The following is a 117,295-nucleotide window of genomic DNA, read 5'->3' as shown; positions in this document are numbered from 1 at the left end:
TACAAGCTGTTCTCAAGGGTTATCACGAACCGTCTTGCCCAAAAGTTAGACGAGTTTCAGCCCCCAGAGCAGGCTGGGTTTCGAAAAGGCTTTAGTACAATAGACCACATCCACACAGTAAGGCAGATTATACAGAAGACCGAAGAGTATAATCAGCCTCTGTGTCTAGCCTTTGTGGACTATGAAAAAGCCTTCGACTCCATCGAGACCTGGGCAGTTTTGGAATCCTTGCAGAGATGCCAAATCGATTGGCGCTATATCGAGGTGTTGAGATGTCTGTACAATGCCGCTACTATGACTGTCCAAGTACAGGACCACAAGACAAGACCTATCCAACTGCAACGTGGAGTGAGACAGGGGGATGTGATATCTCCGAAACTGTTCACCAATGCATTGGAAGATGTCTTTAAGACGTTGGACTGGAAAGGACATGGCATATGTATGACCGAGTGTTGTGGCGCTCCTTGGGAGAGGCCTATGTCCAGCAGTGGATGATTATTGGCTGATGATGATGATGATAAAAATAAAAGTAATTACGTATGCCAAAAGTGAAACATATATAACATATGGAATACATAGATACAGATATAAAATAAGAATAATATAATATATATTATAATTAAATAACCAATAAACGCACATTAAAATGATCTCTGCATCGGAGTAGGATGATACGGTGATGATGATACTATTGGATTTAATATACTTATGTATAATTTTACAAGCAAGATTTTGCTGAGAGAGTTGTCGGGTAAGTGGGCAACCCGACTGTCAGATGTTTTCAAGCCGCCCGAAGGCCTCTGACGAGGTTTAACGACTGCTGCCGGGGCCCACGGCTTAACGTGCCGTCCGAAGCACGGAAGCGTCCAGAAAACAACCTGTGAAGCGGCTGCTGCTGCACTTCCGACGGTTCGATGAACGAAATATACAATTTCATTCATTCATCCACTCACCCCAGCAGCGTTAGTATGCAGGGACGCAGGCAGGGAGAGAAGATCAGATGATCTGTGCTGCTCTTCCGTCAGTTCAATCATTCACTCATGGATTCGTTCACTCACCCCGGCAGCGTTGGACGACACTGTAGTGTGGTAACACTTACCCCCAACTAGTATATACAGTCATAATCAACTATTGTGTTGTAATAAACATCATTCGCACATCAACCGTCATCTTTGATTGTCGCATCCTTACATGGCGACGGTGACAGGACAGCGTCTCGGTCTTCCTCAGGTCGTGCAGCGGCTGCGTCTGTTCATTCATTCATTCATTGTCTCTTTCACTCACCCCGGCAGCATTAGATGATACGACCAGGGTCTCGGTCTTCCTCATGTCGTGCAGCGGGCGCATGCCGCGTCGGTTCGTTCATTCATTCATTGTATCATTCAGCGAGAGTAGACCAGTTAATCTGTCCTACTCTTCCGTTCATTTATTCATCGTTCACTCAACCCGGCAGCATTAGACGATACGACGAGCGTCTCGGTCTTCCACAAAACGTGTAGCTTTCAGTAGTTTGTATTAGTTCATTCATTCATTCAGCGAGAGTAGACCAGATTATCTGTCCTACTCTTCCATTGGTTCATTGATTCGTTCACTCACCCTGGCCGTTGGACGAGACGACGAGCGTCTCGATCTTCCTCAATCTTCCGTCGGTTCATTCATTCATAGAAGTTCATTGATTCGTTCACTCACCCCGGCAGCATTAGATGATACGACCAGCGTCTCGGTCTTCCTCAAGTCGTGCAGTGGCTGCATGGCTCGCGCGGCCTCCGCGCACTCGCGCGCCACCGCCGCCGCGCGCTGCTGGTGGCTGAACGGGAGCTGCCAACGAGTAGTAAAATATCTTTATTAGTCACTGTTGGTGGACGGCCGACTGGTGTAGTTGTTAGTTTAGTGACCCTAACTGCTGAGCGGCAGGTCCCGGGTTCGATTCCCGGCTGGGGCAAATATTTGTTTAAAGACAGATATTTGTACTCTGGTCTTGGATGTTCCAGTAAAATGGCAATAGGCCCGCCCCCTATTACATTGCGACTAATATAACACTGGCGAAAAGTGGGTGCAGCAATGCCTCTGCCTACCCTGCAAGGGAGTACATTAGTACAAGATGTGAGTGTTTATATCATTATTATTTTTACTTACCACAGTGTCCTGATTAGAGTCCAACCCTTCAAGAATAGTATTAAGTATCAATAAATTGTCTGCATCATTGCGCATTTTCATTAATCTATTAAATTTTACTGTGAACCTGTAAAAAATATATAATATTGGTAATGGAAATATACAAACATCACTTGAGTAAGAACACCACATTTTTTTTGCTGAGAATAAGGAGTAGGTGATCAGTTGTCCAGATGATCTGGAAGTACCCTGAACAAGTAATAATAAATATACATGGTGTTGCAAAAAGGGTATACTAAGCCGAAACCATCATGAGCATGTGACCAACTAAGTTTCTATGGAAAATATTTTTTATTTATCAAAAATTTTGAATTTCTGATTTCAGTTTCAGGCTTAGATATAAGATGCTGCACATGCTGGTTTCAGCTTAGTATACCCTTTTTGCAACAGCCTGTATAATGATTCAGTAGTAAAGGGTAAATTTTATCATAGGAGAGGCAGGTTTAAACCAAAATCTACGAATCCTAACTAATATTATAAATGCGAAAGTAACTGTGTCCGTCTGTCTGTCTGTCTGTTACTCTTTCACGCCAAAACTACTGAACGGATTTGAATGAAATTTCGTATACATACGTTATAGACCCTGGGAAAGAACATAGGCTACTTTTTATCCCGGAATTCCCACGGGAAAACTTTTTAAGGCGAAGCGAAGCGCGCGGGAGCAGCTAGTAATTAATATGAATTACCTGATTCTTTGTAAGATTCTCATCGTTTTAGCCAAAAGCACCTCGCAGACCTGACACACATTCAAGTTCTGGAACAAATATACATGGGGTTAATAAAGGGGTATAGTCGGCCGAAAGGGGGTGATTGAGTGAATCATTCTAAACAACTTTTGTTCAACGAAATTTGGAAATTTGCAAAATACATGAGAACTTACACAGTTATTAAAAGGATTAAGCACTAAATTACAAAAAACAGAACGCCGGCGTAAAAAGGGCGAGCTGTGATAATTTCCCTGGGCAACTTTTAGGAGAATGACATGTTTTATTATTGTTGTATAGTGGTGCCATGTAAACTGATGAAGTTGTAGCTTTAAGACTTACGTCGAAAGTGGTTTTCAGCCATGTCCATGTAGTAGGACCCCTCAGCTCTTCAATAATCGTATTCAAATAATCGGAGCACGAAATTTTATGTTTTTCCGTAGTTTGTAAACACAAAACACAATACTCTACATTCGCTTGGCCGAGGCTATTTAACAAACTAGCTAATTCATATGCCATTGCTTTTTATGTACTGTCCAATGGGCTTTCGAATATGTTAGTTAAAAAAGCATATTGTATTTGAAGAACGAGGGATACAAACAAGAAACAAATAAATAAGCCAAACGCTTCGCAAAGAAAATGATTGCAAGGATTGCAATCGCAATGGTAAGGTTAGATAATCTGTGGGGTAAATTGACACTGACAGAAGTGACAGATATCACAGACATAGAGGATTAGTTATTATTCTGCGGCCAGTCTCTACCTTTTGACCACATTAAAGAAGGGAAACTTTCAATAGACATCCTACTAATCCTCCGTTGTTAAAAATTACTCTTTGCTACTAATATTACCCCCCAAATCCTTACTATTATAAATGCGAAAGTACTTAACTGTGTCTGTCTGTTTGTTACTCTTTCACGCCAAAAATACTGAACGGATTTGAATGAAATTTGGTATACACAATACACATATATGGTCTAGCTCCCTGGTACTCCCTTGTACTCAACCTTTTTTTTTAAGGGCCACAAAAACTTTTAAGTCATGGTTTTGCAAGGACTTTTATATATATATATATAATATAATATATATATAAAAGTCCTTGTGGTTTTGCGGCCCACAAGCAATATTTTTTTTACTATTAGGGCAAAACACCCAGTAACTGACCATGTGCCAGTAACTGACCACCTTCCTCTTCAACTCCAATAAATAAGAAATATAGCCAAGCAGGGCCATCTAGTGAACATCCAGTCTATTTTGTGGTTCATTGAGAGCATTACTGATACAAAAGATTTTGCCAGCCGCCAACAGATGGATAGTGAGCGATCGAAAAAGTTCAGTTGGCGCGCGAACCGAGTAAATTGCAGTTGTGACTAACGTATTTGTTAAGGTAAGTGAATTTTTTGATCGTAAAATTTACCATGAAAAAAATTGAAATCATTGAAAGAAAAAATTATACCATATAGATTTAATTATAAAGATTACGTTTTTGATAAGATTCAGCTTGTTATTTCCCGTTTGATTGTTTTGAATGGGGTGGACAGTTACTGGACGACAAAACAGCGATTTTCCAATAACTGACCACCTATGTCGGTTATTGGGATTTTTGGTTGAAGCTGAATTTAGGCAAAATAAGAACGTAATATTAAAGCTCATATGTGCCATTTTCTTGTGTCAAAATATGAGCATTCTATCTTCACTCCTTCCATTTACTGACATAGGTGGTCAGTTATTGGGTAAATTGGTGGTCAGTTACTGGTATTATTATATATGATATATTTTTACAGCTTTCAGCGAGATGAAGAAGCACCAAGATAACAAAAAAAGTATAGAAAAGGCAAATCCACTTGTCTGAGACAAACTAGGATCAACAAGACATTCCAAAATAATTCAGGGTGACATGCAAGCACCTTTTAAAATATAGAGAATTCAAACACAAAGTCCAAGTTTGTTCCAGATTCGGTATTAGCTGATGAGGAAGATAAAAACGCTGGTGGAGCATACTATCAGCCTAGGATAATGTGGATTCTCCAGGATAAAGACAGATGTCACCATTTTTCCTTAAAGATAATCCTTGGAGCAGTCCCTTCAAGAATGCCGACGACCAGGAGACAAATTTTCAGGCTTTCACCATCTCACTCTATGAAAAGATACTCAAATGCTATCTTCAGAACAGCTGAAGGCGTACCTAACCAATGCCAGCGCTTGTGAACCAGATGAAATTGGTTCCCCGAGCACAAAAGCACTTGGCGAACAAGACCTCAATGACGCTATTAATGTCCCAACCCGAATATACGTTACCGACGAAACGCGCCTCCGCATTTATCTAAAGACAGGCAAAGCCACTTCATCAAAATAGGAAAAAGAAAGCATCACTACAATGCTTGCACCTTCAGCCGGTGCACCAACACGCCCTTCAATGGCATTATGAACGGCCAGTGGATTTCAAACAGAACGGTAAAATTGGCACACAAAAAATGGGGCATTCTTCTATAAGTTGTTACCACGACCAACACCCCAGCCATTTGGAACCGATACCACAACTATCCGGAATCCACTGGCAACGCTATACTATCATTGGCAGACACATTAGTCCAGCAGCGAAAAATGCAGAAAGTACTGCGATGTTCTGCTTCAGTGACGCCTCTTCAACGAGGCAAAGATTCCCTGTCCCCCTTGCAGAAATGACTACTCCTGTCTTTGGCCAAATACTACTACCTACGAAAGCACGTTTCAACAGCATACTAAATATTCCAGTTAAATCCTCAACAAAGTCATTGAAATCCCGTTCGTCAAGGCATCCATCTTTGTTTCCTGAAAAACTAACCCCCAATATCTGATTCGGTCATAATTACAATGGCTAGCCTCAATGACTCTTTTAGCCGCACTGAAAGTCTCTGGGTGGGGTTTCAGCAATAATGAAAACCATCTGTCTCTGGTCCTACATCCTTGAAAGGACCGGCGGGGAAAGGGCCTACTTTTCCGGCGGGGAATTTATGTTTTCCCAGGCCGACAATACAATCCGCCACGATTCCTCCTCCTCATCAGTTGATACCGAATATGGAAAAGACCGGCTTTAGCGCTTGGATTCGCTACTTTATATTTAAGAAAATGCTCGTTTCTGGCACCATAAAAGCTTCATGGGCCTGTCCCACTGTTCCTGGCTTGTTCCGGACAAACAAAATCGCCCTTTCTGTGACTTATCTGAAGGTACAACGTTAGGGCCACTTAATCTCCCTGAAAGCTGTAAATTTAAAATGCGTGTTCACTATGTGCATGTGTGTTTATTCCTTTGTTTTTAGTATTTAACAAAAATGCATAAACTTGTGTTTTTAATAAATAAATGGTTGATTATTAGGATAAGATATCATTTAAATTATGCATTAATCTGATTAATTAATTAAATGCACTTTTCAGTTAAGAAACCTTGAGAAAAAGTGATGTGTCACACATTAAAAGAGAGCAGAGGATCGGTACTGTTACATGAAGTAATCAAATAAATAAATAATAATAAGATTTAATCATAATTCAATTTTTAAACCATTTTAAATTGGTGGTCAGTTACTGGCATCGAGTGTGGTCAGTTACTAGATTTTAGTGGTCAGTTACTGGGAAAATCACTACTTTTTGTTTGCAAAAATATATAAAAAAATTAGTAACTTCTACATGTTTGCTATTTACTCAGGAATGTAGCTCTGTTATTCTAGTTTCTAAAACAAAAATCGGATTTAATAAGCGATAAGAATTGAGCCCGCTACAGATAAATTACTGGAACAACTCCCTTAAGGTGGTCAGTTACTGGGTGTTTTGCCCTATAAAGTGATGTAAACTATCGAATATAATATAAAAATATAATATATATAATAGTGTATTAGACTAATATTAGTGTATTAGTCTATGGCCAGGGCATAGGTGGCCATGGTTTGCGTGGAAGACCATACACACCACCTTATAAAGGATTTAATGGATCGTGTTTCATTCAACAGATACGTGGTACAGAGGGCCTTTACAAGTATGCGCCACGGCGTCCTATCCTCAGCAACCGCCATGTGTGCACGGGGCGACCGCGTCTGCGGTGGTCTCCAGGCGGTTTCCATTCGAAGTATTTCGAAGGCAATGCTCGCTTTGCTCAAGGCTCCTTTTTTATGGTGTTGCCAATCCATATCCATTTTCGCAATGCGATTTCTTGTTCGATACAACAACAGATACTTACCTAAATAAAATAACGTAAAGACGAACTCGAGAATTACTTATATAACTACTTAACATTATACTATCGAAATCAAGTCGTAGGTAGGTAGGTACTTAATTACAGTAAAACTATAAACTCCTGAAAACGGAAGTGGATCCTAACTAATGGTTACAGACCGTATTTAATCGATCTATTATATTTATTAAAGGACAAATCCGTTAAAAAGCCATAACCAAACGGTATTTTATTTTTAAAATGTACCTACGTAAATCTAAGATAATAACTGATAATTATAAAGTCTTAGCAAAATCGCACTATTTATTGTCAGGACTGTAGGTAGTACCTAACTATATATACTACCTATTGCCTAGATTTTGATGAGCTTCTTGGATATCTTTATCTTATTACTACCGGACATTCTGGAACCTCTAACTTGGTTTGCAACCTACTTATCCAAAGATTTTTCAAGAGTAACGGCTGTCATGTTTCATCATTATCAGTGTTAAGTATAAGTACTTTTTCGCTTGTTCTCTGCCATCAACAGTAGGGCTTCAAACAAATTCTGTGGCTCCTTTAACAAATCTTGCTGCAGCTGAGTTTTCAAAGTGTGCAATAAAGACTTTTTATTTTTGGGCTTAACCTCCTTATTATCACCTCGGCTGATCATTTTTGTTTGTTTCTGGATACCTTGGATCTCTTGCTTTACCGTTGGTTCTTCAGCCATGTTAATAACAGGGTAAGTATTGTAAGTGAGATGCGGGAAGCGGACATTATTTCTCGGTTTGTTTATTTTATTTATTTTACTCTTTTTCGATGATAACGAAGATGTGGCAGGCGAGGTTGATTTTGAGACTTTTCCAACTGGAGGTAATAGAGGCTTTTCACATATTTTTGAACTTGTATTTGTATTTTTAGTCTTGTTAGTTGTTTTAGTGGTGCCTTTAGCGTTTTTGCGTTCAAATGAAGATTTCTTTTTAGCGTTCACCTTTTTGGGTTTTTTTTCCTTGATAGCAGTGTTAGACTCGTTTTGCCCATTGTGTGCGTAATCGGTAGCTATTTTATAAACGCTAATGGTATTTTTAAGCAGATCTAGAAATAAGTTGTAAAGACTGTCGGTGTTTTCGCAGGCACCGACCAAGGTTACTGGTTGGTGTAATTCAGTTTTTTTACCATTTTCTTTTTTTCTTTTTGTAGCGATTAGCTGACGATCGAAAACTGCATCAGTAAGTCTATCAGCGATGTTATTGTAAATTGTCTGTTCTATAACAGCTTTCATGGATTCTTTACCCTCATCGCTGGTACTTTCATTATTACCATATTTGGATAGATAAGTAGCTTCTGAATATATTGATGGTGTTCGTGCATTCAACGGTTCAGTAGATTCCAAATCTTCTACAAAGGATCTATCTTGGCTCTCCATAATGTATTTAACTTCTGAATTTATTTGTTTCTCCACGATTGTGCCTTTCGTTTTAATTTCTTCTGTGAATATGCCACGAGCGTCTATTACGTCATTGTCAAAGCTTCGTTTTCTTGTTGGTCTTCTTTGATATCCTTCATCAGGTAGAGAATCGGTTGAGGGATCCTTGTCGCACATGGAAGAACCCTGGGACTGTGATAGGTTTCGTAAAATTGTCTCAATATCAGCTGCTTCATCGAATTGTTTTGTAGGTTTTCTAGGCTTGCCTTCTGAAAATGAAAAAGTACCTATTTACAATGTATATGTACTTACCTAAGTAATTAGGCCATATATGCACTACACATTACACAACACTTTGATAAGCTTTTGAGTTCTGCAGGTACCTATCATCTTCGCCATTTATATCGTCTATGTTGATCATTCCCTGTGTAATTTCTGTTTGTGTGTGCAATAAAGAATTATCTATTTGTCTATCCTTCTATCTTACCTGCAGGGATTTTGTTAGGTTTCTTCTCCACATACACTCCTCGTTTCTTGATAGTCTTCATCTGTACCTCGCCATTGCTTAGGGATTTCTTTTGCTTTCTCAGTTCGCGTTTCACCGGAGACGGGATGTTTGAGGATTTGATTCTCCGTGTTAGCGAATCCATGATGTTGAATATTATGCACAAAAATTTTATTTCACATATTTTCCATGTTTTGACATCAAATTTGACCTGATTGTCTCAGAAAAAGGAGTTCATAATAAACCATAGACTAATATAAATAGGTGAATCGGCTATGCAAGGAAAATCTTGGTTTGTGGCATGTTGATGGCATTGAGGATCGCATAGACTAGAATATTATGAGGATCGAATCAGCTCCAAAAAACATTGCTAATGTGACGTGAATGTGACATGTATAATGCGGCAAGTTACTTGGCGACCCTCCTTGCGGGGTGAAAGAAGTGGCGGGGGCGAGGTAGCACGACATGCTACACACGTAGAAAAGTGTGCCCGGATTAATCTCGCGATAGCTTGTAACTATTTCTGACGTAAGTAAAATTTTATTCTATGAGTGTTCCCGTAAATGTCATATTTAGCTTAAAATTTATAGTTTGACAGCATTAAAATTTGGATGTTTACCTTCAGAATATCTACCAATTTGAATTTATTTATGTAAAAGTGTTTTATTTTATAAATCAATTTCCATGTCACTTTCATGTTCACTCTCTGTTTGAACTTGTTCATCGTCGTCGTCATCCTCATCTTCATCATCGTTTTCATTAACTTCAATTATAAATCTAAGACCAAAACCAATTTATGTTTAATTTACAATAAATTATAAATAAACAATAACATACCTGTCCAATACATCGTCAAATACTCTATCAGATTTATAATATTCGTCTTAATTTTTTATGACATGGTCGTCACAATTTCTCCACTTTTTAGGCGAATAATTAGAGAAAAGCAACTCTAAGTCTTTTATCTCTTTATCTAAGTTAGAGTCAATCGACGTTCTTGCGAGCTCGCCTTTCACGTACCGCCACACAAGTTCAATAGGATTTAATTCCAGGTGGTATGGGGGTAGGCGAAGCACGATATGACCATTTTCTTTCAAAATTTCATCAATTTTGTAATTTTTCTCTGTGTTTTGCTCATTAATTACTTTCATTAAATCACATAAATTTTGGTTGCTTTCCTAGTTACAAGAACTGACAACTGACGCACTGTCATATGGACTCTTCGTCTTTGTTGTTTACTTTTTCGTATCTGACTGCGCAGTACCAACCTTTAGCCGCGTAGCATGACTGATCCGGTACGTTGTTCTACAAGAAGCCCCTATATTGAGACATTATACGATTTGTTGTTTTTAACGTTATTTTGTTGACGAATTATAGATACCTAATAATAATATAATGATAATATTAAAAAGGCCTCAACACTCATCCTAAGACTAATGGTCTCAGAATCAATGATCTCATGTGGGTCGCACTCAAATTATGACAGACTATATTAGACATGTGGCCGCCTCGGCTGCGCGGCCGAGACTGCCGTAACAATGACATGCAGTGCACGCGTTGCCCTTCCCCGCTACCCTCCCGCTACCCGCTGTCGTCTTGGGTACCTCGTCCCCTCCGCGTCTTTCACCCCGCAAGGAGGGTCGCCAAGCAACTTGCCAATCTATAATAAGCTGATCGTACATAAATGCAAATGCATACATACCTATCACTATTAAATAGCAATCGGCAATCAGCGGATATAATTATGTAGTCCTAGCACGGATCAACTTACCCTACAAAAGTGTCTGTTGGGGTCCTGAACACCTCCTAGACACACATAGTGTCCTGGTGGATATGTAGTATGTGACTCGCAGAGCGCTGGCGATATAACTGCCGCATTTACTACTCGTATGTGCTGAAAATTATAAAAGGAAAATTGGTTTCCCGTTGTTGTATTCAATTTCAATACAACTTACGCCAACTTTTAAAGTTTACTTTTTCTCAAATAGAAAGCACCTGTAGAGAGTGACAGAAGAAAACACAAACTTAAAACTAAATTCAAGCTAAGTAAATCTATTTCTGCCATGCTTTGACTGTGTATGCGATACGGTCAGAAACTGACAGACCGACTTACATTGCAGCTCGGCAATCCTTATTCCAATCAGGAACTCTTGCTGATGTCAGTCCTCCTAGTAACTAACCCTGTCTTCCAAGAATCGAGTTGCAACTATACAATATTGCTTATTGCAATATGGCATTGCTTATTCTTGCTTATTCATGTTCGCCTATTACTCACCCCGTTGGGCGTCCAGGCGATCATCTGCGCCAGGTCTCCCAGTACCTCTGAATCTTCGGCAGACGGCAGCTTAATCGCTGCTACCCTGGTACTGAACTCCAGCGGTGCAGCCAACTTTATCACTGATACTTTCATGTCCAAGTTATTGGTTAGCTGCTTTATCTGTGAAATAATGAGATACATTAATTTTCTAAATAAAATGCTTAAAAATACGAGATAGCTTTTGCATTCTGCCGAAATGCCTTTCACTTTCCATCTCAAGCTCAGCTTACTTAGTGGGTTAAATTTTATGTAAATTTTACAGTACCAACCTAACTATTGAACAAAAAGCTATCCATTGCCTATCCCTCTATTCTATTTCACTGCTAGTTTAGATGAAAATGTCTTATCTTTAATCACGTACTAACATTTCAATTTAAGCACGTGTATACCGTCTTTTACTAAGCCTACGGTTCGCGGCTCGTGCAGAGAACAACTTATGAGAAACTCATTAGTTTCAAGATAAATTAAAACTAGCTTTCAGCCCCAACTCGCACTAGGGTCTTATGAAGTTTTTACCGTCATGTTGAATAGTGAGAATATACGAGTAAGTTGGGAAAAAAACGCGTATGTATAGTGATAGAGATCTGGCAAAAATTAGTTGCTAAGAAATGTACTGTCTAACGTTTATACAGGCTGTTGCATTTTTTTTATAGTAAGCCGAAAGGAGATTACTCCGTGGATTCATCTATAGTATCCTTTCATAATTAAATGAACCTTATGTATGTTCATAGTACATGTATAGTTACCTGCACAGAAACCTAACCCCCTCTCAGTAGCAATGTCTCTCCAAGAGGGATCAGGTTTCTCCGTACCCACTTTATACACAAACATGTCATGTTGGCCCATAAAGTATCAACTTACTCAAAATGATCTCTAATGAAAGCGAATACCTTTAGAAACGGTTCTATGGGCGACCTGTGTCAATCAAGTGTTCCGATGTCAGCTTATTTCCTGTCACTATCTTAATGCTTGTGATGAAAAGGGACGGAGTTATAATCCTTTTGATATTATGTTTTAGGTCCATTACAGGACATGGGCCTGAGTCACCAAAGATTAAGCCCCTGTTTCACAATGTCTGGTTAGTTGCTACCTGTCGGATAAAATACATGCTGTCACTGTCTAAAAAATAAAAACAGAGAGTGACAGCATGTATTTTATCCGTCAGGTAGCCACTAACCAGACATTGTGAAACAGACCCTAAGAGTTAAATGATAGTGTTTAAATCTCACGTACCAGTTATGCAGGGTGTAGCAAAGCTAGAAAGCCAAAAGATTTCGTATTAAAGCTTGATAAAAATCCTTTAAAGATTTGTTTCTTCATAGAATGGTAACGTAACCTTTTACGAAACATATTTTTTTTCACGAATTTCCAAAACTATATTATTATGTACCTAATACTTGTTCTGAATGGCCCTCTGAGTCATCCCCTTTCAGCTTACGTATACCTATGGTTCTACATAAAAGAGTCTAGAGTCATCTAGAGTCTGCGCATTTTCTCTATGACTAGCAGTGGAAGATTTTTGACTTGTGATGACGATATCACAACAAATATTTATTACTTAAGAAGGTGCTTTCCTTAACTACAAGTATTATGCAGCGTTTGCGAATATTATTAATGAGTATGTTTTCCACGTAAATGCCGAAAGCCGAGCCCGAATAATATTTCAAGAATAGATACAAAGGAAGCGGGGACGCCGACAGAAAATGAATGATTAGGTCATTAGCTCAATGTTAACACTAACGAGCTATGTTAATACAATAAGTATAATTTGAACACATTAATTTTATAATTTATGTATACAATTGTGTTCATTATTAAGTATTTTGTTGAAGTGAACTATAGTCATCCAAGTAAAAGTAATAGTAGGATGTGTAGTAAGCGAAAGACTGAAATCATGACACAAATTAAGATGTTTTGTTGTTTTAAACTAAGTAAAAGTAGCTGACGTAAACATAAACTGTGCTACCACAAAAAACTTTAAACACCGTATTACAAGTGTATAAACGATATTTGACAGATTTCGTAGGCGTTTGATAGCGCTAAACATTTGTTAAATACTGTCTAAGTTTTTGTGGTAAGGCCCAAAATATTTTCCTAACCAAGCACAGGTACTTACTCGAAGATTGCCCTTAAAATATAACCTACTTAGATAATTAAGTTAGAACCTATTTAATTAAACGGAGCCAGATTCACGTAAAAATCTGAATGGGGTGTAATGCTAATAAAGCGGTGTAATATCTCGGGCCTTTTGTAAGCGAACAAAATTATTTTTTTCATTACTTCTTCTGCAAAATGTCTGCACGTTCCCTTTTGTTGAGTCTGCTTAATCTCGGCTAGTGTAGCTACCGATTTATCAGCATTTTTGGGGTTATGTGGGATGATTTTTATGTTTGTTGTTACTCTTTCGCCAAAAACTACTGAAAAGGGGGTCACTCTATACGATGTAAAACTAATAAGTATCGGAACGCTGCCGTTGGCGGCTCACGATATTTATCTCGTTGTATTAAACGTGCCGTTTCGTGCCAACGTAAGTTTTCGTCAGTATTGAGATGATCCCATCGTACCCCAGCAGTGCGGTCGAGATGGGTCGTGACGATGAAGCTGATACACTGGATTAACGCATAGATTACTTTTATGTCACAGCTTTTTTACCTTCTGAGTATTAAACCTTTTTACGAGTATGGGGTTCAAAATTGGTAAGTATAGTAAGCTGAAAGGGGATGACTTGACTTTTTATTCTGAACCACTTCAGCAGGGCGATCACGAAAAAGAGAGCTAACGTATAGAATCGAATGCGAGTGCGACAACTGTCAATTCGATAGGTAAAAAGTGTTCGAAAGTGCTGTCAAGTTGACAATAGTCGCACTCGCATTCGATTCTATACTTTTCGTGATCGCCCTGCTGTTTTACGACTTCTGCAAATAAGGTAAGTACCCACTCTACCCACTTTTGGCTTACTATATACTGCAATCATATTTACTTGGCACAAAATTTGTGTAAATTATTTAAAAACCAAATTTTTCTTACTAGCAAAAATTAATAATTTCGTAATTAAACAATTTATTTTAGGTGTGTTTCATTTCTTTAATGTTATTTTGATTAAAAAGACATACAAAGATTGTTTACCTTTTGAGCCAAGTAAGAATGATTGCAGCAGGGCGATCACGAAAAACAGAGCTAACGTATAGAATCTAATGCGAGTGCGACAACTGTCAATTTTATAGGTAAGTGTTCGAAAGTGCTGTCAAGTTGACACTAGTCGCACTCGCATTCGATTCTATATTTTTCGTGATCGCCCTGCAGTGCAGCGAGCACCGGATTCGATACTATTGTCGAATCTACACGAAGGGTCACTTTTACCAAACGCTAAACGTATTTAAATTAAATTTTAAATATATTTTGTACTAACTGACAGACGTATGACATGCTACTAAATACGTTTTAGCGTTTGGTGTAATTCCACCTAACATATGGAAAAAACAAATGTCACTTTTGGAACTAACTTTGCCTTACATTTTGACAGTGACAGTTGACGATACGCAACGTAAATGGAGGTTTCGAATCCTGTGCTCGCGACTCTGTATACCTCTTTTAGCACCCTGAATGTTATGTTATATTTTCTTTAGTTCACACTTACATTATAAATAGATCCTCCTTTTCCATTGTAAGAGCTGCCGACTCGCACAGAGTAGTTAGCGAGACGCTCCCGCGTCGTGTAGGATGTTATGATGCCTCTGTAACACAACCATTTCATTACTCTGTGTTTGCAAGGGGCCTAGAGTATGGGAGGAATGTAGTGGCATCACCTCTCGATGGAAAAGATTATTAAGCTAGTAGTTGAAATATTTATAATAATAAATATGTTTTGAGATAAGACTGTCTGTTTCAAATGCAGGTAAAGGTTAAGCAGGTAGTTCGATAAATAAAATTAAGCTACGAAATGTAGGCTACACTACACAAACCATTACGATTTAGCAACGAAATACTCCCACATATTCAGACAAAACGATTCCTGCAAGATATGAGATTTCTCTCTCTCTCTCAGCCTTCTGTAGTCCACTGTTGGACATAGGCCTCTCCTAACGATCGCCACCCCAAACGGTCACCCGCCATCTGCATCCAGCGGCTTCCCGCTACCTTCCGCAGATCATCAGACCAACGGGTTGGGGGGCGACCGACACGCCGTTTGCCGACACGGGGTCTCCACTCCAGAACCTTTCTACTCCAGCGGTCGTCGGCTCTGCGGGCTACGTGGCCAGCCCATTGCCACTTCAGCGTGCTAATCCTTTTGGCTATGTCGGTAACTTTAGTTCTCCTGCGGATTTCTTCATTACGAATCCTATCTCGCAGGGACACGCCTAACATAGCCCTTTCCATAGCACGTTGAGCAACTCTGAGCTTGTGGATAAGCCCTTTGGTGAAGCACCACGTCTCGGCTCCGTAAGTCATCACTGGCAACACGCACTGGTTGAAAACGTTTGTTTTCAGACACTGAGGTATGTTTTCAGTGAAGATGTGTCGTAATTTCCCGAACGCTGCCCATCCGAGTTGGATTCTACGAGCTACCTCTTTATCGAAGTTGGATTTACCTAATCGGATCACTTGTCCTAGGTAGGGATACTGATCGACAACTTCGATGGTGACACCTCCTACAGTTACGGGCGATGATGAAACATGTTCGTTCGACATGACCTTTGTCTTGTCCATGTTCATTTTCAGCCCAACTTGTTTAGAGGCATCATTGAGGTCTGTGAGCATTTCGCCTAACTCCTCCAGCGTTTCCGCCATAATAACTATGTCATCAGCAAATCGTAGATGAGAGATATATTCGCCATTGACGTTAATGCCCAGTCTTTTCCACTCTACAAGCTTAAAAACATCTTCCAGTGCACAGGTGAACAGTTTCGGAGAAATAACATCTCCCTGTCTCACGCCCCTTTGCAACTGGATGGGTTTTGTGCTATGTTCGTGTAATCGAACTGACATTGTGGCAGCATTGTACATACATCTCAACACCTCGATATAGCGATAGTCTATATGGCACCGCTGAAGGGATTGAAGCATCGCCCAGAGCTCAATAGAATCAAAGGCTTTCTCATAGTCCACAAACGCTAGACATAAAGGTAGATTATACTCCTCGGTCTTCTGTATAACCTGCCGAAGCGTGTGTATATGATCTATGGTACTATAGCCTTTTCGGAACCCGGCTTGTTCGGGTGGCTGGAAGTCGTCGAGTCTTTGCTCGAGACGATTCGTAATAACTCTCGAAAACAGCTTGTACACATGGCTCAGAAGTGCAATGGGTCTATAATTCTTCAATAGGGCTTTGTTGCCTTTCTTGAAGAACAAAGTCACTACACTTCTGCTCCATGCCTCCGGGCTTGTGCCTTCGAGTATGACGGAATTAAACAGCCTCCGAAGTGCTATTAAAATCGGTCTACCGCCGGCTTTCAGAAGTTCTGTCGTTATTCCATCATCTCCCGGAGCTTTGTTGTTTTTTAGCTGTTTGAGAGCTATACTAATCTCGTCTAGACTGACGTCCGGAATATCTTCGGTATAGTGTCGGGTGAGTGGCGCTCGGCTGTCGTGAGCACCGCTGGTAATAGGGTTTTGTGTTGTGGTGTATAACTGTCCGTAGAATCTCTCAATTTCTCCCAGAATTTCGGGCACTGATGAAACGGTGTTGCCAGTGTCGGTCTTCAGTTGGGTCAACAGAGTCTGCCGAACAGGTCGATCTCTAGCAAAGACTTTGGAGCCCTTGTTTTGCTCTATTGCGTCTTGAATGCGCTTGCAATTGTAGCGTCTCATATCGCAACGTCTTGCTTTGGCGATCTGTCTGTTTAGACGTCTGTATTCGACCATATCAACTGAATAGAATAGAATAGAATATTTATTCAGAAAATACTTAATGCTAAATGTGATTTACAATAATAGGTCAACTCTTAATGCTAAAGGTAGTTTAAAATGCTGATCTGAACTAGGAAATAACAGAGTTTTTCCTGTATTTCAGATGGAAAAGCTCTAAATTAAACAATTTTAGAATCTAAATTAAATAATCTTAGAACAGAAAATATTAAGTAATCTTACTTTCTAAATGTTTTATGTTAGATTTATTATAAACAAGGCAATTTATGTTAGGTGTAGGTAATTATATAAGTTAAAAGTATTGTTTAGTTATACACTAATAATAATAAGTTAAATTAACGGTAACAATTCTCACTTGACAATAGTTAATAAGTTCTCTGTATCTTCGTAGGACATCTCTTGTAGAGATTTCTGGAGAACGTTCTTACACTTGGTGTAAGTTAACGGGTAGAGGACTAATTTAGCATTTAACCTATTGTAAAGGATTGGTCCCAAGAACAAGTAAAACCTAGATGTTAACGCATGTTTGGTTGTTTTTATTGTGCAAACTTTATCTACTCTCCTTTTGTTTGTTAATTCTGGGCTGTAGGGAAGTGCCGTGTGCTGTTTTAAAACTATACTTGAAATAAATAACTGGCGGACTGTTAGTACTTTGCATGATTCATATAGAAGTTTCGTCGGATAACGGAAAGGGCGAAATGTTGAGACTTTAAGAACTGCTCTTTGAGCTCTTTCGATTCTCAATAATAAGGTTTTAGCCGAGCCACCCCACGAAGTGATACAGTATGTTAATACTGATTGGCACAGCGCAAAGTAGACTTGCCTGATAATTTTGGAATCTGATATAAAACGAAGCTTTTTAAATACAAATATTAATTTACGAACTCTGCTGCTTAGAGCTTCTATATGTTGCTTGAATGATAGAGTTTCGTCGATGATAATACCCAGATATTTAGTTTTGTTTGTGTTAGTAATTGTAGGACAGGTGCAGGGATAGCCCAGGGATTTACAATAGTGAGCGTATACGTTTGGAATTTTTAATTGTGATTTGGGTTTTTGTTTTGAAAATTCAATAAAGTTTGTTTTCTCGGCATTAAGTGTAAGTAGGTGATGCTGAAGCCAGCGGTTAACAATATTGAAACCTCTTTGTGCATAATCGTAAACTAGTTTTTTGTTTTCCGCGTTAGCAGAAAAAAGTAGAGCAGTGTCATCAGCGTACGACAGAATAATGCCGTTTTCTAGTTTAAGGTTGCAAAGATCGTTTATATATATTAGAAATAAAGTAGGGCCCAGAATACTTCCTTGAGGAACTCCAAAACCGGTATTTTCCTGATCAGAGCTGACGACGTTGCCTATCTTCACGCACTGAGTGCGCTCGGTCAGATAATTTTCAAATAGTTTCAGCTGGGTACCTCTTATACCTAACATTTCGAGTTTATGTAATAAAATCGGGATGGATACTGTATCGAAGGCTTTGGAAAGATCTAAGAATATCCCTATTGTCTGATTACCTTTATCCAGATTTTGAGCTAAGTAGTCAGTTAACTCATGGACAGCATCGGCCGCTGATAACTTAGGCCTAAAACCAAATTGTGTTCTAGATAAAAAAGAGTTTTTGTTTAGAAATTGCATTAATCTGTTGTTTATGATTTTTTCTAATATTTTAGACACAGCTGGTAAAAGAGAAATGGGTCGGTAATTCGTCACCTCTGTTTTATCGCCAGATTTATAAATGGGCACAACCACTGCTTTTTTTAAACATTTAGGAAAAACTCCAGAGGAAAGACATAGTTGGAAAATATATGTCAGTGGTGGTATTAATATATGTTTGAATTTCTTTAAGATTTTATTAGATATATTATCCCAACCAACTGCGCAATCGTCTTTTAAACTCATGATAATTTTTTCTACCTCTTCCATGTCAGTATTTATTAACACAAATGAGTTTAGTGGGGCGTTGTCAGTAGGGAGAGTATTAGAACCAGGTGTTAGTTTTTCAATTTTTTCTGCTAGTCTTTTTCCTATATTGGCAAAGAAGTTGTTTACATTGTTTGCCGATACTACATGGGGTGCTTGGGGGTGTAATAGAGCTGAGGGAGATTCATGTTGTTTTGACAAATAAGTGAAACTTTTAATGTGCTTCCAGATTTTTTTGCTGTTGTTTCCCGCCTTTTCTAATTCATTTTTTTCGTACTCGATTTTAACTTTTTTAAGTATTTTATTACAAAAATTTCGGTACCTTTTGTATGATAGTTGTAAGACAGCGTTATCTGGGTTAGATTTAGCCTTCATATGAAGTTTATCCCTATGTCTCATGCATCTTAAAAGCCCCGGAGTGATCCAGGGTTTGATGTTGCAGTTTTTATTGCTCAACTTGATGTGCGAGGTATTTTTTAAAATCGCTTGTTGGATGTTATTTATTAAGTACGACATGCAGGTGTCCGCATCATCATTTTTATAAACTGGGTCAAGATCAATATTGCATAAGTCTTCCTCAAGTTTGTTTAGATTCAGTTTGGAAATTGTATGCGTGCGAATTTGTTTAGGTAAAGTGCGATTTAAGGTTAGTAGGACAGTTCTAAGTGAACTGTCTACTGAAGACTAACTGAAGACTGCAACCTCATTTCTCTCCGTTCTCTTATGAGACTCAGAGTCCCATCTGAGAGTTTTTGAGGTCCTCGGTTGGTTCGGGACGAAAAATATTTCGATCCTACCTCTCGGACAGTTTCCACAAACCTATTATTTAAATCGTCAACTGTAACGCAATTCTCTAAACATATCAGGCGGTCGCAAAGCTCAGACTGAAAGCTTTCGGGATCCTGGATTTGAGCAGGAGTAGGGCGGAGCGTGGACTTCATTAGACGGGAGCGTTCTATTTTGCAGTTTATATTCAAAGTGCCTCTTACGAGTCGGTGATCGCTGCCGGTCTTAACCCTACTGATCACTGAGACATCATTGAATATGTGCTTCTTATCCGTCAATATGAAGTCGATCTCGTTTTTAGTCTTCCCATCGGGGCTAATCCACGTCCACTTCCTTTGTGGCTTCTTCTTGTAGAAGGAGTTCATCATATAGAGGCCCTCCTTCTCCAAGAAGTCAGCCAGCATTTGCCCACGATGGTTCCGGACTCCAAATCCATGTGACCCCACTTTCGTCTCGCCGCCTTCTTGTTTTCCGAGTTTCGCGTTAAAGTCTCCCATCACCACCGTGAAATGAGTAGTGAGCTTACGCTGAGATATGAGATTTAGTGTACATATATTCTGATCGACAGAGACTCGCGGCGAGATTTTATTTTTGTGAGAGTTTTTTTTTCTTTTGTCTGGTAAGTATGTTCTTTTCAGTTGAATAAAGATTGATCTTATGTTGTATAAAATATGCATTAAGTACTAGCGGTAGGCCGCAAGCTCTGCTTAGCCCTAAAAAGTTTTTTTTCCGTGGGAATTCCGGGATAAAAAGTTTCCCTGCTTCTTAGCTACCTCTCAAACGATCCTCCCAGCCACTCCATTTGATCGTTAAATACTTACTTATTTAAATCGATAAAGAAAAGAAATAAGGCACAGTGAGAGGAAGTTGTAATGTTATTGTAAACGAAAGACAAATTTTTAGAGCTCGAATGGCACACAGTTTTTTTTTTCAGCGGGTACCATCTTGGATCTTATTTTTGGACCTTTTCCCTGTTTATCACAATTAAGATAAGACTAATTAAGAACCCGAGCCGAAAAACATACCTAATAATATTTTTCTTCCAGAATAAACTTAGGTAAGTACCTACCTATCGCAATTTTTTTCTGGTAAGTGGACAATTTTTTTGGTTTAATCAACGCTTGCAGCCAGGGACAAATCTATGTTTTAAGATTGATTAGGTACTTTTGTTATTTAATGCCAGATCAGTTACTAGCTAACTAAAAAAAATGCCACAACATTAATTTACAGTACGACGAACTTATCTGTTCCGGTGAGAGCGAACTAAATTGATCCATATCTTATTAATTACTAATTGGAGGAGCAAGGGGGAAGTTTGAAGGAAGAAACTGACCTGGCAGGAACGGTTGTCCGGCTGAGCAAATGCGTTTGACCTCTTCGATTTTTCCACCCGTTCTTCTCCAGGTTGATGTGCTGATGTACCGGTGCGCGGCGTAGAGCTACGTGTGTTGTAGTACGCGGCGGATTGTTCTTCTATCGCGGATTGAGTGACGGGAGCGTAAGGTGCGTCGACCGACTCTAATCGCGGCGGTGGTAGAAGTGGACGAGGGTCGGTCGTTGAGGTGGCAGATGACAGCTAGTGTTCATCTACCTGCAGTTTCCGTTAGGATAGGGAAGGTGGGAAGGAGTTACAAACACCTGTGTACCTGTCTGTCAGCTGTTTGTGTGTGTACCCACGAAGTTCCTTGACCCTATGCCTATGGCCCCAACATAAACCGCCCCCCAAAGAGCCACTAAGCTCTTTAACGTGAAATTAAAATAAAAAAGATGAGTTTCCGAAAAAATAACCATGTATGGGCGTGGCTTGAGTGGAATCCACAAGCCAGCCCGAAACCTACAGCTAATGTGCAGAGCTCGTCCCAAAGACGGAGGCGAGATGCGAGACAGGAGACCTGCTGAGCAAGCCGCCAACACCACAAGTGTAGCGTCGGGGAAAGCGCCGACAGCAGGACCCGGATGCAGAAACCAATTCGATCAACAGTTGCCTGAAAGATAAGTTCCCTGGGGTGAGCCCGTCCAAAAATTCATTCGATCACTCGACAGCCCGATGTCAAGCATCGGCCCGACCCATAGGACCAGGAGACGACGCGCGGATCCCCAAGTGAGAAAACTTCCCGGGGGCTCTACCCAACACGATCCCTTCGAAGACTTCACTGCTGTGTCGTGTGCGCTTCGCACCGCATACACCTAGAGCAGAGCTCATGTTGCACTGCCCGTACCTCAGTAAGAGCCCACACAATCAAAGCCCATCACGACGGTGGTGAGAGCCGCGAAGATGCGCAGGTATCAGTCGGAACCGGCCTAACGACTGGAAGGTAGAGCAGCGGAGAGCAGCTCCGGCAAGCGTAGAGTAAGACGGGACATCTGCGAAGAACTTCAATACTGGAAAGTTCCTCGAACAGAGGCCGTCGCAGGATGCATTGATGCACCAAAGATGCTGGCCCAAGTAGCCACAGGGAGCCGTACAAAACAAACGTTCGGCAAATCTCCCTAGTAGTGCCGAACGGTGAGACCTGATAGATGACTGTCTGGATCAGAGTCCCACTGAAACCTTATCGCTAGCCCCCAGTTGCCGTTTGGACCTCACCACGGTGGGGCTGCCGTGACGAGGTTTGTAGTATCTGTTCATCAGCAGGCGTGGATACAGTCGCAGGCCGCATATGGCGCTGGTTGGTCATGCATGCGCTGCGTGGGGCGTCTCCTCGCTGGTCTGCGACGCGACCGCCGCGGGTGGGGATCACCGACGGACACTTGGATGGACTTGTTGGGAAGCGCCACCTTATCTCGGTTTATTGGTGCTTGACCCATCAAGATCCATCCGAAGATAGACCTATGTGCCGTAGGTAGTCCTTCACCCAGCTGGTACGACGTCCCATCCAGGATTCGACTGTAGAGGTCCACGCCTATCAAGAAATCAATGGGACCCGGAACAGACAGTCTATCATCAGCGAGCTTGATGCTTTTGCACCGCTCTAACACGCTCTAGGGAGATCCCCTGTGATGTGCTTCAGTACGACGGCTGTGGCCACCAAGGCAGGCTGGGATGCACCCTGAGGGGATGCGATCCTGCACTCCACGCTGCCATTGGAGCGCTGCTTACCTCCCAAGCCGTAAAGAAGCCTAGAGCTAGTGCGGGGAAGCCGCAACCGCTGCGCCAGTTCCTCAGTGATGACAGACACCTGTGAGCCGCTGTCTATCAAGGCTCTCACCTGGTGTATGTGACCATTGTGGTCGTACACCCCCACCATGGCAGTTCCTAACAACATGGTGTTTTGAATTGAACCATGGCAGACCATAGAGCCGGGTGATGAGTCTGCGGGTCGACCATCCTTAGGTGCTGTAGATGATGATGATGATGATGATGATGATGGTGGCAGGTGTAGTTTTGTGTGATGATGTCCACCACACACTAGACACCTGCACTTGGACATGCACCTACTTACAGAGTGTGCACGCAAGCAGTTACAACATAAGCCCTGTTGTGCGACAAGCTCTCTACGCTGAACAGGTGTCAGGGAATTGAACCTGTCGCACCTATAAATGGTGTGGTTACCCCGACAAAGGGCACAAGACACAGCCACTGCAGTGAGAGTCACTGTAGTGTGTGAAGTCCCCGTTTTCACATTGTTAGAGTTGCTTGACCCCCTGGAACCCGAGCCACCAACAGTCTCCAAGACTCTCAACTCTGTTTCCAGAAAGCCAAGCAAGTCTTGGAATGTTGGGATGGTGCTAGGCGAACCCCCTAAACCGAGTTCGAACCTACTACGAAGGTCAAAGGGAAGCTTTCTTAAAATGATATGGAGCAACAAGAAACTCCATGCCTTGACCTCAAAACCAAGCACACTCAGAGCCATAGTGTTCTCCTTTAAGGTGTTGACTAGCTTCCGAAGGTTGCCAGTCAACCCTTGTTGACCGAGTGTCACAGCAAGTATGGACTCCAAGTGTGTGTCGGCAATGAGTCTCTTGTTGTCATATCTTTCCTTAAGGAGCTGGTAAGCTATCTCATAGTTCCCATCGGCCAGCTCCAGATGCCTAACTAAACTAAGAGGTTCCTTGTCCAGAACACTCAGAAGGTAGTGCATCTTTTGCACACTGGACAAGTCCCCATTAGTGTGTATCAGACTGTCGAACAATCCAATAAAATTTGGCCAGTCAGTGTAGACCCCAGAGAAAGTGCTCAGACTAATCTCAGGCAACTTGAAGTGAGCAGTTGATCTCACTGGCTCCACATCCGCGACGCTATTTGTCGACACTAATCCCTCAGCTATCACTTTAACCGAATAAAAGATCTCATAAAATTTGTTGAAGCGTTGGTCAGCCTTCTGCAGCACGGTCTCGTCGACTGGCAGACCCTTCAGGTTCAAGTAAGCGTCCTGGTATTGGTCGCGCATCCGCTCCAGATCCTCGAAACGAACCCTGAACATAGATAGACCAGGCGCATCCGATTTTGCCTGAAGGCTACACGCCAACTCGTAGACCCCACTCAAGTACTGCTCCGCAGTGTCCAGCTGGACCATACATATTTTAATAGGGTCGGCTGAGGCACCCTTAACATGTTTAATTTCAGATTTCATCATTATATCTAATTTGATCTACGACAATAAAAATATAACCTAAACGGTCCCAGTTGAATTATAAAAGTAATGTGTCAGACGTCAAACTTCTACTCTGTGCTATCCTCGGAATACTGATTGAAGTTGAGTAGTGATGGACACTACTCGACTAACCGATTCTTACCGATTGACCATAGACAAAGGGAAAAACTAGGTGACGTAACGATGACACACACAAAACAGCTGACTAGAAGACTTCAGTTACGTGCTGAAATTTAGACTAATGTTTGTAAATAATAAACCGGGATGGACTGGAATAGGGAATATGAAATTGAGTAAAATTATACCTCTGTTCAAGAGTGGGGATATGGAGGACCCTGCAAATTTCAGGCCTGTCTCGGTTCTTCCAGTTTTGAGTAAAATATTTGAGAGGATCATACTCAGTCAGATGCTTTTGCATTTCAATGAAGCTCGACTGTTTCATAGCCAGCAGTATGGTTTTACAAAAGGCAAATCAACAACCGATGCCGGTACTGCGTTAATTAAGCACATATTTGACGCCTGGGAAGACCATCACGATGCTATTGGAGTCTTCTGTGATCTGTCGAAGGCGTTTGATTGTGTGGACCATCAGACTTTAATTTCGAAACTGAGATACTATGGAATAGGAGGAAAGGCTTTAGATTTGATAGCTTCATATTTAGACAAGAGGCAACAAAGGGTCGATATTAATAATACTAAATCACAGGGGGCTCATGTAAAGATAGGCGTCCCTCAAGGATCTATTCTAGGACCATTTTTATTCCTCATTTATATTAATGACTTGCCTTTTATGGTTGAAAAATTGACTAATATAGTTTTATTTGCTGACGATACTTCTTTGCTTTTTAAAGTTAAAAGAAGTGAAAATATTTTTTATGAAATTAATTCTATTCTATCTGACATACACGATTGGTTTACCGTAAATAATCTTTTATTGAATTCTAAGAAAACGAAATGTATTAAATTTACACTGCCGAATGTTAGACAATGCGATACTAACATTATTCTAGATGGGAATAAATTGGACCTAGTTAATGATACTGTCTTTCTTGGTATGACTATAGATTCAAAGTTACAATGGGGACCTCACATTGCCAAATTGGCTGGAAGGTTGAGCTCGGCAGCTTTTGCTGTACGGAAAATTAGACAACTGACCGACGTTGAAACCGCCAGATTAGTTTACTTTAGTTATTTCCACAGCTTATTGTCGTATGGAATTTTGCTTTGGGGTAGAGCCGCTGATATTGAGACTATATTTGTATTACAGAAAAGAGCCATCCGCTCTATATACAAACTTGGTTCCAGGGATTCATTGAGAGAACTATTTAAAGAAATTAACATCCTTACAGTTCCATGTCAGTTCATTTTTTCCAATTTAATGTATGTACGAAAGAATATTTCAACTTTTGATACAATTGGCAGTAATCATGACATTAATACTAGGAACAAGCATAAGCTGGCTTTTCCAGCGATGCGTCTGGCGAAAGTTAATAAATCGTTTTTAGGGTACTGTATTAGATTTTATAATAAGCTTCCAGCAGAAGTTGCTCAAATGCCAGAGAATAAGTTTAAGTGTTACATTAAAGAGAAACTCAGTAAAAAAGCTTATTATAGAATTGATGATTACTTAGAGGACGTTAATGCATGGCTGTGATAAATAGTTAGCTCTGCTCATATTATTATAATAATAATAATTAAGCTTATATGTATTGTATACCAACTAGTTTTAAGTCTTTTTTTGAAAAGATGGCTCAGGAGTTTCTTGCCTCCGTTCTTCTCCTTAGACAGAAAGAGCCCCCCCTTATCCGAACGGAGAGTAATTTGTAAAAATTGACGTTCATCAGAAAATTTTATATTTGTACGATGAATAAAAAATTTTGACTTTGACTTTGACTTTGAATATCCGGTTCGAAGGACCATGAAATGAAGGAGCAAGGGGGAAGTTTGAAGGAAGAAACTGACCTGGCAGGAACGGTTGTCCGGCTGAGCAAATGCGTTTGACCTCTTCGATTTTTCCACCCGTTCTTCTCCAGGTTGATGTGCTGATGTACCGGTGCGCGGCGTAGAGCTACGTGTGTTGTAGTACGCGGCGGATTGTTCTTCTATCGCGGATTGAGTGACGGGAGCGTAAGGTGCGTCGACCGACTCTAATCGCGGCGGTGGTAGAAGTGGACGAGGGTCGGTCGTTGAGGTGGCAGATGACAGCTAGTGTTCATCTACGAGTACCTGCAGTTTCCGTTAGGATAGGGAAGGTGGGAAGGAGTTACAAACATCTGTGTACCTGTCTGTCAGCTGTTTGTGTGTGTACCCACGAAGTTCCTTGACCCTATGCCTATGGCCCCAACACTAATGAATTATATATTGATATAGATTAGATGGGTTTATTAAAACCAAAAGAGCGAATTACCACTACTGGCAAACTTAAAATCTTATAGAATGAAGAAATGTTAGACATTTACGTGGCTGTCACTGCAACAGATAAGTTTGTGGCACTGTACTTATGTACTTGTCAATTTCCTAGTCTCCTGGTTATCATTTCTGTTTTGTTGACCGTACTTGGGACCTTGAAAAGGCGCCCCTTCTCACCCACCCGGCTATTTTCGTCCGGTTAAGTTGGCAGACATGTTTTCACAGTTCGCTTGTCTCTTTGGGGTCTTTGGGTGAGATATTCACGGCGTCAGGTTGGTATTGCGTAGTTAACACACAGGATATATATAATCACTATTCTATTATTAATAGAACAAACTGTTATATTATATTATAGCGAAATTGTTTACATTTACATCAAGTTGGCTTCAGTCAGCTTCAGTCCGATTTTTTTAGCAAAGGTTTGATAAATTCTAACAAAATTACAGTGATTTAATTTAGCAATACCTACATATTTACCCAAAATATGGACAGCGTTTTTCCAAAGAAATTTCAGGCACCGCCTAAACTTAAGGAGAATAAAATGATCAGTCGAAGTGATAATATGCAGACACGAAATTTGCTTCTGGAAAAAAGTTGCATAAAGAGAAATAGAGAAATGAACAGCGTCCGTGTAGATCCTGCAGGTTTAATGCCATATAGCGGCGATTCTTCACGGCCAAAAGGCCCTTACAATAACGAAAAAGGGCCTTTTAGAACCAACCAATACGTGGAAGCAAACCCGATGCCCGACACCGAAGAAGCATTACTAGAATACTTGTACAAAATCAAAAGTGAAAGAGACGAAAACATGGCTGCTACTAAAAAACTAGAGCAGAGAAAACATATTCGTGAAAAATACACATTCAATCTAAGAAATGCTGAAAGTAATAATGCAAATCAACAAAGAAAAATATATGGCAATCACGCAAGTAATAATAATAATAAAGATCCTGTTGCCAACAATAATGCTAGCACGGTCAGAGATGGATTAGGAAATAATTCTTGTAAGGGTTTTTTTTTATTATTGAATAATCATCACTTATGTAGCTTTTCTTGGACTAGCTCATTCCTTTACATGGAATTAAACACTTACCCATAGGTTCGACCGTTAGACCACTAGTTTTTCCACTGGAAGCGAAAACCTTTAGTCAAAAAACGTGTGTGACGCATGTTATTTCAAGATTACATGAAGGTAGGTAGGTACAGTCAGCTGCATAAGTAGCTATGCACATTTGTACCTTGTCAATCTGAAACCGCCTATCCATTCATCGAAATATTGAAGGTTCGTCAGTTTGACAAGGTACAGAAGTGTATAACGATTTATGCTGCTGACCGTACCTATCTAATGAGTTCTTACTTTGACAGATCCAACCGTTAAACCCAAAAGAGCCGTAGTCTGCAGAATGCCCAGGTTTGACAACTCAAATGGACAAGTCTCGAAAGAGATGCGAAATGATGGTGCCGTTAGAAAAACAATAACTTCCGAAAAAATATCCCAAAGAGAGACTCTACAATCTAAATTTGATAACAAAGATATCACAAACTCGGAACATAAGAAGCCATCACTAGTGAAATATGAAGTACCTTGTGCACAATGTGCACAACCAAAATATCAAAAAATATCTAAATGCTCCCAAACAAATAAACATGTTGACGTCAAATCAAAAGTTAGCAAAAGAATGGGAGGAAAATTGCGCGGCAAAATTGACCACAGACAAACTTCAGACCCACCGGAAACGGAAGTCGCTAAATGGGAGCCATCTTGCATTAACCGTCAAACCAAGCCGTATTACGAAGCGTGGGTAGATAAAACGTTGACTGCTTTCTACAAAACGAAGAAAGACGATGAAATTGATAGAGCTAAACGAAACATCTTGGAGAATTACCAAAGAAAACTAATTTTAGGCAAAGAATTCGAAAATCAGATAAAGAATAAGGATTTGAAAGACGAAAAATTCGTGGGAAAGATTAGAGTCAAGCGATAACCTTAGCTACCAAGCAAGTTTGGGCAAAAATTATTACTTTACTTTGTTTTCAATGTAAAATATAGTATATGACTGTGTGTTCAATGTAAAAAGCTGTCTTAATTTTTTGTCAAAATACTGAGAATTAAAAAAATAAGACATTCAATTGATTTACTTACTGATCATTTATTTTCATGAAAAATAATATGTAGGTCGTTTACATTTTCGTCGGTTAGTATACGGTGGGTCAAATTTGACTGTTAGAAAACTTTCAGTTTACGTTTACAAATTGATAAAACCCGTACTAGACACACAGGACAGAAATTCATCAGTAAATTTAGGGTGCGTTGCACCATTTAACTTTAACTATTACAAACGTCACATCGTCTGTCAAAGCATCGGTTAAGCGAAAAATTGGTTGCACCATTCAACTATGGTTAAAATGACGTCATAACTTTAACGATAACCATAACCACCCCATGTTGGCCGGTTACAGTTCCACAAACTTATCTGTTCCGGTGAGAGCGAACTAAATTGATCCATATCTCATTACTTACTAATGAATTATATATTGTTAAGGATTAGATGGGTTTATTAATACCGCAAGGACGAATTACTACTATGGGCAATCTTAAAATCTTATAGAATGAAGAAATATTACACATTTACGTGAGCTGTCACCGGAACAGATAAGTTTGTGGCACTATACTGTTAAAGTTAAAGTCAGGTAGCTGTCAAACCCGTTGTATAACCTCAAAGTAACAGTATTAGGGGCCGTCCATTAATCACGTGAGGCTCAAAGGGGGAGGGAGGGGGTACGGAAAACCTCACGAAACATCACGAGGGGGGAGGGGGGGGTCTCGTTAGACATCACGTGTATTAAATTTTGTCAAAAAGGGCTAGGTATTTCTGAACCGAAATTTTGAACGACGCAAAAATTTGAACGATTTGTAGTATAGGTTCATAGGATTTATAGGATTAAAATAATAAATTTTATTGCAAATAGGAACACATAAATGTTTTTGAATTCAAAACGCAATTTTAGTTTTATTTTTTCTAGTCAAAAATAGCCTTTACATAGACTTACAAAAAAATACACGTGATTCAGGAGGGGGGTGGTCTCAAACCTCACCAAATATCACCAGGGGGGAGGGGGGGGGTCAAAAAATGGGAAAAACGACCTCACGTGATTAATGGACGGCCCCTTACGTACAAATATTAATATTCAATAATTCTTATCATGTAGCTTCTACGTGAAATAGTGCTTGAAACAAGTTCCTCAGAAATTGAGATTGAGGTGAAGTAAGTACGGAACTTACGAAATATGAAGAGAAAGGTGTACTTTCAGAGAACTGATAGATTCGCAGGTTCCAGGTCTCAAAAATGTGGCTCGTGTGTTGGCTTTAAAACTAGAACCTTCCTTACTGCCTCCAACGACGAAGTAAGTGCACCTATTATTATGTTGTAGGTGTAATGATCATCTTCACCACCAAATAAGCGTCCACTTCTAGCCATGGGCTCTTCCAAGGAGCGAAACAACACTGTGCCCTCGGCCTTCCTTATCCAGCCACTACCGGCTACCTGCCGGTTGCCGGTCCAGCGCAGCAATCTAATATCAAAGTAACCTACGTAACTCTTTAATTGAATAACCTTGTTTTCAGAAATTTTGCAATCACTCAAATACAGAAATATATCAATGAAAATAAGGACAGAACTAAGAAGAGTGCAGCCCATTATTGTGGCTACGGCATAGCTGCATAATATATTATGTAAACAAAATAGAGACCCTGTGCTGTACCACCAGCTAGGTTTTTTATGATGATTCATCATCTGATGAAGAGGAACCTGTCTATGCAGTTAACAGGAATGATGAGCATAATCGAAGGATGTCAATAAATAATTATTTTAATAGAGTACATCGTCAGTTTTTATTTCAACTTGTTAAGAATTAATTAATAAGATAATCCTAACTAATATTATAAATGCGAAAGTAACTGTGTCTGTCTGTCTGTCTGTCTGTCTGTTACTCTTTCACGCCAAAACTACTGAACGGATTTGAATGAAATTTGGTATACATACGATCTAGACCCTGGGAAAGAACATAGGCTACTTTTTATCCCGGAATTCCCACGGGAAAACTTTTTAAGGCGAAGCGAAGCGCGCGGGAACAGCTAGTTAATAATAAAGGCTTCTATTCTATTCTCTGGGGGTGTAAGTACCTGGCTCTCTCGAATGGAACCTTTGTGCATATCCCCAAGGTCTAAGCTTGGACCATTTCTCCACCACGCTGGTACACTGCGGGTTGGTGGGTTCACATATCTAGATGTGCTAAATCTAGATATGCAGGTTTCCTCACGATGTTTTCCTCACCGTAAGAGCGATGGTATACATTGTACTTATGTTAAAAGAACTTATTGGTACATGTCAGCGCCGGGATCGGACCCGCATCTCTGGCGTGAGAAGCGGGCGCTTACCCGACTGAGCTACCACCGCTCTTAATAAAGGCTTATTAGAGTCTACTTTGTCGCGGGTTTTATTGATGATAATCTTTTGGTCAATATTTGGAGGAACAACAGACTTAGTTCCTATGACATGTTGACTTTGAGTGCTTTGACAGAGAATGACGGCTACAATGTACTCTGTGACGGCTTCAGTCCGACAGCTAGATTTGGTATTGCCTTACATAAAAACGTTTCCCACAATAACTTTGGGGATAATTATCTCTCAAACGAATAGCAACCCTAATAACATTAACAATGACCGACGATTTGATGGTGCAACACGTTACAGTAAAATATTAACTGTAACGACTCTGTCATTGCTAAGTTTAACCTTAACTATTACGATAACCGGGATGTTGATGCAACCCACCCTAAGTGTTGCATGGTCAATGCGTGTGATTTTTCACTATGTACAGTCAGCTGCAGAAGTAGCTATACACTTCTGTACCTTGTCAAACTGACGAACTCACGAACAGTCAATGTTTCAATGAATTGATAGACGGTTTCAGATTGACAAGGTACTAAAGTGTATAGCTACTTATGCAGCTGACTGTACGTTGGGTACATTAATCTGGCAACGGGAACGTCACTGATAAATTTCCACCCTGTGCTACTGATATAGTTACAAAAATACACAAAAAGCAATCCAGTATTCCAGTATATTAGGTAACTGTTTTGAAAAGGTTTATTAAGAACATAACTTCATTTACATTTACTTACACACTAAGTACCGATGTTCGCTACAAAAATACAAATTACGTTTCAAAGTCCTTAATTAATAAGGGGAAAATAACAATTTAATAACTGAAAACGTATAGAGAAATTTAAAGTCTGTCCATTTAACACGTCATATGATCATCTTATGGACTGAAATACTTACCATCATTGTAATGCTTACAACGTAAGTACAAAATTATTTCTAAGGTATTTTTATTTGTTACAATAGTAAAATCCAGTCAGATTCGGCCAAGAAACTGTCTTCTCAAGACTCCAATCGTTACAAATAACAAGTATTCTTACATGAGAAATGAATGTACGTGTTTCCTAACACGTTTTTAAAAATATTTTACTTTTTGTCAACTCGTCATAGAAAATATAGGTATGGGAATAATCAACAAATCCCATCCACAGCGTCGAAATGTCAATGAATCCGACAGCTAACAGAGGACGAGAGGTATCCAATGCTCTGGAATTATATGACAAATTGGCCCAAGAAGAGGGCTTTGAGGCTACTATCAATACATCATCCGGGTGGATATGGAAGGATAAGTTCCTGATCACTGATTTCAAGTTGTTAAAACCGTCCAACGAGCCGTCACTCACGACTGCGCTCATTAACCTACAATGTTTTTACCTGATGTATTTTGGAGAAGTAGCCACTCCCGCAAATCCTGGTGGCATCTTCTGCCAGCTCTTGGCAACTTCTCCTCACTTTTCCTCTCCAAAAGATCAGTTAATAGAGTTTGATAAAAAGGGGACCATTTAGATCTGCCAATATAGTCCCTTCCCTGATGTGGACACGGTCCTAAAGCGATTCCTAGATGATGAAGCTCCTCCCGCTCAAGACCTCGACAAAGAAATAACAGCCCCAGTCCCTGAGAATGAGGCACATCTAGTAGGTTCTCCTGCAGACCCGGAGTTTGCGGGGGACGAGAAAGAAGCTACCATCCGACTAACAGCTGCCGATTTGGAGGAAACCGGAATGTTCCGGATGGCTGTGATAGTGGCTTTCAAAGCTCTACAGAATGTTAAGGAAACTGACTGCTGGTCCGCTCACAAGTCTTACCGCAGTCTCCATTTGACGTCTTCCTCATTCTAATTATGCTGAGGAGAGTGACGAAAAAGGCAGCGGACCTGGCGGCAGCATTCAACAGAAGCAACATCCACCGCCACTATACCGACATGGTATCCGATCCTTTCGGATCCGTATTCCCCCCACTGCTTCATCTCTAAATTCCGTTCTAGAACAAGCCCTCTCCAACACTCAGTCCGGCAGACACATTTTCACAATGGTATTCTACCTAATGTACACGAACACAGTAACAATCACAGATCAACCAGTCGCCTATCTCGGTCAATCCAACCTCGGCCTAGAGTCAATTCTAAAGGCGACCTGCATGACTCATATCGCCGGATCAGGCCTACCTCTAGTGACTTTATTTGTGATCCTAAAGACCGTTTATAATAAGGATGAGAGGGCGGCCATTGAATGGCTGTCTTACAAGGAGATAGCAGGCGGTCTAAACAAAATAATCAAACTTCGATCTACTCAGTAGGTATAAGAAAGCTAAGGACAGCAAGGCAACCTTCAAACTATTCCCATATTGCCGTCTGATCCATCAGACCTACCTCGCCGATCTGGGGTACCGGGGGAATGAAGACCTATGTCATCTGATGGCATGTCTTATTGATGAAAAATCCCCTCCTCCTCCAGGAACAGGTGGTGCCAGGGCGGCCGAGTGGACAAAATCCCTAAACAGCAAAACCAAATCAGAGATCCAGAAAGTTGCTTGCAAAATGTTCGAGGGTGAGTCTTCTTTCAGGCTTACCTCGTTCAATTCTAATAAGACAGACTATAAGGTGGACTCCCACGCTGGGGAAAAGTGGACACCCCTGACGACTCACCGCCCACTGGAGAGTCTCCTAAAGATGCCGATGATGACTACTTTGTCGACATTTGAATGCGGCGCCCCCACACATCTCTCTTAGGAAGTCAAATAAAATCAGATTGAATTAAGGTATGGAAATGTTTGTAAGTATTTAAAAAAAGAGATATACCTCCTTATGCCCAACAGAAATGGCATATCTTAGATTTCCTATCATATGTATAACAGGAGGAAACATGATGAATAATTCAAATAACTAAGTATTCCAGTGTGTAAACGGGTATGAAACAAAGAAGTCTAACTTGTTTGTCGCTAGCCGGACAAGTCTTACTCTTTTGGAAAAGGGACCAGTAAATAACACCAAATTGGTACACTACTAATTAAAACTCCAGAAGTATTATTCACAGTGCTCAAACAACACTAAAGTCAAACCGAACCTATACGTAACTTTTATTCATGCTCGAAAATGAAGCGTTCACTCGAGTGAATCGTCTGATATCTCCTTTACCACCAAAGGAATGGAATGAGACTGCTTTACTTATCGACCGAAGTTACAAATGATAAAAAAGCCTGGTGCTAATTTAATTTTGTACAAAAAAAATGGCTGTGGATCTATGCCTTGTGTGTGTAACAAAGCAAATGTCAACGTGGTTCAGAACTCAAGAAAATACTAAAAAGTAGAGACCATGAAATGACACACGCTCTGTCCCAAATTCCCGAAAGCAAGATTCAGGACCTGGCTGTTGAAGTTTGTAGTGTATAACGAAACAGTTTATATTGTAGTCGCACGCCCTCCATGTGGCGCCACTGAATACTTATCTATCTGTAAGGTAGAAACGGTGTGGAAAGTGGAAATTTTGAATGAATCTTGAAAAATGCCGCTGCAAGGAATCACGACAGGAAAAATCTGATTTAATCTAGTAATTTTCAGAAATTCACAATTTCTTCTCCTTAGTGAAATGGTGCTAGACAAACAGTATAGAATCTAGACTGTTAAGCAAAGTTCAAGAACACGAACCATTTGGAGCCACTTTTGACCCCCTCATCCTAACTAATATTATAAATGTGAAAGTAACTGTGTCTGTCTGTCTGTCTGTCTGTCTGTTACTCTTTCACGCCAAAACTACCGAACGGATTTGAATGAAATTTGGTATACATACGGTCTAGACCCTGGGAAAGAACATAGGCTACTTTTTATCCCGGAATTCCCACGGGAAAACTTTTTAAGGCGAAGCGAAGCGCGCGGGAACAGCTAGTAAATCATAAACTATTTCACATAAATCAAATTTGCCTCATATATGGGGCCCCTTACAACTTACAACAGACTTGGAAGTAGAATTTAAAGTAAAAGCACCGAATCCCGAAAATTTCAGAGACATAACAAGCAACTCTGCTATACCCGAATCGAATTGGATATGGCTGATATAGAAGTGTTTTCTCAGCAAATCTAAAAACCTCACTAAACATGTATGAAGAATACTTTTTAATGCCATGTAGAATGCCATATGGAACACAGATTTTTGGCCTGCTATGGTATAAATGATTATTTAAATGATAGAAACGTGTGATCTTGTCCACCTCAGCTAAGGCAACATTTGATTATGACAATGATGTTTCAGATTTAAGCTGAAGCTTGAAAATATGCTTCTGGGTGACCGAACCTTTGTGAAATGGTGGTCGACAACATTTAGACAATCGACAAAAAATTGTAAAATTTTGCATCGATTACAGAATATTTTGTAAGAAATAGACGAGCAGTGGAATATCTGGCCTAACCAAGAGCCAGTTGGAGAAATTTTACACCGTTCTTCACCCGATATAGACGACATAGACGTCGACTATAGTACTAGAGTCCGCGCCAACACTAAAGTCTTACGGCAAAATCGGGAACTAACCTATCTGACATTTAGTCCCATGAGTGCAGCCATAGAGTAAATACAGTTGTGGCGCGGACTCAACCATCCATAGACTGATATAATCGCATATTAGAAATCAACAATTAAATTGAATTTATCGTCTTAATTACATGGCAAATTCCGCCAAGCCGAAACGTGGTATAAGGAATACACAATGTATGATGAAATGACAGTCTTTACAATGGTAATGGGAGACTTTCTAACAGCTACTAAAACAAAGTGATTCTATAAGGGTTCCTTATTTCCTTTTGAGGTACAGATTCTTAAAAAGGTCCAAGTTATAGATCGCTCGTAATGTGGTCGTTGTATGAAAATATAATGAGCGCCATCTATGATTAAGTTCCTTTCAAAAAATATATTCTTAGATATACTTAGTTACAAAGTCAATACCTCAAACAAAAAACTATCATCGATCGCGAGCCACGACTCTATCCCCGTTGTATTAAACGTGCCGATTGGAACACAACTCTCGTTCGTTCGTTTTTCGTCAGTATAGAGTAACCCTCCTGTAGTGCAATCGGTAATAATAATATGTGGGGACATCTCACACACGGTCATCCGACCCCAAGCTAGGCAGAACCTGTGTTATGGGTGTCGGACAACTGTCATATATCTACACAAATACATAGATAGATACATACTAAATATAAATATCAACAACCAAGACCCGAGTACAAATATCTGTCTTTAAACAAATATTTGCCCCAGCCGGGAATCGAACCCGGGACCTTCGGCATAGCAGTCAGGGTCACTAACCACTACGCCATTTAGCCGTCAAAAAATCGGTACGTTTAATACTACGGAATAGTGTCGTGGTTAGCGTAGCAGCGCTTCGAAACTAAGTTTTTCGTTAGCTAGTGTGACCCCTGATTCTTTCTGTAACACACATTTAAACACTTTTTGTCAGTAATATAATATAAACTGGTAAATGGCACACTTTTGTGTCAACTAAAGAATAAACAGTGATGTCAAAAAAAAAACACTAACACTATTCGCTTATATCAATCAACCACTTATCCTAACAACATATCTAACAATTTTTCCAATGTCACAAAACTTATATTAAAAAGCCCTGTTTCACAATGTCTGGTTAGTGGCTACCTCCAAGACAAAATACATTCTGTCACTGTCGAAAAAATAATAACAGAGAGTGACAGCATGTATTTTATCTTACAGGTAGCCACTAACCAGACATAGTGAAACAGGGCCTAAGTAAATTATAATTATAAAAAAATGTGTAACGCTTTACACAGAACAAAACCGTACGAATCGGTACGATACGCACAAGTAACTTTTTATTCGGCATTATTTTTCAGGAAGCCGAAGTGTCCCGATGAAAATGGCTTATTATAGTATGGAAAATGAAAAAGAAATTTTCATAAATAGCCTTTACTATCAACCATATAGTCTATCCAGCACTATGATCTCACATCACATCATTGCCTGTATAAAAACCATACTTTATGTATAAGAAACCATTTTCATAAACTAATGAAGTCTTCACAATCAACCATATCACTATAGACTTTCACCATACTCTGTTAGATCATTAACATCTCTGTAACATTGTAGCAAGGAATAAGTCGTTTACTTTTGACGTCTGTCAAGAATTCAAGATGGACATGGACACTTAGGGCTATATTTCACCGGGACACCATGGCGGCGCAACCAGTCGCCGCTACCAACAAAATGTATAGAGCGGTTGCGCAACCAAACGCACACCAGGTGAGTAACTCTCCGTAGAGCTCTATACATTTTGTTGGTAGCGGCGACTGGTTGCGCCGCCATGGTGTCCCGGTGAAATATAGCCCTTACAGTACAGTGTAATAGACGTGTTAAAATCTAACAGACAATAGTTTCACTAGGCCTAAATCCATACAATCAACAATTCACAGAACTATGTAACTTTACGCGTCTTCTTAACATATCCGAACCGGACGCCTGACATCACATCATGGCCTGTATCAGCGCCGGCGCGTACACGGTGTAAGAACCAGGGTCTTGCATCTCCGCCCGAGTGTATTCGAGTTGGCCCTCACCGTCTGGTGTTAGGGCGAGGAAGGCTTTGGCCTTCTCGAGCTGAGCGGGAGTAGGGTCTTTTGGGAAGTCTGTGGGTGGAGGGTGGTTGGATTAGTAATGAATGAGTGATGGAGGTAAGCCGAAGCTGTACACAAATATGTAAGGGAAGAATATATTTTTTGTCATTAATAATTATTTATTTATTTTTCAACTAGTAGGTATAGATCCCAGACACAAAGTCTATTTTAAAGGTCTATTGATTATGTGATTTTATTACTTTTATGGATTTGCGCTGCAGGGATTACTTATCTCCCTTGTTGACTATAACAAACATGCGTAGACAGTCATTCTCAAAACTCTCGTGAAATGTAGTAAATTACTGCCACTTGACGTTTGCTAGTTACTTTCATACGATTTAGACGCTTGTATTTAGTATTATGTCACTGTTTCTATACAGCAAATGCTGAGCGAGACTGACCTGCGATGTACGCCTGCACGGCCACGGCGGGCAGCTCTATAAAGTCGCGCAGGCACTTGCGCAGACTGTGCGTGGGTTCTATACAGCACATGCTGAGTGAGACTGACCTGCGATGTACGCCTGCACGGCCACGGCGGGCAGCTCTATAAAGTCGCGCAGGCACTTGCGCAGACTGTGCGTGGGTTCTATACAGCACATGCTGAGTGAGACTGACCTGCGATGTACGCCTGCGCGGCCACGGCGGGCAGCTCTATAAAGTCGCGGAGACACTTGCGCAGGCTGCTAGTGGGCACCTTGCTCAAGTTCTATACAGCACATGCTGAGCGAGACTGACCTGCGATGTACGCCTGCACGGCCACGGCGGGCAGCTCTATAAAGTCGCGCAGACACTTGCGCAGGTTGCTAGTGGGCACCTTGCTCAAGTTCTATACAGCACATGCTGAGTGAGACTGACCTGCGATGTACGCCTGCGCGGCCACGGCGGGCAGCTCTATAAAGTCGCGGAGACACTTGCGCAGGCTGCTAGTGGGCACCTTGCTCAAGTTCTATACAGCACATGCTGAGTGAGACTGACCTGCGATGTACGCCTAGACTGCCACGGCGGGCAGCTCTATAAAGTCGCGGAGACACTTGCGCAGGCTGCTAGTGGGCACCTTGCTCAAGTTCTATACAGCACATGCTGAGTGAGACTGACCTGCGATGTACGCCTGCACGGCCACGGCGGGCAGCTCTATGAAGTCTCGCAGACACTTGCGCAGGCTGCTAGTGGGCACCCTGCTCAAGTTGCCGTAGTCCAGGTAAAGGACTTCTGCCGTCTCGCTGCCGGGGCCGTTTGTGAGTTCGCATAGCACTGCGCGGAACCATTGCGTGTCTGGTGGGGGGAAATTTTAGGTTATAATTATGGCCGCCAACCAGCACTAGAGTGCGTTTCATAGAATATTAGATATGCCGTAATGTTGGCACCCCTGTTTGTCAAGCCTGTAATGTTGCCAACTTAGCTACTTTATAACTAAATCAAACAATTTTTCAATGTCAGGCAGCTACAATTTAATTAAAGGAATATATCAAATATATCAATTACCCTGCTCATAATATTGAGACAGTGGGTAAAAAGGCTTTAGTAAAGAAATATATTATTTCTTTACATAAATAAATTAAATAAACATTAAATTACCAAATTTTTGAGGAAGCTTATTTTCTATTTTGTGGCAACACTAAAACCATTGCTGCCAACATAACGGCATATATAATAACCGATGAAACGCACTATAGGTCAGCCTGGTGGACTAGGCCTTCATTGGAAGGAGACCGCAGCCTCAGCAGTGGGGATGTGATGGGTTGTAATGATTATGTTGAGTATGTTATATTATATCTAATGAAAACGTCTTATGATTTCTGTATGTCCATTGTGCAAGTGAAATACTAAAGTTTCTTAAATTGATTAAATACCTACAATGTTGCGGCGCAGCGCATACTATAGTAAAATAAATGACGATTTTGTATGCACTGAGATGAGAATGAAAATTATTTCGCTTGCGGATATAAAGATGTGAAATTTTGCTTATAAATGTCGTAAGGAATAACTTGGTAGGTATTTCACTCAAATTTAAACGTTTACAGTGGGCATGTGTTCACAGATGAAGAAAATATAGTTTTGAATAATAATGCTTTAGTTTACTCACAGGGCTCGCATTTCGCGATGCACAACTCTTCAGTGCGGGGCAGGTACGGCTTGCTTCCGATTTCGCTGTTGGCGTATTCGGTTATCTGAAATAGAAGAAAAAAATGTATTGATATTGTGAAGGTGATGGTAGGTAGGTATGATGAAGTGAGCTGCCTTCGGGGGGTTTCTGATAAAATAGAAACTGTGAATTGCTACGGCCCACGAGTAATTGAAAATTTGAACAGTGATAAAAGCAGTCCCGATATCATTTCTTCTAAGTTCTCCAACCAACTCCAAGTTTGCCTACCAACGATAAGCGTTGGCAATTCGCAATTTTTTACAGCTACCTGAGATACATCAATACCGTGATGCATGTTCTTCACAGCCACTCCTCAGTACCCATACATTTACTGCCAATACCGCGTCAGCGCCATCTATGGTTTTTCATCGGTACTTCCTATCACACTCATGCTTCACAGCGCCATCTGTTACTCATCCACGGCACTTCTCACACACTCACCCTGTCAGTGAGCGGGCCCAAGACCGCGGCGACTGTCTCGCTCGCGGCGACGGGGAAGCCGCTGACGGCGCCCACCGGCAGAGTGCTGCCGTCCGTGATCTGCAGCTTGCCGCCGGTCAGAGGTAAAGGTGCGTACTGCAAGTCGCTCAGCATCAGGATCGATGTGTCTGGAAGTGAAAGGTGGTATGTTAGTTGAAGGAGGCGTTTGAAATGGACTGTAGAAAAATATTCTCAAGAAGATTATCTGCAGATTCAGTATGAACATTTTAATTTACTTTATAACCATTAACCATATAAGTACAGCTTGTCAGGTAGGTATGTACGTTTCTGTGTAAGTATACTACAGTATAGTAGGTATAATTTTATAATCCTACATCGGGAGGTGTGACCTCCGTGGCAACTACCGACAGACTGAGAGCCGGCCGTCTCTGCGCTGGCATTTTATGAAAAAGTCGGACTGGCTGGCTGATGGACCTTTAAACGCTAATCTCCGTCGAACTGCCGTCTCGGCATCGGACGGAAACGGACGCGTCGACATCTGTACGGCGCCGTCGACATGCCTACGGATTGTCGGACTCTAGTAAACACTCCGATCTTCCTGCCAACAGCAGTCACCTTTCTTTTTTATTTAGTCCTGCAGAACAGAGTTGTTTAACCTATAATCCTACTATAATGGACCTATAAAAACAAAAAGTCATACCACGTCAGTGTCAGAAATTACCAAGGGTAATTGTTGCCGTAATATTATTGGAGTTTCAGAATATTTAGCGTAGTCTGGATCTGGGTTCCGCTCATCTCGCATAATCTTTATTGACCAAAACTCATTTCGCATAACTCGTATGGTCTAAACTTTTTTGGCCGAACCATCACTTTGCCAAGACTTATGTGGCATAAGGCTCGTTTCGTCTAAAACTCTTTAGGCACAATCTTTAAACACCTAAGTTTCGTTTGCTCAAATTTATGTTCGTCTATACCTATGTATAATCTTGTTTCTCCTAATGTTATCTTAATAAATAATATATTAAGTATGTAGTAAATGTACAAATTGTGGTATTTTTCTCCTACATCCCGAAAATCACGATATTGTATGATCAAAAAATCTAAAGTTAACGACCAATATAATTATTACAAACCCCATGAGATCGAAACCTAAAAATAGGTGCGACGACGAGCAAAGCGAGGAGGAGCGTGTTAGGTGCACATGTTCATCAAAACCAAAGCGGAGTGCAGCGAAGCGGAGCGGAGCGTTTTCCAAACAGCGGAAACAATACAAGGCGCCGGGTGCGCGCCAGCCGCAACACTATCCTGAGCGCATTCGCGGAAAGGTTTGACTGCCAGTACCTAAACCACTGTAGCATGATACACAGGACTGCAGTCAAAATATTATTTTAATATCATTGATTATTTTTTAGAAATTTATGTATATGTATTTTATTGTGTTTAAATTTGATTGTGAATATTAATTGTGTTATCTTATGGACTTTGAGTCTGAATTAAATGATTTGAATTTGCGCTATGTAGGGAGACGCTCCGTCAAAGTTAAAGCCAAACGAATATTATTACTTTGTATAAACCTATGCCATAGCATTTTTAGGCTATTCAAGATTTGGCCATACCATTATTAGGCTAAACAATGTTATGCGAAATAACTTTTTACTAAACGAGATTTATGCCATACGATTTTCGGCGTAACGAGACTTTGACCAAACGTTACTATGCAATACGAGATTAGGCAAAAAAATCTTATGCCAAAAAAGGTAGAACCTCTGGATCTAGTTAGCACTACGATCTTCCTCATCGAGCCAACACACCTATTTGTAGTCTTCGGTTCAGTGGAACGAAGTTGTTTTCAACCTATAATCCTACTATAATTGACGCATAAGCTATAAGCTATATCTCTCTCTCTCACCCAGTATATCTCCGCCGCTCTCCTCGAACTTCTTCCACTCGGGGGTGCTCATCTCCTGCACCTTGCGGTTCACACTCTCGTTGTTCTTAGTGAGTGTCAGCACTACGGGTCTACCAAATGGAGACTATTTTACGATATAACAGTCCGATAACACCAACTTTGCAACGGGTAAAAGATCGCTTTCCCTAAGGGTGTCAGAAATAAAAAAAAAATGCAATAATATACTGTTTATTGGTGTCCGCCCTTGTTTCCGCAAAGTTAGCATGGTCAGACTCTAGTTAGCACGATGATTTTCTTCATCTAGCCAATATCAGTCACCTATCTATTTGTCTTCAATCCAGTGGAACGAAGTTGTTTTCAACCTATAATCCTACTATCTCTATAAGCTATATCTCTCTCTCTCACCCAGTATATCTCCGCCGCTCTCCTCGATCTTCTTCCACTCGGGCGTGCTCATCTCCTGCACCTTGCGGTTCACACTCTCGTTGTTCTTAGTGAGTGTCAGCACTACGGGTCTACGACGACACTATGTGAACGGTTAGAGCCATACACCTAACTTTGCAATGAGCAAAGCATGGCTTTCTTTGACGGGTATCTTTAAATGAATGAAGAATGAAGTCTTACCACTTCAGTGTCATCAATTACAAAGGGTAATATACCTTGCTGCCGTAATATACTGATTTGGTGATCGCCCTTTTTTCTACAAATTTAGCGTAGTTATAATCTAGATGCAGACGGATCTTCCTCACCTAGCCAATACCAGTCACCTTTCTGTAGTCTTCGGTCGGAGTAGTTTGAACTATAATCCTAAGATAGTGGAATTATAAGCGATATCTCTGTCTCTCTCTCACCCAGTATGTCTCCGCCGCTCTCCTCGATCTTCTTCCACTCGGGCGTGCTCATCTCCTGCACCTTGCGGTTCACGCTCTCGTTGTTCTTAGTGAGTGTCAGCACTACGGGGCTGCCTGATGGGGCGGTAGGTTCACCGGAGGGGAGCGTCTGAAAAGAGATGGTAAATATTATATTTTATTTTGTTAGCAGTCTCGTCTTAGGAGAAACTATGTCGATGTAAATAGCCCTTTAGACAAAATTTCTCCGTCAGGATTCAGGATCGCTCTTGAGGCTGCGCGAAATGAGTGAGCGCGATGCATACTTTTGTCACGTCTTAATTGCGCCCTGTGCTAGCCCTTGAGAAGCGACGTACTCATGAAGAGCCAGATAAGGGGTTTTACCCGTATAGCTATATCTATTCCACCCATGTGACATTGTTAAATGGACATAAACCGTGGAGTTTATTCGGAAACCAAGATAGACGACGATAAACTCGTATAGTACGCTTTCCACCAATCACAGTTTAGCATGTCGAGCGTCTCGCTTATTTACGTTATAGCTCAGTGTAAATTTTTGCTAATCATATACTTCACCAGTTTAGCAATCATCTGTTGCTCCTTCACACTGTCTAGGTAGGCTCGCGCCGCGTCCGACATTGCCAAGTCCAGTCCGTGCACCGTCGCCTCGCTCGTGAGGCACGGCCGCGCGTCCAGCGAGTATTGTATACGACACGACACAGACTGTAGCTATATGTATGTATCTAACACGTGTAACTAACAAATAAATACCGTTTTGTAGCATAAATACTACCTAACCTAACCACTTACTTACGTCCTGTAAGTAGGTAGGCTGCTATACTGCGACTATGGCATCCGTCGATCTTGACGCATTCCTCATTCACAGCGTCTTTAAAATGAGCTAGAAATACCTTAATATTAGCACAATGGCGTCACGCGCTCTTAACGCATTCCTTCCTTACTCTAAAGGGAAATAAAAATGGCTAAAATGTTACAAAAAGTAGACTCACCAGTTTAGCAATCATCTGTTGCTCCTTCACAGTGTCTAGGTACGCTCGCGCCGCGTCAGACATTGCCAAGTCCAGTCCGTGCACCGTCGCCTCGCTCGTGAGGCACGGCCGCTCGACCAGCGAGTATTGCGGAGGGCACGGGTACAGCTTGTCTAGGGTTGTTATCTCCGTGTTGCCTGGGGGAGGATTGGGAACGTTATTATGAGTGTAAGAACGGATACAGTATGATGAGTCATATTAGTCAAGATATACCGTATGTTCCAAAAGCGATACAGTAAGCCGAAAGGGTAGTGTGAACCAGGGGTCAAAGGATCTTCTGAGTCGCCCCTCCCCCTTTTCGGCTTAGTATACCACTTCTGCAACACCCTGTAGAATCTATGCAGATAGGTACTGAAGACTACCGACAGATGGCGATGGCGCAATAAATAGACCTCTTTTTGACATAAATTACTCACCAATGTACTCATCAATGTACTCGAGCAAGTATTTATTCTGCTTGACGCTGGTGCGTTTGCAAAGGGTTCGGTAGTGGATATTGTCTGTGTAACGGGCGATGATGACGTCACCCTTGCAGGGTGGGCTCGAAGGGCCGTGTAATGTAGCGCCATCTATCTTCGATACTCGCAAACTTACTAGTCAAGATGCGGAGAGGTACCGCAGACTATCGACGGTTGGCGCGAATAACTGTTATATTAACACATATGTAATGTACTCACCGTACTCAATATACTCGAGCAGGTACTTATTCTGCTTGACGCTGGTGCGTTTGCAGAGAGCGCGGTAGTGGATGTTGTCCGTGTAGCGAGCGATGATGACGTCACCCTTGCAGGGTAGGCTCGAAGGACCGCGTATCGTGGCGACATCTATCCTCGATACTTGCAAGCTTACTAGTCAAGATGCGGAGAGGTACCGCAGACTATCGACGGTTGGCGCGAATAACTGTTATATTAACACAGAATGTACTCACCGTACTCAATGTACTCGAGCAGGTACTTATTCTGCTTGACGCTGGTGCGTTTGCAGAGAGCTCTGTAGTGGATGTTGTCGGTGTAGCGAGCGATGATGACGTCACCCTTGGACGGTGGCTCTGTGAGTGGTGTGGCTGTTGGGGAAAGAGTGTGGTAAGTTAATATTATAAATGTGATAGTTTGTAAGTATCGATGAATGTTTGCAACTCTTTCACGGGAAAACGGCTGGAACAATTTTGGTGAAATTTGGTAAGCTGACACAAAGGCTACCTTTTATCCCGGAATTCCCACGTGAAAACCTTTGAAAGCGTAGCAAAGCTCGCCGGCAAAGATAGAATATTATAATGTTAGCGTTAAAATCACCGCACCCTTTTAGAATTCTATTTTGTTTCAATTTACTAAGCTGCTTTAGCTGTTGTCTATTTAACTTCCGTTAGGTATTACGCCATTTTGTCACATGCCTGAAGTAAGTCGTAAGAGACCAAGAAAGATGTGGCTTGATTGCGTGAAAGAAAACATGACAGAGTGTGTAGTGAATGAGGATAGGATAAAATGGCGTGACATGATGCACAACGCCGACCCTAATTAACTTTTCCTATGCCGAACAGCCGCGCACACATGTAACTGCCGTCTGCCGGCGCTTTTTGACAGTAGAGAGCGCCCGCGCGGGAATCACATTTATATGAATATTTGGGTATTATTGTTTGGTACTCAATAATGTATCGATTGTAATTTATTGTCAGATAGCTAATGAACGTGTTACAATGAATTTCATTGGTTATAATTGTTTTATTTGATTTCTATAGGTCATTGATTACAGATTTTTACTTGAAACTGCACCCATCACATAAAAATACCTCTATTTCAATATAATTTTAGTTTCAATCCACGTTTTTTTATATTTATTACTTGAAGAGATTATGTAGCTATCAACTGATATCAATAAAATATAAACTCTAAAGGAAATAGATTCATAATTTATATTTTGAAAACTGACTATAATTTGCTTTATTTCAAAAGACTCCATTTTCTGTACATGTGCATGTGTGCGTGACAAGAGCTTGCTCCAGTGCGCCGTGTGCCAGATCTGTCCCAAATCAAGGGTGTTCACTTTTGATGAAATGAAAACAAGAATGATAATATTTTTATAATGTTTCGTATTTTAGCATACTAAATTATAAAAACTGAAACGTAAGTTACTTACTGAATCATATTTACTTATTTGTTAACCTACTTTCAACAAATATTATACTATAAATATATATACATATATTTATTTATATAAATAGGACAGGTGATCACCCTCACAGAGTCATCTACACATCGATATCATTCTAAAGAGCCTAAACTTTACGTTCACTAGAGCGATGATCCTAAAAAATAAAACACGCTGTATAACAACCCAACGCACTTCGTGTACATACACGAGCGGCGGCCATTTTGTTTGCGTATTTGTGTGTGTGAATATTGGATACACCTTGATAAAAATTGATTTTCTCTAATATTTTGGCTATTTATTGAATAAACCGATATAAATATGTATTATCAATAAAATTATCTTTATAAATGAAATAAATTATTTATTGATGTTTTTACGTAACAGTCTAGAAAACAGTTTACAAAGTTACGCACCCTCCAGGCAATAATCCGGTACAATTTTAGATCGATAAAAACTCGATTTTTTGTATTTTTTTATACTATTGATTTATCACTATACCTTCAAAATTGAATAAATAACAAGAAAACATAGTATTTACTTCCCTTTTGACGTTTTTTCCATACGAAATCACTATTTTAGTACCAACAGTCACGAGTACAAGGACTGTTCAAGGTACCAATATTTTAATTTCGCGCTACTAGTTAACAAGTGAAGTTTTTGAATCAATGAATGTTGTCGATGGTTGTTTCATTCATATAGAATAAATTACAGGTGATTTCATACTCTATTTCATGGTAATTAATAACTAAAATCACAAAAATCGCGATGAAGTGCTCTTGGGACAGATCTGTCACTAGGCAGACAAGGGGGGTTGGGACAGATCTGGCACACGGCATTCTAGAGGTTAAGGAAAAGCCTAAGAAGAAGTATTACAAGCCATTTTATTATATTTTCTCTCTCTTTCCAACTCACCAGTGCTCCCATAAATAGCGACATCTTGTTCAATCATGTCGCACTGCCTAGCAACAGCCAAGTCTGCATCCCTCACTATCAGACGCGACTCGCTGACATCTATCACGACGACGGACGAGTTGTTCTTGAGCGGCGGCCGCGGGACCGTGGGGATGGCTGGCGGTTGCTCTGTGGGGGAGAATGTTTGGTTATTTATTCATTAAAAATTCAATATTATAAATGCGAATGTTTCTGAGTATGTGTGTGTATATTTGTTACTTCTTCAAGTCAAAACGGCTGAAACGATGTGATTAAGCGCGATGCAAAACTTTTGTCACGTTTTAATTGAGCCCCGTGCTAACCGTTCTGTCCATTGTTTGCGTCGTGTTCTACAACTCCCTACATTCATAAAAATACCTAATGTTTACATATCTTTCTTTGTTTTTTTGTTTTTCTTTCATACTTCTATTTTTTGTCAGAATACTGACCGACAGCAGCAGCAGGTGTCACCGGGTACTCCACAGCGGGCAGCCAGCGCCGCGCGACGCCATCCCCAATTTTCTCTGCTGTCTCTACTCGCACTATGGACACCAGCCGGTCGCCATTAGGCGATATAGATGTGACGGTTAGCTGGATGTTGGCACCGACTTCGATCTGGAAAGGAAAGAATTGTGTCTTTAGTACTGTAAATGTTTTGCTTTGAAGTGCAGTCTAAAAACTCACTATTCTGTGATGGGCTCAGGTTCGAAAGGAAACGACCGGCTCGAATGAGTACATGTTTAATAGTGAGTAAATATTGAAGTAAATGCGATTACAGAGTATACATTCAATACAGACAAAATATAGTGTACAATGGAACATAAAAGAGTAGAGAATAATTGAGGGCGTTGCAATCTAAGAAAGTGGCCACACTATTATAGTATAGAAAACGGACAAAAGTATCACGATACTTTAGCAGAAAAAATCAAAACGAGAAATGTTTCAAATATTTACTAATTATAAAATGCGACTTTTTGGGGAGGTTTATGTTAAGAGAAGAAATTAGTAGGGGAGAGGGGGGCAGTCTTGAATGAATTTCATTAAATCAAATCAACTGTAACTTTTATTTCATTGTGTATTTCATAATGTTTTTTTGCACTGAAACATGTGTTGGTTATCCCATTATGTAATTACTATAGGAGAAAAGTGATAGTATCACACATCGATATTTTATTACAGTTTTTTCTTGATCAGGAAAAAGTTCAAATGTGCCCCGGCAATTCTTCTAAAACTGTGTTTACCGATTTTCCTGCAACAAATTATTTAATTGGTCAGAAAAGCAGTGACTTGCAAATTATTATGTCTGGAGAATTTATACCGACTCTTACACTGAGTTGCAGAAAGGATCTTTAAGTTAATGTCGGCATTAAATGTATTGTTGCCTTGCTTTGACAGTATACGGACAGAAAGAGACAGACATAGATTTAATGTCCAAATTAGCTTAAAGTCCCTTGCTGCAACTCGGCATTACATATTCTTACACATATTTTTACAATAGGTACTCTACACGGAGAGACCGACACACATAGACACCTACAGCTGTAAAACTTATCGATACCCTTTTTGAGTCGGGGGTTAGTAAAAAAGTATCTAGACCTGATGTTTTGACAACATTAACATCCAGACCCTGATGTCATGTAACGTTTGACACTAGTATTTTCTAACCTCTATAAGAATAACAAATACACATTGAAAATCATTCTATTACATCAAAATAGTACTTTTTTACAAGAAATATAAGCAATGTATGTTAATGGTTAGAAATTAAGTACCTACTCACCAGTATAAAACGCTGCTCTTTCATAAACATCGTATATATTGACTAATACTTCTCCAGCCTCATTCTCCGCCAAACATCGTAGGTAAACGCTGTAAATCATCTGTCTAGCTTCGCTGCGAATGGTTTTATTCATTTTCACTTCGTGAACAAACTCAACAATCCACAAAACTCCAAAATTAAGCAAAATTCGATTTGTTTATACAGGAACAGGGCGAGTTTGACATTCAAACCATAGAAACAGACCACAAATCACAAGTTTTTTTTTATTGCCAGGTTTAAATCTGTTTAGTTCCAAAAACATTAATCTCTACTCTTTTGTGTTCAGCTGTAGATGCAATATAGAGTACTTAACTTAACACACTTCAATTCAAACACTTTCGTAATTTTAACTTCCATTTAGATCATCTCACATGATCCAAAACATCTGAAAGTCGGGTTACCCACTTATCCGACAACTTCAGTGCATTTGTACTCATTCAAAAACGGCGATAGGGCTCGCGACCTATCACATGAGTACAAATGTACAGCGAAAAGCGGGACACCCCGCACCAGTGTGTCATACACTATAGAGCGTGGGACACCCCTTTCTCATATGCTTCGCATACTATATAGAGCGTGGGACACCCCTTCCTCATATGCTTCGCATACTATATAGAGCGCGACACACCCCTTCCTCACATGCTGGGCACACAGCATGCGGCGTGGGACGCCCTCCTCACACACACCTGGGCGTCCAGCGCCGCGCAGTACTCGGGCTGGTCGCGGAACGCGCGCGCCAGGCGGCGGCAGCGCGCCGCGGGCGACACGGCCAGCAGCCGGCCCGCGTCCAGCAGCGCGCAGGAGGCGGGGGTGAGGAGGCGCGCGCGGTACCAGCCGCCGTCGGCCGGGTCGCAGATGGAGAACGTGTCGCCGGGGGATGGCCTGGGGGAGAAAATAATAGCGTTATTATTATTATAGAACTAATAGATGGATTAATTTATGAGGCAACGTTCTTCGCAATAAACTGGGGCAGAAATGTGAGTGTCTTTGGAGTGAGCTACGTCAGCTACGGCAAGCAAGTCATCAAATCTTTATAGTATAAAGTACAAAAACTTCTAAATTGCTAAAGATTACTACAGATTCTAAATTGTCAGATACTGAACGGTTCATCAAGAGTCGATTGTGCCGCCAATATAACTATACGCCACTTTATCGCGGGACAATCAACTGTTGATGAACCGTTCATAATCTGTCAATTTAGCATCTGAAATAAAAGAAAATAGGTACTTTACACTATACTCACTTAAACTCCTCAGTATCCTTCTCACACTGGAGCAGATAGTCTCCGCACAGCTCCATGTACCCTGCTGGAGCCTCTCGTTCATGACGAGACACGCCACGCCGCCGCGCGCCGCGCACTCCGAGGCTTTGTTCTCTACGGAACCTCGTCTACGTGTAGTGTGCAGCGTGGGACACCCCCGAGAGACTTCCAATACCGGCAAAGGGCTAGCACGGGCGCATTTAAGACGTGACAAAGATTTGCTTCGCTCTTACTCACATCGCGCAGCCTTAAGAGCGAGCGCGACGGAGAACTTTTGTCACGTCTCCAATACGCCCGAGCTAGCCCTTCAGGTTAAAAACAACAACTATACCAGCATACTCACTTGAACTCCTCAGTATCCGCCTCACACTGGAGCAGATAGTCTTCGCACAGCTTCATGTATCCCTCTTGGAACCTCTCGTTCATGACCAGACAGATCACGCCGCCACTTGCCGCACAGTCAGAGGCTTTGTTCTCTACAGAGCAGATGAGGGTCTCGCCTACTTCTGTTTGTTCTATTACTGATCTGTGAAAAAGTAACATTTTGTTGTAAATCCGTGGCAATTCTTAATTCTTCTTGTTAGCGTGTCGGTGGACACTAGGTCTGAGCTAGGGTTTATCACCATGGTTACCGAATTGGCCTGTCAAAGACTGACAAGATACGAACATAAATAAAGGTGCAGTTGACACTTGACTTGTGGAGGCTCCTTTCGTGGACCCAAATTAGCATTTGAAAGTCGGATCTATAAATCACAATACAACAACAAAAACATACATTCAAAATCTATCTAAATAACACCTTTCTTTCTCTTTAGCAAAACCTTAGTTTAAAGTTCCTTCGTGCAACTGGATATAAGTATGCACAAGAATGAGTATGAGTATAACGTTATTTCTTGATTAAGTTACTTGTGGAACGGATTAGTTTTCAACATAATGCAAATTTGTAGATAAACAAATATATTAAAATAATCTTACTTCTCAGGCACCAAAGGTTTCTGCTCAACCGCTGGAGCAGCCTTAACTTTCTTCGTCGGCGTAGTAGCGGCGGCAGTCAATGCTGGCTTGATCGTCATCTTAGGAGATTCCACCTTCGCTTCGGGTAACTTCGAGGTAGATGCAACAGCCTTCGGCTGCACTTCGGGAGTCTTCGGCTGCACTTCGGGAGTCTTCGGCTGCACTTCGGGAGTCTTCGGTTTCGCTTCGGGTTCCGCGGCTTTAGGGTAACCGGTCACTTTTGGGGTTGCCGCACCGTCTGTAAATATAAATTTCACGTGAATCTTGGGAATTTAAGAACATTATAATTGTTGTAATTTATGATGCCGTCGTTGTGTATTATCTCCAACACGCCTGCCATGCTTTGAGGTTATGACAATAGCGCTCTAGTCTTGGAGACAAATTTACAAGCAGTATCTAGATGTTAAGGGTTCCTTAATTTTTTTTATCTACTCCAAATACCTAGATGCAGTTGACAAAGTTAATAAAAAAAACGTAAAATTACAAACCTGGCTTCTTGTTGTCCCAAGTCTCTTCAGCATCATCATTCCTGGGGTACGCCTGACGCCCTTGCGGCTTCTGGTTCATGCCTTGACGGTTGCGGTTGTAACCTTGGTTGCTGCCATCTTGGTTGCGGTTGAAACCTTGGTTGCCGCCATCTTGGTTGCGGTTGTAACCTTGGTTGCCATCTTGGTTGCGATTGTAACCTTGGTTACCACCATCTTGGTTGCGGTTATAACCTTGGCCGCCATCTTCCTTCCGGTTGTAACCTTGGTTACCGCCATCTTGGTTACGGTTGTAACCTTGGTTGCCGCCATCTTGGTTCCGGTTGTAACCTTGGCCGCCATCTTGGTTCCGGTTGTAACCTTGGTTGCCGCCATCTTGGTTACGGTTGTAACCCTGGTTTCCGCGGCCATCTTGGTTGCCACGCCTGTCGTTGGTTCCACGGTTGTTGTCGTGGACGGGACGGACGTCTTGGGGCATGCGCATGGTGCGAGTGCTCTGCTCCTTAGGCGCGCGGTTGTCACTTGCTGGCTGCAGTTTCTGTAAGGAAATAGTTTATGAATGGCTACTGGGAAAGCAGGGGTTAACGTATCGACACGACTTGTAAAATTATTCGTGATCTAGCTAGATATGTGACAGTTGAATGAGGATTAACTGTTTTACATGATTGGCTAATGAAAGGACTGCCAAGGGTGCGTCGAACGTATATCAGCAAGACAAATTCACTCTAGATCGACGCGACGGCTTTTTGCGAGAAGCCCCAATTTTTTATTTACTAACCCCCTTATTCATAAAAAAAACTAACTGGACGCTTTAGCTATTGAACTGTTTTGTCACTCTCTGTCAAATAACAAATTGTTCTCTGACAGAGACTACTACTTGTTTACTAATCTGTGGCCATGGCCATACGCGAATTATTGCAACATGACTATTTGACCATAGTCCAAAATATATATTTTGGAGACATGTATAGACACTATTATAAATTAGAATAAAATTGACACTCAGCTTTTTGCGTGACGCTGGTACAAAATTTCATATTACAAGATTTTTATTTAGTAATCGGGTTCCATACCTTCCGGTCGTTATCAGCAGACACGTCGGAGCGCGGGCGACGCAGCGCCGCGATCGGGGGCTCGTCCATTTTCAGCGGAGGCACCTGGGTCCTGCGTGCGGAGTAATCAAGTTAAGCATGATGGATTGATGATAGATCGATAAATGGAATGGTGATGTTATAATTTATAAACATGATAGAGAATAGGACTTATCACTTCTGCCATCTGTAACATGACGATGAATGATTTATCTAGAATGGAAGGTTGGTTTATTGAAAGGACAGTTACAGTTTTAAAACTTGAAAGAGGACTTCTGTCATCTACATATTTTTTCCTGTCATAGAACAACGCGTATCATCACCGTATAGTATCAGACGGCACTTTATATGCTCGCAATCTTTAGGTAGCGGTTGGATGAGGAAGGCCGTGGCCTGGCGTTTCGGGATAGTTATATGTCCGGCAGTTAACGATAAAAAGCTACTATCAACTTTATTTTACTTTATTTTATTGTCACAATACAGCGAGTTATCAATTATTACTATTAAAATAACAAAATGCTCTTAGTATGACACACACACACACACACACACACACACACACACACACACACACACACACACACACTCACCTGGCGAGGTTGTGGCACAGCTGGCTGTGTCGGCGCGCCCAGTCGCGGCGCTGGCACAGCGGGCCGCAGTAAGGGGTGACCTCGCAGCGCGCGCAGTAAGCGCTGGCGGCGGCGCCGCAAGCCACGCACGCGTCCGACCGCTCGTGCTGCAGGGCGGGCACATTAACCGGCTGCCGGTGGGGTTATTACATTTTCTTGGTCATTTTATTGTTAGTAGGGTTTAGGGGCAGTTTAAGGACGCTACGCACTGAGCCCGCCGGGCCGCAGACACGACCCGGAGGCCGCCAACATGGCCGCGCCACTCGATCCCCCGCAGACTGCAGACTTTTATTCGGCCGATAGTTTGGTCGGGCTCTTAATCAGTATGGAGATGTATGGTATTGCGCACATTCAACGATTATGTATCGGCCGATACTCCATACTGATTAAGAGCCCGACCAAATTATCGGCCGACTAAAAGTCTGCAGTCTGCGGGGGGTCTTATAGTCACTACTAACTGGCAAATAAATTTCGCATCTCAAGCCACTGACAAAATTTTCGAACTTGCAATGAGCAAAACAGTCGACAAAAAGTTGCCGACATAGGCGGCCCGGGGAGTCAGTGAGTAGAGCGCTTCACAGGTCCTGAAGGGTGAGGCCAGACAAGCGTAATTTTGTGAGTTGTGAGTGAGTTACACTCGTCTGGCCTCTCCCTAAACGAGCAGATTTTTAGAAGGTTGGAAATCATAGCAACGTGGCATAGCAATTCTCTGGTGGAAAAGCACCCTTAAGGTTTGGTTAGTTAAGTAAATATTAAATCTCTCAGGATATATATATATAATGCAATGGTTTATCAATCTAACTATAAGAAAGATATGTTTTACTTGTCAAGGAGCGTTCGGAACAAGATATTATTTAGGGCTATTCTATTATAAATTAACAAAGATATCCTCATATCTTTGTTAATTTATGTTTGGCCCAAAATCCACTATAAAAATGCAAAATGTTTCCATTTCTTTAATCTAAATTATGCAGATTTTTGTGCTGATTGGAAAACGTATTCCTATCATCAGAAAAAGATTCATTGAGACCATTTTTGGGAATAATGGGATATTATACCATGTTTCGAACGCACCTGAGCCTGTCACGACAATAACAACTAAGTAAATAGAAGGTATTACTTGGGAGTAGAGTATACCTAGAGCTTTTGTCTAGCAGACAAAAATAAAACTGATGGCTGATAATGATGAACCTTTGTGCATATTCCCTGGAGCCTACCTGGTCCCATATTGCTTTCTTATGGGCAGATTAAATATAATCCCACCAAAAACATTAAATGTTAAAAAATGCCAAGTCTATCGATGCAGTCTTTCCATCGTAAAAAGTTGTGAGATCTCATAGAAGCCAAGTCCTATTCAAATTATTTTGTAGTTATAAATCAACATTAAGTAATTTTATCAATAGTTTTCTTGGTTTAAATACATAGGGCCTGTATCACAATGTCTGGTTAGTGGCTACCTGTGAGATAAAATACATGCTGTCACTGTCTAAAAAATTATAACAGAGTGACAGCATGTATTTTTAACCGACTTCAAAAAAAGGAGGAGATTCTCAATTCGTCGGAATCTTTTTTTTTTTTATATTTTTTTTTATGTATGTTCACCGATTACTCCGCCGTTTATAAACCGATTTTGAAAATTCTTTTTTTGTTGTATTGGGTTGAGCTCCCAGGTGGTCCCATTTTTTTTCAGAATTTTATCTCACCTTAAAGGGGTAAAAACAGGGTATGAATTTCCATTTTGGGCACATATTAACCGATTCTAATGAAATTAAGAACGTAAATATAGTTCTTATAACAAAAAAATATGATGGTGACCTTGAGCTGATCTGATGATGGAAACGGAAGGCAGTCAGGGGAACTCCTCAACGGTATATAGCAACTACTTCGTGTTTAGGCTTGAATGATTCGTATTGATTAGTAGGACTTTTTGGTATCATTTGCACCTTACTTTTGATTGAAAATTATTACAAATAAACTAAAAACTATTAAATAAAATAATAATTAAAAAAATTAAAAAACCGACTTCAAAAAACCACTAAAATGTAAGAAATAATTTAAGGTTTACACAAATTCTACTCGTATGAGACAGTACAAATATACCTAAGCAGGAACTGTTCTTTTTTGAAGTTGGTGCCATATTTCTTCAGATTACTTTGTCACCGCACCAACATCAAAAAAGAACAGTTCCTGCTTAGGTATATTTGTACTGTCTCATACGAGTAGAATTTGTGTAAACCTTAAATTATTTCTTACATTTTAGTGGTTTTTTGAAGTCGGTTTTTTTATCTCACAGGTAGCCACTAAGGTTCGTTTTATTAAGGCCCTGTTTCACAATGCCTGGTTGTGAAACAGGGCCTTAATAAAACGAACAGTACATATTTGTACAATAAAGAGTTAAATCATAAATAATAATAATAATACATACCTGGCGACTATAACATGCATATTTCCTTCTTACAGGTTGTTGCAAAAGTGATGTACTTAGCCGAAATGGACAATTATTAATTTAATATACAGTGGGTTGTTTTTCGGACCCGACAAACTTTAAGGGTGGATTCTACGAGTAATTTCATTGAGAAAACACCCCCATATGTGGGTTCAAATCTCAATATTCTAGAAATGGCGGCCATTTTAAAGTTTTAGATAGGTACTTAGTTTCCATAAAAAAACATATCTCGAGATTTAAACGACTTACGGACATGAAATAAAGTGATTTTCGGGTCGAAGTCGAAAGTTTGTCGGGTCTGAAAAACAACACACTTTTAGAATTATTGTCAGAACTTACTTCTTACTGTATATTATTGGCTAAAAAGGTATTTGCTGCATAGAAATTTTGATGATCATGTGACTTTTACTATGGAGTCGTAGTCGTCGTGGAAAGTCGTAGAACAAAAGTTGTTGTAAATGAACATTTTGGCTAAGTTTACCACTTCTGCAATATCCAATCTGTCTATCGGAACTACAACAACATAATTATTCTAGCTACAGAAAAAAGGCATTATAATTTTAAAATATTTAATTGAAATTATAAAAAGTGCAAACTTAATTAAGTACTAAAATAATTAGAGCATTCACATGGCACACTCATGATGACTAATTTGAAAAAAATGCAAATTATATTGACAAACACAAAACACCAAAATTGTAAATTGTCACATGCAAAAGTAAAGCTAAAACAATAAATGCAATTATTTATTTAAAAAAACAATGAGAATCAAAATTCTAACTGGAGTATTCGTTAAGTTTTTCATTCCTTAGCTAGTTAAAAATAAATATTGTCTTATACATATCACGAAAGAAGTAGGTGGTACCTACCGATTTACTATTTTCTAAAGTAAATGAACAAACATTAATAAATACTGAAATGGAATGCTAAATTGTGATTATCAGATTAAATTGTAACATGAATTAATAACACAGATTCGATCCAAGAGCTGCTTAAACCTAGTTTTAAAAACTACTAACTAATTAATACCTATTAAAGAACTGACAAATAACAAAAACAACCTATTAGCTCACTCACTAAACTCAATTTTTATATTCTCCCCTCCAACTTTGGCATTGAACGATCCACTCTTGATAGCCGTCCTAGACTTTTTATCCATCATCACAGTAAAAGACCCCCCTTATCGCCTCTAGAAACTACCTCCCATAACTCCGTATTGAGATCAGCCCGTCTAGTACAGGTTTGATAGTTTATCGAAAACTATAAAAGTTTACGTTTTCTCGCATACAAAGTGACGCCTCTAGCGGAAACTATCATTAAACTTTTGACAGATAATGTATGCAGATGACAAAACAAAACAAAACTTTTTTCGTTTTGTAAAAAATTGCAAAGCTAGACGGTCTGCGTTACGGTGTTCCAGAAGATCGAATAGCACAGTCAAATCCTCATTACTATCTGGCAAAATTCTTGGTGGGACTTTAACTGTAACCTTATAGGAAGATGCATTCATTCACTGATTTTACAAGAGATAAATTGTTAGTTCTAGTGTCCTAACAAGTTACATTGAACAAGCTCATCGTCGTCAGTGAACAAATCAAAGGTGTCTTCGTAATTTTTCCTCTTCATCAAAGTAGCTGACTCATTGTCGATTTCTAAATCGATCAGTTTGAAGATATCATTCTCTTTTTCGAGTAGAACTTTCCACGTTTCTGTTTTCAATCCCGGGAATTCCTTTTTTAAAACATCCGTGACTTCTTGGTAACTCGTAGAGTTTGGCGCTCGAATTGTGAACTTGGCTCTCGATTTGAATGTTCCTTTGCTCGATTTAGGAGTAACATTTGTTATCAATTTCTTTGTCAACTCCTCTAAAGACGCTTTCGGTTTGACCTTCGACTTGAGGGAACCAAGGTGGAAACTCACCGCTTTATTAATCCCTACGTGACTATTGAAATTCGAGCTACTAATAACTTGAGCAGAGCATTTATCGATTTGCAACACAACTTCCAGTTTTCCCTCCGATTTGGCTGTACTGATTTTGCGCCAAAAGTGTGTCCGCAATCTTGGATTCTCTCTTTGCAGTATATGTATAACCTCATCTGAAGATTTGTCAGTTTCCACGCTCATATTCACAATGCCGACCGGACCACGATACTCTGTAGCTTTCAACTGTATGCGAACTGATGCACTGACTTCTGGCAAGGCCTCGGCGATCCAAGCGCGTGTCGCCACGTTAGCACAGATGACAAATATCACCCCATCAAAGAGGTACATGTCATGGAATTTCGGTATGTCATCTTCACTCATGGCACCTTCAGAGATGTATCTACAAACTAGGTTTTCAATGGATCGTCTCACAGCCAGAAACATTGTTTCGTAGATCCTTGAATCAGGGTAGTCGGCTGGACCAACGTATAGCTTCAGATCATCGGCAATCAAGTCGGAATAATGGTTGGAGCGAGTTTTAGCTAATGGGACCTTAGTGATGTTAGTATCTATAGGGACATGCATTGTATCAATCACCTTATCTTTCCGTAAATTTGCTTCACTGTCAACTTGATCGCTATCGTTGTTATTGCTAATATCTTGCTCTGCGGGGGAGTCTACCAAAGATTTCGAAACAGAATCTCTTTTCTGTCGATCAATGATTCTAAATTCAAGTTTCTCGCCTTTATACATCGGCTTGAAGTCTGGACTTCTGATGATGGCCAGCGACGCGGGGTCCACACCAAACTGCCTCTTCTGCTTACCTATCACATTCGAATAGAACTTCCAATCCTCTAGTTTTAAAGCAGGATAATCCTCTTGCAATTTCAACAGTATATCGAGTGATTCAAGATTGGCAAGGTCTTTCGGCAAACGTATTACTAACCTAGTGTACCTAACTAGACTTTGCAAGTCCTTAAATTCTAGTCTTAAGCCGGTGGCATTAACGAATTTGGGAAGGGTTTCAATTAAATAATCCTTCGTTTCTAAACTATCACAGATGTAGATCACAGCGCCGTTTGAAAGATAAAAATCTTGGAATTTTGGAATGATGAGATTGTCGAAGCGCTTCATATCTTTATGGACATATTCATTGAACAAATATTTGAACCTCCTCACGTGGATTCCTTCGAGCTTGTTCTGCGGATAGCCTTCAAGGACAACAGCTATTTTTAATTCATCTTCGACATCCAAGTAGTTCGTTCGTCTATGGTAGGCCATGCCTCGGTTACTCTCTATGGTCACATTACTGTTAATAGAGAGTGTGCTTCTGTAAACAGATTCAGTTGCTTCAGATTCTGTGTTTTTCGATGTGTCTGGCTCATTCTTTTCTTCACAATTATTGTCCGAACATTTTGTTTTCTTTGCATTGTCTTCATTTTCTTCATCACTGGAAAGATTAGCATCACCGGACCACGATACAACAGAATTTTTGTAGTCAGGATGTTCTGAATCTACCATTTTGATTAATACATTATCTGGTTGTATATTTTCTTTCACATCGTTTCCGTTTTTGTCAGTAGTTTTACATTCGTCCAGCGTGACGCTTTGAATCGTTTCCGTTGGATTAAATACTTTACTATAGTGAATGGTCTTAATTTCATCTTCCGTGTCAGAGCTTTCATCACTTGAAAAACCATTGTGCTGTACAGCAACATCCTTTTGTAAATTGACATTCGAACTCACAGGAGTGACACCTGCCGACCGCAACTCGTTCAGAAGTTTCACTCTAGATTGAATGCTGTGTATCTCGTCATCAAACACCAAACAATCATAGTAGATCTCAGAGTACCCACACAGCTCAAATTCGATTTGACCGTAGTCGATAATGTTATAGAACCCCATGCCTCTTATAATCTCTCCCGACACTCGATCTACGAGGAACTTGGTAATTTCGATGTCGTCCACTAACTTTTGCGAGTATATTTTCCACGACTTCGTTTTTAGCAGTGGATTGAAGTACTGCAGTAGACGGAACACGTCTCGGGCGGTGGCTGGCCAGCTGCTCTTGGGAATCCTAAGTAGAGCCAAACACATTCTCTTACACTTTGAACTGAGCAACATTACATTAAAGCCGATCCTCTCTTGCAGACCGGGGCAGATGCGCACTAGCCATTCTTTCGTCGCAACATCTTTACAAATGCAAACAATAGCACCGCGGCTTAAATAGTAATCTAAAAACACAGGCGTCTTCTTCAACAGACCCGCTTTCAGCTGCATATCTAAAATACTATCAACATTCTTCCTAAACAACTCTAAATGTCTCAACCCCATTTTCGTTTTAGGATAACCGTCTAGCGCTACAACAATTTTAGAATCATCATCTACGATACCTAGATAATCAACAGCTCTTAATTCGATTAACCTATCAGTCTCGTCGTTTTCACTGTCTGTATCATCGAAGTCGTTTTTTAAATCTACAGTAACATCATTTCTAGCTACGTGACCAGTTTTGACGAGTTGGTCTTTAGACTTATCTTGGACCTTGTGGTCTTTAGTGACATCGCTTTCGACGACGCAAGTGGACGGGGTAGAGGAGCCGTCAGCTGAGTCTTCGTAGCTCTTGCGTGCGCGGGAATCTCGCTCCTTCTGCCAACAAGATTGAAGCTTGTTTTCTATGAACTTTTAAGGCAAGACTCGAAAGCGATGTCACTAGATTGGCGAAGCGAGTTGCAGCAGATGTAGCACTCCAAGTAATATGCATGCACGTGAATTTCGACAGAGCCAATTTGCATGCATCGTAGGGTAATGGGGAAAATGTTATGCGGTAAATTGTCACATTAGACCTAAAGGGAATATGCACAAGATTGTTGTAGAATGACTCAGAATCTGTGACAATCACAGCATAATGAAATAGATTCTATTCGTTGGTTATCTTCCGTAACAGCGGCGTTACTACCCACAACCATAAGTCTTACGTTTAAAGCCATACGTTCAAATGTGTAGGTATATCTTGTTAAAATCTAAATGAAATAATATTTTAACGCGAGTCGTAGCTACGCGTCGCAGCTACAAGAAACAGAATTATTTGAATAAGCATTATCCAAAAGTCTTTCTGTAATAAAATATTCAAGTACACAGTCCGACAACGCTACCTTTGCAACAGGTAAAATTTATTTTGAACAGATCAACGATTTTGAAATTACAACGAAAACCGACAGACTGCCACAAAATAAAGTTGAACGCGAATTCACTAGTTTTGGCGATGGGAATAGTTTCTGTTGCTAAGTTAGTTTTGTCGGACTCTATTTGTATTCTAAAACAACAACAAAAACTGTTTCTTACCGTATCGCCACCGCAAGCGGCATAGTTGCCATCGTAGTCGCCAGACGAGTCCAAATTGTTGGCCCTGTAAATAAATATTATAATTAACCCTTGACGAGTTGATATAAATATGTTTACATACTATTTGATGGTTTCCGACACACATTGCTGGGCTTGTTGTACCTATAGTATTAGCAAAACATTTAAATCCGCCATACGGCCATATACATACTCAGAAATGTACGGTCGCCTGCGCCTAAAAGTATACAGGCGGAGTTTTTAAAATAGCGATCCCTGATGATGAAGGGACCAGCTACATCGGTTATAAATCCGGGGACGTGTTGTATGTGATGTGTGTAGCAGTGGTGTTTATGTGGATGTGCTTGAGCAGCTTGAGATCGCTATTTTAAAAACTCCGCCTGTATACTTTTAGGCGCAGGTGACCGTACATCTACTTAACACTCGCCCTAAAAATTGTGTGAACAGTCCTTTGATGAGAAACAAAATGTCTGAAAACAGTGGCAACAACACAACAAGACCAATAAAACAATCGCAATTACAAATATTTAGGGCCCTACCACAAAAACTTAGACAGTATTTAAACACATGTTTAGCGCTGTCAAACGTCTACAAATTATGTCATATTAATAAACACTTGTTAAACAATGTTAATTTTTTTTTTGTGGTAGTTCAGTTAGATTTTAAAATTATGTGGTTCTATGCGGATGCTTCCTGTGGATGTGATATGCATATGCATGTTTGATGATGACTATGAATGTTAACGAACACACAAGGATGCTGCAGTCACACACACACACACACACACTCACCATCGCACTTTTGCTTTTAAACGTCTGCTAGTGCTGCATGAAAAAAAAACACAGTATCAATTTGAATCTCACTTACTTACTAAAATTAATATTGCATATCTTTCTATCACCTTCTCATCTCATCACCCGTTAAACATAGTCTAAAATTTTCTACTATTATTTACCTAACTGTATATGTTAACTTCTAAAACGCTATTTATTGTATTGAAAGAGCTTGTATATTATTATATCAGTTCTTCACCAATCAAAGAAATCACTTTGCAAAAAGCCTGCCATTATATGCTTACCTACGTACTAAACTTGTGCAATGAAAAGGTTCCACTCACAAAATGCCCACATTAAACGACGCTAATTTTTTCAAACATTTAATTTTAAAAATTAACAAAATATTACAGTTTTTATTTGGTAATATCCTGATGCTCTGTTAAATGTACTTACTTCAATGTTGCAGAAGGCGTCATTAAGCTAGCATTTTTCGTTTAGAAGTAATTTGGTGATTTTCTCAGTGGAACCTTTTCATTGACCGTGAGTGTTATTTTTAATTATAACTAATTTTTATACAAAAAAGATCCCGACGAATTGAGAACCTCCTTCTTTTTTGAAGTCGGTTAATAAAGTGTTTAAAATAAAAATAAATATCTTACTTGGAATCGTTGTTGACCACGATTCTTCCACCGGGCAGCACGCAACGCGTACCGAGACCCGTGGGTGCCTTGAAAACAAATATTATATGTCAATTCATAGTGACTAGGCAAACGTAGGTGTGGGACGCCCTCCGGCTAGATGGGGTGCTGACTTGCGAAAGCTGCTGCTGGTTATGATTGGATGCAGAAAGCTAAAGATCGCATCCAGTGGCGTGCTTTTTTTTTATTTATATTTATTCAACAAAAACTTACGACTATTTTTAACAATTTGTTTCGCCAAACTGGTAACAGTTTGTTGGCGGTACGCTCAGGGAGAGGCCTACGTCCAGTAGTGGACTGCTATAGGCTAATGATGATGATGAACATGTGGATTGGAGAAGAAAAAACCAAGCCCAAGCAAACAGTGTAAGAGCTTGATGACTTTGATCAGTAATGGTAATTTTAAACATTGAGTGGAAATGACAATTTGTTTATTTGAAAAGTAGAGAGGATGTCTGTATGTGACTCTTTCTCAACTGGACCTCTATTCTATTCTCTGTGGGGGTGTAAGCACCTGCACCTGGCTCAATACTCAATCATTTATTGCATCCATAAGTAAGTTTTACAGGTGTTCAATACATGAACTGTCTCTCAAATGTACCTAACCTTTGTCAGACAGCATGGTGGGAAATGGTCCAAACTTAGGAAGGCAGATTAGTCCTTGAGGATATAAAGGAGAGATTTGAGAGAGCCGGGTACTTCACCTCCACAGATAATATAATGCTTTTAGCATTAATACTATTGTAAATTCAGCAATAAAGTATAAATAAATAAAATATAATAGAATAGTATAGAATCATCACTCACAGCGGCAGTCTTGCTGGTGTTCAACTTCTGCCGGTACAGCATCTTGCGCAGCTTCTGCAGCGTCAGCTCCACATCCTCGTCCTCCTCCTCCGCATGGTCCATCAGGTCATTGATGTGGGACTGGGAATTAACAAACATACTGTAGTGCCTGGGATACACTAAGCTAGTTTTTCAAAGTAGGGCAAGCTATATTGCATTCCACGGGGAAAGACACCTGATACTAACAAAAACTACCCTTAGTGGTTACGGTTAACGGTTGGTAGAGCCAATACTTCCCACTTGCGTCGGTTTGTCCAGCCAGCCGAGGAGCTGCCTGCTGGAGGGGGTGAAGAGTGGTCTGTATGGAAAACTCTAAACCGCCTCCGGGCTGGCGTTGCCCGGACGAAGGACAATTTAAGGCGATGGGATATGCTCCCAGCCAATGCCAGCACTCTATGCAGTTGCGGAAACCTCCAGACTACGTCACACCTTATAGAGTGTCCTAATGCCCCAAAATGCAGTCAAGGAGACCTGATGAAGACCAATGATCTCGCAATAAGAGTAGCAAAACACTGGAGGAGGTTAGCTTAGTGCATTCACACGATAGAAGAAGAAGAAGTGTAGATATATCAGCTGTCACCCATATTACCGGCCACATCATTTAGGGTTGATGACATTGTGTGAGATGTCCTTACATATTACCTATAATTGTTGAAAAAATTTCATCATTTATAATTAGTAGAAGTACAAAACCAAAGGTCCCCTGTTTCATGCCCAGTGCGAGAATTCCTCTATTACTATCCATTTATTTGGTAACTAGAGGCATTTAATACTATTTAGTATCTAAACCTCTCGTGTTTCCCCTAAAACCTAAGAAATATTTTTTAATAGCTGTTCCCGCAAGCTTCGCTTCGCCTTAAAAAGTTTTCCCGTGGGAATTCCAGGATAAATAGTAGCCTATGTTCTTTCTCAGGGTCTAGACCATATGTATACTAAATGTCATTCAAATCCATTCAGTAGTTTTGGCGTGAAAGACTAACAGACAGACAGACACAGTTACTTTCGCATTTATAATATTAGTTAGGACTAAAAACTACTTACAATGCTGATATCTCCTTGAGCCATTTCTTGCCTGAAATAAATGTACAATACAATTGTAATTATATTTTAAGTACAGAAACATAAACTTACATAAGTACTTACTAAAGTTCTTGTTAACTTAAGTCAAAAAGTTGATTCACAGCTCACAGCTCAGAAAGTAAGTTGAGCAGCACTTGAGTATACTTGAGTATAAAATGAAGTGTTGGTAGATTTATCGAATTTGTTCCCTTGACATTTTGGGGTTTTTATGGATATCTTGGGTTGGAAATAAAAGTAAGTACCTAATTGTAGCTGTTTTAGCCGTTTTACTGAGAAGACATTCTTATCTATTTCCGTTCGTGGGTTCCTGGTACTTACTAACTTATTCGCTATCTTTGCAAAGACGAACTAAGTAACTGTATACAGCGATAAGTTGGCACAATGTTACTTGATTAGCCATAGGAAAATATAATTACCTACGCTTTTTTGATAGCCATAGCACATTTTTGAAACAATGGCGACCTTTGTAAGGCTCTCATGGCGACATAATGTGAACCTCATAACTTGAAGAACTGGCTTTGTTGTTCTACTATCGTTAAAATTTATAACGCACCTTGATTTCTGCAGGTTTAATAACCATATTAGCGTTAAATTACGAATGGTAGGTATGTTTGAATTAGACAAGAAAGTAATTTTCGACTTACTTCATCGTATCGGGGTTTTCATTCAACGATTTGAGAAACTTGTTCATGAGCATGGCAGTCACAATCCAAACAAATATTAACTTCACACTCAAATTAATACAAGACAAACGCTTACAAAGTTAATTTCAAGTAAAGAGCACACAAAAAATATTATTCTCAATATTTTCGCACACAACAACTTGCCGGCCGGCATGGGAAAAAGAAGTTTTTCTTCAAAACTTTAACAACTTCTTATTGGCCGAAACAAATTGTAACAACCAATCACAAGGCATTCTAAAAATAGCTTCACGCTCTGTGATTGGTCTAAAAAAAAACTGTCTTGATTGGTTCTTATTTTATTTTTTTACAAGGCAACGGCAATTGAATCTTATTCAGCCAACAAAAAACACCTAGGTACATTGCAGAAAGTTAGAAAGATGATTATTAAATTATATAAATTTATACATACGTGCTGTATCTGCTGCTATAACTGCGATCGCGATCCGTGCCCACGTGGCCGTTATTTACGGTTCTTCTGTTGTTGTTGTTGTGGTTGCTGTTATTATTGTAGTTATTTCTTCGCGCGTTATCTTGCGTGTCCATCTTTTTCTAGACAAGCCAAGGGTTCTTCATTAGACTTAATATTATACCCATGGAAGTATTATACCATGAGACGTGTAGCTCGTGCAAGATTTAATAGATTATTACTGTTGTAAAGTGTCTATACATAGATAGAATATTATTTATTTGTACACAAAACAAGAACAGAATTTAAAACTGATTAAATTGTCCAATGAGTTTTATTTTATTTTCCAAATTAAGTTATAATATCGTATATGTGTAATGCATTGACTTTTTTGTATACTTGCCTTCATCTTGTAAGCTATGGAAATGTTAAGTCGCAGAGGTTCGGTGTGATTTAGCTTCATCATCGCTTGCTTAGCTTCCCTGTGAATGAGAAAATTAGTTACATACAAATAATAATATCCTCCTAGTCGAATCTCCACCTGAGAACCTTGAGATTGGCCATTGGGACTAGATAATGTGCCAAAGTGTGTGCGCAATACACTGGAGCACTCTCTTCCATCACTCTCATAACACAAAGGGACAGATTGACTGACACAACTGAAGAGGTGCATGAATTACTGTTTTACATGCCCATTGACAGCATGGATCATTTAATTTCAGAGAAAGAGCCCCTTATCCGAACGGACTACTCTAGTTTGTAAAAATTGACAATCATCAGAAAATTTGATATTTATACTATGAATAAAAACATTTGACTTTGACTTTCATTGTTTTGGACATCAAGTATTCAGCATTCTATGTACTCACTAAACATGGAACCACAATTTTCAAACACAAATTTGACTCTATGGACAGCAAAACTTGTTGTGTAATTGTTTGTTTTGTATTGTGTTTTTGTCTTGTTGTTGTCTGTGTGTCAATTAATTGGTTCTTTATTTTTACAGAACTTACCCTGGAGTCTCAAATCTGACTAAGCCATAATGCTTCTTAGGATCGGTGCTCACAAAGCACTCAGTCAAGGTTCCATACTTCGAGAATGCCATCTCTAGACCCTGTTGGTTGAGCCCTTTCGGCAAATTTTTCACATGCAAACGACAGTGGTCCAAGTTATCTTCTTCGCTGATGGTGAAAGAAAAACTTGTATTACAGTAAAGGTTGGGTCATACAAAGAGATATGGTGACATACAACTGGCTAGAGACAGACGGCGGTGGCGGAACTACACAAACAGTCCAGATCTTAACCCTTAAATGGCGATGGCTACTCATATTTCATTGGTTTTCACCTTAGGGGTTACAGATCAAAACAAAATGGTATACATATTATTACGGTTAAGAGGAAACTTCAGCAGTAACACATTGAAGATAGTTTCTTCATGGTGGAATTTTACATTGAGCAACCTGTAATCAGCTGGATGTTCCGGTTAGTCACTGACCGATGACCCCCTGTATAGTATACCATCCTGTAGATTTATATAATATATAATATAAACACTCACACCTTGTACTAATGTACTCCCTTGCGGGGTAGGCAGTGTTTCTGGTATTTATAGTTATTGTGTTATAGTTATTGTAACAACTAATAAGTGGGCATACCTCGGCTCTTCGGTGTCGTAGGGCGAGTTGTTTTCCTCCCATCCCGTGGAATTGTTATATCCTGAGTAACCTGACATCGTTCTAGGACAAAGGACAAATCATTTATTATGAGTTATCTATTATTATTGTTTCGTAAACTCAAATTTATTTGTGTGTGATATAAAATTATGTTTCTGGAGGAGGTCCTGGAGTTAAATTAAGGCAAAAACATGCAATTAATTAATAAGGTATGATTGAAACAACGGCGAAACCGGTTAGAATCACAACGCATGTATTGTCTTCGGTTATTTTTATAGTTTTTTCATTTCATATGAATTAAATTAAAAGGAAAATAGAATAGTACGCATTAACTTACCTCAGTTAAAGCTGAATAACAACCAACAGACCGACATGCATGCAAGGACAAAAAATTTGAAAACACTAAAAAAAAAACAAGGATTCACATTATAGACAAGATAGATTTATAATTCATAGACTAGTAAAAAACTGATCAAGGTGTTTTGCAGCATGCATGCCATATGTGGATTTGATCACGCATGCGGGATTTCTCCGATCAAGGAATTTGTATATTATGTATGCCCAGCATGCCATATGTGGATTTCATCACGCATGCGGGATTTCCCCGATCAAGGACTTTGCTAAGTTGAATACTTGTATGAAGCGTGCGTTGTGACGTGAGGAATATGAACGCGAGACGCGGGAAAATGGCAACACTCCCGAGTGCGTGATGTTTGCGGTTTACCTACCTGAGACCTACCTACACTGAAACTATAATGGCTTCGTATTTTCCATTAGCTACGGAACCCCAACAATCAGAAGCTTCATAATAATAACAAATGTCCCGCATTTACCGGATGTACCGGATACATTGCGCATTAGGCTATTATACTGTGACTGGAACTATGTCAGCTGTCAAATATACTCTGTGTTTATTTCTGCTTAGACAGCTGTCAGCAGCTGTATAACCTCAAAATAGGTTCGTGAAAAATACGTGAAAATAGCAAATAAATCCACATAAATCAAAATTGTAAGCATGAAGAATGGATGATATTGCGAAGCACGTCTCCTCATTCCAGTTAGACCAAGAAATACTAGATGGTAAGTGAGTCTAAAGGCTGTTTTTCAAGTTGGAAATATGATATTTTTATGTAAGTTGTTGTCCTCATAGGCTGATTGTGTGTGCAACAGGTTTTTGACGTAATTTCGTGTTTCGTCACGTTTGCATGATAGTCAACAAAAATATTTTCCAGAATAATAATTAACTACTATTTTAGTTGCCTTGTAAAACTTTAACAGACACCATGAACCAAACGAAACTCAGTATGAAGAATATAAATCTCGCACAGACATCCTATGGGCGATATATTGTATAGACATAGATATAGGTACATTTTCGTTAAGTTCTGGGAAGTATTTGTCACTCCTTCAACAGTAACATTATTGATAAACATTGTAAAAAATAACTGGAAACATATTTTAATACTATAAATTACTCTGGCTGTTGTATTTAAGTACTTTAAAGTTTTCAGTACTTATCCATTTCTTGTTAGACTCACCTTAGATATTGTATGTGCAGTACAGTGGGTCACCAATGTATGAAGAAATAAAAAATATGTTTTTTTTTATGTCAGAGCAGTTAAAAGTTGTTTTAACTTATTAAAACAAACAAAATATCAATATGATGATTGTTAAATATTTTCATGCTCCAGATCTATTACGAAAATTGTCAAAATTTACATGTGGACATGTGTTTTTATATCCAAAATTTGAAACTTAAAGAACTTTTCTTGTCTTCTTAATTCTTTGTTAATAATAATATGTGGAGACCTGAGTCCGTTTACAAATATCTGCCCCGCCTGGGAATCCAAAGTCAAAGTCAAATGCATCATGGGACCTTGGTATAGCAGTCAGGGTGACTAAACTCTACACCATTTGCTTCTAATAAAAAAATAAATAACATACTTTATTCCGTTGGCCTAAGAAGTATTTGTAAGGCCTGGGAAGATAGCTGACGACCCCCTCAATCCACCATTTCATTTTGCAATCGGTACACCAAACACCCTGTATAATAAATGTACATAAATGAGATGATGACTCTTGTACATATTTTTTACTTTAATTTGTTTCTGTCTGATGCAATTGCGGTCTGTAAAATGTAAGTCCGTAATAGACCTATGTATGGCTATTGGGGTTCTAGCTGAAAACCAGCACTATGGTGTGGTGTAGTATACCTGCCATAGCATCAAGCTGAGATAGAACCCATTTTGACGCTGAGAAGCAACATTCATGCTCATTTTTTATTTCTTTTTAACCTTTTCTTGTAAATGTATGTGTTGTTTCTGTGTGTTTTAGAAATAAATGAATTTTCTTTCTTTCTTATTGTACCTAAACTGTTATTTTTGGTTTACATACATACATAATAATATGCTCACGACTGTAATTCCCGAAGGGGTAGTCAGAGATGACTCACAAGCGAGTCACCCGCTTTTCGCTGTACAAATGTACTCACGCGATAGGTCGCGCGCCGTATCGCCGTTTTTGAATGAGTACAATGGACTTAGGTTACACATCTAGAATCTAGATGTGCAGGTTTCCTCTTGTTTTTTTGCCTTTACTGTAAGAGCGATATGTGGGCGTTTACCCGACTTAGCTACCACCGCTCTCCTATTTATTTATTATTTATTGGTGTCTCCTGCTGTGAATTTTATGAAATAAATACTTACCCCTTTATTCATAAAAAAGTTACTGGACGCTTTAGCTATTGAACTGTTTTGTCCCTCTCTGTCAAAGAACAAATTGTTAACTGTCAAGTGGCAGAACAGTTCAATAGCTAAAGCGTCCAGTAACTTTTTTACGAATAAGGGGGTTAATTATTATCTTTTCCCAGCTCGAGGCATAGCTATGACGGTGTCGGAGGTGGCGGGGCTCTCCACGGCGCGCTACTCCGAAAAGGTTCAGTCGCTGCGGCTGAACGAGGCAGACCATGCCTTCCTGAAGGGGCTGAGGAGACGGATTAAGAATAGAGTGAGTGCTGGAACTAGCTAGATTAACAATATACGTAGTAGATGGAGAGTCAGTGCAAAAGAAATGTCTTGACAAATAACACCTCACTTTTCAAGTGAGCTTTTAGGTATTTCTTCATTTATTTATTTATTTGTTCAGTTAGAAGATTTTTGACTTTTCAAGGGTACAGTGGTTGTCATTATATAGGCCAAATTTAAAACGGTTTAATCTTGTCCCTATCTAAGGATTCGACAGTAAATTACGTATACAGTGTGTTGTTTTTCGGACCCGACAAACTTTAAGGGTGGATTCTACAAGTAATTTCATCGAGAAAAAACCCCCATGTGGGGTCAAATCCAGTGGCGGATTTACCTATAGGCCAAAAAGGCCAGTGCCTAGGGCGGCAGATTTAGAGGGGCGGCAAATTTGGCATTTTTTATTTTACAGATTTTTTAAATATAAATTTACCTACGTGTACACAATCTACATATAAATAAACGCACTGTCATATAATCAGTATGTACCTATATTCTTTGAATTTAGTGGCAACTGTGGCTGCTGAATTATGCTCAGAAGGGCTAGTACGGGGCGCATTTAAGTCGTGACAAAAGTTCTACGTCGTCGCGCTCGCTCTTGAGGCTGCGCGATTTGAGTGAGCGCGATGCAATAACTTATGTCACGTCTTAAACTAGCCAAGATTGACGCTTTTTCATGCTGCTTCAGGAATTTTTTGTAAACTCGACACAACGCTGGCTTAAATAAATGAGTGAAATCGGGAAAGGCAAAACCCGGAATAGAGTGAATTTGAGACGATAGTCAGCCAGAAAATATAGTAGAAATAGTTAAAGAGATTCTTGGCATGCATATTCTTTGAAATCAATCAAATATGATATTACTAAAAAGGCTGTAACGCGACAAGAAGCGGCGGGAATACTTTGGAATTTGGAGAAACTGGAAACGGCTGTAATGGTTATATGTGGATAATGTGGAATTTTGTCATAAATGTACTAAGTAATTTCGCAAACCAGTCACTGAATAAAAAAATGGTTTGAGAAGACCTTTGATATTTTTGAAAGACCTGTACAATACCTTACACCAACGAAAAAAATCATCCCCATTTTACATGTATGGAAGGTAACATTTTTTTTTTCATTAATTTATTTTACCAGTTTGTCTGTCGATGCCGTACATTTGTACAAGGTGGATCAAAAAGTCATCCTATCTTGATTGGCTCTAATTTTTTTCTAAATGAAAAACTTCGATTCTGTTTTTTTATTAACTATGTTTATTTGAACATTTAAAATTTTATTGGTAAAGTCTAGAAGATGATATTGGCAAAATGGGCGCCCTCACAATTGATTGCCCTATGGGCTCCTTTTATGGCATTTCTCATCAATTCAGCGAGACCTTCGGGCGAGAGATTCTCGCACTCGTGTCGAATGTTGTCCTTAAGGGCTTCCAGAGACACGGGCTTATTCACATTAACACGGGTCTTGAAAAAACAGCCAAAAAAACTGTCTGAAACGGTTAAATCGGGCGATATTGCGGGGAAAAATGACATATAAAACGAAAAAAAAAGGCGACCCGAAAACTGAATATACAAAATTATTTGGCGTTCTTGGGAAGTGTGGCTTCCATGGCTTGTCAACTTGTATTCTGCAATTGTCTAGTCCACCAATATCAAAACAAATTTGAAATTGGCGGCCATTTGTACAAATGAGAGCAATTTCCAATAGGGTGATTACTTTTGGCCCACCTTGTACAGTTCTCCCATATTAATAATGCGCATGCAAATCTTCGCAAACTGTCGTATTCCCGGAAACACCCGAATCATTGAATCGTAAGAGCCTTAAACAATGCACTTGGATTTTGCACCTTGCTTGAAAGAAATAGTAGTCAATATCATGTTTGCATAAACGAAAACAATACGGGCTCTCGGCGGCTGTCAGTTCTGTGAAATTATATGTATAGAGCTGTTATTACACATTCTTGGTTTTGTTTTCAAATGTAAATTTAATTTCAACTTTAATCAAATTATTGTTGATGATGCCTTATAATGAAACAAATTAAAGAATAAAATATGTGTCAGATTGACAGACTTCACTTTGTAAATAAAGCCACACCCAAAAGACCAAGTTTGTAAGTGTAATATTAATGTGAAATGATCAGAGCTGTAAATACTTTTGAACTCAGATTTTATTTTTTTAATGTAAACCTGTGTTTGAGATCCATTTCTTCTTATAATATAAACCTTGTGTTATTCAAACCTTATTTCATCCATCTTTACATCAGCTTCAGTAAGACACTGGAAAAGTACTGTAACATTTTCGAAGTAAATTTTAATATTATGACAATATTATGAATTATCGAATCCAGTTTCGTTACTGATAAATCAATTATCTCTTTTAGCACCAAATACATATTTCTACTAAAATTTCATGAAAACAATTAAGTGCATTGTTTTCATGAAATTTTAGTACCACTCTAAATACATATAGTTTTCTAACGCTCGGGAATACGACCGTTGCCGAACAATGACGAAGATTTCTATGTGCATTATCAATTTTGGGGAACTGTATATCTTTGCAAAATGTCAGCTTTGATATTTTTACCCGTTTCTGAGAAAAAGACAGCCGGACAACAAAGTGATCCTATAAGGGTTTCTTTTTTCCTTTTGAGGTACGGAACCTTAAATAAGATTTGATGAAACATTTGAAGTTGGTGACAGATAGACATAGAAATATCCACATCATTAAGTTCACAATCATACTAATAACGGGATTAAACTAACAAATTGAATTTCAGAAGTCAATAGGGGCGGCAAAAATTTAATGGCCTACGGGCGGCAAATTTGTAAATCCGCCACTGGTCAAATCTCAATATTCTAGAAATGGCGGCCATTTTAAAGTTTTTTTGAACTTTTTTTATGTAACTTTTAAGCAGTTGTGTATATTTTTATTGGATAGAGATGACTTTTAGCGGATACAAGCATTTTATTTCGTTTCGTTCGTTTTAATGTTTTTTTTTATGAAAAAGAAGAAAATCTAAATCTACTTAGACTCCACATATGGGGGTTTTTTCTCGATGAAATTACTCGTAGAATCCGCCCTTAAAGTTTGTCAGGTCCGAAAAACAACACACTGTATACATATAATAGCTAGTCTAGATCTGAGTCCAGCTTAGTGTTTGTTTTTCATTAGTATTAATTACACAACAACAGCTAATGGCAGCATATTACTGCCGTGTCAGCATGTCTGTGGCTCACCACAGTAACTCGATACGTTCCACGCTACTGCGCACGCGCACGCAACAGACGTAGGTACTGTGGGAGTAATCACTATGTTATGTTATGTATGACACATCAGAATTTTAGATGTGTATGGTCAGCTTCAGGTATATAGCATTACATTGTTTTAGCTGTTTTATTTATCACGAAAAGGACGCGCAATGCGTCACCGCACCACTAAGGTCAAAGAGGCGTAATTTATAGTAGGTATTTGAGGTACTTACTTCCATCTGCTTTCTTTTGCATTTAAAGAAACAACCCATTTCCCCTGGGGGCGAAAAGAGCTTTTTTCATGCCTCCCTTACCTACTTTCAAAGCATGACTTACGGTAAGGTTTAATGACAAACATGTTAGTCTTCTTTTTCACCCTTCTCTCATTACGTCCAGTACAGGTTTTGGGTTTGATAGTTTTATAGTTATTCGAAAACAACAGAAGTTTACGTTTTCTCGCATACAAAGTGGCGCCTCTAGCGGAAACTATCATGAAACTTTTGACAGATAATGACAGAAGAAAACCTAAACTATTTTCGTTTTCGTAAATTGCAAAAACCGTAACCGTAGAGGCTATGAGCTAAGCTACGTCCGCACAGGTACATAGGACGGTTTCTTAGCTGTTTGGGGTCACAAAGTAATGTATTCCGATCATAGAAGAAAAGCTAACCTTTTTTGCTTTCGTAAATTGGAAAACCCGTACTAGAGAGGCTATGAGCTATGGTCATCAGCGTTATTTCCATCTTTTCTTTCTATTACCTTACCTAAAACTTTCTCCCCTCCAGCTAGCATCACAGAACAGCCGGCGCCGTTCCTCCGAACAACTCAGACAGCTAGCTCGCGAGCTACGCGTGGTGCGACGCTGCAAGGGCTCGGCGGCGGCGGAGCGGCGCGCGTTGGTGCAGCGGCGGCGCGCGGCAAGAGAGACTTGTGTCGCACTCACCGAGTATGTCATGAAGGTGAGTTAATAACAGAATGAATGATAAAAGAATAGTCTCAACTCAACGCTTTAATGTCAAAATAAAGAAAATGCGACTGAGCGGCATAGAGTACCAATGGCGTCGCTCGCTCTTGACATATGTTACGCGGCCTGTTGCAGCGGCAGAGCGCTGCTAGAGATACGTGTGTCGCGCTCACCGAGTATTTTGTGAAGGTGAGTTAATGACAGAATGAATTATAAGAGTGTCTCAAAGCTTCATGTCAAATAAACGAATAGCGAACCAGCAAATGGACTTATGCACGAACTATAAGACATAGCGCTCACCAATGGCGTCCCTCGCTCTTGACACACGTTGCGCTGTATGTTGCGTGGTGTCCTGCAGTGGCGGCTCGAGACACGTGCGTATGTTATGAAAATATGTTGCACTATATGTTGCGCGTCGTCCGGCTGTATAATTACAGCATTTCATGAAGGTGTGTATGTTGCACAAGTTGCACTATGTGTTGCGCGACATGTAGTGGTCTATACGGTCTGCTCCATCCAAGCAAACTACATAAAACACAAAAACTTAGGGCCACTTGCACCAACATATTAAATCTAGATTTAGTGTCAAATCTCGATTTAAGAAACGTCAGTCCATATAAAATTTGACACTAAATCGAGAATGCAGTGTTCAAGAGATGTTCAGCGCAGTTAAATGCCTTATAAATCTTAGATTATAAATCTTACCATTATCAACGCCCGTCGTATAAAGTTTTGAAGCAACACAGTTTTTTTTTACTTGGTTTACATTTTCGTAAACGAAATGCTATCTTTACCTATCTCAATTGTTATAAAATTGCTTTACAGGTCCTAAAAGAGCGTCAAGACACATCACAAATACCGCCAGAACTGCTAATTCCAGACGAAGAACCGATACAGAAGACCACAGAATCTCACAAACCCAGAATTCCAGTCAAGAAACTCGCCCCCCCGCCCGTTGTTCCAATAGTGCCAGATATAGCCAGAGATATAGCAACGGATATCACAAGAGAGAGAGACAGCGATATTACAAGGGACCAAGTAAGAAATATTCTTTACACTATTTGTTTGTATTCTATTTACACTAGTAACTAAGTATTTTTGCCAAGCTAAAGATCGCATCCACTGGCGTGCTTCGGGAGAGGCCTACATCCAGCAGTGGACTGCTATAGGCTGATGATGATGATGATTTTTTTGAAATAACGAATACGGCATAGCATAACATACCTCCAGCGCCTCACACATCACCTCACAAAGTCTTCTGCGCATTGGTCAAGATTTAATACACGCGTTCCAAAAGTGGTGTAACTCAGGATGTCATTCTGAACATTTTTTATTGTATTAATTTCGGAAGTTAGTGAAGATAATATTGCCTAAAACACCAAAAACATTTTTTTATCAGCCTGTTGATTGAAATTTGGAATTTTAGTCTTCGTAAACCCTTCCGGAATTTTCCCTACCTAGATGTATCATCGTAAGCCCCAAAGTGACGCTAAATTATCTATTTTCAAATTCAATTTCCAGATAACACAAGAAAAACTCTTCGAGTGTCGAGTAGAAAAGCTCGTCCAACACAGCGTGAACCACATTTATAAGGCTGATAATACTGACAAGAAATACGTCAGTGCCAAAACCGTTTTCATATCCAATGGGGACATGACACAGAGTGAGTTAGAGGGCGGGTTTAAGGACGCGTTTTCGGAAGGGGGGGTGTTGAATTTGTCGGTAAAAGGGGGGAGAAGGAGCCATGGACGGAAACAGTCGGCCCCTCGGAGGATTGCGTACGCGTTTTGTGATAATGATGGTAAGAATATTAATATTTATTAGAACTTAGATCAACCCGATCACCCACATAATATTTCACAGTAAATATCCAACTTTGTATACAAAAGGCGGGTTATCTAACAGTTATATAACACTTTAAATGTATAAGAAACCATTTATAAATGGCTGCCATAAGTGGAAGTAGCAAGGAGTATTGACAAGTCCGGTTTTGATAATTATATCTTTCTTTGCGTGATATACCTTGGCATTTAACTAATTTTGGACAGCTTGAAAACATCTGACAGTCGGGTTGCCCGACAACTCTCTCAGCACAAGTTTGCTTGTGTTGGGTTCCACCAACCCGCACTTGGCCAGCGTGGTGGACTAGGCCTAAACCCTTCCTTCATTGGAAGGAGACCCGAGCCCCAGCAGTGGGGACGTGATGGGTTGTGATGACGATGATGATTTAACTAATCAAATAAATTATCTATTTTCAGAATCTGTCCTGGACTTAAAGATTAAGAAAGAAAACTAGGGACCCACTACACTTATTTTGTTTACAAACAAAATTATAAGAAAAAGATGAACCAAATACTATATTATGTAGATTAGAATATTGTAACATGTCCATCCAAACTAAAGAAGGAATATAAATTGTAGTGTCCTGCACAGAAACCTAACCCTCTCTCCGTAGCAATCTAAGAGGGGTGACTTTCTGTGAGGGCCACTATACATGTAAGTATATTTACGAGGGCGATACCGAAATGATCGGGAATAGAAAAAAGTACAAAGATATCATAATATTATTTACTTTTATTGTTTTTCAAAGTAGTCTCCGTGACATTCAATGCACTTTTTCATTCGATTAAACCAATCATTGAAACAGTAATTCCAGTCTCAAGTGGATACTGTCAAAACAGCTGATTTGTAAGCTTCGACCGCCTCTTCTGGGCCGCTAAACCGTTGACCACGTAGCATATCTTTAATTCTTGGGAATGTAAAATAATCATTGGGGCTCAGATCAGGGCTATACGGAGGATGGTCCATCAACTCCACGTTTTCCATATTTAAAAACGTTCTTGTTTTGCGAGCGGTATGAGAGCTTGCATTATCGTGGTGAAGGATTATACGACGATTCGGGTTAGTTTTACGAAGTTCTCTTACGACTTCCGGCAAACAAACTGTTGTGTACCAATCAGCAGTAACCGTCCTTTGTTCTTGTAATGGAATCGTAGCCACATGGCCAGTTTTCGATACAAACGAAGCGACCATTTTTTTCGACACGCTGCGTGAGCGAATAACTTTTGTTGGCTTGACCTCACCTTCGAAGACCCAAACTGCCGATTGATGTTTTCTTTCGGGCTCATATGAATAAATCCACGATTCATCACCAGAGACGATATTGTAGACAGCATTTGAACTGCCTCCATTGAACCGTTGCAGAGCAGATCGACACCAATTAACACGAGCCGACTTTTGTTCCTCGGTCAAACGGTGGGGCACCCAGCGCGAAACTAACTTCTTGACACTCAGTTCTTCATGTAAAATGGTTTGAATGGCTGTCATACCAATGCTGAGAGAAGCCCGAATCTGCTCGTATGTCACATGTCTATCTTCTTTTATTAACTGGCGTACAGCATCGATGTTATCTTGTGTTACCGCTGTTTTTGGCCGACCAGTAGAAGGGACTGTGGTAAGAGAGGAACGTCCACGGCGAAACTCAGAATACCAACGATATATAGTCGTTTTACTTGGTGCTTCAAGTTTATAAATAGAAACAAGCTCGGCGAGACATTGTTCTTGAGATAAACCTCGACGAAAGTTGTGAAAAATTATTGCACGGAAATGTTCCCGCGTAAGCTCCATTTTTTACACCGACTTGTCAAATTCAAATGGTCAATACTCTTTTATTTTTTAACTTTTTTTAAAATTCGAAAATGGAATTATGTTTAAAAAAACACTACATTTGATACACCAAAAAGGTTTCACTCTAATTTATTCCTAAGTATTCTATTCCCGATCTTTTCGGTGTAGCCCTCGTATGTTGTTCAAAATGGTTATTGTAACGGAAAAGTGGTCATCCAACTCGCCATTCTGAACAATTTTTATTCAGCTGTTATTATAATGAGTCAGACAAACTGATGAAAAAGTCATTTTCAAAATAATGTTGGTTGCAATAATATTTTGACAACATCTAACTGGGTGGATTTAAGTCAGTGACCAACCCTTTACAACTTGTTGCCGATCACTGATAAAAATGCACCGTGTACCATTTACTGAATTAAAAATATTTACTGTTACTATTGTATATTGTATTTATATTCTTTACTTGTGCACATACATACAAGTAAGATTTACTTATGTTAGTTTCTTTCAAAAAAAGAATTTTATACTTAAGATAATTTGTTATTTGCCATCACAATATAGCAACCCTGATGTACCTTGTAAATTTTACCATAATTATATAGCCTTACTTTATACAGGGTGTTGGAAGTATATTGTTGATACACACAAACTCGAAAAACATTTTCAAAATTCCGATAGAACTGCCAATATAGTTTTTTCTACATCCTCTATCTATTACTCAGCTGCTTGTGGGCATACCTGGGATCAATTTTATAAAAAACCATTTCAAACAATGTTTTGTAAGATTATGATAATGATATTCTAATTATGTCCTAATTTTAACAACGCCTTTTAGTTCGAATAGTAACGAAAATTATTTAGGTGAAGTCTGCATATTTTAAATACCTTATGTAGTGTTATTTCTTGTAAAAAACTGTTATATGGCTAAAGTTATCTAGACCACAAAAAAGAGTATAACAAATTAATGTATTGATTAAAGTAAGTTTTAAAAAGTTATTTATGAAGAAGTCCAAACATGGTTTCTTTATTGTTAGATACTCGCTACCATTAATCACAATTTAAGATAATTATATTATATTATACACTATTGTATACTTAACACTATACCTAGGTAAGATATTGGGAGTTATTCTAAAGGCGCGAAATTTGAGTTTAGCACTGTCAAAACTTTAGATTTTTCATTAAAAAAAAACAGATTTACAAATTTGAGATTTTTACTGTACACGATTTTAATTTGGTGCCTTCAGAATCCACCAATATAAAATTGAAACACATGGTTAACCCTCTTTTAGCTATGTGTTATTTGTTGGACTTATATTATTGTTATGTCCTAAATCCTAATATGTCTTGTTGCCAACCTTTTCAGTGATACTTTCAGGCAAGGTTTATCCATGGGTATTGATAATGACTATGATCTTTAGCGCACTTTCACATTTGGCATTAATTTTACAAATTTTTGGATAAAAAGATTTTTTTAGAACAAAATCTTAAACAAGAAATTATGTTTGTTTATGCTAATATCATGTTTGTAAAGTCATGACAAAATTTTAAGATACTGTTTAAAGATATTATATGAAATGTTATATACAAGAGTGTTAGATGTTATACAAAAGTGTTAGATATTATACAAAAGTGTTAGTTATGTAAGAACATACAATGTATCATAGAGGACTGTATATGTGATGTTGAATTTTTAAATGATATGAGTTACCCAACCTGGTTGTTTTCTTTTTATGATTAGGGAACCCTGAAAAACTTTAGGCATCATCACCAGACCGTATAGGTAAGCGTTCACGTATTGGTATCGTGCGTATCGGACCAAACGGATTTTCACAAATTAAGAAAGAATGAGTATAAAGAATTATATTTGCTTTGTGTCCGTTACGTAGGATTCTTAAAGGCGGGCGCTTACCTGCCCTGGGTCTCCTATTTACGCCGTAGGTCGCGCCCAGCGTCACGCCGTAGGCCGCGTCACGATGCTCACTATAGAAATGTACTGATGCGGTCTCCCTCACACGCCGACGTTGGCGCGTAGACGCCGTAGGTAGGCCGTAGGAAGTTGATCGAAACGTTTACGCCAAAGTCGGACGCCGCATATAGCATAAAATAGGAGACCCAGGCCTTAATCGTCCACTGCTGGATATATTCTTCTCCCAATGAGCACCAGAACTCTATCCTCGGTCACAGAATAATAACTAGTACCAGTGCCTCGGTCGACCTGATCCAGCCACTGCGGACCACTTGTCTCAAGATCGTCGGATCACATTTTATAAGCAAGTAGCAGGCCGCAGGCCGCATTTTCATTACTGGGTTAGTGCGGTTGTACGAAAATCTTTGAATGTAGGTACTTTGTATTGTTTACAAAACTTAAACATGCCCCTATCCTTAGTAGTACCTAATGTAGTCGCCTTTTATGTAGACTTTCCGTGGGACACCACACCACCACACTTCTATTCTATTATCTGTGGGGGTGTAAGTACCTGCACCTGGCTCTGTCGAGTGGAACCTTTGTGCATATCCCCAAGGTCTAAACCGCCTTCCTAAGCTTGGACCATGTCCCACCACGCTGGTCCACTGCGGGTTGGTGGGTGGGTTCACATAACTGGATGTGCTAAATCTAGATATGCAGGTTTCCTCACGATGTTTTCCTTTACCGTAAGAGCGATGGTATACATTGTACTTAAAAGGACTCATTGGTACATGTTAGCGCCGGGATTCGGACCCGCATCTCTTGCGTGAGAAGCGGGCGCTTACCCGACTGAGCTACCACCGCTCGCTTCAAGCAATGACCTTTTGACTATTTAGTGGACAGCGCCATCTGTTTTAGAGTAGAGATACTAGCTAATTTCTTGCGTGTTCCGCCATCTATTGTCAAGTAGCAAAACTATTAAATGACATTTTCGTTCAAAAATTATTGTAGGAATATCTCAGAATAATTACGGTCTCCACATTGATGCATTATAAAAATGTTTCAGAACGAAAAAAGTAAAAATAAAGGTGTGACAAGGATTCAATATAGATTTATTATTGCACCTCAGAATAATAACGGTCACTGGCGCTTCATTATTTTGAGGTATTTGCTATAGATTTTAAATAATGTAGAATAGCGACTGTGCCATTTCATAGCTATGTTTATCTACTTACAATAAATATAAATAATCTCAGTATAGTATAGATTAACTACTTACTTCCATGAGATTAACATATTAATATTAAAAGATACCATACAGCTTTGTAGATAATAATCTCATATAATGCACATCTGTGCACGTCCAACCCATAGTAACAGTAGGTACTGTATTATTAAATCAGGATTCGATTTATTCCATAATATTTTATGAAAATTATCTACATAATTGTAGATATTATTACATAATGTAACAAATAGTAACAATATTGTATTGTGATATTCTTTTATTTAGATTTTAAAATTAAGGTCCCTTGCCGGTATATTCCCTCAGAATAATTAAGTCATGGCTTGTAGGATTTTAGTCGGGTATCCCCAACGAATACTGTGCCCTCTAACGGCAAAAAACTGAAACTTTCCTTTTGTCTCTTTCAATCAAAGAGTAAAGTAATATAGCGGGAGAAGAGAGCCCTCTTGCGGATTTTTTTGGCATACAAATTGAAAGCGCCATCTGTATTTTGTAACCAGAAACTAATGCACGCTATATTCATACCTACCTATAGTATATGTAGCACCATATTTACAGCCAGTTTCTATAACTCTATCTATCTATAACTGGTAGTTACTTTCATACGATTTTGACAGATTGTAACTTTTCATTATGTCAAAATCGTATGAAGTAGAGTAACTACCAGTTATGGATAGATAGAGTTATAGAAACCGGCAGTTATAGATTTTGAAGTAATTGACTGTTTTTAATAATTCAGCCACTAAACTGACCCTTAAACCCATAAAGTCAAAATATTCTACAGTTGTTTAGATGGGGTTTAATTGCCAGGAAGGGCTCCGAAATTAAAAAACAGACAATACTTTGAAATTAATAAACAAAATTAAAAAAATAAGTATTTTTTTAATATATATAATAAACTTTTGTTTCTAAACGTTGCTTAAATGAAGCTCCTTTTTTACGCAATCGACATATTTCGGACTGCAGGCGTCTTATTTCGAGTCGATTTGTTTTTGCTGGCTCAGGGTACAGCGGCTTTCGTTTTTGAGCACCTGAAAAATGATAAATTACTTGTTACACAGATAGCAGAAAAAACATGATTCGTGAAACCTGATACAACTCAAATCTTTGCAACTTTTTAGGAGAGCACTAATAAGTTGTTAAACCATCTAGCCAGCTATCTAATGAGTTCAGAAATAAATGTTGTTATAAAAGACAAAGATGTACGGTCAGCTAAGGTACAAAAGTGTACAGCTACTTATGCAGCTGACTCTACCTTTATTCTGCGCTAGTGTTGTATAAAGGTGGGTCTACGCTAGACGAACCGAGCACGAGCGGAGCCATTCAGGTTTCGTCATTCACGGTGTAAAGTGTGGACGTACAACGAACCTACAACGATCACTGTCCTCGAACGCGAAGCAAAACCCTTTGTGTTCGTCAAAAAACCGACAACAGGCGGAACGCAGCCGAGCACGAACGAAATGTTCGCAGCGCGCTCGTTCGAGGCTTGTAGGTCGGTCCACACTATACGAATTGGCTCGTGCTCCGCTCGTGCTCGGTTCGTCTAGCGTAGACCCAGCTTTATGTTTAGATAACTTCATGTACAGTGAAACCTGGATAAGTAAGATTCCAATGGACCAAAATTTTTGTCCCACTTAGATAGAGGCATTCCACTAAGACGGTATCTCAGATATCCAGGTTTTAATAATATAAATTTCATTTACAGAGGGTCTCATACTAGATGCGATTACACAAACAGGAATATTACATGTAGTCCCAGTTATAGAGGTTATGAATGTATGTATCTCAGTTACAGAGGTAAAGATACTTAAAGTTTGATTTCAATAATTTACAAGAGTTAATGAATACAAAGTTATTATCTCAGCTATAGATGTAAATACACTAGCTTTCTCAATTATAGAGGTAACATTACCATTCAAATATATCATAAGAATCCCATTTAAAGAGGTTTGCTTTGTCTCACTAACAGAGGTAATCAAGTGCTAAAGTGCCGGGACCTCAGCACGAGACCCAGATACGGAGGTTTCCCACTCATCCAGGTCGCATTTATCCAGGTTTCACTGTATATGTAATTTTAATATAACATATTACACCCTCGATGGGACAACATTCTACGCATATGTCCGTAGTTCGTATATAATTATGGAAGCTATGGATGGGTAGATAAATTGATGCAGACAGATAAATAATTATACCTTTTAATATCTTTCGATTTGAGTTCACGCTGTAATTGTGCTCCCTTGTTATTGCAGATGCAATAACACCGGCGTAGGTTTCATCTGAAAAATATATAAAATAATATTTGAATTAATATCTACATATACCTACTAATATATAAAAGATTTTGATTTTTGTATTGAATAAACACAAAAACTAATATAAAGACTGATTTCAAAAATTCTTTCACATGTGATTATACAATGTGTTGTTTCTCGAACCCGACAATCTTTAAGGATGTGATTTTATCGAGAAAACACCCCAATATGTGGGGTCAAATCTCAATATTCTACAAATGGCGGCCATTTTAAAGTTTTTGATCCTTAGTTTTCATAAAAATTCATATCACGAGATTCAAACGGCTTACGGACATGAAATAAAATGCTTTTATCCGCAAAAAGTCATCTCTATCGAATGAAAATATGAAAAACTGCTAAAAAGTTACATAAAAGAAGTTACAAGAACCTAATCTAGTATTTTTGACACAAAAAAACAGCAAATATTTACATTTACTTGAATAACGTTGAAAATCGCCCCCTTTGATGGTATTTTTATGTATTTATTTAAAAGTATTTGAAATAAGCTAAACAATGATACCAAAACCGTATCTGTACGTCGAGGCAGTCGAAAATTGAGAGAATATTCTTCATTCTAGAATATTGAGATTTGACCCCACATATGGGGGTATTTTTTCTCGATAAAATTACTTGTTGAATCCCCCCTTAAAGTTTGTCGGGTTCGAAAAACAACATGTTGTAGAAACCTACACACATTATCAGCGAGTATCATGTATGTCGACAACCCGGACGAAGACGGGCAGACCAGCTTCTCCGTAAGCTTCACAATTTAAGCTTTTATAGTCAGCATCTATCTCAATATACATATAAGAATAAAGTGACTCATGTTGTAGAAACCTACATACATTATCAGCGAGTATCATGTTTGTCGACAACCCGGACGAAGACGGGCAGACCAGCTTCTCCGCAAGCTTCACAATTTAAGCTTTTATAGTCAGCATCTATCTCAATATACATATAAGAATAAAGTGACTCATTGGGCATTAACACAGAGCCATAACTGCTAAACATACGCATTTGAAAGTTGGAAGGGATGTAGCTTTGGTACTTATTGTAGAGGTGCACTAAGAAAGGAATCCCACGGGAATGGGAATTAACGGGAAAATCCTTAGGTATGAAAAATTTAAACTATAAAAAAACTTTAAGAATTCATACCTTTTGTAAGAGGAATAGAAGAGCAGGGTTGATTCCCAGTGGCGACAGTGCTAGGGATATTCGGCAGAGTATCAGATGGTCCTGAAATAACAAATGATTTTATCCACTTTATATACCTATTATAGAATAACAAAGAATTGACTTCAAAAATATAAAAGAGCAATATTAATACTAAGAAATGAAATACAATTGATACAACTGAAATGGGACAGATATACGGATGGATTAGATTTTAATTTTTTATTTTTAGATAATTGTATTTTAAAATTAATACCTGTAGTAGGAAGAGAAGAGCAGGGTTGATTCTCAGTGGCGAGTGTGCTGGTGCTAGGGATATTCTGCAGAGTATGAGACGATCCTGAAATAACAAATGAAATTATCCACTTTAAGTATGTTATTGAATAACAAATAATTGACTTCAAAAATATACAAGAGTAATATTAATACAATGAAATGAAATAAAATTGATACAAATGAATTTAGACAGATGTTCGGATGTTTTTTATCGATAATTGTCTTTTAAAATTAATACCTACCTGTAGTAGGAAGAGATGGGCAGGGTTGATTCTCAGTGGCGAGTGTGCTGGTGCTAGGGATATTCTGCAGAGTATGAGACGATCCTGAAATAACAAATGAAATTATCCACTTTAAGTATATTATTGAATAACAAATAATAGACTTCAAAAATATACAAGAGTAATATTAATACAATGAAATGAAATACAATTGATACAACTTAATTTAGACAGATGTTCGGATGTTTTTTATAGATAATTCTTTTAAAGTCTTTTAAAATTAATACCTACCTGTAGTAGGAAGAGATGGGCAGGTTTCATTCTCAGTGGCGACTGTAGTGGCAGGGATATTCTGCAGAGTATGAGATGATCCTGAAATAACAATTTTAAGAAAATCAACAAGTTAACAGACAGACAAACCTTTTCCTTAATTTCGTTTTAAATGCTCATTGCCAGCTATAACATTACTTGACATTGGCAGGAATAAAATCTTTAAAAGAAGCAAAATTTCGAAACAAAATTATTTCAACTTGGTAAATTATCATAAAATATCCTATATAAAAAGCATATCAAACAATGCCTACTATTATACTCAATTTTTATTGTGGTTTACATGTAGCAAGTTTTTAAGTTAATTTTAAATGTAATCTCATATTTATAAACTCACCGTGCAAATGCAGAGTTGGTACAGCCAAAGCATTCAAGCGTTTGTAGCGGTTTCTGTGATCATCGATGAAGTGAATGTCACAAACCATCTTCTTCTTATAATATCGATAATCTGATGATGTTTCCAGTTTCCCTCCAACAAGATTTACCCAAGCTTTGAAACGTTCAGGAAATTTGTCTGGGTTTGGAAAGTGATGCATAACAACTCCTGAAATTTTTTAATTACCAAATTAATAAAACAACATAAGGTCGAATGCAGTTTCCGATCTCCTATGTATTTGTAAACAGTAAAATATAAAATATCTTGTTAGATCATCTGATATCAACTACCAAAAGCATGAGTAGATAGATACTAACTCAACAGTGCTATCCAGCCCCAGTATTCACTAACTCTGTGCCAATACCCACGTGAACCTTGCTTTGACATTCATTTCATTCCACCCAGCCAACATTATTAAAGCCCAGAAAGTTACAATAGAGGGGATAATATTCCCAATGGTAGGTTTGATTGAAATCATTGAAGAGAGTTAGGAACATCACAAGGGTCATCTAGGTTAAGTACCTAGTTCCAGTAATGGTGCCTGTAGGACCACCAATCTGTCATTTTACTAACACTCCTATGATTTAATTATGCCTACTTGTTGAAAGTCAAAGATATGGTATGAAAAGCAATACGAAATTTAGGTACTTACCGGGTGTATACTTGCATCCATGTGAGATCTTGATGAGGCATCGTTATGAGGCTGGTAGCAGCCGAAATCACGACGCAGATTTAATAAGCGTCCTTTTCGCAACAAACACAACATAAACAGCGTCCCTTTTTGCACCAAATAACGTAAACTGTAGCGTCTTTTCTCGCAAAAACTACCACTGACTGCTATAAGCCGAATCGTCAATGCGACACAAGGAACTGAATTCCGGAACAGCACTTTTAACACCAGGAGCGAGGAGCAAGCTCAACTCAGCGTCACGTATGATAAAAGCACTTAATCCAAGAAATACACACCGAATAGCAATCAAAATGCGTACACGCAAGACAACAAAACACGACAGGCAGCCATATTGTATTTTGATCAACGTCAAAACTTAAAAGACTTGTGTTGCCATGCTCTAATAAAATGAATTCCCTAATTTTGTTGCATACAAATGAATTAACGGCTGTCATCCATAAAATTATAGTAACAGCCACTTATTAAACTAAAAATAAAAGTAATTAGTTAATTTATACGCTTTAAATAAATTTATAAGCGTTATTAAAATTCACATTACTGGTTATTTATTCCCATTATTGAAGCAGTTCTTTAGATCTGCAACACCATAACAGCGACATCTATTGTGATATTAGTGATTTAACAAGACATGAAGTGTTTCTAAGTTACAAATATAAGATGGCACCTCTATCTTTGCGATCTTGGTGGCTATAGGGAACTGTCCCCCCTCTGCTTTCAATCCAATATGGCGGTAAATGGTGTATGAGGTGCGGAATGTTTTGATTGGAATCGAACAATAAAAATTTTGGGAAAATCAACAAAACCAAAAAATGGATTCAATGGCCGGCTCACCTAGAATGTGCTGTTGAAACCACGTCTCTGTGCGTCCGCCGCGAGTGTTGTGGCGTTAGCAATTGTGTTTTCATTTTGTAATTCGGGAAGTGTTTTTCGTATTGGCTAATGTGGTCGTGTGGATTATTGCTATGTGACAAAAACGGCGCTAGATATGTCTACCGATGCTGATAAAGACCCGGCATGTCCGAATGTTAGCGGGAACAGCGCGAGAGATGGCGAGCTGGTGGGCCGAAGTGAGGGCGGCCCTGAGAAGAAGAAACACAAAAGTCCTAGGAAGGTGTCATTCCCACCTGATGAAGATCAGCTAGTGACACAATACTTCGAGCCAGCGAACCCTTGGCAAGACGGTGAGTACCATTGAGCTACTAACTTGGCAGTTCGTCAACACATTCGCTTTCTAACTGATTAGATGCTGATTTAATGATAGTCGATGTCGTTTGATAGGGTTCCAACTAGATTCATTCAGTGAAAACTGTAATTTTTCAGTTTTCAGCTCGTTTACGTGTTTTTCTACGGCTCTGATGGAACTATGGGCCTTTGAACCTTGAAAAGCAATTAGTCCCTATTGAAATAATAAACCATTATATACAACATAACCTTTTATAAAATCCTGGAGCAAATATACCATGGTTGAGTTCCCAGTAGGCAAATTGGTTGCCCAGTACTAGGAGCAAGAAATAGTGCAAAAACTAGCAAACTGTGAACACTTGTAATTACTAAACTGATATTCAGCTGATGAGGGATGCATCATAAGCCATTCTCCGGTCGCCTGACAAAACTGTGTAAAACATCTTAACAATACTTTATTTGCACCTAGAACCAAAATTCCAAAACAAAAAGTTTAAAATAAAACAGCATAATGAGGCGGCTTTATTGATTTTAGCAATCTCTACCAGATAACATTTGGATTGACGAGAATGGGTTTAAAAATGATGCTATAGACTATTGGTCTGAACAAAATGGTTTTAATTTAGTCTAAACGAAGAATGAAACTAAGACGACCGAATGGCGCAGTGGTTAGTGACCCTGACTACTGAGCCGATGGTCCCGGGTTCGATTCCCGGCTGGGGCAGATATTTGTCTAAAACACAGATATTTGTTCTCAGGTCTTGGATGTGCCCGTAGAATGGCAATAGGCCCGCCCCCTATTACATTGGGACTAACATAACACTCTGGCGAAAAGTGGGTGCAGCAATGCACCTCTGCCTACCCCGCAAGGGAGTACATTAGTACAAGGCGTGAGTGCGTGTGTTTTTTTTTTTTATTTAGTCTAAATTTTATAATAAGGGTGAGCAGGTTTGAAATTTCAATTATTTTCTAAAATTAAATATAAAATCTATTTTACATGACAATAACATACAATACAGAGTGTGGATAACTCTTATGGAAGAGTTAGTTAGACTTATCAGTAATCTTATTGTATTGAAAGAATAGCAAATACAATAGCTTAAACTGGTGTATAATATCATCAGATTAAAATTTCTAGGAATCATACCTACTATAATATTATAGAGGATAGATTTGAATGCATGTAAGGATGCATAACATATACCTTGTATGTTACTTGTGTTTGTTATATTATGGATGAACTTAAAACTATTGAAAACAATTTCAATAACTAGGTACTTTCAGTATTATAGTTTATAATATAATGATACATTTACATACACCACCTTTTTTCTACTTCTATGAACAAGGCTTCTATCACAGAATTCTCATCAGGGAAACCCTTAAAAAGTGTTGCAAAAAATACATACAGACAAATTGACAACCTCCTCCTTTTCTCAATGTTGGTTATAAACATGTAGCTAGAACAAGAAAAGCTGCTTAGCTGTTAATAATATGAGAAGTTATCAATATAGGTATTATACTATACAAATTATGAATTAATTACAATCTGAGGTAGCTCATTAAAGTTAGTTAAAACATTATTATTTAATTGTCTATCTGTTTACTGAAGACATCACTTGTCTAAGGTTTGCCATGATAACAAGGTCAGACGTCTATGTTTTGATCTAACACTTGGATACTGCATAAATAATAACAAAAACAAATCTACAAACATACTTTGTTACATGAAAAACTCATAAGAAGCAAGGGGTACATAAAAATATTAGCAATATACTACCTACTGTTACACGAAATCAGAAGGCCAGTTTTCAACAATATTTTAATACAAACATTATGGAGTGTCAGTGCAAAAGAAACGTCTCGACAAATAACACACCACTTTCACCACTGAGCTCTTATTTAGAATTAGGTTTTTATAGATTACTAGCTGTTCCCGCGCGCTTCGCTTCGCCTTAAAAAGTTTTCCCGTGGGAATTCTGGGATAAAAAGTAGCCTATGTTCTTTACCAAGGTCTATAACGTATGTATACCAAATTTCATTCAAATCTGTTCAGTAGTTTTGGCGTGAAAGAGTAACAGACAGACAGACAGATAGACAGACAGACAGACACAGTTACTTTCGCATTTATAATATTAGTAAGGATTTTTTTACCAATTGAGGATTTTAAATACAAATACAAGTTAAACTTTAGGGGCTTTACCACAAAAACTTAGACAGTATTTAACAGGTTTTTAGCGCTGTCAAACGCCTACAAAATCTGACAGATTTCGTTTATAAACACTTGTTAAACAGTGTTTAAAGATTTTTGTGGTTGTATGTATGTCTGTGATTTTTTATCTACAAAAAATCACTACTTATCAAAATCAGATGATCTAAGCCTATTTCGTATCTAAGTCTGCATGTGACTCTGTTATCAGTTTAATGTTTACTAAGAATCAGGTTAGATCACTCTTGAGAATGTACTTTTAGTTTAGAACAGTGGAACAGCCCTTTTCATGATCATACTAAAATCTAATTTTGATAGATTTAAATTGGTACTAAATAATAATGAAACCAGCTAGCATAACCATTATAATCCACCAATATCTTTGATCAAACAACCCAGCCATATGTTTGTCTACTGCATGAGAACCTTTATAATTTTGCATATTTTTTAGTTAATCTCAATATTTGTTGAAAAATCTAAAAAGGAAATGCATTATGATGATGAGGTCATGCTATCAACATTACTCATCTTTAATACAGTCAAACGTCTTTAAACCTGACAACGAAAAAACATTTAAAATGTATTACTTAGCTACTTAAAATTATATTGAACAATAAACAACAAACTAAAATTTACTAAATGGGGTTTTACTGGAATTGTTGAGTAACTGTGTCATTCCCACCAAAAATAGTCATATGATTTGATTACATACATAGACTAACCACTGATTCATCATTTTACACAAAATATTCTTACATCAGCTTAGGAAGTGAAATATCAGAATATCAAAAACATTACTATAATGACATAGCTCTTAAAATTTGCAAGCTAAAGTGGCTGTAGGCCGGCCATATTTGCAGAACTAATAATAATATCTGGGGGGACATTTCACACACGGTCATCCAACCCCAATCTAGGCAGAGCCTGTAATATGGGTATCAAACGATATGTCTCCACCTCCACAGATACATTATAAACATAACACAAACATTCATTTTTAAAAACATAAAATCAACTCTTTAAACACATACCGGGGATCGAACCCGGCACCTTCGGCGTAGCAGTCAGGGTCCCTAACCACTACACTATTCTGGTTTTCGCTCATATTAAACATGTTTTTGGTTTTGAACCTCTGGCACGGGCGAGGGCCTCGCGGCGGCAGACACCGCGGCAGCTGGCGAAGCATCAAGAATCATTAGCAAAACAAGCTAATTGTGACAAGATTCTAATCTAATAGTAGCCACCACGGCTTATGATCGGTCGAGAGACCAGAGGCACGCAAGGCCTGGGGATTTCATTGATCATTATTTGTAACTGTTCCTGTAACCAAAAGTGACGCTTGCTGTTTTCATGTCTTGATTACAATCCTGATACGCCTATAAATTGTGCCCAGTATCCTAGGTCTGTGAAGGAAAACATCGTGAGGAAACCTGCACATCTGTATTCTAGATTTGTACCCTCATACTAAAAGTGCACTGTATACTCGTACTAAAACAGCTATACGGCTCGCGACGGTCGAATGGCGTAGTGGTTAGTGGCCCTGACTGCTATGCCGAAGGTCCCGGGTTCGATTCCCGGCTGGGGCAGATATTTTTTTAAAGACAGATATTTGTACTCAGGTCTTGGGTGTTGATATTTATATTTAGTATCTATCTATCTATGTATTTGTGTAGATATATCAGCTGTCCGACACCCATAACACAGGTTCTGCCTAGCTTGGGGTCGGATGGCCGTGTGTGAGATGTCCCCACATATTTATTATTTACCTATCACATTAGCACAAAATGTACAGCAAAAAGCGTCACCTCTGACCCCTTCGAGGATTGCACTGTTGCAGTCTCGAGCTCATTTGTACCTATATGCATGAATCCTAGATCGTATCTTATGCATAAAACCTAATAGCATGATTTATAGGATGGTAAAAAAATGGCGGTAGTTGCGATAACGCCGAGTTTTTGTATCGTGAGTTGAGTGAAGCACTATGGTCGTGGCATATCCTTTTAGCGTCTGTTAAATTTCTAAACGTTTGCTTAAAACTGTTACCGTCCCATCACGCCGCTGGTGTGGCGGAGACATAAATAAAATGGTCATTATTACCAGAAACGCTTGCCAAAATCAGGTGTGAGACTGCTCGGGGAAAACATAGGAAAATACCTACGGTATTACTAACAGGATTATAAATAACCGATGGTTATAAATACATAAATGCCTCTCCCAGTGTCAAGTGCCGCGAGATATAGAGATGTTTGTAGTAGTTGTGTTTCGGCCTGTTATAGCCGAAAATTATGGCCGAATATAACCTGGTAGGTACTATCAGAATGTCTAGGCTACCTATGCGTCGGAAAGTGTTCTGGCGAATAAAACAATATAGGGAATAAAAACGACTCAAAACACAAAAAGATCAGACATCGAAGACCCGGAAACAAATAGCTGCCCCCGGGGAATCGAACCCCGTACCTTCGGCACAGAAATCTCAGTCACAAGCCATACATTCGTCCAAAAATATTATCTGCTAGCTGTTCCGGCGAGCATCGCTTCGCCTTAAAAAAATTCCCGTGGGAATTCCGGGATAAAAAGTAGTATATGTTCTTTCTCAGGGTCTAGACCATATGTATACCAAATTTCATTCAAATCCGTTTTGTAGTTTTGGCGTGAAAGAGTAACAGACAGACAGACAGACACAGTTACTTTCGCATTTATAATATTAGTTAGGAAGTTAGAATTGGTTAGGATGAGAAGGTACCTACTGTGTTGTGTACACCTATCGCGAACTAGTTTTGAAAATGTTATTTCTATTTCATTTTGACATCGATCGCGATCAATAGTGCTTTCAAAATTAAATCTGCAATGTAGAATGAAAAATTTAGGACATTGGTATACTTTTAAAATGTCGTATCGCCAGTTCTTTTCCGAACACGATAAGGCTGATAACAACATTATTGTAGTAAACAATAGTTGTTGCCAACTGGAACTCAACGTAAACATCCCATGCGAGACTTCAAACAAGCAGTCGTGGGACGCCCTCCAGTCCGCTGAAAGCATGCACTGCTTATGTACTTCAATATTTCAGACGGCATCATTTAGCTAGCCTTTTTCGTTTAGGAGTAATTTGGTGCTTTCCCACTGGAACTTTTTCTTCATTGCCCGCGAGTGTATTATTATGATGTTGAGCTAACAATGTTACGTAGCCACCACAAGCTTGTACAAATCGTGCAAAAAATAACCACAATCAACCGGTAATTTGTAACAATAACAATTGACGTACTTTTAATTATCGCGACGTAGAATAACAATTAGATAGGAGAGAGGTGGGGATTAGACATTGCCGCTATAGTCCATGCTTGCTACTAGGACGCGACTGTGCGACCGCTGACGACCCTTCGCCTTATCAAATAGCTGATAACCACAGGCCTTGATGAAACGCAAGAGCTGTAGCAAAACACGTGACAGTCGATTCGCAGACAGCATGGCGCGAGATTCGTAAAGCATGACAATTTAAATGCGGAATGTTTTTTTTTCTACGGTCAGCGGTCAAGAGTGCCAGTGCAGTTAAGTAACCATAGAGGTGGAATGATACAAGTTTTTCTTTTCCGTTCGTTCGTGGCAAAGGGTTTTACTGCTTTCAGCCAATGTAAAAATTGTAGTGTAAGTTTTTCGTGCGTTTACTTATATTGCTGCATATATATTAGTATTTATCACGTTATTTTTCTATGTATGTATACGTGCAAAGTACGAACGAATGTAAAAATATAAGAATCGATTAGAAATCCGATTTCATAGATCACTATGCTTAGTGATCTATGAAATCGGCAGTTTGAGGTTGATCTTTTACATAAATTAAGTGCAAAATAATTGGGTGCATTTTCTGCGCATACGCATGTATAATTTGTAGCCCGTACGCATTTCCTAACTACGCAACCGGTCGTGGGGCGTACAGTGTTGGACTTGGTAGCTCTACACTACAGACTTGGTACTGGGACTTGTGGCATTTGTAATTAGGGTTAATTTAGCAAAGCTGGTGTTGGTATGGCTATAGTGTCCACTGTACACGATTGTGGTGTAATCCAGCCTTGCCTTCAGTCGGGATATTGTAGTTTGTACATAGTTGCCGCACATCCAACTCTTGTCCTCTGCTGGACAACTGGACATAGGCCTCACCGATGGGAATACAATCAGAACATAGTCCCCTGCCCCTGCCTTCCTCATCTAGCCACTACATGCTATCCCATCCTTACTAATATTATAAATGCGAAAGTAACTGTGTCTGTCTGTCTGTCTGTCTGTCTGTTACTCTTTCACGCCAAAACTACTGAACGGATTTGAATGAAATTTGGTATACATACGGTCTAGACCCTGGGAAAAAACATAGGCTACTTTTTATCCCGGAATTCCCACGGGAAAACTTTGTAAGGCGAAGCGAAGCGCGCGGGAACAGCTAGTAATCTATGAAAGCTGTCCGAAAATCTAGAAGACTTTCGGACAGCTTTCAAGCAATAGTATATTTCGACGAGAAATACTCGTTTAGTCCGGTAGTAAGCAGCAGTGGCACGAAAATTCAGTTTTTTTCAAGTAGTGATCCTAAAGCGTCTCTTTGGTGTCCACTCATCTCTCAAAACAGATATCGGTTTTCAGCAGAAGTGAGTGCCCTAGGCGAGACTTAATGCTAAGTTTGATTATCTCAAGTGGTAAACCGGTTCCTATTATCGTTTCGGCTGAAAATTTCAGTCTGTAAATAATATTATTAGTCGCAGTAGTTAATACAGCGGGCATGCAAACGATGGATGTGAACCGGCCTCGCATCTCGATCAAAGTCCGTAAATAAAAATATACCATTAGATCATCATTCTTGAACTAATCTGTTGCCACTGTAATTGTTGTGCCGTTGTCGCTTACATTGAAGTAATAAACTAACGTTATAACTTTATGGTCGCTTACTCGTGAAGCTTAGTCAGAGCTTGAAAACATCTGATAGTAGGGTTGCTCACTTACCCGACATCTCTCTCAGGACAAGCTTGCTTGTGTTGGGGTCCACCAACCGCACTGGGCCAGCTGGGTGGACTAGGCCTAAAACCCTTCCTTCATTGGAAGGAGACCCGAGCCCCAGCAGTGGGGACGTGATGGGTCATGATAATAATTATTGATTTTCTGTCATCTACAGCCATCCAATCTATCTTTTCCACCCTGTATATGTGTAGACTAACGCCCACTAGTGTTTTACAGTCATAGTTTCACACACAATAAACTTGAGTACCGCTCGTTTTGCCAGCACAAACCAATATTTGTCACGATGTCGTATATACAGACTGTTGCAAAAAGGGTACACTAAGCCGAAACCTACATGCGCAGCATGGTATATCTAAGCCCGAAACTGAAGACAGAATTTCAAAATTCGCGAAAAAAAAGGTATTCTCCATAGTAAAAAGTCACGTGGCCAACAAAGTTTCTATGGAAAATTTCAAAAAAAAAACGCGAGTTTTGTAATTCTGTTTTCAGTTTCGGGCTTAGATATACCATGCTGCACATGTACGTTTCGGCTTAGTATACTCTTTTTGCAACACTCTGTATATTTTGCATAGATGTATATGCTCCCGAAATAACTTGTAGCTATTAAATGTCACAGTCAAGGCGAAGACGAGTGGTTTTGTACAACTGGAGTTGGTTCAGTGCCCGGCTGGTATATTTTGAAAGCTTTCTTTTCGGCAGACCTGTCAGATGTCAGCGCTGCTCGAGATACCGTCTAGGCATTGATTCATATTTATTTATAACTAGATCTATGGTCAGGGTTTCTCTGGACATACTCAAGAAAGACCACATTAGGAGTTTCCGAAATCGACGAGCGTGTATGAGGAGACTTATGAATGTCGAGGAAGCAAAAGTATGTCTGGATCGTGGCACGTGGAGGTCCATAGTCTCTGCCTACCCCTCTGGGAGACAGGCGTGAGCAATATGTATGTATGATGTACTATATGTATTAAGATGTTTAGTTACTAAGATTATTTAATTAGATGCTTAAGTTTCTGTATGTAACTTTTTAATCTGAAACACAGGAAAAACTCTGTTATTTCCTAGTTCAGAGCAGTATTTCACCTACCTTTAGATTTAAGAGTTGACCTATTTTTAAAATATGTATTACCTATAGTTATCTGAATAAATTTATTCTTCTTATTCTTATTCTTAATATCAAAGAGGTGTTCTATCAAATAACTAAGGTTACTGAAATAGCCCTCAGAATCTTGAGTCGTGGTGGGTATGTGCTAAATTACACTCGCGGGTAGTGGCAATAGCAGTAGCACCATCCAAGTTACAATAGCACCATCTTATATGACGCATTATAATGACGCAGTCTGCAATATTGAAGATCAAAAACTAGTATCATTTGTAGAGATGCCACGAATAGTGATTTGGCCGAATACCGAATATTCGGCCGGAGCTCTCAGCCGAATACCAAATATTCGGCGGATGATCCAGTATAATTCAAATGAGTTGTAGTTTTATTTAAAGAGTGCTCGTCTTAATCGTACGGCCATACAAGGTGGTCAATCAACTCGAAACAGTAGCCAAACCTTATATATTAAAAAAAATACCCCTGAGAGAGCCTATTCACTCAGAAGCAGGTATTGTGTATTTTATGAAGAAAAGCGATTTCGTCTCTTACGAACAAATGCCGAAAAATTATTCTTTATTCACCACAACCGCCTTTAATGAATTTTAAATATTAATTAAAAATTTTGATATTTTATTCTTGTTTTCACAATTAATGATTGTTTAATTATTAAATGTTTCGATGAAATTGCTTTTAATGTACCCTTTAAGATATTTGCAATTTTTTTAAGTATTCGGCCGAATACCGAATACTGAAAAAACTGGCCGAATAGGCCGAATACCGAATAGTTGCCGAATATTCGTGGTATCTCTAGTCATTTGGTGTCGAAATTTTGTAAATGGAACTTTTTTACAAGCACAATAGCACATGCTCTTAGGGTGAAGGAAAACGTAAGGAAACTGTATCATCATCAGCCAAGAATCATCCACTGCTGGACATAGGCCTCTCCCAAGGAGCGCCACAACACTCGGTCCTCGGCCTTCCTCATCCAACCACTACCCGCCACCCGCCTAAGGTCGTCAGTCCAGCGGGCAGGAGGGCGTCCCACGCTGCGTTTGCCTGTTCGTGGTCTCCACTCGAGAACTCGTCTACCCCAACGGTTATCGGTTCTTCGGCAGATATGACCAGCCCACTGCCACTTCAGCTTGCATATTTTGACAGCTATGTCGGTAAACTGTATAAAACCATCCAATCCCGAAGTGGACCAGAGTGGTAAGAAAATTTTCCAAGCTCGACTCGGTTTTTGTCCGATCATCAAAGGAATTATGATTATGAAGATACGGATATAGAGTAAATCGGAGGCGTCCACAACTTGATACGGCACTTGATACAATACGCAGATACGGTACGGTATCAGTGATATGATTGGGCAAAGGATACATGTCTGGACCCGGCTTTAGGCAGCTTTGTAGTGCATCAGAGAGTTCCCCAGCCCCCACTGGGGGCACAAAGCCGTCGCGTGAGTCACCGGCACTATTCATAACCTCGAAAGTGGATCAATGCCAGGAAACACTGGGCTGGTGTTAAATGCCGATGATGTTTTGTTTTATTTTGTCGTCTCGTGTGTTTGGTGTGTGGGCAATAAAGGAGTGTGTCACTCGAGGGCCAGCAGTTTGATCCTGAAATTCATAAGACGAGTTGCTTCTGTTTCTTAAAGGTTGTCTGGTAGAGATTGCTTTAAGCAATAAGATCGCCTTTTTGTACTATTTTATATATAAGTTGTGATATTGTATTTTTTTCTTTAATTGTGCTAAATAAAGAGTATTCTATTCTATTAACTCTCGTGTCTTCTATCACTCGTCTGTAGATTGTGTAGATCACAGTATGAATAAAAGTGTTTACGCTGGGGGTGTTTTTTGTTAACTGGACTAAGATCCTATATATAGATAACTAAATTGTCTTCTTGTTCTTCTTCCCCGCTCTTCCCAGGAGTCTGGGCTATCTTTCCAAACCAATATTATGGTGCAATGTTCTCTCGGGTGAGAATCCTAATACTAATCCTAACTTCCTAACTAATATTATAAATGCGAAAGTAACTGTGTCTGTCTGTCTGTCTGTCTGTTACTCTTTCACGCCAAAACTACTCAACGGATTTGAATGAAATTTCGTATACATATGTTATAGACCCTGAGAAAGAACATAGGCTACTTTTTATCCCGGAATTCCCACATGAAAACTTTTTAAGGCGAAGCGAAGCTCGCGGAACTGCTAGTTACCTATAATTATTATTGTTAATTTATTAAGAGGTGTATTTACGCGGAAATCCGTTGTTGCGGCTCATGTGTGTTTAATGTTATTAATATAAAGGCAAATAACAAATGAGGGAAGCACGCAATTCCACCAAAACACAACACTGGAAAGTTTTGGCTCTCAACTACGCGATCCCGCAACCTGTTGCTACCAAAATTAAGCCGTTTAAACGCCGTACCACCATCTGTTTGCGACTCAAAAGTTTAAAAATATGGTGTATTTCCACCAATATAGATGCTGCCACCAATGCTATGCTATGTGGACCAATGAATATGATTGGTGGACATCAATCGCATCCATAGCAAAGTCTCTGGTGGAAAAGTGAATCATTATTGATGATAGATGATATGACACCGAAAACTATTGGGTTCTTGAAGATTTCGAAGAGCAAAACGTTGGACGTCAATTGTTCTCTATACCCTAATACCGGTATGGTTCTTCTTAGAGTGTCCGTGACCAAAAACCAGAGCTAGATTAGGGTGTGTCACCGTGGTGAAAGGTTTAGCCAGTCGGATTAGAGCCAGTAGCTGAATGCCCAGTGTGCTCCGTGAGCATAATAAATTATTATCGTGAGTGTATTATTATTAACTAGCTGTTCCCGCGAGCTTCGCTTCGCCATAAAAAGTTTTCCCGTGGGAATTCCGGGATAAAAAGTAGCCTATGTTCTTTCTCAGGGTCTAGACTATATGTATACCAAATTTCATTCAAATTCGTTCAGTAGTTTTGGCGTGAAAGAGTAACAGACACACAGACACAGTTACTTTCGCATTTATAATATTAGTTAGGATAATACACTCACTCACTATTATTATTAATAATACACTCACGGGCAATGAAAAGGTTCCACTGAGAAAAGCACAAAAGTACTGTTAAACGGAAAATGCTAGCTTAATAACGCTTCGCCTCCTGCAACATAAAAGTATATTTAACAGAGCATCAGGATATTACTATATTACCAACTAAAAGCGATAATATTTTGTTAACATTTTAAATTAAATTTTAGTCAAAATTGGGGACGTTTGGTGTCTAAATTTTGCGAGTGGAACTTTTTCATCGCCTGTGAGTGTATAACGTATACCTAATTAAATAAATAAATAAATAAATAATTGATAACGCAATAGGGGAGGCTTACTTAGTGCATCCATGTTAGCTGTGGTGTGATTGTTGGATGAAGAAGGCCGGGTACCGAAAGTTTGGCGCACTTTGAAATTATGCCCTTGTTCGTCGCTGAGTTACACAAAGCAACTCGATCATAAATGTATTGCTACCTTACGGTACCTATACGGACGGAAAGAGACAGGCATAATGAAGACATTAGTAAAGTTCCTTTCTGCAACTCGCATGTCCGCAACAGAAACTCAACAGCATCGCTTCAAGACATGTCGGTACGGCTCTCTGTTTGGAAACAATAGTGGGGAATTAATACGGAAACGCGAAAATAATATAGGCCAGTAACCCGCCGTTTGGCGCGCGGCCAGCGATCGCCGAAGGAAACGCTCGTAATAGTGGAAATAAATGACGGTTGACGAAAAAGATGGTGAAAAATCTTTGATTTTGTCTCCAATATTTGTGGAGTCTATAAAGTTTTATGTTAGAAATACTAGCTGTCCCTGTGAACTAGGCTTCGTCTTTAAGAAATCCAATGGACATTCTGTGATTAAAAGTAGCCGATATGTTAATCCAGGGTTGACCATGCCAATAATCATAAAAATCCTCTTTTGTTTATAAGGGAATTTTTGATTTTAGTATAATTTGCCAACTTGAAGATTTAGCACCAATTCTTCCATAGTCGGTTATCTAACCGACCAGGGATTGGTTCATCAATTATACCTCCCTTATATCTCCATATAAAATTCTTGACAGATGTGTCAAAAGTCAACAACTAATACCTGGTTATGCTCTAACCGACTATGGATGGATGAAATTGGCACTTAAGGTTTTCCCTCTTTTCTTTCGACCCCGTATACTATATAAATATTACTGCTTTATATTCCGGGTAACCATTTCAAAACAAAAGGGCAAGGACATGTACACAACGTAACACACATACATTGTATACCATTATTTGTCTCCGTGCAGCGGTCATAAAACAGTGAGTGGGTTGGCTGAGGGGATGATGTCATACCCGTGCAAGGGCTGGCCCTGGAGGGTCACACTATACTGGCGAAAAACGAACGAACGAGGGCTGACATGCAATCGGCTCGTTTAATACAACAAGATAGAGACCCCCATAGATTTTCGAAATTCGCTAGCAACTACCTAACTTGAAGATTGACGACCGAAGGTAAAGTTTTTTTTTCAAGATAGATATTTGTACGTGTAAGTTTAATCTATCTATGTCAGCTGTCCGATACCGATATTACAGGCTCTGCCTAGCCTGGGGTCGGATGTGAGATTTCCCAACATATTTTATTACAAAATTATGACATTTTATTTATTTAATTTTTTTATTTATAGACACTTTATTGCATACAAAAAACATACACAGACAAAAATACAAATTAAGAATTTTTTTTACACAAAGGCGGGCATATTGCCAAAAAGCAATTTCTTCCAGCCAACCCTTATACCTATATCACGGATATTATCACGATGACCCTTGCGAGCCTCTTGTAAACTGACTCGTTCTATGATTCAGGTGAAGATATTACTAAAGCGTGTGTAAGAGATCGCTCTTAGCGATAAGACCGCCTGTTGATAATTATTGTTTCTAGTTCATAAAGTATTTTTGTCTGTTCTATTATTTTGTTGACCCACTCACATAGTTACAGGAAATAAAAAGGCCATATTGGAATGACTGCATCGAGACATGAATAAGACATGACCAACTAGGTATTAATCATTTATAATTTACCATTTGTGATCTAATAAGTAACTCAAATATAATAACAAAATGTGGTTTTCCTCAAGTTGTTACTGTTTGAAGTTCACCGACGGAGTTTCTTTAGCAAGCCTTCTAAGAACAACTGAATTGGTCATTTAAGGAGTATATGGTATTGATGGAGTAATGATACCGAAAGGGTTTTAAGATGTTACTGTGTTTTATGGACTTGGTCTGAATTATATTCTATTCTATTCTTAAGATAGCATGGCTCGCGGGGGCGAGAATAAGGGCGATGAAACATTTTAGAAAAGGTTTATTTTGCAATGGTAAAAAAAAAAAAATCTATGTAAGAAATTTATCAATAACTTCACGATGCATGCCAATATACCTACCTACATGTAAAATACAAAAGTCATGGTTTTGGCTTGGAAATATAAAAAGTAAGGGCCTTACCACAAAATCTTAGACAGTATTTAACAGGTGTTTATCGCTGTCAACGGCCTACAAAATCTGTCAAATTTCGTTTTAAACACTTGTTAAATAGTGTTTAAAGTTTTTTGTGGTAGCGCTGTATAGGTCTAACATTGGGGAATCTATACGAATGATACCATATCTTACAAAATCCATTGGTATATTATACCATATCGATATCTACACGTATATTACTACCCTAGATGGTGACAATAAAGAAAGTGGGTTAATGATTACTTTGGCGAAGTGCATCTCGTTAAATGCAAATACAACGTTTAAGTGCGAGCATACATACTAAGGCTGCGTTCACAGTAGGCGAACTGTTAGGCTAAGACTGAGTTTGCGAGAGAGGTAGTAAGGGTGACTTTTACCCAACGCTAAAAGTATTTAAATCAAATTTTAAATACATTTTGTACTAACTGACAGATGTTATTTCGTAAATTTAATTTTCCAGTGGCAAAGTTTTTTGTTTGACATTCCAGAAATTTTATTACGTGCACCGACATCAAAAGTATTTATTATTCGTGCATTATGTTTAATGCAGCATATTCTGTCATATATCTTTCCTTTACTAATTTGATCATTGTCATGATCATCAACATCATACCCTTCCACCCAAGCCCACCCAAAACTTCGGTTGTCTTGAACATAAATATCACAACTTTTGTACGTATGTTTTAGTATTTAAGTTAATTATGTTACTTATTTTCTTGTTGTGCACAAATAAAAAATATTCTATCTATTCTTCCCAGTGCCGGCGACCACGCGGGAGCAGCTGGCGGCGGAGTATCTGGACTCCTGCCGGCGCCACGGCACCGAGCCCATAGCTTCTGTACTGCAACAGATACAGGTATGCAACACATTATTGCCAGAGCTTTAAGAGGGAGTAAGAAATGTGGATTCCATATGTGCTGTAGAGAAAGATGTAGGTTCAGAAGACAAGGCATGGTGAATGTCGTTTCTAATAATCCTTGCTTCCTTGGTAACGATTCTTTAATAAACTACCCATTGGAAAAAGGTTCATAATGTCCCTTTGCTGTTGCAAAAGCATGCGTAAACCATGCGCAAACCATAACGTAGAGCGTAGGTTTAAATTAATTCGGAGCAATATAACTCGAATACGGCGAAGCAAAAGGACGATTATAATATACAGAGTGTTGCAAAAACGGAGAATTTCGAGAATTTACAAAACTTGTAGAACAAACGTTGTTCAGAATGACCCCCTGAGTCACCTTTTTCCAACTGTATGTTTAGTAATGAAATGTAGTTCGAACATTGTTGCACCGCTTCGTGTCTTAATTACACGCCTGTACCTAGGGCCCCTTGCCAAAGATTGCAAATGTGCAATAGGTTTATGCGAATAGCTTCAGCGCAGACATGCAGACGCCTACATTGAAAATCTAGACCCAGACGTCCGCGTTATCTAGATCGCTATCAGGCACTATTTGCACAAGAATGCTCTTCCGCATTCGTTTTGTGTCATGTTAGGAGCACATTATCTGTAATAAGAATAAGTACCTTTATTAGATGGCTTGCTTCTACAAGTGAGTATTTGTATTTCAAAAGTTGAAAGTCAAAAAACAATAATGTTACCCGACCATCTTGTCTCTTGAATTATGACACTTTCACATGTATCGGGACGAAATAGGATCGAAATAAAAATCGAAATAGAAATCAGCACGTTTAATGAAACGAGACAGAGTCATGGTTAGCGCATCAGTGATCAGTGCTCCGAAACTTAATATTTCGCAATGGAAGTGTGTCCCCAAGGCCTATCACAGATAGTCTTTTGTTTTCGTCGATAACTTCAAACTTTCAAACCCGTTGCGATTCTGTGTTCGCTTTGTTGCAATACTAATCTTCCATAATTCTCTGTTTCAGGAGCTACCAGAAAACGCCATAGGCGGCAGCGTGCGCGCGCCCCGCTTGCTCCTATCACAATGTCTTCTTCTTGGCGCGGCTGCAGTGGACGCGCTAGAAGCAGTGCTGAGAAAAACGCAGTTCAGAAGAATAGAGATCGACCATTCGGCCATAGACGACGAGGGGGCGGTGAGTTGTGACTTATTGCTGAAGTGCTACGGTTTAAAATGCAAGGGGTACCCCAAGGATGCGTCTTGGGTCCTCTGTTGTTTATAATATTTATTACAAACGCTAATTTAATGGTTAACGAATGGTGAATGAGTACTGCAGTTTACAGTTTGTGACGTGATTCTAATGAGTATTATTTAATTTCAGGAAGCACTATTCGACATGATAGAGTACTACGAGAGTGCGACGATGGTATCGATCAAGGGTCCGAGGGACTTTGCCATACGCGGCTGGCAGGCAGCTTCGAGAATGATCAAAAAGGTATTTATAATTACCACTTATCCTGATCCGCTTAAAATGTGTGGGAAATAAGGTCTCGCGTGCTAGCACGGGGGCGCAAGACAAGAGCGTCAAGACGTGACAAAAGTTTTCCGTCGCACTCGATCTCGAAGCCACGCGATGTCAGTGAGCGCGACGATGCAAAACTTTTGTCAGATTTTGCGCCCCGTCCTCGGCTTTGTGGATTCTATTCCGGAGAATATTGATATTTTTTTTATGCCATGATGAACATGAATTACCTTAATTCCAGAGCGCAGAACTCCAAGAGCTGCAAGTCGTCGGTTCCCCAGTGGGCGCCATGTCGCTGCAGGCACTGTCGCGCGCGCTGCGGCCGCACTCGTGCCGGCTGCGCGCGCTGAGCCTCACGCGCACGCAGCTGTGCGGCGAGCCGCTGCGGGGCCTGCGTGAGTCGATTACTAGTTCAAGAATCGATTGCTAATTAATCGATTCAGCTTCGATTACTAATTAATCGATTACTAATGTATCGATTCAGATTGATTACTAATGTATCGATTCAGCATCGATTACTTCGACATCGATTACTAATTCATCGATTTAGAATCGATTACTAATGTATCGATTATGGACAAGTAACCCCCCAGGGCGGGATTCGAACCCGCGGTCCCAAGCTTCATAAGCAGCTACACAACAGCCGTCGTCGGCGCCTTTTAGAATTGATTACTAATGTATCGATTTTGCTTCGATTACTACTGTATTGATTCAGAATTGATTACCTACTAATGCCTAATCGATTACGACTTCTTTGATTTAGAATAATTGATTTACAATCGGTTAATATTGAATCAAATCAGCATCTATTACTAATTTATCGATTATTACCTTACACCGATTCAGCATCTATTGTACATCATACTTAATCTCCCCGTCTCTCTCTTCCACAGTGATAGCGCTAAAATCGAACAGCTCTATTCGAGAACTCAGACTCGGAGACAACGGCTTGGACCCGAGTGACGCCGTGCAGATCGCGTCTCTGCTGCGAATGAATACAAGAGTGCAGTTATTGGATCTCTCGAATAACCAGATTATGGTATGTATTCGAATAATCTTCGAGTACTAAATAATCGATTCATTAGTAATTGAATTGGAATCTGTCCACCTGTACTTAACCACTCATGTCCCGCTGACCCATTGGTGAACCAGACACAATAGATTTTTAAGCCTCGATTTCCCCGGAGGTTAAAAAATTCCTTTTTTCCCAATAAGTCCTAATAATTAACCTCTCTATTCCCAGGACCAAGGGCTGGCGCACATAGCGGACGCGCTGGCGGACCAGACGTCGCAGACGCCGCCGCCCGAGCCACTGTCGCCCCACCACTGCGGAGGTTAGTGTGATAGATACTTGATAAATCAAATACATATATCCTAGATAGACTAGCACATTACACAAGACGCGTAGGTCAAGACATGACAAAAGTTCTCCGTCGCACTCGCTCGTGGTCGCGCGATGTGAGTGAGCGCGATGCAAAAGTTTAGTCAGGTATTGGTATTAGTTGGCATGCACGTCTTGCGCCCCGTGCTAGCCCTTCAGGAACAAGGGCTGGCTCACATAGCTGACGCGCTGGCGGACCAGACGTCGCAGACGCCGCCGCCCGAACCACTGTCGCCCCACCATTGTAGAGGTGTGTTGTGTTGTCTCTTTCTTACTTGTAGACATATTTTATATTTACCTGTAGTCTCTCAAACGGCTGAAGAGAGAGATTCGGTGGTGGTTACCCCGTACATCATCACATCATCAGCCAATAATCATCCGCTGCTGGACATAGGCTTCTCCCAAGGAGCGCCACAATAATCGGTCCTCGGCCTTCCTCATCCAGTCTTTATAATGGTAACGTAGCCGTCAGCTTAATTTTTCTGTTTATCTGTTTCAGCGGTAGGCTTCGAGGGCCGAGGTCTGGCGTTTCTGGTGCTGTGGAACAACCAGCTGACGAGGAACTGCGCACACCATCTTGGAAGAGCTGTGGTATGTCCATGTATAATGTAAAAAAATACTAGCTAAACCCGCGAACTTCGCTTTGCCTTAAAAAGTTTTCTTGTGGGAATTCTGCGATTAAAAAGCGTAGTGTATATGTGTTAATCCAGGGTATCAGCTAACTCCGTACCAAATTTCGTTAAATCGGTTCAGCCGTTTTGACGTGAAGAAGTAACAAACATACACACACATACTCATAAACTTTCGCCTTTATAACATTAGTAGGAAGTAGGATTCTTCCTAATTTTCTGTCAAATGATTTATGAATGATAGGTAGGGGCGCTACTGCACATAGCAGTTCTATTATTTCATTTGCCCGTAAAATGCTATTTCGCCTGGCTCTAAATTTGCAAATGTCCCACTATCATGAAGAAGAAAAACCCTAGAGATTACCTGTCTCTTTCTAACACCTCTCTTATCCCTCATCCACAGAGAATGTCAAACTCGCTCTGCATGCTGAACATCGGTCGCAACGCCATCGGAACGGCGGGCGTTGCCGCTTTGTGCGACGGCGGCGGCGGCGCGCTGGCGTCGCTCGGGCTACAAGGAGCGCGACTGGGCCCTGAGTCCGCCGCCATCTTGCCTAAATTACTACAAACACATGCGTTGCAGGTAAGAAATATTAGTACAGTGGTGTGATTGAATAAATTGTTGGATATAATGGGTAAGAAAAGTTGATAAAAGTGGAAGGATCACAAAGGTTTCGAAGGATTTATACACTTACATAAATACAAAGTTACCCATGTTTTCGGGCGTTGCCGCTCTGTGTGACGACGGCGGCGGCGAGCTCGCGTAGGCTTGGCCCTGAGTCGGCCGCCATCTTGCCTAAATTACTACAAACACATGCGTTGCAGGTAAGATTGGAAATGTAGAACGGAAATATTATTGCAGGCGTATAGCTGAATAAGTTGCTGTTGGATGGTGTAGTCAAAGTAGTAAAATATGAAAGGATCGTAAAGATATCCATGGATTCTTCTATTCAACAACCTCCCTAATATTATGCCGATGTTTGTTTCAGAGGCTAGATCTCAGGGACAACCGTCTTGGCGAGGAGGGGCTAACGGCGATACTGAACGCTCTGAAGGAAAACAAAACACTCATACAGATCGACTTGGATGACTATTCGGTGAGTTTTGAAATTGCTATAAGGTTTACTACTTATGGTCTAAACTTATCGATATTAATAAGGTGAAGCCTTATGGGCATGCCTCCCGAGCTATCTAGGTCCACTCTCTAATACACTGCCCCAAATGATGTCAGCTCTTCTGTTGACATGAAAGACCCACTGCCACTTCAACTTGCAGATTTAGCAAGCTGTCGTAGCTTAATTTCTTTTTAACGTGTTGATGGCCAATATTTAGAGCTGGACTAGTGTTGTCACCGTGGTGAAAGGATTGGCCAGCCAGATAATCTGTCAGTCGCTGACTGCCCAGTATCTTACTACTGTGCCATAAGTATCTTAGGTGCAATATAGTGCAGCTAACAATTAACTTTGAACCACCTGCGGACGCGTTCATTCACCTTCCAACGGAAAAATCACTGATAAAACTCCACCCTAGTGTATAAATGTAAACTATATTTTAAATACCTAATGAACATTTCTGTCACTTAACTACAGGAGTCAACAACAACCCTCTCCGCATCCGGCGGCGACACGGCGACATGCGCGCGCCTCACTCGCGAGATCGCCGCGTGCTGCCGACGACACGAGGCGACGACGAGCGACCCGCGCGCCACCCGCAAGATGAGCCTCACGTGCCACACGGACAAGTGCGTGCCCCGGGTGAGTCACGAGTGAGTCACGAGTGAGATCGACACGAGGCGACGACGAGCGACCCGCGCGCCACCCGCAAGATGAGCCTCACGTGCCACACGGACAAGTGCGTGCCCCGGGTGAGTCACGAGTGAGTCACGAGTGAGATCGACACGAGGCGACGACGAGCGACCCGCGCGCCACCCGCAAGATGAGCCTCACGTGCCACACGGACAAGTGCGTGCCCCGGGTGAGTCACGAGTGAGATTGTGGCGAGCTGCGAGCAGGCCAAAAGGATTCGTCAGGGCCTCTAGTACGAGTTTTGCAATTTATGTAAACGAAAAAAGTTTTGGTATTCTTCTGTCACATATATTATCTGTCAAAAGTTTCATGATAGTTTCCGCTAGAGGCGCCACTTTGTCTGCGATAAACAAACTATCAAATCTATACAGTTCTTTAGTCTGTCTCGGCGTATTTAAGGTGACGAAACACCGCTCTCGAGTCTACCATTTAGTAAAGAAAATAATATAAGTTACTTTCGGTAAAATAGTGAGTGAAAAGAAGGTGATTCAGGGGGTTGTGAACAACTCTTGTTCTTACGTCTTTTATGGCCACTTGCACCAACATATTAAATCTAGATTTAGTTTTAAATCTCTATGTATGCCATACATTTATATGGACTGACGTTTCTTAGTCGAAATTAGAAACGAAATCTAGATTTATCTCTTTGGTGCATGTCACCCATAGAAATTAGCAAAGAATTAATAGCCAAAAAAATACTTTAAAAATTTTACCAACCCATTCTATAACAGCCTCTACCTATCTCCATTACAGCAAAGCGTACAATCTCCCGAAGAGGACCGTCGCGGTCGCCTACGGTCGCCGGCGCCGTCGCCCGCGCCCTCGCCCGCCGGCTCGCCCATTCCCGGCGCCACGCCCGGCTCGAGGTTCTCGGTGAGTTGCTATTGAAGTATAATGAAACAATTATTTGACCACTTTGACACACTGACAGCAACATGCATATGCTCGACTGTATACGAACTGTAATCCTCGAAGCGGTAGTCAAAGGTGACTCGAAAAGTCACCCGCTTTACAGACAGTAATACAGTTCAAAAAAAAAACAATTACACAACAGAATAACATAAAGTGTATGACGACTATAGCTCGACAACTTCGTGCGCGACCCTCCTTGCGGGGTGACAGACGCGGAGGGGACGAGGTACCCAAGACGACAGCGGGTAGCGGTTAGGTAGCGGGGAAGGGCAACGCGTGCACTGCACGTCATTATGACGGCAGTCTCGGCCGAGCAGTCGAGGCGGCCACATGTGTTGTAAAATCTGTCATAATCTGAGTTCGACGCACAAGAGACCACTGATCCTGAGACCATTAGTCTTAGGATGAGTGTTGAGGCCAGAACCGCCACAATTCTTGGAATATTTGCCTTTTGAATTTTAATAATCATATTATTATTATCTATGATTCGTCAATAAAATAACGTCAAAAACAACAAATCGTATATTTTCGCAAATGGATGAAATCGCATTATAAAACTATGTCGGAGTTCAAGAAGATTTTGAGTTTACCTTGCTTTATAATTAGGTTTACTAAATTTATTCGATTAATCGAAACGTCAAATCGTCACTTGAAATGTTGGCAGTTTGCGTGGAATCTGTGGACGGTGCATATTAAAAAATAAAAAGGTTAGGTGGGTTGTCGGTTGAGCAGGGACGGACTGTAATTCTGATTTGAATTATAGAACGGGTCAGTTATGCACCTTCCGCAGAGATCACAACGTTTCGCAATCTGTAATTCCGAATAAATCGAGTGTGTACTACCTATCTGTGCCTTTATTTCTGGGGTGTGATGATAAATGGCGATACCAACGACCTGGCTGATCGAATCATGGACCAACCACCGCTAGCTCGTGCCAACTCCCCGACAACTATATAATCTTCGAGGGTTTCCTGTAGAACCGTGTGCCGAATCTTGGTTTGGCCCAGGTTTGGTAGAATGCAAAATCTGCTTACTCCCGAGTAACTGGTAGTTTACTCGTGAGTAAAAAGTTACTCGAGCTTGGTCGAATCCACCCTAAATAATGAAACTAGTTTTTATTGATCAACATAATTTACTCTTACATTACGTCACAAATAGTGACACGTTATCGCGAGGTTTATCCGGGGACACTTTTCTCTGTGTGTAAAATGTCGTGCTACCTCGCCCCCGCCACTTCTTTCACCCCGCAAGGAGGGTCGCGCACGAAGTTGTCAAGCTATAAAGCTCAACGACGTCAAAAACACACAAGCTCATGATGTGTAGACAATAAGGACACAGCTTGTTGTACAATCGCCCTCGCCCGCCGGCTCGCCCATACCCGGCGCCACGCCCGGCTCCAGGTTCTCGGTGAGTTTACACACATTTAGGGTCAATTCAGACGCACCACAACCACACCCCAACCACGCCGTGTGGTCGGGTGTATATTTTGTATTGAAAATGAATAATCCAATTCACACGTGCCACATTTTGCCGTTGTCATCGACCACCTGTGCAATACGACCACATCGCAACCACATCGCGTCGGCAACGCCGCCACGCGGCGGCGGCACCGCGGCCACCTCCTCTCCCTATTAAATGCATACGACCACGTGGTTACCACATCGCAACGACAGCGACAACATAACCACATCGACATTTTGTCGCTGCCACAACGCAACTGCAAAAACCCGCTGCCACACAATACACGTAACCACAGCTTGACCACATTATGTCGCTGCGACGTGGTGTGGTTGTGGTACGTGTAAATGGACGCTTACATAGGCCATGAAGATAAAAGCTTAACGACGTCAAAAACACACAAGCTCATGATGTGTAGACACGCCCGGCTCCCGGTTCTCGGTGAGTTGTTATTAGTTATGCGTATCGTGAACAGATAGTGGTAACTATTGAAGGCAGAAATTCTAATGTTAACGCTGTCAAACTATAAACTTTGCCAGATTCGAATTTTAGATGATGACAGCAAAAGTTACGTCGTGATTATCATATCTAGTATCCTAGCTATCTAATACCTATAGTATCTAGTACTCAACTCTAACACACATAGTAAAACAGATATCTACATACAACCTAACCTTGCACTAAATTTCACTTTTTAAATATTTATATTATACTTTTTAACCTTTTGTTGTAAACATATGTGTTAGAAATAAAATAATTTTTCTTTCTTTCAAGGTGACCCGCGTGACGCCTCAACGCGAGCGCTCGGGGTCAACGTCCTCAACTGACAGCTCGGGCTCCGCGCCGCGCGCCTCGCCCTCCCGCTTCACTGTTATGCAGGTAAATTATGACCACATAGCATTATGCTGAGCTGGAAACTATTTCGGTACGAGAGGCAGTATTTTTTTGCCAATTTGTTGTGTTACGTTACAGTGAACAGTTTGCCTACTGGGAATGCACACCTAATATCTGTGCAACTTCATCCATTCGAAACTGGAACGTTTCTTTTCCTTCCTATTTGTATATCTTAGTACTAGTCAAGTGCCTCCTACCGCCCTCTGGCATCTATCTGTAAAATTTACTTTGAACTCCATTAATATTAAATATCATTACAGGTATCCGAGCCCCCCCAAATCCACGTCCATTCTTCACCCGTGGACTCGACGCCTCGTCGCTCCTCATCCCGCTTCTCTGTGACTCGCAACTACGACACCATCTACAACCCGTCTCCTCCGCGCGACCACAGAACCGACAGTGACAGTGACAGAAGTGACAAAAGTGACAAATCAAGTGACAAAAGTGATAAAACTGATCTCAAACAGGTCAAAACTGATGTAGTGGTGGTCAAAAGTGATAAGCCTGACGTTATAAAGGTTAAAAGTGATGCGGTAGCGGCTAGTGATAAAAACAATAAAGTGACTAAGGTAGTTGATGATAAAAGTGATGTAAGTGGTAAGACAGAGACTGTGGCCACGTATCAAGACAAACGCGAAGATATATCGTGTGAAACCAGTTTGAGTGAGCGCCCTCAAGGCACAGTGTTAGTGCAAGAGACTAAGTTAGTGAAAAACAGTACTGAAGCCAGTGACACTGAGAAAGTTGACGTTAAAGTCGAAGTTACGGTGAAAAAAGAGAGTGTAGCAGACAAAAGTGACGTTAAAAACGATAGTTGTAAGGTTGTAAATAGTGAAGCACCTGCCAAAGTACATAATGACCAAAATAAACCCATTAGCGCGGTTCCCGACGAAAAACAGAATGTTAAAGATGAGAAGCCAACACAGAAGGAAAGAAACGACGTTGCTATCAAGCAGCTAGAAGCATGTATAACACACGACTTGGACGATTTGATACAAGAAATGCAAGATATCTCGCACAAGTCTGCCATTTTTAAGAAAACCACCGACGTTTCCGAACCTCCAGTCAAGACTGATAGCACACAGACAGAAATTAACGTAATCGATGCAAATATCGACAGAAACGAACCAATCAAAGATGACCACACAGTACCTGTTAGTATAATACGAGATAATGTAGTTCTTAAAAAGAATAAAAGCGAGTCCAGTCTTGACAGTCCAGACTTAGAAGTTTCTAGGCTCATGAACAAGAAGCCATCTTGTAGTCCATTCCGAGACAGTAGTTCTTCGTTGGAAATCTCCGGTAGCTCAATGGAGAGTCTAAATGCTTTGGACAGTGCTCAGATTGTCCCATCTGTTCCAAGACCAGTGATTGTTCCGGAGTCAGCTGAAACAGAACTGGATAGGAGAAAACCGGAGACGATTGCGCTGTCAACAGAAAGCAGCATTGAGTCTGCCAGCGAAAACACTCCAATCAATAGTGGCAACTTCCTAAATACTTCCCTTAGCTCGAACGACAGTGTGTCCCCAATAATCTTTGGCAGAAATAAGAAGATTCATGGCTCCCTATCCAGTTTAGAAGCCAGTGTCAGTTCGTTGGATTCAGCAAGATGTACGGAAAAAGTCATGGTCACGTCTACAGATTCAGGCATAGAATACTCATTGCAAAACCCTTCTGAAAACAAAGAAGACAACTCTTCTAATGAGGGGACTTTGACAAACACATCAAGTATGAAGGATGTAGCTAAAGTGCCAGAGAAGGATTTCCTACAAAGTGTGCAGGATACTTTGACATCGTCTCCTAAAAGGACGTCGAGTATGCTTGATGTACCGGCGATGAAGGCGAAAGGACTGGACAGAGTGCGAAAGATATCATTTGTGGCGCCATCCCCAAGCTTCCATATACCCAAACCGGAGGTGGAACCGCCAAAAGTAGAGTCGAAACTGCCAACGCACTTAGAGAAACTCCTAAGCTTATTCCACAATCCTGGGAGTTTGTTCTCCAGAAATACGGAGGAAGAAAGGAAATCAGCGTCGAATACGCCGCCAAGAAAAGAATCCACGGCATTAGCTAGCTCTTTTTGGTCTTGGGGAAGCTCAGATAAGTGTTTGGAGAAAGACGAAAAGGTGGAAGAAGATTGCGACAGCAGTCCAGAAGTCACTGACTCGACTCTCTCCGAAAGAGTCCAAGTATCGTTTGTTGACGAGTCGTTTTCGAAGAAACTCGACAGTAAAACCCCTTCGACCGACACCGATAATACGCTAAGCGAATTCCAGTCGTTCCCAATCCAGAATTCCGAAAGCGAAGCTGCCGATAGCAAAATCGAAGTAGACACAGTTACCGACGTAACCACCGATGACAATTTAGTACAAAAATGTTTAGATTTAAGCTTAAAAGATACAGATGCGGCCTCCAACGGAAATGCGGGGGCGTGTGATAAAATAGATCTCATTAAACCCAACGATTTAAATAAAAACGTATACGATAATGAGATAGATAATAGCCGTACGGAGACAGTGGTGCCGACGGATAATACACCAATAGATAAAAGTGCAGAGAGCAGAAAAGAAACAGCTGTTAAACTGGATGAAGCCAAGAGTTTAGATGCTAGACCGCGATCCTTTGCTGCTGTATTGAAAGCTTCTGGATCAGAAAACACGGATAGACAAAACAGCCCTGACAGTGGCCAGCCAGTTGATAAACTACCCAGCAAAGTAATTAGAGGTATCAAAGAAAACATAAGCCCAGAAAACACTCTGACATCGAGCATGACAAACACCAAAACACTAGCCATAGAACTGACAGAACATAAAGTTATAAGTCAACCAATAGTTAATGCGGTTTGGGACGTAACAAATCCTATTGCAGACAAAATTGAAACAAAACCCGAAGATTTTAAGGCTCTAATTTTCTTTGAGGATGAAAAACCTGCAGTAGTTGGAGACGTCAAATCTAATATTAACAAAGATAAATCTAGTACAGACAAAGATGACATCAGCAGAACGAAAACAATTGATGAACAGAAAGCGGCTAGCAGTACAACTTTGGTGATGACTTTCGAAGATGTACCTCCACTGACAAGCCTGCCTCAACCATTGATACCTAAAGTGGCTGAAATAGCAACAGTTGAAAACCTGGAAGTGGTAGATTTGGGCAAAGACGCGCTTTCGTACCTCATTTACGAGAACCAAGACTTTGAACCTGAGAATGAGAGTGTAGTAACGGAAACGAAACCAGAGACGTGCACTGCTCTAGCAGAGGAGCTAAGAGACGCTGAGATCAAACAGAAACTCATAGATTTATCGCCTGAACTGGTAATAGACGAGGTTATAGAAGTGCCAGAAGTTTTCACGCCCAAAGAGGTCGCACCTCCAGCGACTGAAAGAGCAAAAGTAAAAGCAAACTCCTTGGAAGACCTCTCGCAACGTCTAGAAACTCTTGGAACCTCCACGGCCGATATACCGAAAGCAAAGTCGAAGAATATTGTTTTCAACGTTCCGGAATGCTCAGGCACCTCGCCCCGAGACATTCCCGAACGAAGATCCAAGCTTCGGTCTCGCAGTGGATCCAGTCCAAAGAGTTTGCCGGAAAGCCTCAACCGACCTCTTCCTATTTCAAAATTGGAATCGGTCAGCAAGAAAAGGAAAAAAGTCAGCTCTCTGGGCAAAATTGCGCGCGACTCTCTGCTAGCCTTGAACAGATGTGATGAGGAAATCGCCGACATAAGACGCGAGTATAAGTTGACGTCAGTTGAGTCGCTGAGAAGTCTGGAGTCGGTTTCTGAAGACGCCAACTCTCAGAGCGGCAACTCAGTTGACTCCAGATGCAGAAGCTGCTTTAGGACCTCGCAAGAGAGTCTGATGTCGCTGGACTCCATAACTGAGGACTGTAGGTGTAATTGCACAGAAGACAAGGGTGACAGTCACCACAGTGCGCGCTAGAACTTAAATTTACGGGTAATATTATTTTTTACGCAAAAAAAAAAACGGTGCGTTTCTTAAAACGAACCGTGTGTTCAATGGTGTAAAAACGCTTTTTGAGAATTTTGATGTCGTTTTTCCCTGTTCTTTGAATAAAACCTTTTGGTGTAATCTATTGTGTAATTTAAAGGTTATGTTTAGTTTTTAAGGCCTTTTTGCATAGATAATGCTGCTAATTTATTAATGAATTCCGTTCTTTTTAACCTATGCTTAGTAATTTAGATAAGTCTTAAGCTGTGTACAGACCGGCCGAACGAACGCCAACGAACGGGTTTCGTTGACCTTCGTTGCTGCAATCTGCCCTGTATTATGTATGATAAATATCCATCGTTGTGTGTTCGTTGGGACGGTCTGTACGCAGCTTTACCCACTCTGTTATTCGAGTAAAAATACTGGGTGTTATAAAAACGGTATTGGTAAAGATTGATTATGGTAACACCCATGGAAAAAATCTAAATACAAATGCAAATTATTAAAGAAACTTACCATAAAAAGCACGTATATTTTGATCTAGGGAATTCATTAATATAATGAGAAGCATTATTATAAATTGTAATGTAAACTACTTAAAAACGAAACGGCTGCATAGCGCGTTCGATGCTTTAGTTATTGTAGTTATAATTTAAATCGACAGTAACAGTCATAATCAGTGATATAAATAATATTTTTAAATTACGCAGCATTCAAATTGCGTTCCAAAATGCCGACTAAATGTTACTTTAAAATAAATTTAGATAGATAGAATATTCTTTATTTGTACACACACATAAAATAAACTTACATAACTTAAATACTAACACATATGTACAAAAATGGCGGTCTTATCGCTTAAAGCGATTTTTTCAAGACAACCTTAGGGTTGAAGGATATTTTGATCAAAGATGGATCAAGTGTACTAAAGAATAAAAACACACAAACACACTCACGCCTTGTACTACTAATGTACTCCCTTGCGGGGTAGGCAAGGTAAAGAATAGTAAGGAATAATTAAAATAATGATATTATACTGTGCAACGGACTAAAACCGAATCAAAAATGAATGCATTCTCATTGTGTTCCGAGCAAAAAAAATTTTGTCGTATGTTTTACTATGTTTTCCGCTAGAGGCGCCACTTTTGAATGGGAAATTTAGATTTGGGAACTTAAAACATAATCAAGAATATTATTTTATTTTTGTTATTTTATCGGTCGATATTTTGGAACGTAACTAATGCATATTATTATATATTACCTATTATATTACATTTATGAATCTGCGATTAGATGTGAAAGAAAATATTCTCTTCAATACCTACGTTTTTTTTATAGTGCCATTAAATACACATTAAAGTACCTACATAATATTTATAACTATATATTTTATTTTATGAGATATTCTGTGCCTCTTCTGTATGGGAGTTTTATTAATTATCCACTTAATATACAATATATAGAGTACTGTTACCAAGGTATATTCTAACCAAAACATATTGGTATATTATTGAATATGTGTGTACTTTTTATCTTCAATCATCCATAATGGAATATACTGTTGTCGTACTAAAAATAAGGAGTTATGGCCCGATGCTCTTATATTTTGTGTTATGCTTCGACCCATGGTGACTTAAATTGTTTTTTACTACAAATTACGAAATTATGAATATGTGCTTTTGTTTCAAGATAAAAAAACGTCTTAAAATTCCTTGGTTTATAAGGTATATTTAACTGATATTGTACTTACTTAAATATTAGCGTTAGCTTAATGAAGTATGTTATACATAAATATAAGAGAACACATCGGGCCATAAAGTATGGTGTAAAATACACCAAAAATTGTGTAAATATTT

The 117,295-nt window shown here is 39.8% G+C and overlaps 8 protein-coding genes across 9 annotated transcripts in view; 3 read left to right on the top strand and 5 right to left on the bottom strand.

The window, feature by feature from the left end:
* The window catches only part of LOC105393964, a 9,969-nt gene extending 6,447 nt beyond the window's left edge, over positions 1-3,522 (bottom strand). Inside the window, exons 1-4 of the mRNA XM_048624131.1 lie at positions 3,222-3,522; positions 2,862-2,929; positions 2,137-2,242; positions 1,690-1,818 (exon numbers count right to left, since the gene is read on the bottom strand). Coding sequence (XP_048480088.1) covers positions 1,690-1,818; positions 2,137-2,242; positions 2,862-2,929; positions 3,222-3,398 — 480 coding nt within the window. The 5' untranslated portion in view covers positions 3,399-3,522. The remainder of the gene's footprint in view (positions 1-1,689; positions 1,819-2,136; positions 2,243-2,861; positions 2,930-3,221) is intronic.
* A 3,844-nt stretch (positions 3,523-7,366) lies between these two features.
* LOC105393957 lies at positions 7,367-9,241 on the bottom strand. Its single transcript, XM_011565785.3, has 2 exons — positions 8,976-9,241; positions 7,367-8,757 (listed from the first exon to the last, which is right to left on the bottom strand). Exons 1-2 carry the CDS (start codon positions 9,136-9,138, stop codon positions 7,571-7,573), a joined length of 1,350 nt encoding a protein of 449 aa, XP_011564087.3. The 5' UTR covers positions 9,139-9,241; the 3' UTR covers positions 7,367-7,570.
* An 18,017-nt stretch (positions 9,242-27,258) lies between these two features.
* Positions 27,259-29,012, top strand: LOC119693309. The gene is made up of 2 exons (XM_038116366.2): positions 27,259-27,886; positions 28,248-29,012. Exons 1-2 carry the CDS (start codon positions 27,367-27,369, stop codon positions 28,865-28,867), a joined length of 1,140 nt encoding a protein of 379 aa, XP_037972294.2. The 5' UTR covers positions 27,259-27,366; the 3' UTR covers positions 28,868-29,012.
* A 10,004-nt stretch (positions 29,013-39,016) lies between these two features.
* Positions 39,017-42,573, bottom strand: LOC105380770 (tudor domain-containing protein 1). The gene is made up of 4 exons (XM_048624237.1): positions 42,459-42,573; positions 40,550-40,716; positions 40,049-40,133; positions 39,017-39,237 (listed from the first exon to the last, which is right to left on the bottom strand). The coding sequence occupies exons 1-4, from the start codon at positions 42,508-42,510 to the stop codon at positions 39,032-39,034; spliced, it is 510 nt and encodes a 169-aa protein (XP_048480194.1). The 5' UTR covers positions 42,511-42,573; the 3' UTR covers positions 39,017-39,031.
* Positions 42,574-45,248: 2,675 nt separating this feature from the next.
* LOC105380773 lies at positions 45,249-67,145 on the bottom strand. The gene is made up of 18 exons (XM_048624287.1): positions 66,967-67,145; positions 66,357-66,435; positions 65,957-66,096; positions 64,826-64,856; positions 63,746-63,865; positions 62,900-62,967; positions 62,256-62,288; positions 61,447-61,510; positions 60,646-60,750; positions 53,694-53,863; positions 53,086-53,176; positions 52,016-52,550; positions 51,489-51,765; positions 50,857-51,039; positions 49,939-50,134; positions 47,883-48,048; positions 47,416-47,583; positions 45,249-45,418 (listed from the first exon to the last, which is right to left on the bottom strand). Exons 1-18 carry the CDS (start codon positions 67,056-67,058, stop codon positions 45,264-45,266), a joined length of 2,673 nt encoding a protein of 890 aa, XP_048480244.1. The 5' UTR covers positions 67,059-67,145; the 3' UTR covers positions 45,249-45,263.
* Positions 67,146-68,535: 1,390 nt separating this feature from the next.
* Positions 68,536-77,173, top strand: LOC105380737. The gene is made up of 6 exons (XM_048624118.1): positions 68,536-68,706; positions 70,496-70,632; positions 74,674-74,847; positions 75,678-75,890; positions 76,374-76,653; positions 77,111-77,173. Exons 1-6 carry the CDS (start codon positions 68,649-68,651, stop codon positions 77,146-77,148), a joined length of 900 nt encoding a protein of 299 aa, XP_048480075.1. The 5' UTR covers positions 68,536-68,648; the 3' UTR covers positions 77,149-77,173.
* A 5,343-nt stretch (positions 77,174-82,516) lies between these two features.
* LOC125489209 (RNA polymerase II elongation factor ell1-like) lies at positions 82,517-87,030 on the bottom strand. Its single transcript, XM_048624286.1, has 8 exons — positions 86,957-87,030; positions 86,266-86,472; positions 85,890-85,970; positions 85,620-85,703; positions 85,358-85,441; positions 85,084-85,164; positions 83,830-83,913; positions 82,517-82,665 (listed from the first exon to the last, which is right to left on the bottom strand). Exons 2-8 carry the CDS (start codon positions 86,462-86,464, stop codon positions 82,517-82,519), a joined length of 762 nt encoding a protein of 253 aa, XP_048480243.1. The 5' UTR covers positions 86,465-86,472; positions 86,957-87,030.
* Positions 87,031-87,712: 682 nt separating this feature from the next.
* On the top strand, positions 87,713-116,188 carry LOC105380774 (mucin-17). Of its 2 annotated transcripts, XM_048623878.1 has the most exons (15): positions 87,713-88,176; positions 102,787-102,884; positions 103,916-104,083; positions 104,270-104,383; positions 104,652-104,805; positions 105,304-105,449; positions 105,654-105,744; positions 106,291-106,382; positions 106,824-107,003; positions 107,410-107,517; positions 108,010-108,174; positions 108,979-109,042; positions 110,489-110,544; positions 111,370-111,474; positions 111,750-116,188. In XM_048623878.1, the coding sequence occupies exons 1-15, from the start codon at positions 87,981-87,983 to the stop codon at positions 115,428-115,430; spliced, it is 5,418 nt and encodes a 1,805-aa protein (XP_048479835.1). In that variant the 5' UTR covers positions 87,713-87,980; the 3' UTR covers positions 115,431-116,188. The 2 variants fall into 2 exon arrangements, with proteins under 2 accessions (XP_048479835.1, XP_048479833.1); XM_048623876.1 differs by lacking the exon at positions 110,489-110,544 and having other exon boundaries at positions 108,979-109,098.
* Positions 116,189-117,295: the final 1,107 nt, after the last annotated feature.

The sequence above is a fragment of the Plutella xylostella genome, chromosome 11, assembly GCF_932276165.1.
Source record: "Plutella xylostella chromosome 11, ilPluXylo3.1, whole genome shotgun sequence".
Taxonomy (NCBI): Eukaryota; Metazoa; Arthropoda; class Insecta; order Lepidoptera; family Plutellidae; genus Plutella; species Plutella xylostella.
This window is presented reverse-complemented; position numbering and strand designations above follow the sequence as displayed.

Bases quoted from the DNA above. Each gene is read 5' to 3' on its own strand.
- LOC105380774 (XM_048623878.1), top strand. From the start codon at position 87,981: ATGTCTACCGATGCTGATAAAGACCCGGCATGTCCGAATGTTAGCGGG. The intron at 105,745-106,290 runs GTTAGTGTGATA...TATCTGTTTCAG, and splicing joins GTCGCCCCACCACTGCGGAG to CGGTAGGCTTCGAGGGCCGA. The intron at 108,175-108,978 runs GTGAGTCACGAG...TCTCCATTACAG, and splicing joins CGGACAAGTGCGTGCCCCGG to CAAAGCGTACAATCTCCCGA.
- LOC105380773 (XM_048624287.1), bottom strand. From the start codon at position 67,058: ATGGCATTCTCGAAGTATGGAACCTTGACTGAGTGCTTTGTGAGCACC. The intron at 52,551-53,085 runs GTATGGAACCCG...ATTTCCTTACAG, and splicing joins CTGCTGATAACGACCGGAAG to AAACTGCAGCCAGCAAGTGA. The intron at 45,419-47,415 runs GTGAGTTGGAAA...TTTCCCCAACAG, and splicing joins CGCTATTTATGGGAGCACTG to CCACACCACTCACAGAGCCA.
- LOC119693309 (XM_038116366.2), top strand. From the start codon at position 27,367: ATGGACAGCGTTTTTCCAAAGAAATTTCAGGCACCGCCTAAACTTAAG. The intron at 27,887-28,247 runs GTAAGGGTTTTT...TTACTTTGACAG, and splicing joins TGGATTAGGAAATAATTCTT to ATCCAACCGTTAAACCCAAA.
- LOC105380737 (XM_048624118.1), top strand. From the start codon at position 68,649: ATGGATGATATTGCGAAGCACGTCTCCTCATTCCAGTTAGACCAAGAA. The intron at 68,707-70,495 runs GTAAGTGAGTCT...ATCTTTTCCCAG, and splicing joins AGACCAAGAAATACTAGATG to CTCGAGGCATAGCTATGACG. The intron at 74,848-75,677 runs GTGAGTTAATAA...ATTGCTTTACAG, and splicing joins TCACCGAGTATGTCATGAAG to GTCCTAAAAGAGCGTCAAGA.
- LOC105393957 (XM_011565785.3), bottom strand. From the start codon at position 9,138: ATGGATTCGCTAACACGGAGAATCAAATCCTCAAACATCCCGTCTCCG. The intron at 8,758-8,975 runs GTAAGATAGAAG...TTTCATTTTCAG, and splicing joins ACCTAACAAAATCCCTGCAG to AAGGCAAGCCTAGAAAACCT.
- LOC125489209 (XM_048624286.1), bottom strand. From the start codon at position 86,464: ATGCATCACTTTCCAAACCCAGACAAATTTCCTGAACGTTTCAAAGCT. The intron at 85,971-86,265 runs GTGAGTTTATAA...TTGTTATTTCAG, and splicing joins ACCAACTCTGCATTTGCACG to GATCATCTCATACTCTGCAG. The intron at 83,914-85,083 runs GTATGAATTCTT...TATATTTTTCAG, and splicing joins TTCTATTCCTCTTACAAAAG to ATGAAACCTACGCCGGTGTT.
- LOC105380770 (XM_048624237.1), bottom strand. From the start codon at position 42,510: ATGAGCACCCCCGAGTGGAAGAAGTTCGAGGAGAGCGGCGGAGATATA. The intron at 40,134-40,549 runs GTGAGTGTGTGA...CTTCTATTTCAG, and splicing joins TGGGCCCGCTCACTGACAGG to ATAACCGAATACGCCAACAG. The intron at 39,238-40,048 runs GTGAGTAAACTA...TCCCCCCACCAG, and splicing joins CATCGCGAAATGCGAGCCCT to ACACGCAATGGTTCCGCGCA.